At 40.2% G+C, this 118,823-nt stretch overlaps 3 protein-coding genes across 3 annotated transcripts in view; 2 read left to right on the top strand and 1 right to left on the bottom strand.

The window, feature by feature from the left end:
- The window catches only part of LOC135463982 (uridylate-specific endoribonuclease-like), a 26,194-nt gene extending 9,142 nt beyond the window's left edge, over nucleotides 1-17,052 (top strand). Inside the window, exons 3-8 of the mRNA XM_064741453.1 lie at nucleotides 707-896; nucleotides 4,268-4,384; nucleotides 12,558-12,714; nucleotides 13,867-14,069; nucleotides 15,154-15,380; nucleotides 16,787-17,052. Coding sequence (XP_064597523.1) covers nucleotides 839-896; nucleotides 4,268-4,384; nucleotides 12,558-12,714; nucleotides 13,867-14,069; nucleotides 15,154-15,380; nucleotides 16,787-17,017 — 993 coding nt within the window. The 5' untranslated portion in view covers nucleotides 707-838 and the 3' untranslated portion in view covers nucleotides 17,018-17,052. The remainder of the gene's footprint in view (nucleotides 1-706; nucleotides 897-4,267; nucleotides 4,385-12,557; nucleotides 12,715-13,866; nucleotides 14,070-15,153; nucleotides 15,381-16,786) is intronic.
- Nucleotides 17,053-22,994: 5,942 nt separating this feature from the next.
- LOC135464093 (solute carrier family 22 member 18-like) lies at nucleotides 22,995-37,643 on the bottom strand. The gene is made up of 9 exons (XM_064741584.1): nucleotides 37,172-37,643; nucleotides 35,972-36,215; nucleotides 34,957-35,089; nucleotides 34,315-34,427; nucleotides 33,076-33,171; nucleotides 32,711-32,823; nucleotides 30,769-30,870; nucleotides 28,785-28,905; nucleotides 22,995-23,182 (listed from the first exon to the last, which is right to left on the bottom strand). Exons 1-9 carry the CDS (start codon nucleotides 37,436-37,438, stop codon nucleotides 23,016-23,018), a joined length of 1,356 nt encoding a protein of 451 aa, XP_064597654.1. The 5' UTR covers nucleotides 37,439-37,643; the 3' UTR covers nucleotides 22,995-23,015.
- A 16,132-nt stretch (nucleotides 37,644-53,775) lies between these two features.
- On the top strand, nucleotides 53,776-112,723 carry LOC135463578 (ras-related protein Rab-32-like). Its single transcript, XM_064740883.1, is given in 7 exon segments — nucleotides 53,776-53,810; nucleotides 98,751-98,876; nucleotides 103,218-103,296; nucleotides 107,896-108,077; nucleotides 109,062-109,205; nucleotides 111,762-111,776; nucleotides 111,779-112,723. Coding segments are annotated over 7 exon segments (642 nt in total). The 5' UTR covers nucleotides 53,776-53,807; the 3' UTR covers nucleotides 111,872-112,723.
- Nucleotides 112,724-118,823: the final 6,100 nt, after the last annotated feature.

Consider the following 118,823-nt stretch of genomic DNA (forward strand, 5'->3'; position numbering starts at 1 on the left):
CCTCAAAGTCTTCCCGTCCATATCTGCTTAAAAAAGGAACCTTAAACTATACTAACTTGAAATGGTGGTTTAGTCTAAAAATATTTTTTCTTATACTCTACAGACAGTAGTATTTGTATAGGCATAACATTATTACTGATTTTCACCTTTATCTCATTTCCATTAAAACAAATTTTATTAAAATTTTAACCGGGACAGAACAAGTCTCCAGGGGTTTTATTCAAGCCTTTCCAACTGTGATCTAACGTAAATCTGCTGTAAATATCTGGTGAAATAAAAAAAAATTAAAAAAAAAATTAAAAAATGATCGTATGAGTTTCATCTGATCTCAGGCACAATACCACAAAGTCTAAGACAGCTTTATGATGCTGAGGCAAGGAATCCCGCTTATGGCCGATGTCAGCTACCAAGATAATCTTTGAATCAATGATATAAATATATGTTTACTTAATATATTTTAAACTGTAACAAAGTTAAAATTTTGAAAAAAAAATGTCATTCCATCGATATTAAAAGTGGGTCATTACACGTGAAGAAAGAACGCGACGTCACGAGTGATCGTGATCGCATGTCACGTGATCACGACTACCTATCTGGAAGAAATTCAAGACGAACCCTCAGTTCGCAAGGACTTGTTTTATGATTTAATTATGCCTCGAAGTGTAGGCTAATGGGGAATAAAATTCAATCTTTTTGAACTTTATAGCTGTAGGGCGAAAAAAAAACGGCACGTGCAGGTGATAAAATTCTCAAAGGATTGGCTTATATCTGGAGACTTCGTCAGCTCTGCTCACTTCCCCCCGGAGTGGTTTGATCGCATACGACGAACAACCAAGTCATGTGGCTTCTGACTCTGACGGTGATACTCAGTGGCCTGCTCTGGACTGCTCATGCAGGTAAACAACTAGTTTGTGACAACTAATTACAAGACAGATTTAATATGAATTTAAATGATGAACCGCCATGAGGTTTGAGCACCCCCCCCCCCCCCCAAAAAAAAAAAAACCTGAGTCAATTTCTGAAACCGGACGTGTAAAAAGACTTGGTTCTACTTTCTTGGCGCTCAGGATGATGGGGATACACGTAACGCTATTACTGGTTAGCTCGGGGTTGGTGTGATCTGATTAAATGTTTAGTGTCATGTCCGGTGTCAGTATTGGGTGGAGTTTCACGTTTGGTGTCAGTTTATTTTGTCAGATGTTTTACCGTACCGGTTAGATAGCGTTATAAATATAGTAACAAATTCCCTATGTCCAGTTCCTACAAAAAGATGAAATCGATACAATCCAATGAATCCACATAATCGAACTAACAAAGATAATGTATCCCAATTTTTTTTTACTTTTCATTTATTACCAACGAATCCGGACAAGATATGTCCCATATTTTAGATTCCAGTGGAATACAGTTTATACAGCGTGAAATCCTGCTTTTCAACGTGATTTTTCTTCAAACTGAGCCTCCCTGATAACATGCAATAACTTGCTCTAACGCCTTCGTCATATGTAAGTCAATTACTGGCCAATTGGTCACTTGGAAAATTTCAATTCCCCTAGAGAGAAAAATTACAACGAGATTCAGGTCGCTTTATCCTTGTATATTTCTTCACTGTTCTTCTTTCGTTCTTTTTTTTAACACCGTGATAGATTTTTCTATATGAGATCCGAGAGCAATGAAAATATGAATAATGATTAACATTTTTAGCCCAAGAAGGAAACTTGAGCGACGTCTTAGGTTAGGTAGAGCGCGGTCACCACCATCTCCCCATCCTCTTGTTGTCAGAGCTGAGAATGGAAGCTGATTATCAACATACATATGATAATGGCGTTCAACGGCTTCCAGACCAGCCCCGATGGCTGAGTTGGTAGAGCGTCCGCTTCGGGAGGCGGTAGATCCTGGGTCAATCCTGGGTCGGGTCACACCTAAGACCTTAAAAGAGGAAGTTGTAGTTTCCTCGCTTGGCGTTCAGCATTAAAAGATTAGTGCGACGTTGAGCCGTATCACTATAATGGCTTGGGCGGGGCGCCTTACTTGCCTTTGGAAATCCGTCCTGTAACAAGGCGGCACATCACATGCACTCTAAGGACTCCTTCGCCGTCATAAGACTGAAAGATTTTAAGTATGACCTTAAACCCTAAGTACTCAGTCACTTAAACGGCTTCCATAGATGAGCGATATATCCCCATAAAAATCTCCACGTTCTGGTTCGAATGTAGCCCTAATCCCGTTAGTTAGGATGTAACTTTATGTCATGAGGTTTGATCAGTTAGGAGACAATATTGGAGATTTTTGTCAAAACATCGATCAACACAAATCCACACCACTTTGTACGATCAATTTATAGTAGCCCAATTTATTACTTATCAAAAAAAAAAAATCTGCCTTGTCTGTGTTAAGCCTACCGTTTAAAATCGGAAATAAATTTGTCGCATTCTAACTTTTTCAAAATTTAGAATCATTTAAACAGTATTATTTTTATGATATTTACTGAAAAACAATTATTTCTTGGTATGTGCAGAAAACAGAAAATATGGATTATTGGTCTAAAACCTTGGGTATAGCTTCTTTCATACGCCATAGCCGTCAATTGGTAAACTTAGGTGGTTCCGATGTCGATTAACGCACTGCATTTTGAGAACAAATAGTTTCCTTTTTAAGATATATGTGGTAGGGTCAGCTCTTTGCGATCTATGCCAAAGAAAGACTGAACCTTTATTCAATGCAGCAACAATAAAGAATTCTGGGATGACATAAATGAGTGGTTCAAAATTGCCTCGCATGGCTCAGTGAATGTAACAAAACGTGTACAGGTAGTTCTTCAGGAACTGGGAAGTAATGGCACAGGCAAGGCCTTTGGTACTATGATAATCCTGACTAAATTGTTTATTTATCGATGTAAATTTAGAAAACAAATACCAAAAACTTCAGCTTTTAAATATATTCTTAGATAATACTGGGAAATTGAAAGGGTGTCCCTTTCATGCATAAGGAAAGAACTAGCCCTTGACAGACGATAGTCCAAAACTTTAGATACCCCTTAGGGGGTAATATTGGTGGAATATCGCACTGTATTGCATTGTAATCTACCTTATGTATGCCTGTACATGTAATACGGCAGCTATAAACACAGACCGTAGTTAATAAAAAACAGCGATATTCGTCAAAAGTTTGGACGGGATCGACACTGTGCGGAGTATGGAAGTATGTCCGAAAACAGTTGTTGTTGAAATGTGGACATAAAGAAATCGAAACTGCTGAATAATAATAATAATACAATCCTTAAGTCCTTAATTTTTCTTTCTTCCGGGTCCACTGCGCATGCGACAGTATGCTAAAACAACCCTTGGGTTCTATACATATAAAGTCGAGAGTACTCCATTATACCCCATTTTGCATAGACCTTTTTGGAAGACCTGGGCCCAAAACCACATTACAAATGTGTATAATGATGCTTTAGCTGAGGAATCAGGGTACACCTGTATCGACAGGTGCGCGCTAGTGTGAGCCTATATATACGTAAAGTACAACAGATATATTTGTAGGTTCACAGCACAGCGATCCCAAGAGCACCGTTTCTTTTCTGTCATTTGGGCCTTAAGCTTTCTTAAGAAAATATTGCCAAAAATTAAACTTGTTGCCATAAAGAAGATCTATGGTCATATTGTCCAGTATAAGTGTGTGTATACTTGGGATTTTATGTCGTACTTAGCAATACTTCAATCATATCAAGACGAGGAGACATTTAGCGAATGGATATTATGTATCATGTCGTGGCAGGGCGAGCCTTTTCAAAGGCTTTGATATGACCCGACCCGGAGCATATTACCCAGTAATTATTGATCTGGGCCCGGTAAATCAAAACTGGTATAAGATTTAATGCCAGATTTAACTTTAAGCCAAGTCCTCAATTTTGTACCTAGCCTAAAGCAAACTGTGTACCAGTATATTAAATTTGAACTAAAACTGCTGCTGTTATGCTTTGGCTTTGGAGAACTGCATTTGCTGCTGAGTAGGATTGAATTTGTAAATATTAAATATGACGTAATACTACTATTAGCTAATACAATTTTGAACAACTGAGCCATGAGAGTTATCTTTCCTTTTAATGTAACTAACCTTTATTCCGGATTTCTGTATTACTGCGTATGGGTCAATATATCATTCACTAACTTGGATTCTAACAGCAGATCTAAGACATAAATAGGTCAAGCAAAATTAGAACTTGTTGTTCACCTTCAAGCACATGCGACCTCTGGTTACATTTCAGATTCTTGCGCGGGGCGCTGTGGATCGGGCGTGGATTCGTCCAAAAACTGCCAGTGTAACTCTCACTGTGAAAGGTTTGGCGATTGCTGCTCTGACTACGACAGTCTCTGTAATGGAGGTAAGCTATACCAGAGGTGTTCGTTTATAATGTGAACGGTGTCACGACTGAGGGATATGGAATTAGGTCCGACATTTACAATCGTTAAAAGTGTGAAATTGCAAACAAATGGTATGGAAGCCAGTTAACTCATGGTACCATCTTGGCTTCGCCCACCGTTGGCACGAAACGATGGGAGGATGGTACGAAGCGATGGGAGGATAGTACAAAGCGATAGGAGTATTGCACGAAGCGAGCCAGTTAAGTTGAATGTGCCTATAACAATGCGTCATACACGTGTATTTATCACATAACACAGAGCAAAGGTGTGCATTAGCCCTAAAATGATGGCGGACATTAGATACATATTTATTTATTTATTTGATTGGTGTTTTACGCCTTATTCACGAATATTTCACTTATACGACGGCAGCCAACATTATGGTGGAAGGAAACGGGTCAGAACCCGGGGGAAACCAACGACCATCCGCTGTCTGCTGACAGATCTAATTTCACGTACGGTCGGAGCGGAAGCCAGCATGAGCTGGACTTGAACTCACAGCGACCGATTGGTGGGAAGCTCCCGGGTTAGTTCCCGGCCTAACCACCTGGGCGTACGAGGCCCTAATTAGTTATATAGCAATAGTGTGCATGTTATATACATGTATATAACAACTGTGTGTTAGCTGTGTTACAGTGGTGTGCATTGGTCAATTAACAATGTTGTACATCAGCCGTATTACAAAGGTGTGCAATAACCATAAAACAAAAGTCATGTTACAATGCTGTGCAATGGCCATGTAACAATGTTGTACAGTGGTCATATAACAATGGTGTGCGATATCTATATAACAATGGTGTGCAATGGCCATACAACAATGTTGTGCAATGGCCAATTAACAATGTTGTTCAGTAGCCATGTAACAATGTTGTACAGTGGTCATATAACAATGGTGTGCGATATCTATATAACAATGGTGTGCAATGGCCATACAACAATGTTGTGCAATGGCCAAGTAACAATGTTGTTCAGTAGCCATGTAAAAGTGTTGTGCTATGCCCATGTAACAATGGTGTGCAATGGCGATATAACATTGGTGTGTAATGGCCATATAACAATCGTGTGCAAGGGCCATATAACAATAGTGTGCGAGGGGAATATAGCAAAGTTGTTCATCAGTCACATAACAATGGTGTGCCATGTCCAGATAGCAAGGCTCTTCACCAGTCACTTGCAATGTACAAGAGTGAGTGAGTGCTTGGGGTTTATCGTCTAATACACAAAGAGTGCAGCTCTTGTGAACAACGGGCTCTACACATCTACACTTCACTAATCTCTCAGTGTGCATTGCTGCTGATGTATATATCTTACATTCTAGCCTTGTGTTTGGTTCATATCTCTTTCAGTATATACGCAACAAACCAAGGTATACTATCTTTGAACAATTGCTCTTCATTGTTGCTACCTTTGAACAATTGCCCTTCATTGTTGCTATTCTTGAACAATTGCTCTTCATTGTTGCTATCCTTGAACAATTGCTTTTCATTGTAGCTATCCTTGAACAATAGCTCTTCTATGTTGCTATCCTTGAACAATTGCTTTTCATTGTAGCTATCCTTGAACAATAGCTCTTCTATGTTGCTATCCTTGAACAATTGCTCTTTATTGTTGCTATCCTTGAGCAATTGCTCTTTATTGTTGCTATCCTTGAGCAATTGCTCTTTATTGTTGCTATCCTTGAGCAATTGCTCTTTATTGTTGCTATCCTTGAACAATAGCTCTTCTATGTTGCTATCCTTGAGCAATTGCTCTTTATTGTTGCAATCCTTGAGCAATTGCTCTTTATTGTTGCTATCCTTGAGCAATTGCTCTTTATTGTTGCTATCCTTGAGCAATTGCTTTTCATTGTAGCTATCCTTGAACAATAGCTCTTCCTTGTTGCTACCCTTGAGCAATTGCTCTTTATTGTTGCTATCCGTGAGCAATTGCTCTTCATTGTTGCTATCCTTGAACAATTGCTCTTCATTGTTGCTATCCGTGAGCAATTGCTCTTTATTGTTGAGATCCTTGAACAATTGCTCTTCATTGTTGCTATCCTTGAGCAATTGCTCTTTATTGTTGCTATCTTTGAACAATTGCTCTTCATTGTTGCTATCTTTCAGCATGGCCGTATTGGTACATCTCCCTCTTGTATCTAATATGTTCTAGTAATCTACATGTACACGTATCAGACTGGTGTCTCTTCCAATCAAATGAACCGCTGCTATTTGTATACCGGCTGTTCACAGTTCCTGTTCATTACTGCTATTTGCCACCATGTGGACCGGTATATTTATGGTATGCTTCCCTTATGCTAAGACGGTGTGTCCAATGATTATACCTCTTTGGCACTGTAACAAATCTACTGCTGTTCTCTTTAAATGTTGGTTGATCATGAGTATTTATGAGAATTGGCATAGCACAGGGATTTCTCAACCTGCATCTCTTGTGAGTTTTTATTTATAACTGTACTTATTTCTTTGTAACTGTACTGCATAAAAGTCAATACTCTCTTTGAGTACTGGTTGGCCGTTACTCCATGCCCCAATATTTCTCCATGCCCTTTACCAATATTTATCCATGCCAGTTACCAATATTTCACCTTGCCTGTTACCAATATTTCTCCATGCACCAATATTTCTCCATGCCTGTTACCAATATTTATCCATGCACCAATATTTCACCATGCACCAAAACTTCTCCATGCCCTTAACCAATATTTCACCATGCCCATTACCATTATTTCTCCATGCCCGTTACCAATATTTATCCATGCCCGTTACCAGTATTTTTCCATGCCAGTTGCCAATATTTCTCCATGCCTGTTACCAATATTTCTCCATGCCCATTACCAATATTTATTCATGCCCATTACCAAATACTTTTCCATGCCAGTTACCAATATTTCTCCATGCCTGTTGCCAACATTTCTCCATGCCCGTTACCAATATTTCTCCATGCACCAATATTTCTCCATGCCCGTTACCAATATTTCACCATGCCCATTACCATTATTTCTCCATGCCTGTTACAAATATTTTTCCATAGCAGTTACCAATATTTCTTCATGCCAGTTACCAATATTTCACCATGCCCGTTACCAATATTTCTTCATGCCCGTTACCAATATTTCTCCATGGCAGTTACCAATATTTCTCCATGCCTGTTACTAATATTTCTCCATGCCCAAATATTTCTCTATGAGAGCTACCAGTATTTCTCCATGCCTGTTACCAATATTTCTCCATGCCTGTTACCAATATTTATCCATGGCAGTTACCAATATTTCCCCATGCCTGTTACCAATATTTTTCCATGCCCGTTACCAATATTTCTCCATGCACCAGTATTTCTCATGCACCAATATTTTTCCATGCCAGTTACCAATATTTCCCCATGCCCCAATATTTCTCCATACCCGTTACCAATATTTCCTCATGCCCGTTAACAATATTTCCCCATGCCCCAATATTTCTCCATGCCCGTTAACAATATTTCCTCATGCCCGTTACCAATATTTCTTCATGCCCCAATATTTCTCCATGCCCGTTACCAATATTTCTCCATGCCAGTTACCAATATTTTTCCATGCGCATTACCATTATTTCTCCATGCCCATTACCTATATTTCTCCATGCTCCATGGCAGTTACCAATATTTCTTCATGCCCGTTACCAATATTTCCCCATGCTCCAATATTTCTCCATGCCAGTTACCAATATTTCTCCATATTGTTACCAGTATTTCTCATTGTCGTTGTATGGTGCCTCTCTGTCGTATGCTACATGTGTATATGTCTGGGTCATATCTCCAGGTACTGCTAACCCCGCTCCCCCCGTTCACTGATTCAAGTTCTACCTAGCCGAAGACCTGTGGTAGCGTTTTGGACGCCGTCAGTGTGTAGTGCAAAGTAAACAAAAACATAAAAGACACTTTTAATTTCCAGTGAGCCCATTGTGTTTTCAGCTACCTGTTCAGGGCGGTGTGGCAGCGCGTTAGATACCTCTCAGTCCTGTCAGTGTAACAGTCACTGCTTACAGTATAACGACTGTTGTACGGACTACACACAGCTGTGTACCACGGTCACCAGTAAGTCGGACAACTCACACAACAGTCACTTTCCATACACTTCTGATCTTTTGGGGGCTCAAGGTGTTTCTGTCTCTTGATATGGCTGGTCTCGTGGATGTCTGCACTGACCGTGACGACCGTCACAACTGTCTCTCTTCATAGACTTCTGATCCTTTCTGGGCTCAAGGTGTTTCTGTCTCTTGATATGGTTGGACTCGTGGGTATCTCATTGGCCCTAATAAAACAAGCACTGCCCTTTCTGAACAGTCGGTTCTCTTCGGAGGGTACTTTATCTCTTAGATTTGGCTTGTGTATCTCGCTCAAACTTCGTCGACTTGATTATTATCCAAGCTCAGGTTGGTTCTTTATTGTTGCTATTTCTCAATAAGGGTTGCATGTTGAAGGGATATGTATCCACTAGGTTCTGCTTGTGCATCTCGCTCAAATCTTTTTGACAACAAACCAAGCTCGGTTACTGTATCTCGGTTAACAAAATGGTTGTTTGTTGTTGCTATCTCTCAAATAAATACTCTTTTCATACTGTTGGTATCTCATATGTTCTAGCTTTGTATATATCCGGTTCTTATTTCTTCGTCTTCATAACAATAATAATATGAAAGCTGGTGTCTTTAAACAAAGGCGGCCCATTGTTGCCATTAAGTATTTAATTGATGTTTTACGCCGTACTCAAGAATAGTTCACTTATACGACGGCGGCATCATATGGTAGAAGGAAAGCGAGCAGAGCCGGGGGAAACACACGACCATCGGCAAGTTTCTGACAGACCTTCCCACGTACGTGTTGCTATTATGGTCATATATTGCTACCACCTCTTAAGCTATGACTTCAAATCCGATATATACCTCTTTGGTACTTGGACAAATCTAACGCTGCTCTGGTTGTCTGTTACTTATTTTTTAAAATGTTTTGTATTATTTTTCAGTCTCTATATCCTTGCCTTTAGTTCATATTTGTGTGGCACTGCGTTAAAGTAATGCTGTCTTTTAAAGGTTTTTTTATGTTCTTTACTTGTCATATTATATATTCATATCTCGATCGATTCGGTTCTCTTATTTCTGCAGCAAACCAACGTTGCGTGTATTTTTATCGGCGTGGGACTTTATACCGTTACACCGTTAACAAGTAGTTGTAAACCTGTACAAAGAAGCTCATGTATTCTACGTCTCCAGTTTTCCATCCCAGGCTATGTAATTAAAAACGCCTTATTTTAACATGTGTTGCTATCGTGTTTCACGAAGATAAATCGTAAGTACACGACGTTAATTTCACAGTTGGAGTGCTGATTGCAGGCTAAAGACATATTCTTCGAGGCCATGGCCCAGGATCACGAAGATCACAAAAATGTGACTTAACTGGAGATATTATTCGTGAACTTTAAGCGTTAATTTTCATTTGTGTGATGAAGATCCAAGGTAACCAGCAGCTCAGTTCACACCTCGCCCAAAGGCCGCTGTGCACGCGTGGTACCCGAGGCATACCGTACCTTGAAGCCGGTAAAGAAAACTTAGAAAATATATTGAGCGACAGACTGTTCTCGTCACTGCAACTCACAATCAGCAGGCCCGACTGCATGGATCATTGTGTCCAATTTTACTACAAAACATGATATTCTGTGGACTGCGAAATGGCGCCAAATTCTCCACAGGTATTACCATAATACCATGGGTGTCCAATTGGTATCAGACAAAGCAGACGGGACGCTTTTGCATCATCTATGGCGGCGGGTATGCGAGAGATGAGAGCTTTTCCAGGATCTAATACAACTCCGGTATCTTTCAAAATGTTTGTTGTAAAACTGTTTTACTTGTATGATTTTCAGGCTGCTAACTAAGAGGTGTAGATGTAGGGGTAATTATAGATTTAGTCATACGATAGCTTCAGGAAAAGCACTGTGAGTAGGCCTAATGGATTCACCGATGCTTTGCATGGCTTTTCAAGACATAATCCAGGCAGGTCTTCACAGCATGATGTCACCCGGCCAGGGCTCCTCGGCCGACAAGATAGGCAGAAGGTCTCACTTTAATAGGGTTTTTAGGTGAAACTAGTTAAAATAATATTTTTTAAAATGCAGTTTACATACTAACATAGCTAAAATATTGTGTCTAGGGAACATTTAGTGTGAAAATAAAGGCGTTAGGGTTCTCCTTTAAGTCTACGACAGCTTCAGCACTTTGGAGCCCATACCATGATCATTTTGCTGTGATCCTTACAGCAAAGATGTGACACTGGGTACGTGGGGTGCTCAATTCACACATCCGTGTATATCTTTAACTAATGTCAGAATAACTCTAATTAAGTCTCGTGGGTTTAACAAGTTACCCGAGAACCCGCGTGGGTTTAATGCGCGAATTCCCATGTTTAAGAGCAAGCCACGCAGATACATTATCATGATCTTACGTTTTAAGGGCCTATTCCCCTTTTTTTTTAGGCTTTTGGGTTTTTAAGAAAGGACGTGCTGTTCACTTTAAGGGCTGTGATTCTGAGCTAAGAACGACCATGAGCTTCGGTTCCATGGGTGTCTTACTGTGTGCTTTTGAAATCGCTTTCCCGCGTTTTAGGCCTGTTAGTTACATCGATGTCCTCTTGGACTATAGGAGGGCGTTCCTGGATTTTAAAAGCGTGGCTCTTTATTATACATCGATGTGCTCTTGGATTATAGGAGGGCGTTCCTGGATTTTAAAAGCGTGGCTCTTCATTAAACATTGATGTCCTCTTGGATTATAGGAGGGCATTCCTGGATTTTAAAAGCTTGGCTCTTCATTATAAATCGATGTGCTCTTGGATTTTAAGCACGCGTTCCCAAGCTTTAGAACTATGCCTCTCATTTCAGTCGGTGTGCTTTTGGGTTTTAGGAATGCGTTCCTGAGTTTCAAGAACGTGCGTCTCAGTTACAACGGCATGCTCTTTCGTTTTAGGCACATGTACCTCGGTTCTAGGAATATGTCTCTCAGTTCAATCGATGTGCTCTTGCGTTTTAAGCACGCGTTTTTTAGTTTTAGAAATGTGTCTCTCAGTTCAGTCGGTGTGCTCTTGGGTTTCAGGTACACGTTTCTAAAGTTCAAGTATGTTGATCTTATATGACCTTGAGTTTCCGATGGGCGTCCTTCATCTTTTATGTCATGCACCTCGTAATAGCTGTATGACCTTGAACTCGGAAATATATGAACGTAGTTCAGAGTTTTATGGGTATTCCTCTCGATTTCACCGGCGAAATGTTGGAGTATTATGGACGCTCGTGACATTCGGAGTTACGCACCGTGGTTACATAGTGAACATATGGACATGACTCAGAGCTTTGCGGGCGTTTTCCTTTCCTCATAACACCGCCTATTGCGCTTATCTTTCAGCCTCTTCGTCGTCGGTATCCGATTTACGTGACGCTGCAAGTTGATTTCGACATGTTTCGTTAGCTTTGTATTGTTTGGATGTTATTGTATGTTACATATGAAGACAGCGCAGCAGTTTTAGTAATTGTAGACCAGTAACGTCTTATAAATTGGAATTAACATCACTGCATTGTTTTATCTAATTCTGTTAAATCATAGTGCAAGGGGTGTGTTCTTTGTTACAACATGTACTTAAGCATTTACAAGAACAGTTAGAAAACAGTCCTAACTGAGGTTTATTGACAAGAGATCGTATTTCATCGTTTGTCAATTATCACAAAGTCGTTGCTGCTGTAAGTCTTTTATGACACTGTTTACTGCTCAGTCTCTTCGACATCGTGCTATAAGTCAAGTGACCCGGTGCCTGAATTTCAGTGACGTGTTCCTGCATCTTTACAGAACTGAGTGCTGTCTATTGCTATTATTTTCACACCTCACCATCGAGCTCTGGGTTACATGACCTTGCATTTAATTGCATTTGTGGGCTGTTGGGGTTTAGGCAGGCATTCGTGAGTTTAAGAATGTGTCTCTCAGTTTCATCGGCATTTTCACATCTCACTTTCGGGCTCTGAGTTTACACGACCCTGAATTTAATTGGATTTTTATCAACATGATTCAGAGCTTTACGAGCGTTTTCCTACAATAACACCAGTGCCCTTTTTCCCACGCCTTTCAGCCCCCTCACCGCCGGGATCCACGCCTACTGACCTCCATGGCATCGCCAGTCTGATCTGGGAGAAAGACGTAAACCGTGCGTCGTCGTCCCACATCACGGTGAATTACCAGGGGCATACCTCCACGTCCTCGGGCGGAGTAGACAAGGCCACCCACCCGTGAGTCGACACAGGGGACCTTCCCACAAATCCATTTCTGATTGGAATCAAAATATATATTAGGCGTCACTGATCTAGAATTCTTGAAAATACCGTGTTATCATGGTATGTACTGTATACACAAACGCATTCACGTCATAAACACTCAAAAAATAATCTTAATTTTTAACATAAAGTTTGTTGTATGATTGATGCTAGAATGTGTTCTGTTATTATAACATAATACTGTGTCGTAATGAACATAATGGTCTGTTTTTTTTTTCACTTTATTTTCATACTGAATTGATAGAATATGAGTTATATTTAACGGGAAAATCTGCTGCAGTAGGAGAATTTTTCTTGCATCACTCTGACAACAGACTTTCTGTTAAAATTAACAGATTAATTTTTTGAGTGTACTCTCTATTAATACAATTACCGCCCCATTTGTAATGACGTCACGGCGGTTGCACGTGTAAAGAGGTGTACTCTTTCGTTCTTTTCTTCAATTCGTCCCTCTTTCTGTAGAGCTGTGCCCGTGACGTAGCAATGACGTAGCAATGACGTTGTCACAACCACGCATTACATATTTGTATACATCGGGGATCTCTTTAAATACAACATTAATGACAACATGTCCTGTAATAAATGTAACCATATATGTGAAAATACATATTATTTCCTCTGATTGCCCTGCATATGCCACTCATAGAAATAACACGCTTAACAGTATGCTCAGAATTCTCCTGGAAGTCATCCTTCTGCATTTTGCAAATTTATGCTAAACATATCTGCACTGTATTCCTATTTGGATCACCTGAAGTCAGAACGTATGAAACTAAAGTGAATTAAAAATCTGTACATAATTTTTTAACTATGTCCGATGTATCCACTAACCAAACCCGGCAGTAATATGATTTGATCTTACTTTTTTGGTTGCCCTTACTTTTTTGGTTGCCCTTACTTTTTGGTTGCCCTTACTTTTTTGGTTGCCCTTACTTTTTGGTTGCCCTTACTTTATTCTGTAAACTCACCTACATGTCATTTGTTCTCTGCGTTAATGTATGTATACACTGATTTTATTGTTGAGAAGATCCTCTCGTGGCTATTAGCCCGTGGGAAATCCTCGTTAAACAAGGATTAAATTATATTAAATTAAATCGTCCGCTGCAGGTATTTCACCCACGTCAACGAGGCTGTCCTGTTTAGCAGACCGACGTACAGTCACTTTATTTCTCTCCTGGATAATTATGACCACAGCGTGGACGCCACAGAGTATCTGTCCGAGCATCAATGGCACGAGACTGACAGGTTTCTGGACGTAGCACTGGACACGGATGTCATGCGAGAAACCGAGAAGTTCCTCCGAAGTAAAGGTAATGTAGTCCATTTTCGCAATCAGCTCTCTTCTACTAAGATCTCTCGAGATCCACGAGGTTTTGCGAGATAAATGTAACAGACTGCGCGGGAAAAATTGTCACTATTCATAGTTCGATTATCCGGGCTCGCAAGAAGCACGATGTGGTAAATAACATGGAGGTATATGGGCGAAATGTTGATTTTTGCCGATTCCTAAAGTTTAAAGTAATACAGAACATAGAAACTATCATATATGAAGGCTAGATACATTCCGATTACTTCCCAGAAAGAATTTCTTATCTTAACGCTATATTTTTTTTTCTTTTTTTTTAATGCTAAAATCGTCTTCGATGCCTCTACCTCCTGGATTAAATTCGCTTTCGCTTTCACTTCCAGTCCTCTTGTCACGTGACCAAAGAGTAAGCTGATAATTGGCTAAGAGTAGTTATGACGTCACTAGAATAGTATGAATATGCAAAGGTCGCCAATTCCTGTCGGAAGATAAATCACCCACTTCCTTTCGAATGTGTCTGTAAAATACTCGATGAATTTGTATGTTGGGTGGCATTTCTATATAAGCATGAAAGTATATAAAAGTTAAGAGGTAAATGTATGGTATAGAGGGTATTGCACAGTGAAGGTTGAATACGATAAATATTGTTCGAGTGAGAGGTGAAAATGGTAACCCACGAGATTAAAACTTAGTTGTAAAAAAACTCAGGCTGTTCAATTTTCCCAAATATCCCCAAAACAAACTTCAAACAGTAAAGGGGCCTCCGTGGCTCAGTTGGTTAACGCGCTAGCGCAGCGTAATGACCCAGGAATCTTTCACCAATGCGGTCGCTGTGAGTTCAAGTCCAGCTCATGCTGGCTTTCTCTCCGGCCGTATGTGGGAAGGTCTGTCAGCTACCTGCGGATGGTCTTGGGTTTTCCCCTGGCCGTGCCCGGTTTCCACCCACCATAATGCTGGCCGCCGTCGTATAAGTGAAATATTCTTGAGTACGGCGTAAAACATCAATCAAAAAAAAAAAAAAAAATCAAACAATAAATTTTAGTTTTACATGAATTTTCTTCTCTCACGTCACACCGTTTGATTGACAGGTCTTGTGAGCGGCGGTAGCTCCGCCTTTCGCAGTAAGTTGCACTCTCTGTGGTTCGAACTGTACAAGCGCTCGTCGAACGGAAAAATCAGCAGCAGCGGTTTTGAGCACGTGTTCGTAGGCGAGACCAAGTCGAATTCCGTGACGGGATTTCACAACTGGATTCAATTCTATCTAGAGGAGAAAAGAGGTCGTCTGGATTACAAAGGTTACGTTTCCCGCTCTCAGGTACGTACAACCCAGTAAGACGGTTAACCCTACCCCTATCTCCTAACCTAAAAACATATTTCCAGCGATGACATGTTTCATAAATATTCACGAATAGGCCACGCCTACCTGGAGGAAGGATTGGAATCTTACCGCTACCGTCTCACATAGGCCCTATACAGTGTATGAGTTGATTTCGCCACAGTCAATGGAGCTCTTGGGCTCTAATCCAGCACTGACTACTACTTCAGCTGTGGTTTTTGGCCACGCGAATGCACGGCATTTGGGACACGAGTTTTCGGCAGTTCCGCTTGGTCATACACCGGAAGTTGGGGTGAGAACCCTGGCGGTACAAGGACTTCGCCTATGAGCGTTGAGCGAATGGAGCTTTCCTAACCCCAACGTCCGGTATATGTGCTAGTGCCCACACGCGGAACTCCCATGCACTGGTGTATCACATAGGGTCAGTTGGTTTTTTTATTTATTTATTTGACTGGTGTTTTACGCCGTACTTAAGAATATTTCACTTATGCGACGGCGGCCAGCATTAGGGTGGGAGGAAACCGGGCACAGCCCGGGTGAAAACTCACGACCATCCACAGGTTACTGGTAGACCTTCTCACGCACGACCGGAGAGCAAGCAGGCATGAGCTGGACTTGAACTCACAGCGACCGCATTGGCGAGAGGCTGCTGGGTCGTTACGCTTCGCTAGCGCACCAACCAACTGAGCCGCAGAGGCGCCGTCAATTGCTTATTAGAGCAGTGCATTTTTGTGATTCATCATTGTCTAATCTTGGTTAGTATTTTAGTTACTCTAGTTAATTTTTCAAACATTCGACACTTCGCTTCCTAGAGTTTTTAGTAACACACCCACAACAGGTGTAATTTCGATTGGATCAATTCTTGGGAGAAATTCAGACATCGCAGACATCCCGTACAAAGAAACCGTCTCTTATAGTTATTGATGACTTATTGTTTATTACATGCATCTAACCGGTGTACAGAATCTGTCAAACTTTGAAAGAACTCTTTGCTTATATATCTACAAGTATGTAATTGATAAAGCACAAGTTCCAACTCGCGATCTCGTTCTTGTGCATCTGCCCTACCATTACAAGGCTAGAAAAATACATACCCGTTTCTTTTTTTCCCCCAAATGTGGCTTTTACAAATACATTCGGGCTTTTCTAATCGTGACTTTTCCAAATGCACCCTCGCTTTTTTAGATATACTCAGGCTTTTCCAAATGTGTCTTTTCGAAATACACTAACACTTTCAAAACGTTGAGTGTCCTTCATGAACCTGCGAAAATAGCTTGGGAATCTATCAGGATTTTACGTTGTCTCTTTGTTTGACTGTTTCATGTACTGTGGACCATTCCATCAGCTTATACCTTCTGTACAGCAGACCTTTACTTTACTTTCAGCCTGACCTCATCGGCTCCCAGTTCTCCTGGCACCAAGGACTCCTGAAGAGTAAGGGGACGTTTTTCGTCGGGACGAGTCCCGAATTCGAGATGGCCATCTATACCATCTGCTTCCTCATGAAGCCAAATGACAGTTGCCACATCCGGTTGAATGGTCACAGTGTCAGCATTAAGACGTACGACAACTCCAATTGGTCCGGAAAACAAATAGCAACGGCCTATCCCATGTAGACGCTGATACCGCGGTCTGAAGTCGACGGTACGGAAATCAGGCCATCAGACTGAGCGATGTCTGGAATCTGGGAGTTGCTTAATATTAAAACATCCCTGGTAGAGTCAGGAATTTGAAATCTCGTGTTAATCTTGTAGATTCAGTAGTTTTATTGACTGAGTTTGTGAGCCTCTATTGGCTTTGTTCAAACCGGACAATACGCCGCTTGCTAAATGATGTCATCTCTTAATCCAGCGCGTAATGCGTCTTGGTATGCCGACAGGAAGTGTGGATGGAAAGCTACAGAATAAAAGGTAGCTGAACTGGGCCAGTAAAATAGGTGTTCAGTCATCGACTGAAAAATAGCGAACAAAAAATACAGACTTGTCCCCAGGATCAAGAAGCAATATTAGATTTGCCCTCCAATGAAAAGGCTGAGTTTAAATGTTTATTTATTTAATTCATTGGTGTTTTTTTTTCGCCGCTCTCCAGAAAATTTCACTTATACGACGGCCAGCATTATGGTGGGAGGCAAGCGAGCAGGGCCCGGGGGAAGTCCACGACCATTTGCACATTGCTGGCAGACCATCCTATATACTACCGGAGAGGAAGCCAGCATGAGCTGGACTTGAACTCACAGCGACCGCATTGGTGAGAGGCTCCTGGGTCATTGCGCAGCGTTGGCGTGCTAACCTCTTCAGTCACAAAGACCCCCTTGGTTTCCATAAAGCTATGCCTTGTGTTGCCTTTAAAGCTATATAGTTCCAATCGAAAACTCATCTCCATATTTTTTTTATATCACTAATCAGGATATCAATATGGCCGTCTAACTGTGCAGTAGATATACCACACCATATTTGTGTGTAGGAAGTGGCGTCATTATGGTACGTGATGGAAAAATTGCATTGATTTATTTACTGTTTTACGCTAAAGTTGACCATTTTTTTCACGGACACGGTGCGTCAGGCGGTCTGCAGGTAAACGGTAGTCCGGCAGAACCACAAAGACAACTTGGCTAGCCCTCCAAGCAGTTGTATCGTCTTTTTTTTTCTTGTGAACATTTCAGTGACTGCAGTCTTCGGACCCACTTCCGTACTTTCCGGGTTTTCATCCTTTCTCGGTTAATGTTTCAAAACTAGAATTTTCAGCCGCGCCTTTATACCTCTGACAGTACTCATTCCAACGACAGATTTCAAATTTCAGACCCATTTCCATACTCCTCACAGTGGGGAGTAAATGTACTCATCATCGTACAATTTCAAGAAAAATACACATCAAAATTAGTAGGACTACGTGAAGTTACACATGGAGCGATGGACAATTTCTTGTACATGTAACCCCTTCAAGAAAGTCATCTTTTTGCCGGCATTCGTCTGCCCGTCTGTCTTTCTGTAAGCAACTTTACCTGAAAAGTTATGGAAGAAACGGGTGACTTTTTTTTCGCACAGGTTAGCTTTGAATTAAGGCTGCGTACATTTTTTATCGTACATTGTCCGTAAGATATTTTATACGTCACTGTTAACGTACAATTGTCCTATACGTACGATATCGCACAAGTACGACATCTTTAGGAAACTGGGCCCAGGCTATTAACTTTCGTGGTGATCCGGAATCAGGAATTGTTCAAACAATTCTTCACCAATGACATATGTGTCTCTAACTGAGGCTATTCGTATATATTTATCTGTGGCGGAGAGTTGCGCTCTCGGGTTGTGGCAGACGCGGATGTAACTTTTCATTGAAAGAATTTTATGGAGTACTTCTAACTTTGGGTTTTTTTTGACATAAAAATTGACATAAATGAGTCCACCCCATCCTTTGACACGCCGTTGGCCAACTCTCCCTAGCGTGGACGTGCCCATAGAATGCAAACGATGCTCAGTGGACTTCATGCAAGACGACACGAGAGCAAAGGAAGCATAGAAAACCTGAAACCTCTCTGGGCGAGAATGGGATTGGACTGATTTATTTATTTGATTGGTGTTTTACGCCGTACTCAAGGATATTTCACTTATACGTGGGCCGCCAGCATTATGCTGGGAGGAGACCGGACATAGCTCGGAGGGCTCGGGCGCTCATCCACGACCATCCGCAGACTGCTGACAAACCTTTCCACGTGCGGGTCGATAGGAAGCCAGCATTGAGCTGGACTTGGGGACTCATAGCGCCGCATTGGTGAAAGGCTCCTGTGTCATTCCGCCGTGCTGGCGCGCTAATTTTTTCGGCCACAGAGGACCCCAGTGTGGAACTGGACCCATGTTTCCCTTGATCCGTAGCTATTGAAAGGCAAGCCAATATAACCACTGGGTCATGATCCGCTTTATGGCGCTTTAATGAACAATTATACTGAAAATAACTATCCAACTTTTCAGTATCTTCAACAGAGGGATTGGCAATAATCAATTCTGTTAAAGGCTTGCAAAGATTAATTGATTTGGAAAAAGTGAATAATATTTAGTTTTCCTCCACAAATTTTATAATTCATCTATTAAGCCATTTCAAAATACTAAAAAGAAAATTATGACGAAGACGTTTTGGTACAGGATTTCCCTGAAGCTGCCAAATTTAAGAAAGTGTCACTGTTTTTCTGATTGCTTAAGAAACGAGACAATTTATTTGGAGCATGTATCTACTTGGTTTGGTCAACCCTGATCACAGAGATTCTATGAAAATCAAGACGCTATTACTGGGACAGTAATGTGTTAATAAACATTCCTTAAATCTTTGAAGTGAATATACCTAAATATTTAATGATAATATTATACATATGGGCAGATTTTTAATTAAATGTTCTCATCTAACCTAATTGCAGTTCTCTGAAAGACAGGATGCACATCTATACGGGATCAAAGTTTAGGTTGGACAACAATCAGTTGCATTTAGTAATCTAGTCGGTTTTTGCAAATAAATTTCAACCTCATCTTATTAAACCACATTATAGTTGGTTTTTGCTAATAAATTTCAACCTCATCTTATTAAATCACATTATAGTTGGTTTTTGCTAATAAATTTCAACCTCATCTTATTAAATCACATTATAGTTGGTTTTTGCTAAAAAATTTCAACCTCATCTTATTAAACCACATTATAGTTGGTTTTTGCTAATAAATTCAACCTCATCTTATTAAATCACATTATAGTTGGTTTTTGCAAATAAATTTCTACCTCATCTTATTAAATCACATTATAGTTGGTTTTTGCAAATAAATTTCAACCTCATCTTATTAAACCACATTATAGTTGGGTTTTGCAAATAAATTTCAACCTCATCTTATTAAACCACATTATAGTTGGGTTTTGCTAATAAATTTCAACCTCATCTTATTAAATCACATTATAGTTGGTTTTTGCAAATAAATTTCAACCTCATCTTATTAAATCACATTATAGTTGGTTTTTGCTAATAAATTTCAACCTCATCTTATTAAATCACATTATAGTTGGTTTTTGCAAATAAATTTCAACCTCATCTTATTAAACCACATTATAGTTGGTTTTTGCAAATAAATTTCAACCTCATCTTATTAAACCACATTATAGTTGGTTTTTGCTAATAAATTTCAACCTCATCTTATTAACCCACATTATAGTTGGTTTTTGCAAATTAATTTCAACCTCATCTTATTAAATCACATTATAGTTGGTTTTTGCAAATAAATTTCAACATTATAGTTGGTTTTTGCAAATAAATTTCAACCTCATCTTATTAAATCACATTATAGTTGGTTTTTGCTAATAAATTTCAACCTCATCTTATTAAATCACATTATAGTTGGTTTTTGCTAATAAATTTCAACCTCATCTTATTAAATCACATTATAGTTGGTTTTTGCTAATAAATTTCAACCTCATCTTATTAAATCACATTATAGTTGGTTTTTGCTAATAAATTTCAACCTCATCTTATTAAATCACATTAAATTAGGATAATGGTGTTGTATATAACCAAACAAATGAATGCTCACCATCTTTATAATATCTTACAGAGTAAATACTTGGGTATTCAATAACAACATTGTGTATTCAAAATCGGAATTTAGAACAAGAGGCATTTTGAAAAAAATGCGTTGTTTATATCCCACGCTTTATACATTTCTCATTTTCAAAAACTTTTTCAAGATTGAAACAAAAAATTGCCTTTTCAAAAATTAAGTCTTATTTAATTCAAATCTGAAATGACTGAGGCGGGTTTTCCATTCAACTTCATTATATATGACACTACGAGCCATAAGGAATTTGTCATAAAAACTGAATTAGATATTGGCCTCGAAGATCGAATAATCTCCATTGCCAGATATTAAAATGTGTAGTGATCTGCTGCCAACAAAACAATTTCCCACTTGTCTTCAAAATGGAACCTACCCTAAGTCCTCAACCTTTTCGTATATGAAAGATCAATTTTCAGTGCAATATATGCATATTTTTAATTTGATTTTGGAGACAAAACTACATTCATTGGGTTGGCCAAATCTAGGGCTTCAAAAAAGTATAATTGTATCAGTGCATTCAGAATATGAAGGATTACAGCATATGTACATTGCATTCTATCCTGCATGCAAAGCCCACAAGTAAGCACCAATATTTTATTATTTCATTGTTTGGCGTTTTACGCCATACTCAAGAATATTTCACTTATACGATGGCGGCCAGCGTTATGCTGTGAGAAAAATGGGCAGAGCCAGGGGGAAACCCACGACCATCCACGGGTTGCTGACAGACCTTCCCATGTACAGGCGCAGAGGAAGCCAGCATGAGCTGGACTTGAACTTGCAGCGACCACATCTGTTAGAGGCTCCTGGGTCATAACGCTGCGCTAGTGCGCTAACAAAACTGAGCCATGGAGGCCCCCCGTAAGCACCAATAACTCCCTTCAAGGGTGAAGAAAATACTAACATAAAGTATATATCAGATGAAAGACCATTAAACACTCTTAAATTATGGTTCAATTTATTTTCTTATCATTTTCTTAAAATGCTGTGAAAACATTGGATACTAGGGTGGTCTGTTGATACCCAATGTGTATCAAAGATACAAAAAATTCGTATTTTTTGCCTTAAATAATCCGTTTTGACATGATTCAGGTTAAATACATTCATAGCTCTGTACATATATGTATCATATAAGCAGAAATCTAGCAGTGCAGCTTTGTTAAGTGGCTAAAAACTCGTTATTTTTTTTCTTTTAGAAAAGGCCACCAATGTTTCAAATTTGGCTTACTCGGACTTTTCAATTCTTACAAGAATGCCAGCGTGTAGGATTAAATGGGAAGTATCAGTAAAATTGTAGAATGCTAAATAACCTTGGGTCGGTTGTTCAAAAGTGTATCAACACTTAAGCCAGGCTTTAATCTTAATACCAATTTTGGCCTAATACAAAACTAATGCTACTTTAGTCCAGACTCAAGTTAATACGGGGCTTACCTGCTAATACACTTTTGAAGAATTTGGCCCATGTGTTTAAATAGCATGGCAGATACATCAAGTTCTTTTCAATAACGTCAGATAACATTAAATATCAAAACATGCTGAAGTTCTTCACAAAATGCAATGCCATAGAAGCAGGATGAAAATGAACAATTTTAACAAAAAAGGAAGCAGAATAATTATCTAAAATACACTCTTCATATATTCATCCAAAAATCTGCAATAAACATAGATAAAACTACAAAACAGTTACACACAGACATATATATATATATATATATATATATATATATATATATATATCTATATATAACCAAAAATAAATATTGTTGTTAATTCCCAGTGTAATAAAATAATACAGTCTTGTTACTATTCTATGAGTGACCAGGTCGATTTAAAATTTTATTTCATTATCAAACATTTTCAAGAATGTTAAAATGACCCAAAATATCAAATATGAATACAATGTAACAGTAATGATTTGAGCTCTAACAATACTCTGCATCAATATATCTCACGTCAGGATAATACAATCAAAAAAATTATATATATCCATCATTCATAGAATACCAGTACATAGTATTTAATAGAATACCTAATTTTTCAGTTTGAAAAATAATATCACAGCTACTGTGGAGCTCATGACAAAGCCCAGAGTGCCGAAGGAAGGAAAGCCGTAGTTCTTGAGCATGAGACCTCCTACGGTCGGCGAGACGGAGCGAATCAGTGAATTGGTAGCCATGTTCAAACCTAGCATAGCTCCTGCAAATACAGACCAAGACAAACAATAATGATTTGTACCTTTTTTTTTTTTAGTAGGGGTGGGGGAATTGTTACTTAAGTCCTTAAGGAGTATTATTTTAGTCATATGAATATCATTTAGAAAACAGAAATGTGCCTGTGTTAAACCTGTGACCTTGGGCATGTTACTTATAAACTTTTTCACAAGATGGACTATGGAAGCCGCTAAATGGCTTTGGAAACTAGGCCGGTGGAACCCAATCGTGCTAAACAAGAGAGTTATCAACCAAATACTCTCGCCAAGGTATCACAAGCAGTGACAGAGAGTAAATCTATAGACTTCCTGTCCAAGGATGGGTTTGGAGTTGCCATGGTAACGGAAGAATCTGTGGAAGTAACTGACCTGTATCAGTGCCTCACAAGGTGTGTGTGAGAGCAGTAACTCACCTGTATCAGCATCTGACACAGTGTGTGTGAGAGCAGTAACTCACCTGTATCAGCATCTGACACGGTGTGTGTGAGAGCAGTAACTCACCTGTATCAGCACCTGACACGGCGTGTGTGAGAGCAGTAACTCACCTGTATCAGCATCTGACAGGGTGTGTGTGAGCAGTAACTCACCTGTATCAGCATCTGACAGGGTGTGTGTGAGAGCAGTAACTCACCTGTATCAGCATCTGACAGGGTGTGTGTGAGAGCAGTAACTCACCTGTATCAGCATCTGACACGACGTGTGTGAGAGCAGTAACTCACCTGTATCAGCATCTGACAGGGTGTGTGTGAGAGCAGTAACTCACCTGTATCAGCATCTGACACGACGTGTGTGAGAGCAGTAACTCACCTGTATCAGCACCTGACACGGTGTGTGTGAGAGCAGTAACTCGCCTGTATCAGCATCTGACACGGTGTGTGTGAGAGCAGTAACTCACCTGTATCAGCATCTGACACGGCGTGTGCGAGAGGGGTAACTCACCTGTATCAGCATCTGACACGGTGTGTGTGAGAGCAGTAACTCACCTGTATCAGCATCTGACACGGTGTGTGTGAGAGCAGTAACTCACCTGTATCAGCATCTGACACGGCGTGTGTGAGAGCAGTAACTCACCTGTATCAGCATCTGACACGGTGTGTGTGAGAGCAGTAACTCACCTGTATCAGCATCTGACAGGGTGTGTGTGAGAGCAGTAACTCACCTGTATCAGCATCTGACACGGCGTGTGCGAGAGGGGTAACTCACCTGTATCAGCATCTGACACGGTGTGTGTGAGAGCAGTAACTCACCTGTATCAGCATCTGACACGGTGTGTGTGAGAGCAGTAACTCACCTGTATCAGCATCTGACACGGTGTGTGTGAGAGCAGTAACTCACCTGTATCAGCATCTGACACGGTGTGTGTGAGAGCAGTAACTCACCTGTATCAGCACCTGACACGGTGTGTGTGAGAGCAGTAACTCACCTGTATCAGCACCTGACACGGTGTGTGAGAGGGGTAACTCACCTGTATCAGCATCTGACACGGTGTGTGTGAGAGCAGTAACTCACCTGTATCAGCATCTGACAGGGTGTGTGTGAGAGCAGTAACTCACCTGTATCAGCATCTGACACGGCGTGTGCGAGAGGGGTAACTCACCTGTATCAGCATCTGACACGGTGTGTGTGAGAGCAGTAACTCACCTGTATCAGCATCTGACACGGTGTGTGTGAGAGCAGTAACTCACCTGTATCAGCATCTGACACGGTGTGTGTGAGAGCAGTAACTCACCTGTATCAGCACCTGACACGGCGTGTGTGAGAGCAGTAACTCACCTGTATCAGCATCTGACACGGTGTGTGTGAGAGCAGTAACTCACCTGTATCAGCACCTGACACGGCGTGTGTGAGAGCAGTAACTCACCTGTATCAGCATCTGACACGGTGTGTGTGAGAGCAGTAACTCACCTGTATCAGCATCTAACACGGTGTGTGTGAGAGCAGTAACTCACCTGTATCAGCATCTGACACGGTGTGTGTGAGAGCAGTAACTCACCTGTATCAGCATCTGACACGGCGTGTGTTAGAGCAGTAACTCACCTGTATCAGCATCTGACACGGTGTGTGAGAGGGGTAACTCACCTGTATCAGCACCTGACACGGCGTGTGTGAGAGCAGTAACTCACCTGTATCAGCATCTGACACGGTGTGTGTGAGAGCAGTAACTCACCTGTATCAGCATCTGACACGGTGTGTGTGAGAGCAGTAACTCACCTGTATCAGCACCTGACACGGCGTGTGTGAGAGCAGTAACTCACCTGTATCAGCATCTGACACGGTGTGTGTGAGAGCAGTAACTCACCTGTATCAGCATCTGACAGGGTGTGTGTGAGAGCAGTAACTCACCTGTATCAGCATCTGACACGGCGTGTGCGAGAGGGGTAACTCACCTGTATCAGCATCTGACACGGTGTGTGTGAGAGCAGTAACTCACCTGTATCAGCATCTGACACGGTGTGTGTGAGAGCAGTAACTCACCTGTATCAGCATCTGACACGGTGTGTGTGAGAGCAGTAACTCACCTGTATCAGCATCTGACACGGTGTGTGTGAGAGCAGTAACTCACCTGTATCAGCACCTGACACGGCGTGTGTGAGAGCAGTAACTCACCTGTATCAGCACCTGACACGGCGTGTGTGAGAGCAGTAACTCACCTGTATCAGCATCTGACAGGGTGTGTGTGAGCAGTAACTCACCTGTATCAGCATCTGACAGGGTGTGTGTGAGAGCAGTAACTCACCTGTATCAGCATCTGACAGGGTGTGTGTGAGAGCAGTAACTCACCTGTATCAGCATCTGACACGACGTGTGTGAGAGCAGTAACTCACCTGTATCAGCATCTGACAGGGTGTGTGTGAGAGCAGTAACTCACCTGTATCAGCATCTGACACGACGTGTGTGAGAGCAGTAACTCACCTGTATCAGCACCTGACACGGTGTGTGTGAGAGCAGTAACTCGCCTGTATCAGCATCTGACACGGTGTGTGTGAGAGCAGTAACTCACCTGTATCAGCATCTGACACGGCGTGTGCGAGAGGGGTAACTCACCTGTATCAGCATCTGACACGGTGTGTGTGAGAGCAGTAACTCACCTGTATCAGCATCTGACACGGTGTGTGTGAGAGCAGTAACTCACCTGTATCAGCATCTGACACGGCGTGTGTGAGAGCAGTAACTCACCTGTATCAGCATCTGACACGGTGTGTGTGAGAGCAGTAACTCACCTGTATCAGCATCTGACAGGGTGTGTGTGAGAGCAGTAACTCACCTGTATCAGCATCTGACACGGCGTGTGCGAGAGGGGTAACTCACCTGTATCAGCATCTGACACGGTGTGTGTGAGAGCAGTAACTCACCTGTATCAGCATCTGACACGGTGTGTGTGAGAGCAGTAACTCACCTGTATCAGCATCTGACACGGTGTGTGTGAGAGCAGTAACTCACCTGTATCAGCATCTGACACGGTGTGTGTGAGAGCAGTAACTCACCTGTATCAGCACCTGACACGGTGTGTGTGAGAGCAGTAACTCACCTGTATCAGCACCTGACACGGTGTGTGAGAGGGGTAACTCACCTGTATCAGCATCTGACACGGTGTGTGTGAGAGCAGTAACTCACCTGTATCAGCATCTGACAGGGTGTGTGTGAGAGCAGTAACTCACCTGTATCAGCATCTGACACGGCGTGTGCGAGAGGGGTAACTCACCTGTATCAGCATCTGACACGGTGTGTGTGAGAGCAGTAACTCACCTGTATCAGCATCTGACACGGTGTGTGTGAGAGCAGTAACTCACCTGTATCAGCATCTGACACGGTGTGTGTGAGAGCAGTAACTCACCTGTATCAGCACCTGACACGGCGTGTGTGAGAGCAGTAACTCACCTGTATCAGCATCTGACACGGTGTGTGTGAGAGCAGTAACTCACCTGTATCAGCACCTGACACGGCGTGTGTGAGAGCAGTAACTCACCTGTATCAGCATCTGACACGGTGTGTGTGAGAGCAGTAACTCACCTGTATCAGCATCTAACACGGTGTGTGTGAGAGCAGTAACTCACCTGTATCAGCATCTGACACGGTGTGTGTGAGAGCAGTAACTCACCTGTATCAGCATCTGACACGGCGTGTGTTAGAGCAGTAACTCACCTGTATCAGCATCTGACACGGTGTGTGAGAGGGGTAACTCACCTGTATCAGCACCTGACACGGCGTGTGTGAGAGCAGTAACTCACCTGTATCAGCATCTGACACGGTGTGTGTGAGAGCAGTAACTCACCTGTATCAGCATCTGACACGGTGTGTGTGAGAGCAGTAACTCACCTGTATCAGCACCTGACACGGCGTGTGTGAGAGCAGTAACTCACCTGTATCAGCATCTGACACGGTGTGTGTGAGAGCAGTAACTCACCTGTATCAGCATCTGACAGGGTGTGTGTGAGAGCAGTAACTCACCTGTATCAGCATCTGACACGGCGTGTGCGAGAGGGGTAACTCACCTGTATCAGCATCTGACACGGTGTGTGTGAGAGCAGTAACTCACCTGTATCAGCATCTGACACGGTGTGTGTGAGAGCAGTAACTCACCTGTATCAGCATCTGACACGGTGTGTGTGAGAGCAGTAACTCACCTGTATCAGCATCTGACACGGTGTGTGTGAGAGCAGTAACTCACCTGTATCAGCACCTGACACGGCGTGTGTGAGAGCAGTAACTCACCTGTATCAGCATCTGACACGGTGTGTGTGAGAGCAGTAACTCACCTGTATCAGCATCTGACACGGCGTGTGTTAGAGCAGTAACTCACCTGTATCAGCATCTGACACGGTGTGTTAGAGCAGTAACTCACCTGTATCAGCATCTGACACGGTGTGTGTGAGAGCAGTAACTCACCTGTATCACCATCTGACACGGCGTATGTGAGAGCAGTAACTCACCTGTATCAGCATCTGACACGGTGTGTTAGAGCAGTAACTCACCTGTATCAGCATCTGACACGGTGTGTGTGAGAGCAGTAACTCACCTGTATCAGCACCTGACACGGTGTGTGTGAGAGCAGTAACTCACCTGTATCAGCATCTGACACGGTGTGTGTGAGAGGGGTAACTCACCTGTATCAGCATCTGACACGGTGTGTGTGAGAGCAGTAACTCACCTGTATCAGCATCTGACACGGTGTGTGTGAGAGGGGTAACTCACCTGTATCACCATCTGACACGGTGTGTGTGAGAGGGATAACTCACCTGTATCAGCATCTGACACGGTGTGTGTCAGAGCAGTAACTCACCTGTATCAGCATCTGACACGGCGTGTGTGAGAGGGGTAACTCACCTGTATCAGCATCTGACACGGTGTGTGTGAGAGCAGTAACTCACCTGTATCAGCACCTGACACGGTGTGTGTGAGAGGGATAACTCACCTGTATCAGCACCTGACACGGTGTGTGTGAGAGGGGTAACTCACCTGTATCAGCATCTGACACGGTGTGTGTGAGAGCAGTAACTCACCTGTATCAGCATCTGACACGGTGTGTGTGAGAGCAGTAACTCACCTGCATCAGCATCTGACACGGTGTGTGTGAGAGCAGTAACTCACCTGTATCAGCATCTGACACGGTGTGTGTGAGAGCACTCGTAATCACAACATTCTTCAAACTGAGTCCGATCACAAGCGGGAATACGGCTACCAGTAACATGGGGATGTTAGTCACGAATGCCTGTAAGGGTAGAAAGGCTCCTATCGTTTAAGAATTCTACGTAAATAGAACTTCAACAGCAGAATCCAACCATAATGCTGGCTTCCATCATATAAGTGAAATATTTTAGAGAATAGAGCAAAACTTCAATAAAATAAATAAATTAAGCAACAGTAGTCACAAAAATAATGACAGCTACCATTCCTTGTAAATTAGACTTTAATCCCTAAAACGATCAAAAATAAAGATCACTTACAATAATACGAGTGGAGAAAACTGAAATATCTTGCCTTTGGCGAGCAACAAACAATAACATTCTTCACATGTGCTTTATGGTAAAAATGCCTTAGAGGAATGCAAATGATTGCCTATGAACTTCATGAAAGACTACCTAAACAGTCACCATGTTAGCAATTTTAACCAATCAGACGCGACTTATTTCTGTAGTGCTAGAACGCAGGTGTTTCCGCAGGTGCCATTCAAAACCTTGTTTGCGTTTTAGCCACATGAGCGTGGGGTACAGGTGACGTGACACTGTGTTGCCTGTTTCTCTGAAATGGTGTATCCCAGGGCCTCACAAGAATTCCATATTGAAAGCAGACTTACCAAGGCCATCAAACAAAATGTTCTGGCCTTTTAGATCTGTTTTTACCCCTCTTCTGAAATACCTAAGGTTAAATTATTTGTTGTCTTGTCTTTGTAGGCAAAATGTGGTTTTTCCCAGAGCCGGTCTGACGTACATGTACATATAGTCTGATAAATTCCAAATTGACAGCAGTGTGAATATTATTTTTCATCGCTGGAAACAATTTATCCAGAATAAAGTACAATTTAATGAGAAAACTGAACAGTACATGCCGAGTGGACATCTTGTATCAACCATGTTGACATACACGTTACCCTTAAAAACAATTTTGACTTAAATCAGCCTTCAGATTACTTAATGTACACTTACACCCTTTGATTTCTCATTTAATTATTGTTTTATGCCATAATCAAGAATATTTCACTTATACAATGGAGGCCAACATTACTGTGCAGGGAAATCGGGCCATCAGCAGGATCTTTCCACATACAACCGGAAATAAAGCCAGCGTTAGCTTGATTTGAACTCACAACCATCACATTGCTGAGAGGATCTTGAGTCACTGTGCTGTGCTAGTGGGTTATAAACTCCTCCTGGGGCCCTCTGTTAGCATGTTTGGTATCGGCTTCTACATTACAACATGTCAATAATAACCCGCACAACAATACACGTACAATTACAGTATTGACATATACTTCACCCAGATCTCATCAAAAACTTTGTGTTTTACTTTCGTGTTCTAGTCTAGTTTGTGCAAGGTTTTTATTTAGGTTTTTATATTCCAAAGGCAGTTTTTGTGTAGACTGATAAAAATTAAATTTCTTGTGAAGCCCTGAAATTGGCAAATCCAGCCAATGTAATTTAGTCTCTAAACTCAAATTAAAAACGTGCATAAATTGCGCTGAAAGTTGATGTTTCATATGTGAAAAGGTTGAGTGCTTGAGTGCTTGGGGTTTTATCGGCGTACTCAACAATTTTTTTATGACGATGAAGGAATCCTTCGAGCGCATGTAATGTGCCTCCTTGTCGCAGGAGGGATTTCCGCCGCTCTTTTATCTAGTGCTGCTTCACTGAGACGTCTTACCGAAGGCAAGTAAGGTGCCCCGCCACAGCCATTACACTGATACGGGTCAACCAGTCGTTGGAAAAGGTTGAGGGGTCAACCAGTCGTTGGAAAAGGTTGAGGAATTAGGGTCGTGTTTAATACAAATAGGTATAAGAAAAACTCACTTTAATTAAAAAACTGTTTCTAAAGCACTATATATGTTACCACGACTACAGAGAGATTACATACTCACCAGAAAGAGGTAGGCTGCAGCTAATATGCAAGTGGACAGTTTCAGAATGGAGTTCTCCCCAAAACGACTCACCATTAAGCTTGTACCAAACCCCTGCACTATCTACAACAATATTCAAAAAAAATCTTAACAAGCGTTAACTGTTCTTGTATTTAGTCACTCATTATTTTCTAACCGAAATTCATCTAAAACATCGGTAATATCACCACTAACTCACAGAACTATTTAACCGATTTATTTATTTATTTATTTTATTGATGTTTTACGCCGTACTCAAGAATATTTCACTTATACGACGGCGGCCAGCATTATGGTGGGAGGAAACCGGCCAGAGCCCGGGGGAAACCCACAACCATCCACAGGTTGCTGACAGACCCTCTCACATACGGCCAGAGATTTAACCGATTACGGACATGTGGCAACCCTTCAATCGCGGACGCGCATTACGGCGGTGATTAGGCTGTCAGGAAGTGACCACAGCGCTACAAAGCAGCGCCAGTGCACAGCCTGGACACGTATACGGTACTCACAAAGCGTGACCAGACCACGTGAAGTAGTGCATTCAATTTGCTGTTGGCCCTTGGCGGTGGAGTATGACTGCTGTCAGTTTTATGGGGGAAGGAAATGTAAGTGTCTGTTCGCGGTAAATTATGACCATTGGCAAATTACTGACAAACTTTTACATGTGTGACATACAGACATCTACATAATATATGTGGGAGGCAAACGATCTTCAACAAACAATAAACTGCAAAAACAACCTTTCAACTGACAAACAATTAGTGATACCCCGTCCCACAACCAGTGATAGTGGAAGAGTCCACAAATTCCCAGTGTAAGACAGATAAGGGGTTAAAACCGCATTTGTTCGCGCAATATGCCTGCTCTGAATTACCTCCCTTGTGTTACACAACAGTGACTATGACGTCTCGCGAGATTAGCTTTGTGGCGTGAAACTACAAGAAGTTGGGCCTTGTATATGAAAGCATGCAATATGTTGGTTATGCCAAGACAATGACAAATATTTTCTAAGCAACAGAGTGTAAAACAAACATTAAAGCAGGCTTTAAGAGTCACAGAAAATTCGGGACAGCTGTTTATCGTATCTAAGTACGGCCAGAATTTTAAAATCACCTAAGAATAGATTAAAAAATATGTAAAGTATATAAAAGGCTTTACTTATTTATTTATTTATTTGATTAGTGTTTTACGCCGTACTCAAGAACATTTCACTTATACGACGGCAGCCAGCATTATGGTGGGAGGAAACCGGGCACAGCCCGGGGGAAACCCACGACCATCCACAGGTTGCTGGCAGACCTGCCCACATACGGCCATAGAGGAAGCCAGCATGAACTGAATTTGCACTCACAGGGACCGCATTGGTGAGAGGCTTCTGGGTCATTACGCTGCGCTAGCGCGCTAACCGACTGAGCCACGGACGATCCCTCCCAGGCTTTACAAAGAAGTTTACAAAATTACAAATCTGTCCAAAAGCTGGTTGTTCAAGTAACCTCCAGAAACTTGTCATTAGCGATTTTCTGAGGTGCCATCTGCATGTATCCACAGCCTACAACTCAAAACTGACCTTCTTAATGGGAGAGTGACTTTAAGGGAGGTAATTACAGTACAGCCAAATCCTAACCATCAATCCATGTATCACATGCCCACTATACGCTGTCCTTGACACCTCGACATCATGCCCAAGACACCAGACATGACACCCCATCCATTCACATTATACTGACACTGGGCCAACCAGTCCTTTTTTCTCTTTGTCTACCCTTTCAGTGCTGACAGCCAAGTAAGGCAGTAACAAGTACCATTTTTAAGACTTTGATATGACCTGACCTGGGTTTGATCCCAGGTCTCCTGACTTCGAGACGTTCTAACAACTGAACTGGCTCTAAAGTTGGTGTACACAGACAAAAACGAAGCTCACCATTCCCAGTATGCCAATATAAGCCATAATGTAGCCATTTTGATCCGCGGGTAACTTGAACGTTTCCATGGCAACCACAGCAAACATGCTCTGGAAGATGCCAATGGGAATTCCTGCAAAAGAATGAAATAAATTTTTAACCCTAAATTAATATTACTTTAATTTGACCCCAAACATCACTTTTATGGTAAGGCTGAATATTGTTCGAAATAATTCTGAAAAACAAAGAAACAAAGAAAACCAAAAAAAAGAGTTATTCATTCACATTCAATTCACAAATTGCATTACACATTTGGTTCAGTGCTTTCTCAAGAGTTCCCACACAATAATTCACAATTCACAAACTTCAATTATTCACAAAATACCTGTTCCCATTTTCACAGACAGCAAAAAGAAAGCTTTTGGATTGGAGAGTAATGTCAACAATTTGGAGACACTGAACACTGAGGCTCCAGATCTTTCTGAAAGAAAAAAAGAAAACAGATCAAGAAAAACATGTAAGCCGATTGTTTATTTCTTTATTTGATTGTTGTTAAAAATCGTCCTTAAAACATATTTCACTCGATACGATCGTGGTCAGTTATACTGGTGGAGACGAGGGAAGTGCCTGAGGTAAACCACCAACTGGAAGAGCCACGTGCTCATGTAACCTATAGGAGTGTTTCATACAATGCTATTTTACAATATATGTCGGTATACATGATGGCTCCAGAGAACTTTGTTTGGAGGTCTCTCATGTAAAATAAATTGGGCGACATTTTGTTTCTGGTACACTTCATCAAGCATTGGCAATTTGTGTACAAATGGACACAAGTGACAAATTTAGCATTGTGAAAATCACAACCTCCCCACAAAATACACACAATTATACTTTAACCACTGGTTGGCTGTACAATTTTTTTCACTACACTATGTTTCCTGAAAATATACAACACATGACACCACTTTGGAAACATACATATACTTTCTCAAAGATGCATTCAAAATGTCAATCAATTAAAATGACTGATCACCTTTATACTCCTGGAGTGATTAAAATTAAAACAAATATCACCTCATTCCTAAATTTATAACTTGAATAAATTACTTCTGTATTTTAAAACATCTGCTATATTTCTTTGACTGTTCAAAATTTTCCCCTTTAATTCAGCTAAATGCACACGGTTGTCTCCCTTGATCCCCACAGGCCTGTTTTTTTTTTTTGGAAACAATAACATAGAGCTGTGTGCATGACAAACTGAACAGTTTTACTTCACAGTTAAGTCTCAATCCATAAAAAATATAGTTTATATATACATATATATAATATAAGTTATTTTATGTTTTCAAACAGACCATATAATTTGTGATGTCACAGGTTGTACAGGACAATGCTTAACATCCCAGATGGCAGCCATTTACCCAGTAACCCAGAATTGGGAAAGTCACATTTCGTGACCAAAACAAACTCATTACAAGAAGCCAATTAAAACAAAAACAAACACAAAATTTTCAGGGGGTATTACAAATAAAATGGAAGGGAAAGTAATTACAACATATTTCTGCAAACAGATATTGTATTCGTTACACAGAAAAATTGCGGATATAATCAATGTGACACTCACCATCTTGTTTCTGCAGAACAGACTCTCGTTTTGTTTGTTTTGGAATAAACAAGAATACGATAAGAACACAGAGCAGTGAGCCGCCACAAGCCAAGGAAGCTGAAAACTGCTCGCTGAAAAAAAACAAAACAAAACAAATACAAACATACGTACAGACCTTTCCATTTGAACGTCATCCAATGGAAGGCTACACTAAATTTGTGTTAAGGACATCATCTAACATGTGACAATATCAATACAAGTATTACATTTATTTATCCAAGTTAAATACTCCCTCAACAAATTCTTCAGTCACACGACAACAAGGATTCATTAGGTGTGTGTACATACAGTCCCTGCAGCAGGACGAGTCCATGCCGCCAAAGTGCTCCCGCCACTAAAGTACCATGTCAAAGACACCAGACATGACACCCCACACACTCACATTATACTGACACTGGGCCAACCAGTCCTGTTTCCTTACTCTAACCTCTCAGTTCTGTGCACCTAACAAGGCAGCAACGAGTATCAAGTCTTTGGTATGACCTGACCCAGGTTTGAACTCGAGCCTTCCTGTTTCGAGGTGGGCACTCTAATCATCAGACTACCAACTTGTTAACTTAATGGACCTATCTTGTACTAAGTCCCAATGTGTTTACTTACTTGACATGTTTAGTTGTGAGTCCTCCAATCAGAGGTCCGATCACCATCCCCAGCCCGTACGATATTGAAAGTTTCCCGATAGCTGAAGCTCGATCTTTGGAGTCAACAACATCTGTGACTATCATCAAACCACCTGGTCAATCAAAATAATGACCATTAAGTCGTTAACACACCAGTAGATGTACATGTACTGTCCGAACTTCAACCCTGTTATGTGGCGAGGCTTGGTATTTAAATCTCCGGTCGATTGTGGGAAGGTCTGACAGCTACTTGCATATGGTCGTGGGTTTCTCCCGGGCTCTTCTTGGTTTTATCCCACCAGTATGATGACTGCTGTCATACAAGTGAAATATTCTTGAGTACAGTGGCAAACACTAATCAGATAAATAAATAAATAAATAAATTAAAATTTCTGTATATACCAGGAGTCTATTTATTTACCACATGGTGCCGTACAAAAGAATTTATCACTTATAAAACGGCTGCTAGCTTTATGATGGGAGGAGCCCATGACCATCCGCAGGTTGCTGCCAGACCATACCTGTATTATCCTGAAGCCTTATAGAATTCAATCGCGAACACATCCATGTTTTGACGCGTTTAGAGCAACGCTGTCAGATCTTGACAGGTTATTTTATAATTTTGGTAAAGTTATTCGTGTCCCTATCTGAGAGATGAGAGTTTTCAAAGTATAATGAATTTCAATTTTTCGAAATTGCGTCTAAATTTGTTCTTTACTGGCTGAATTTGTTCAAACTTTAGGATATTTGACCGTTATTTTTGTTCATGACGACGTCTCCAATTGTTGTCAGATTCCGAGACTTCTACTTTGCAGATTGCTTTGTAGATAGGATATCCCGATGAAAACTGTAAGTTTCACAATTCAATGTAATAAATGTGTTTCATAACTTATTTTTGGCTCTGTAATGTACCCTTCTGCATGCATGTACACCCCAGTCAACAATTCATGCCAAAGCTTTCACATAGTTAAAGTACAGGTGTCCCTGGCACAAACCTTGCATCGCGTGCAGAAACACAGACGGCAGTCGTGAGAGGAACAGAACGGGGACGGAGTATGCCATGCTAACCAACCCGTAACTGAGAGCTGCTGACACGAACGCTAGAGACATGGCTGCCCGGCCGCCAAACAGGTCGCCGAAGCGACCAAACAGCGGGCCACCTGCCAATTGGACGATGGCGAATGTGGTCTGGAGGTACCCATAAACCACAGGGTCAACACCGAGCTTCTTGGTTAGGTACTGGTTAGGACAAAATAAAAAAAAGAGGTAATTAACTGAAAACGAGTTACATGTTAATGTTAGTATAACCTCACCAAAACGAATGTAACGGACTTACACTTGCTTCTTTCTTTCGTTTTGGGTATTCTTTTGTTCTGTTTATTTATATAAAGCAGATACACGTACTTGTATCAGTCGGATCACAAATCCGTAAAGATGTGAATATTTTTACCCCGACGTACTGTAAAGAAATTTTTCTCATATCTGACATTGTTGTGGTGAGTAAAATAAAATAACAAAAACCACAATGTATCTCCCACAGAATTTACCTCCGTGAATTATGAAGAAAACAGGAAAACAAATGTTTCATTTTGTGGTAACACAAATTAACATGACTATGCCATGCGTTAGAATTCACATGTACATTGTCCTGCGAAAGCTCTCTGACATAAGTGCATTTTATACCACTCTATACATGTATTACACGATTTATTTTTTTGACAGGTGTTTTAGGATGTACTCAAGATTATTTCACCTATAACACGGTGCCTACCATTATTGTGGGAGGAAACCAGGCTCGGGGAAACCGGGTTCGAGGAAATCAGGCTCAGGCGAATGGGCCTCGAGGAAAGCAGGCTCGGGGGAAACCCATGATATTTATTATTTATTTGTTTATTTGATTGATGTTTTATTCCATACTCTTGAATATTTCACTTATATCTTGGTGGCCAGCATTATGGTGGGAGGAAAACTGCACTCAGGGAAACCAATGACATGTATTTGGGTAAAGACTTATGGTTGGAATGACTTAAATTCACTTCGAGATCCTGTAGATATAAACTAGTCGTTTCAAAGTGAGAATTACCATCCTACAAGAAATCTAGGTAACTCTACACATCCACAAATTACTTCATTAATTACTTCATTAATTAAAAAATCTTGAAAGTTTCCAATCAAGAAAGAAAACAAACACTTACAGGCAAGGCACCAGTCTGTATCCAAAAACATGTGGCGTAAAGGAAAATCAGTATGTGTGTGACCAACACAACAAAGTTAATGGTTCTTCCAAACAGAGACAAAGTGCGGTACTGACTCATCTTCGGAGCGTCTGATTGGCTCTTCATCTTGACCTCTGACATTGAATGTTTCTCATAGGTTACGCTGTCGCTACGGTAACTGTAGAACTCATCTTGGTCTTCATGAACTGATCTCCGTGACGATATTGTGGTGTACTGGGCAGACATGACAGAACTAACTGTGCCAGCTCTACCAAGCAGAAATAATACAAATCCGTATCAATATTTATATTCATCTGACTGGAAAATAACGCATACCCATAATCAAAAATACATACAAATATGTGAATGACTGACTGTTATGTAACACTGCTGTTACATGTAAAAACGCTGTCAAACGTGAAAAGGTCCTCCAGCAACCTGCTTATGGTCGTAGGTTTTAACCCACCATAAAGCTGTATACTTGGAATATTCTTAAATATGGTGTAAAATTCCAAACAAGTAAATAAATAGATATATGACAATAGTCCTGGGGCCTCCATGGCTCAGTTGTTTAGCGCATTAGCGCAGCATAGTGATTCAGAAGCCCCTCACCAATGCAGTCGCTGTGAGTTCAAATCCAGCTCATGCTAACTACCTCTTTGGCTGTAGGTAGGAATGGTCGTGGATTTCACCCTGGCTCTGCCCGGTTTCCTCCCGGCATAATGCTGGTTGTTGTCATATGAGTGAAATATTCTTGAGTACGCAGTAAAACACCCATGAAATAAATAAATAAATATATGGCCACGGTCAACCAGAGCGGCCTGGGTAACCACCAACCTTATACAAGTTAATAAACAAAACTGCAGTGTGTCACTGTGTACATGACTTATTTGAATGTGTGCCACAGTGACCCAAAACAAGTGATTTTTAATGAACATAACACTGTCTGAATAGCCCTACATGCAACGTTAACAGCTTACTGTCACAAGGGTGCCTATGAACAGCGAAAGCAAGAGAATCTCCAAATTCCCTGCCAAAGGCTGGGATTGAACCAGCTTCTGAACATACATTTGATGAAGACAGGTTGTATGTATGATTTGTCTGTGACAGTCTCACAATCAAAACTACTGAGCATATTTTGTTAACTGAAAAGTGGACGAAAAGATAAAAAGTGTTTTTGGAAATAACACGTCAATGTTGTGCGTGCCATATACTGACATGCCAAAAGGTAGGAATATAAATGTATGTATGCAAACTTCACGCCATGAATACAGATGTATTAAATGAGTAATTTTTATCTCTAATGTCGTGTCAAACTTCCACGGCAACTGCATCAGGTTTTCAAATGGAGTGCACTTTGATGTTGGCTTGGAAACATCCTTGGCCGCACAAAAATTTGCCAAACCTAACGTCAAAGCAATCTCGGAATTACTTGCGGAGTAGGGTAACTCTTATTAAGCAATGCAGATGCGAGAGACACAAATGTGTCTGACTGACGGTATGAACATTTACCGCTGTCCTCACACACAACAAATCTTCCCTAGCAAAAATCGACATCAACCGTATGGTCTCTGGAATTGACTGAGCTGTTTTAAAACTCGCTGAGCCAAAAGTGTCCATGGCAATCACGTCTAGCTATTCTGGAATAGTATCCCTATTTTCCCAGCCTATGGCATACTGCGGGAAGTATTGTGATGTCGACCACAGTACAATAGACCCTGGAATTGTCCTCCTTTGTCAATTTGTGTTATCGCCATGGACTATTTTTGGTTACACCGACCTAAGAACGGGTTAATTAATTTGTAGGACCAAGTGGCTGACATCTATTCGTGCAAAGGCAGATTTAATGTTAACAACGGTAAATGTTCCTTACTGTCAATCAGACACATTTGGAGCTGTTTCTCTCACCAACTGCGTTGCTCGTTAGAATTATACCACTGAACAAACTAGTCGGACTAGAAGCTCTTCAGCTTTTTTCACAGCAGTATTAAACCACTAATTAAGTCAATGCATGGGTCAAAATCTAGGACAGTTGTACCCCTCCGCCATAACGGCCTTGACTCCCACACAGAATGACGCTAGACGTCACTCAGTGATCGTATTAAAACTCACAAATCATGCGACAGATCAGAACCGCAGATAAAACCGCAAACAAGCAGTCATAAGACAGCGGCGATCCGCTCACACGTGTACAGATGTATACAACCGCGGATCATGTGACCACTGCCAAAAGTGATGATTCAATGTCGTAATCTAGCTCGAATCAGGGGTCATCTTATAATACTTCTACGATGGTGTTTTCTTTAAACGTATCTATCATGTGATTCGTTAAAAATCGACCACGTGCCGCGGTGTATGAGTGGAGAGTTTAGACAAATCTGGCGTTCTCATCTCGTGTTATTTAAAAGCGCGCGCCGACACTCGAAACAGTGTATGTACATAATGCTAATCCAATCATGAGGTTAATCCAATTAACTCCAATAATTACTTCATCATTAGTATTCGTCACACGACAATTAATAGCCATATTACATCGAATTATTTGATCAGACTGAATACATTCGTAGTTTCGAGCACCCGTGTACCTAGCAAGGAGCAGGAGGTGATAAATAACATGGAGCGAAATGCTGAATTTTGCCGATCCCTAAAGTTTAAAATAGGTCTATCACAGTACACTGAAACTATCATACCTGAAGATTAGATACATCCTGATTACTTTTCCAGAAAGACTTTCTTACCTATAATCTAGGTCTTTATTATTCATTTTTGTGTGCTAAATTCTTCTCCAAAGTCTATCTCACCTCGGTTAAAATTCACTTTGTTTTCACCGCCAGTGCTCTAGTCATGTGACCAAAGAGTATGCTAATGATTGGCTCAGAGCAGCTATGACATCACTGCAAAACTATGAATACGATTATCAAGATTATAGGCCTATCTTCTAGAAATATTGTACTTTTGGAGATTTGAATAATGCTTTGTTTAACTGGTTTTAAGCATGTTCGTCTATGCTTTGTTTTGCTTTGGATGTTCTCATCATATCGAAAACCATTCACAATCTTGTGGATTACAAAATGGCCGAAATACCACCGATGGTGACATTTTGATACATCGTTACTTACCCGTACTTCATCCTTTCCAACATACCCAAGGCTGGTGCTATCTACCCAATAATAGCAGGCCATCATTGAGGCCATAATATATATAAGTTTATTTAAAGGGCAGTAGCGAAATATCCTGGTTCATGAGAAACGTACGTATGCATTCTCAGAATCCAGGTGTCGAAACAGATGACCATGTAATCTCTTATTGTGAATTATATATATATATAATAAACAATAATTGCAAGGCCTATTAATTTGCTAGGTCCGCGTTTGCCCAGAGAGTTGAAGCGCTGGCTCCTTAAGGCTAGCAGGCTCTTAATCCAGTTTGAATCGAGCTCTAGGTGTTTCAGCTGTCGGTTTGTTCAAAGGTTAATTTGTCATGTATCTGGCGAATTAAGGTCGGTGGTTTACTCAAGGGAAAAATCTCGAGCATGCTGTTAAATACCGATTTATAAATAATTTGCATATCATATCATTTTAATATTTAACCTTTTGGCGACTGTGGTGTTTCGTCATATGCTTGCTTCATACGAAAGTCATACTAACGTCATGCTGTGCGCATGTGTATCACTGTTTGCGCACCGTGCGGGAATCTTGTACAGTTAGAAGAATAGAGCTCAGTGTGCTAACTTGTACATCTGAATTCCTTGCCTTACTGCTTAATTACTTCATATCCATCTTACGGATATACCATATTTGGTGGCGAGGTAAGCAAGAACCTAACGGCTAATATACTTGTTGATGGCTTGTGCGCGGCTGATGAACCCGCCCCGTTCTTACCGAGCTGACTATACCCTGGCCGCACTGGAAACTTCTGTTTGAAAATTACCTGCTTGCTAGTGACACAAATGAAGCCTCTGCTGATTGGAAAAAGGCTATTCTCTTACATTCACATTCTGGGGGACAAAGAATTTTCTACACGTTGCCGTTTCAAGGTGAAGACTCCGACAGTTCTTACTTGAGAGCAATAGCTACCCTTCAGACACATTTCGAGCCTGCGGTGAGTGTCGGTGTAGAGCGTAATGGTTTTAGTATTAGAGCTCAATTGCCCAATGTTGACAGTTACATTGCTGCTCTCCGTGAATTAGCTTCTACATGTATTTTCTGTGACGAAATGTTGTTAGATCAGCCAATTAAGAAAACTAACAACAACAGTGAACGCCTGTTACTCAAACTTGATCTCAAATTGGATAAGACCATTAAAATTTCTCGTCAGATTGAAACTACTTTTAAGGAGGCAAGATCTATCGCTGGAATTCCTGACCCTGGTAATATTTGTACTGCAGTTACGGGTACCAAACCTAAGGGGAAATTTCGGCACAAATCAAACAAACAATCCGGAAACCAGTCTAGAAATCTGCCCGGAAACCAGTCCAAAATTCCAAAGTCCAAAGTGCTACCGCTGTGCCACCAGGCAAACTTTCCAAAATGTCCTGCTGTGGAGAAAACCTGCCGAACTTGTGGAAAGAAAACCTCTTCGATACTGTATGTTTACTGACTGGCAAAGTGCAACAGTTGATATTAGACTGTTCTTTGCATGTGTTTGATAAACACGTTAACTGCCGGCTACGATATATCTTGTGCCAGCACGTGTTATCCTATATGTCATTACGAGATAACTCGTACTAAAACACATGGTGATGTTTTGCACCACTGATCAGCTGGCAATGGTGATAACACAACTGGGAAATTTTTGCCAGTTTTAAACAGTCAACGTGTAAACATTTTCTGAGGGATGCATTGCAGTCTGACACAGTGCCTATCACTGGTTACACACCACACAAAATTTCTACAGTGGGCTCTTCCCTAGCCCAAAGCTAAGCTGGACGTTCCTACCGTCACGCCTAGCTTTGGTCATATAGACTTCCACGCGGACAATTTCACTAAAAAACCGACTCGAATCTCACCTTATTTTTGTTATCCACCGATTCCCTGAAACGCCCGAAATGTAATATGTCAGAGCAAACATTGGTAAATAATTAGGCAAAGGTAAAATCATGCAGCAAAAACTCCTTCGGTTACCATACTCCTTGCGGCACGAAGTTTCTGCCAGGTTAAAGCGCTTAGAAGACGCTGGTGTAATCGGGTGAGCCGAGGCATATGGATGGGTTTCCCCCATTGTTGTTGCGAAAAGAAAAACAACAAAATTCATGTAAGTGTTGACCTGAGGAAAGCTAACGAGGCAATTGTCTATGGCAAATTCCCTCTTTTTACAGTAGAAGATGTGGTTAGTGAAATACAAAGCGCGATCCATTTTTCAGGGTTGGATTTGAAATCAACTTATCACCAACTCTAACTTCATCCCGATAGTCATACTGGCTTCCTCTCCGACCGTAAGTGAGAAGGTCTGTCAACCTGCGGATGGTCATGGGTTTCCCCCGGGCTCTGCCCGGTTTCCACCCACCAAAACGCTGACCGCCGTCGTATAAGTGAAATATTCTTGAGTACGGCGTAAAACCCCAATCAGATAAATAAATAAATTCATCCCGACAGCCGTGACCTTAGCTGTTTCATTACCCATGAAGATATATTCCGTTTCCGCCGCGCTTTTGTTTTGTCTTGTCAAGTCCCTCTACTTGCTTTCAGAAATTAAAGTCAGTTATTTTGTCTGACATTGCTGGTTCAGTTTGCTTCATTGACAACATTTACATGAGAGAAAGTCCCATGACAAAGCTCTCTATGCAGTATTATGTACACTTGAGAAGCGTGGTTTGACACGGATTGACAAATGTCAAACGTGCCAGGCCATGTGCTTGATCAAAAGCTTGATCACGGTTTGTGATCAAGTTCTGAATTAGTGTCAGGTATTGCTGATACTCTTGTACGTAAAACTAAGCAACAGCTCAAATCTTATCTTGGCTTTGCGGGATTCTATGCTAAATTTGTTCACATTTTTCTGCCAAAGTGATTGCCTTGCGAGAAGTGAACAGTAATGAACCGTATTACTGGACTGACACTGCAGATAAAGCATTTCGCGATATTAAGTCTGATATCGTTAACAGTCCCGGTCTCGCGTTGTTTGATCCAAACTGCGACGTTGCTGTTACCACCGATGCTAGTACGCATGGTATTGGTGGAGTCTTTTCTCAAATTGCTCCATATGGATGAGAGCTGGGACTAATATAACAGAGTCCCAGATCCGAGGTTATGGTATCTTGTGCATCGCGAACATTGACTGCCGCAGAACGAAATTACTCTGTGGGAGAAGGCGAAGCATTAGCCTGTGAATTTGATATTGAACAGTGGCACATGTATCTGTGGGGAAGACATTTTATTCTTCGTACAGGTCATCAGTCATTGGTAACTTTACTCTCCTCTCAAGGTACTGACCACAGACCTATGAGAATTGAACGCTGGAATGCCCAATTGTTACATTAACATTACATTGTCCAGGCCAAACCTGGATCTATGGCAAATACACTGTCGCCATTACCTTTGTCCACATCGTAAATACACTGCCGCCATTGCATTTCTCCACATCGGATTCATCCATAAATGAAGATGATCGTGGTGAAGTGTTCCAAGCAGTTCTTTCTAAGTCCTGCAGTGACGTTACACGTGTAGACTTACAACATACTACATATGTAAGTAGTAGTGAAGGGAGCTTGCGTGTCCGATTGGGGAGGAGGTGGGGGAGGAGGTGGAGATAGGGAATCCCGTGTTAATGTTGAGGTGGAGGGTGGTGGAGTTTTCATGGGGGGTGCCGTTGAGTCCGGCTCCCATGAGCGAGCTAGGCGCTTGCGCGTGACGTCACGCCTGACGTCAAGCGCGAGAGTAGCTCCTTTAGCTCCATTTCGCGCCAAAACTGGCCAATGAGGCGCGTGACGTCACGCGCGAGAGCAGCTCCTTCAGCACCATTTCGCGCCAAAACGGACCAATGGGTGAGCTTCATTTCGTGCCTAAAATGATGTCACGCGAGAAGTAAAGTGAGCTTTTGTGTCCGACTGGGGTGGCGGAGGAGGTGGCGGAGGCGGGTGAGGACGGTTGGTGGTGTCGAGCGTGTTTGGGTAGAGTTGGAAGGTCTATAAAAAGCATATAATGTATAAAAGGAGAATTTTACATGAAAGGGATATGATGTATAAAGGGAGAATGTAGCGGGAAGCCAGTTGATATTTTATGGTGTAGTATGTATGGCGTCAAAACAGACCAATAAGGTGGTCGGGTTGGACGAGTGTGTTTTCCCGCTCGGTAATTTCGTTGAGTTCCGCGCTGGCGTCGTCCAATAAGTGAGGGGCGTGACGAAACAATGAACGAGAAGAGAGCAAACCGTTGGCTTGTAAATTTGAGTTGAGCAGCTCGATCAGCTCCATTCGCGCCAAAAGTGACGAGCGAGGAGGGTGCGGGAGCAATGAACGAGAAGGTTTCGTTGAGGTCCGCGCTGCTACACCCAGTCGCTCGCTTGTTCAAAAAACATGACGTTGCCTGGGGTAAGTTCACTCACTGTGGTCTGCACATTCCACCAGACAATACACGGACACCGGGCTATGCCTCGCACCTGCCGCCAGCCACATCGCCAGCCACCGCGACGTCCGTCTCGCCAGGGCGGAGACTCGGACGCCATCAATGCCGCTCTCCATGCATTATACTACGACCCCGACAGTCCAGAGGCTTACAGTGGCGTTCAGCCCTTGCTCAAGGCAGCCCGGAAACACGGACTCAAAGTGAGTGGGGCCCGCGTGTCCGCTTGGCTGGTCCAGCAGGACACGTACACGATGCACTGTCCCGCTCGACTGTACTACCCCCGTAACTGAGTTGTGGTTGGGGGTTAGACAGTCAGTGGCAGGCGGACTTGGTCGACATGGCAGCGATTGCCAAAGAGAACAACGACTACCGTTGCCTACTTACCTGCATCGATCTCTCAAAGTACGCTTGGGTGGTTCCACCGCGCACCAAAATCGAGGCGTTCCAACGCATTTTCAAGACAGGACGTCGACCGCTGTATCTGCAAACAAATGAAGGCAACGAGTTTCGGAACAGACCGTTCCAGGCATTTTTAAAGGACAACGGGGTGTTTTGCTTTCAGACGTTTAACGAGACCAAAGCTTCCGTGGTAGAACGGTTTAACCGTACTTTGAAAGGACGCATGTACAAATATTTCACCGCTCACAATACTCTGCGGTACTTGAACGCTTTACCCGCGCTGGTCCGCGGGTACAATCGTGCGTATCACCGGAGTATACGGCGGGCCCCCATCGAAGTCACCACCCAAAACCAGAAAGAAATGTCCAAACGATCGGCGTACCATTATCGCGCCGTCGATATCGTGCGTATAAATAAAGTGAAAGAGAAATTCGAAAAATCGTACCTCCCGAATTGGAGCACGGAAATGTTTCGCATCGTCCGCACCCACCGTCGACAGCCTGTTGTGTACACACTGGAGGACTTCAACGGGGAAAGGTTGCTCGGGACGTTTTACGAGACCGAACTGCAACCGGTGAAGACCGCGGCAGACAAGTTTTATCAGGTGGAGATGTTAAAAAGGGAACGTCTCCGAAGAAAACTGTACTATTGGGTGAAGTGGGTCGGCTATCCACCCAGCTTTAATTCTTGGGTACCGGCCACGGACGTCTAACGTATTTAACCCAGAGGCTGACGGGGTGACTATCACTCCCTATCGACTTACCTCAAGGGAAGGATCAGTGGGTACAAAGCTTGCGCGAGAATAAAGGCATCGTGGCAGGCGTGCTCGGAGTTTTCTTGTACATCGGAGTTTTAGTGGGTGGATTGGCCGCGAAACTCAGCGTGCAGCTCCTCCAAGACCAGTCAAACCCTTGAATATCTACATGGGCAATTGAACAAGACGCTCTTCCGGTGGTCCGGGAAGCCTTTTTTCCCGCCTCCCACGTCTCAACCACCATCATCACCGTCGTCGCCGAGTGTCTTGGTCTGTCGCGGTGACGGGGGTAAGCCGTACTGCTGCATGAAGACGCACAAGTCCGGGTTCGTTTTCCGCAGGCAAAGAAACTCGCACTCCTATATGGATTTTAGCTCGTACCCCTCGGACTGGACGTACGCTTCCTTGTTGTCCATTTTCCGGCGCAAGTCTTGAGGTGTCTACCCTAATCGGTCGTTGTAGCACAGCTCGCCCTGGCGTGGGTGATTCAGGTGACAGCCGTGGTTGTGGTAATAGCAATCGTGTAACTGGAAGATGGTGGGACGTTCGTCGATGTGGGCGAGCTCGTCTACGGGGAGTTGACGATCACCGATCCGATTCTCCGTAAGCCGGTGGCGGATGAGCATCCCCAGCTGGTGCGACTGCCAGTCCAGCCATTTTTCAGCCAGACGCATTGCTGTGCCTCAGGGAACGAACTTCTCCTCTTCAGGTCGCCATCGAATGTAGTGATCCGCCGGCACGGTGTTGGCGAAGTACAAAGCGTTAGCATCGAACCCAACGATCTGCTGACAGAGCTTACCTCCCGGTCTCACGCCTCGTTCGTGGTACGGATGGAAAGTGATGGTCGGTCCGCCCACGATGTATTTCAGGCAGTAGTGCATATCTTTGTCTTTCTCCCCGATGAGCGTGAACACGCCTCGTTCGTGGTACGGATGGAAAGTGATGGTCGGTCCGCCCACGATGTATTTCAGGCAGTAGTGCATATCTTTGTCTTTCTCCCCGATGAGCGTGAACACGGAGCGCGAATAGTAAAACAAATAGCGGAGAGTGAGCCCTGGTATGCTAATGCAGTCTTCGAACACATCGGCATGTATGGTTTGGTAGAGCGCCACTTCTCCGCCACCTCCATGAAGGGGATCACGTCCAGGTTGTTGTACCACCGCAGCAAGTCTTTCACATTACGCATGCCGTGCTTCTGTCACCTCTCCTGTAGGGTCTTGTACTTGGCGTCCGTGCATTGCTGTGCAGATCGTTATGGAAAGCGTGGCGGGGTGGAAGTGCCGTTTCCTCCAGCCGGGCAAGGAAGTCTATGTTGATGTAACAAAACTTGCCTTTGGTGACGCGGCAGTGGTAAGCTTTAACCCACTTGTCGTAACTGTAATTACCGGCCAGGTAATTTCGTATGTCCAGAAATTTCAGCTGCAGCGTGCTGAGGGACATGTGATTGTTGTTACGCTTGATGACACACTCCAAATCACCGCCCTTGACCAGGTGGGGATAAAGCTGTTGCTTGATCAAGTTCAGATCGTAGTTACCCGAGTTGAAGCCGAGGACGGGGAGCTGGTTGATATAGGCGACGAATTTGTCCCGCACCCGCCGAGTGTAGGACGGCTTGGTGTCGTTGGGATCGATGCGCTCGTCCATCTCGTCCAGGATGTAGTCGTAACGCTCGGTGCGATAGGCGCTACTGATCTCGCTGATGGTATTGAGGTAAGCCATCGTCCATTCGACAAGAGCGTGGGGATCGCCGGTAGAGATGCAGCTCACGAGCTGGTCGTAGTCGGGCACATTGGAGTTCACGCTGACACTCATGGGGATGTGTTGGAGCGTTCATTCCGCTGAGCCGGTCATCGCTTCTTCCACAGGGGCCAAGTAAGCTTCGAAGTCATAACATGCTCGGTAAGGGAATATTCCGTAGTCACCTTCCCGGAGGTAAATACCCATGTCCGCCAAGACTTCGAAAACAGTAAGTTGATTGTGTCACCCACTGGTCAGTTTTGGCGTGAAATGGAGCTGAAGGCTGCTCTTGCGCGTGACGTCACGCACCTCATTGGTCAGCTTTGGCGCGAAATGGAGCTCACCCATTGGACAGTTTTGGCGCAAAATGGAGCTAAATGAGCTGCTCTCGCGCGTGACGTTACGCGTGACGTAACGTGCCTGCTTAAAGAGCTGCGCTCATTGGTCCGTTGGCGCCCCTCGCGTGACGTGTGGCGTCACACGCATGCGTCTTGCTCGCTCATGGGAGCGCAGACTCAACGACACACCTAGGCTTCCCCAAAAGCTCCACTTCCCCCCACTTCACCATTAACACGGGGTTCCCTATCTCCACCTCCTCCCCTACCTCGTCCTCAGTCGGACACGAAAGCTCCCTTTACTAGCCTACTACTTATGTGGATGGGGATCTTACAACATTCAAAGGATATACATTACCTCTGGATGACCTGATTCAAAGAAACAATTGCCTTTGAACACACAGTCATACTTTGCAATTAAATTGCAACTAGCTGTACACGATGATATTGTGTTTCGTGGTACACGAGTTGTAGTGCCTGCTGCACTTACGACACCGCCCATTCATTTGGCTCATGAAAATCACCCAGGCATAGTTAAGACGAAAACACGCCCGCGCGGTCTTTACTGGTGGCCAATGATGGACCAACAAATTACAGAATTAGTGAAAAGTTAGTCTACGTGTCACTTATCTGATACAATAAATCTGCAGTTACAAGAGTTGCTCCTATGCAAACAGTTCCCCTGCCTGAGCGGCCTTGGCAAAAGCCGGGAACAGACTTTGTTGGATCGGATTTCTCTGCACCATATTTCAGAAAGTTTTTTATTTATTTATTTATCTATTTATTTATTTATCTATTTATTTATTTATTTATTTATTTATTTATTTATTTATTTATTTATTTATTTATTTATTTATTTATTTATTTATCTGATTGGGGTTTTACGCCGTACTCAAGAATATTTCACGTATGGGACGGTGGCCACCAATATGGTCGGAGGAAACCGGGCAGAGCTCGGGGAAAACCCACGATCATCCGCAGGTTGCTGGCAGACCTTCCCACGTACGGCCGGAGAGGAACTCACAGCAACCACATTGGTGAGAGGCTCTTGGGCCATTACGCTGCGCTAGCGCGCTAACCAACTGAGCCACGGAGACCCCTTTCAGAAAGGTTTTTGATTCCACTGATCGATTACCGTAGCAAATGGCCAGATGTTGTGCTTGCTTCACATTATATCACTAAAAGTTTAATTAGTTTCTTGACAACCATTTTCAGTTGTGAAGGTTACCCTGACGAGAATGTTTCAGATAACGATCTGCAGCTATAGTGTCGGATGAATTTGAATTCCTTAGAGCTAGGAATATAAAGTACGCGACATTCTACTCCCGCTGAATTTACACGGTAGACATAGGAGAAAGGTGCTGGATACTGTTGGTTTGACCATCTCTTCTCGACCGCTCAATCCAGTCAAAATTGAGTAGCGAGTTGAAAAACGTGACGTAATGACTTATGACAAACGTAATCGTATCCATCCAGAAAATTTGCACTTTGTGACCGTGTTAGAATTAGGAAATCGTTCTCAGTTAAGAAAGGCGAATGTATAAATACACTTCTCCTACTACAGTTCGGAAACAGATTGGTCCACACACCTACGTCATGGCCAACGGTCAAACATGGAACCAGAGGTATATTTCTGCGCTCTGTGGACCAGCAGTCTAAATTCTCTCAGCCGAAAGGGAGTTGATGGTACATTGTTTATCCCTGTTGTAGATAATGTAACTGTAGATCCAGTCAATCCTACACGCACCGTTAACCCACAACCAATTAGAAATCCACGTGTGAGAAATCCGCCAGCTTGGGCTAAGGATTTTATTATGGGTAGATAAATGATTCAATGTATTGTTTTATACGGCAACAGTTAACAGGCATTGTTAAATGTATTTCCAGTGAGAAAAAGCATTAACTTATTTCTTATTCGATTATGCTTTCATTCCATGTTACGTATGTTACGGTGAGCATACGTTAACAATTGTTGTTATGTACACATTTAACTCATGCTTCCCAGAAGTAACTTTCATTTTCCAGTAGAAACCATTTCTTTGCCAGAGGAGCAATGTAGTGTTTCGTCAAATGTTTACGTCATACTAACGTCATACTGACGTCATATTGTGGTGTTTCGTCAAATGTTTACGTCATACTAACGTCATACTGACGTCATATTGTACGCATGTGTATCATTGTATGAATCACTACGAATGGCTAAGGAATTTGTAAACAAAAGTCTTGCAATCTTGCAGAAAAGTCTCGCAATCAATCAATAATCAGATATTATCACTTCGTACTGTCACATAATTTGATAAACGGTTCTGTGTTCTTCACTTTTTTGTTCTGTTGTACATTTTGTAACTACTTTTCATCTTTTATGTTGCCTCCTCACAACTATTGATGTACTATTTATTTTGCTTAGAAACTATTGTACATGGTTACCTTGTCTTGCAGGTGTTGTAGAATAGTCAGAAAACAAAAGATTGTTAATACCTTCAAAGCTGTACTTTTCACATCGACTTTTGTCATGCAAAATGTGAATACAGAGACATGAGGATTTCTATCGTGCCATTGTAATTCTCTTGAATTTAAATTTACGAAATCTAATTTCATTAATTTGAACTGTAATGTCTATGTCACAGATGAAGTCTTTTCTTGAGTTTAGCTCTGGCCCAGGGATCACGAAGCAATCTAAAACTGATGTCAACAATTCAGATCAGTTTAAAATTGTTATTTCTTATGAAACAATGTCAAAATACTTGTGGACAAGGTAAATTTCTGGGTAAGTTGTTGTAAAACAAATTTCAGCTAAAATAACAGAAAGGAAAAAAACGAAATTTAATGAGTGAAAGTTTGACATAATTCTCAGATCGCTTCGTGATCCCGGGGCCTGACATTGCGGAAAGATGGGAAAATGAAGAAATTGAAAGAAGAAAGAAATGTATCACATATAGCTATAATTAGCACTTCCATGGCTATAATCCAAAAGGAGAAAATATAGAATTCGTTCTATATATGTACTCATCGGGACCGGAATTCAGGAAATGCGCATGTGCAGTAATGTTCCTGTGTAGAAGAGAATTTCCGCCTTTTGCTGAGGCTTGCAAGTATTCTCGGAGTGTATACTTTTAATTCCAGAATGGCAAATTATCGGGATAAATATCGGTTATGACGACATGTACTCTACTGACAGAGCTTAAACATAACATTAAGTGCTATAGATATTTTTAACCATGAAGAAACATACGCATGATGGTCGTGGGTCTCCCGTGAGCAGAGCCTGGGGGAACCCGCTGGACTTCATCTACGGGAACCTAACAGCTCCGCGTTACGTGGATGAAATTCTACGTCCTGTTGTCCTGCCATTCCTTCAACAGCAGCCATGTGGTGTCCTGTACCAGCATGACAACGCCAGATCCCATATAGCTCGAGTTGTGCAAAACTTCCTGGACGCCAACGACGTCAGGGTCCTGCCATGGCCTGCACGTCCCCCAGATATGTCACCTCATAGAACACCTTTGGGATATCATTGGTCGTCGAGTAAGACAACGGCCACACCTTGCAGCCAACCGACAAGAACTGGCGTTCACTCTCCAAGATGAATGGCAACGAATCCCACGTCATCTCATCAGACGACTAACTTTTTCTATGCTTCGGAGAGTTTTTACATGCATTGAAGCAAGGGGTGGCCACACAGGATATTGATTGGTTTTTGATATTGACTGATTTTAAAAATATTTAACTTTTTGTATACAGTGCCCATTGTTAACCAAAATGGAATGATTATTTTTGTACCCCTGATTTGTTTCTTTATTTGTAAAATGATTTGAGGGCTGCTTTGTCCGTTATTACTCAAGACTTTCAATATCTAAAGTCATTGGTCTTTTCAATATATTAAACTTCAGTCATCCTGTTTTTTGCTTTGGCTAAATTAATTGATTTGAACTCTTTGTAAAGTTTCTTTTGGCCGTCAGTTTATATGTAGCTGGCTATCACCTATGACTCTTTCAGTAGTTTCTAATAGTTTCAAATGCACTGATTCCAAATCTGCATGCCTGAGCTGCATGTTTGTGCATAAGATGAATAAATAACACTGATTAAAATTTGGAAATGAGAATCCTGCAGATAAATTGACAATATAATCAAAACTAAGACCAATAAAAATGAAACTGATTAAGAGAACTTTAAAAGTCAATATCAGAAGTTTATACAGACCATCGAAAATAATTTAGTTGTGTGTACATATTCTGTGCCTTCTGTATATAAGACACCAGATTTATGTGTGAAGCTTATGTTTCACTGTCAGCATTGTCGTACTCCCGTTGAATAACTGCCGGGCTACACGTATATGCGCGCGGCATGAAAATTCTTCGGTGTGTATGGTGGACGAGTTAAGGAAGACTTTTAACCGATAAAGGGCCCTGTACCACATAATGTAGATAACAACATTTTTCCCGAAGCTAGAAACCAGTAAAGAAACAAAAAGAAAAAAAAAAGGAAAGAAACGAAAAAAAATATGTATATCAAGGCCTGAATCATTTCTAGCTTGGAAGAGGAAAAAACATGAAAAACGGGCTTTTTTTCAAATAGTTTCCTACCTGGTTTAAGTTGCAGGTGAAGCTATCTAGTGAACTGGCGAACTGTGGTATCGTGCTGGGATCCGATAAGCCAAGAACAGGTGTTACAAATAAACTAGATCCTAGGCTTAAATCTTCTAATCGCTTCCGTAACACGCACCTATGCTTGATTCTACTACCGTTTGGTCTTATCTTCAGGGTTCTAGTTATATATATAATGATTATAGTATATGGCCAATAATATTGCATATAATAAAGTAGAACTGCGTATGGATATACACCAATAACCAAATGGTCTGCGAGGAACACTGAAACTGTCTGGATTAGCTTACCTTTAATACGACACATAATGTGCTCCTGTGACAATATGGAATCTGTAAGTATATACATTTTAATTTTCTTCAACAAAATTTCATAATGAGTGAAATTTCATTTCCAAAGCTTTATTGGAAATCTTCATGTATATAGGGCTTATTTCCTATTCATGGAATCTGCAGCTCCATTGATTTAATGTGTTGCTTTTCCAACAAAATGTTCTTTTGGAGATATATTGTAGGCCTACATATTCTTACTGAACGCAAAATAAGTTGGGTTTTTTTTCTCGACATTTTGGATGCATTTTTTAGAAGATTGAAATCTGCTTCTTGATATATTCATGTAGGCCTATATATTTCATTTATTTATTTATCTGATTATTGTGTCACGTCGTGATGAATGTAAGTGACAAATATACTCAAGAATATTTCACTTATACTGCGTCGACCATGGTGGGAAGAAACCAGGCAGAGCCCCGGGGTACACCCACGATCGACCTGGTATACCCATTCCAAGCACGCATGCTTAAGCCTCTATTCGTCGATGTCGCTGTGAGTTCAAGTCCAGCTCATACTGCTTTCCTCTCCGGCCGTACGTGGGAAGGTGTGTTAGCAACTTGCGGACGGTAATCGGTTTCCCCTGGGCTCTCTTCGATTTTCCGCTCGTCATAGTTGTAAAATGCTTGAGTGCAGCGTACTGAAACGCCTATCAAATAAATAAATGAATATTCACCGATGTCAAGAAGTAACAAGTATAACTGAATAACTGAAATTGTACAGTTAGCTTGTCCAGAAAATGTGAAAGGCAGAGAGATTGGCAGCTTAGTGGTCTCTGTTAATGCGAGACGGTCCCTTATCACCAACCACCTGTTCATCATTCCGCTTTTCGGTAACTGTCATCTGTAGTCATGTGACACAAACTCGTGCCTGGCGAAGTTTGTTTGGGGTAAAAATGGTAAGTTGTATTTACATTGTTCTTTGTTGAATGACATACTGTGGGAAATGCCATTGTGATTCATGCAGTGTAGTTAATGTGAAAGAGTTGTTGTCACATGGGTTGGGCGAAGTTTTGAAAGTGAAATCAAACTTAACATTTGTTGTCACTGAGGCGGCGTTGTATAATGTGTAAGCCAAGGCCCGCGTGTACATATAACAGAAGTTAGCAAATCTTGCATTGTACATACTTGTGCCGTCTAACTTTAAGTTGAGAACAAAGTATCTATTCTTCTGACCGGCTGCTGTTCACACGGACACTCCAAGCAATTCAGACTGTGCAGTGATGCATGTCACTCGTTCAAACTTATTTTGAGGCCCTTGCCCGATTAAATTACCGCGTACAAAACACCCCTCCAATTAGCCCAGTTTTGTAGTCAGAGATTGCTCTGACGTTAGGTTTGGCAAAATTTTCTTAGGCAATGGATGGCTCGAGGGCAATATCATGTTGCTTAGCACCCCACCTTGTTTTTATCAACTAGTTCTGCCAGGTATTTTTTATTGTATGGTGTCCTAATTAGCAAGGGGAGGAAACCTGTGTCGGCGCTTAAATTTCTACCTTGTGTGTTTTGGCACACACCTTCCGGCTGGGCCAAGAAAAAAAATGAGTATCTACACTGTTATGTATTAGTGGTGAAATAGCACCCCAAATCCATCTCGAGATATTATTTATGCAGGTTAAAACCCACTTTGGAGTTCTATAACACGACTAATTTAAGGGCGTTGAATTAGTAATACTCATCAAATAGCACCCGGTCGCTAACTCACAATACATGCCAGCCAATAGGCTAAATGCTGTCATGGGGAGAGCTGGTGGCGTACCAATATATACAAGAAAGGCGTGAGCGGAATCGGGTTAATGCATTGGGCGACCAAAGAAACAAACACAAAATTGCAAAAGTTTCACGCGCAAAGTTAGGCTAAGGCATAACACGTGTGCATATGCAGGTACGTTCTCATACACACAAAAAATAATAAGGTTTGCAAAGTAGGGCCTACTTGGCACTCATACAGAAATCTGTGAAAGCCGGATGAAGTTAAGTCTACGGGAAACATATTTTCTAAATGTGGACAACCATTCAAGACTGCATCGGGGAAGCCAACTTGTTGCTACCTGCTATCAGACATGTCAGAAGGCTATTCTGGACGAAAGGGTTGCAAAATTGACCACAATTCCGGATAGCTGTGGTCGTATGCGTTAACAGTTTAGATCCAGCTGTCCTTTTGGAATGGATATAACTTCTTCAGTTAATGTCTGACCTGCAGCATTTCCAATATCTGCGTAGATTGTTCCATGAAAGCAGATATGGTCGTCGGTACTATGGGAACAATGTTGTTATGAGGTGACTGCAGTGGCTAAACGGGAAAAGCAAACCTCCGCCATAAGTGCAGTAGATGTAAGTAGGCCTACATGCCTCATGTTCGTTCCGTTTAATGTAAACAGGTTTAGAAATGTCTTCAGCAGAAATCACATTCATTTAGGAGTTGCCAGTTACGAGATATAGCCCCTTACAAATTGTGCATTTCTTTTGTATATACCCCCAAAAAAGTAACCATGCCCTGTTTTTCTCACTCCACAACAGCCCCCAAAAAGTTGCTTTTCATGAATGTTTGTGCATTGTTGAGACAGAATCACCAAGTATACATTAGTTGTGGTATAGAGTGCGCATTTCTTTTGTATATATATACCCTGGTCTGTATTGCAGGAAATAACACGCCCCCCTGGTGTTGATTCCTGCAGGTATTGGGGGGCAGGGGGATTGGTTAAACAATATGCAGTGAAATGTCCCAGAGGCAGGCATCGGGCGCAGGCATGACTAATCAAGGAAAAATATGTGGGGTGCTATGACCCTTGTTGCCAGCTCCAAAGCAGTGCCTGGGAGCGTGCTTCATTTACAAATCTAGCTATGATGTGCGGGGTGGGGGAGGGAATTGGATCATTACATTAAGGAATCATGTGCAATTCACCTTGTTCCGGCCATATTTGATCTCTGCTAATAGAAATCGCCACAGAGCAAATTTCGATAGAGCCCGTACTGCACATGTTATCGCAGCGGGACGCTTTAGGCTTCTCAGTGTCAAATACGCGATCAGTTTGATACCTTTTACATGCATTTCCAAATGAAAGTGTACCTATCTGAAAAAGGCCCAAACTATGGGAAATATTGCCTGATAAATATGACTTAAAATGCTTTTAAAAACACCCTCTGATAATTTATATGCAGTGACAGTTGAAATTACGTTACAGTATCATTTGGTACATGTATATAAGACATTAAGTTAAGGTTTCTTATTTATATGTAAATATTTTAGCCCAAATTATGCTACTGAAAGGTTATCTGCTGCTGAATTAAAAAGCTGAATTTGGGCATGTACCCATATATACATGTGTTTAGTGCGCGAATTTAATTTGATGGAGGATTTAGGTCAAATTGTGAACTGAATTTAATGAGAATATCCAGTATGCTATATGTTCTCCAGAGTCAGGTACTCATTTGATCACCTCAGGGTACACAAGTGTGAGGTACATACATTGTCTGATGTCATGTAGTTGTATACTCCTTCGCCCCCCTCCTCCCCCCTCCCCCCCCAGATAACATTGATTACATTGGGGAAGTGCTCACCTGGACAAAACAGCTACAGATACATGCCCTTTATCTTAGATGAAGCATAGAAAGTTAAAAACATATAAAAATCATAGAAACAGTAGTAGTGATTTGTATAGAGTAGAAGTTCATGGTTAATGTATGGGGACACAGAGGCCTGTATATGAAAACATTTAGGGGTGCCTCTGTGGCCATGTGGTTAGGGTGCTAGCGCAGCACAAGGACCCACGAGATTCTCACTGGTGTGATCGTGAGGCCAAGTCCAGTTCATGCTGGTCAAAAATGGGAAAGTCTGTTAGCAACCTGCAGATGATGGTTTCCTCCGCCATAATGTTGACTGCCGTTGTGAAAGTGAAATATTCTTGAGTACGGGGTAAAACATCAGTCATATAAATAAGTAAATAAATAAATAAAACATTTAATATAGGTAATTACTATTAAGTCAGATTGAGGTTTCCGGTGTACATGACACATCCAGCCAGGGATAAATAGTGGCACGTCTCCCTATGTTTAAAGAACCCTTGGCAGTCATCCACAATTAAAATTTTTGCAACTCTTGGAACTTAGCATGGCCTCGAACATAGATTCTAGTTAAAAATTCAGATAAATTCACGCTCACAAAGTAGAACTAAGGTTGACTAAATACTAGACTGTAGGAGAAGGATGCCATATTGTATTATAGGCAGGGCATTTTGTGGGAAAATATTGAAAGTTCTGTATACGTATATAATATTGTGACTGTGCATGAAGAAATTTGATTAAATACAACTCAAAGTGACATGGTCTGGGAGCTTTGAGGTATGTGAATTAATGAATGAAATTTGTAGGAAAACTGAACTTTTAATTGGCAACCCATCATATTTTTGTTCGGTTTGCTTGTTAGTTTTAATACAGCTTAAGCCCTTTGGGGGCCCAATAACAGTTTTAGAGGCCAATAAAAGTTTGAGAGGCCAATAGCAGTTTTAGAGGCCAATAACAGTTTTAGAGGCCAGTAACAGTTTGAGAGGCCAGTAACAGTTTTAGAGGCCAATAACAGTTTGAGAGGCCAATAGCAGTTTTAGAGGCCAATAACAGTTTTAGAGGCCAATAACAGTTTTAGAGGCCAGTAACAGATTAGGAGCCAAAGCGTTTCCCAGAACTGGACTGGGTCTAGAAATAAATTGCCATGAGTTTTTTTTGTCCGTGGTATGAGCATGACGGATCTAATTAAAATGATATCATTAAGCAGTTTTTCATGTGAGAATCACACCAGTGACAAAGCATGAAAATCGGAACTGTACAAGCGTAATTATTTTTCAAACTCTTAGGCGGATATTTTTAGAATATTTTAACTTTCCCATTTTAAAAATCTTCCTGAATTAATATGATTGTAATTGAGCATATTTTAGATATGTGTAAACAAGGGAAGTAACTCTTGTAAGATCTGTTGAACTAAAGCTTGAAATGTATTGATACAAAGTACATGTAAGTCTCCATAGTACAAAAACACTTAAGTACATGTGGTATGAATGCAATTGCAATTAAAGAGCTTTTCTGTGTTCATCAGAAAGTATGCATGTATTTTAGCTTAGCCTTGATTTTTCGTCTGTCTACATAGAAAATTAATTGTATTTTCACACATTCCAAACCAGCCATGCTTGTATGTATTGTCTTCAGAATTGTCTAACTTTGCTGGATATTGAAGTCCAAGGGAAATAACTCTGTAAGGCATATTGAGCTTTTCAGCTACAGCTATGACTGTACTCAGCATTAGCTCTATTTTAGCCTGCAGTTAACATAAGTTGCATATTTCAGGCAAATGATAAAACAATTCTTTCCTATTGCACAATTCAAACTGGTAACCATTGATTGTTGATTTATTATGGCCTCCAAGAGCCTTCTGTAAAAAGTTTCATTTGACCATCTTTGAAAAACAAAATGTAAATGCCTAAAAACTCATTTTCAGTACACACACAGTTAATTTCTTGATTGTAATCTGTCCTTTGCTGATTGTGTTCGTTTTGTATAGCTGTGTATAGCATAATTACTGAATCTATGGCTACTTTTGATACCGTTATGTCTGCAAACTGTTCGTCTGGTCACTGTTAATATTAACTTGTAAATGTCGTGTTTGTTTTGTCACCTTGTCAGAGGGCCTCTGGGAAGAACAGTTCTCGTAAATGACAGAGTAAATGTTCATCATTTGTCACCCTTAGAAAATAAAGTTATATATATAAGATCTGTAGGGAGTTTGAGAGTGATGAGATCATGTGGACATGAAGTCTTTTGTGTCTTGTAATAACTGGGCCATAAAATTGGGAAAGCGTCTTTGGCTCAATATGTAATCAATTGATAAGGAATATAAAGTTGCACATTTTTAAAATCAAAATATGAAACAAAGTTAAATTTTGATGTAGGAAAGTGTTGATGTCAGGTTCTGGTTTCAGATTTTGGTCTTTTGTGCATGGTTCATTATTTCTATTTTAAAAATTTCTTGAACTGTTTTGTTTGTCAAGCTTTTCAAATGTTTGCAAGGTCTTTATTCAAGCATATTCTGACGGCTTTGTTTCATGCTGAGGGATGAAATTATACTTTGTGTAAAGCTCAGAGACTGGCCAATCCAACCAATGCAGTTTGCAAAAGTCAGATTAATGATGTTCATAAATTGCAGTGATAAAATAAATAAATAAATAAATAGCTCTTTCATATGCGAATAAGCTGAAGAATTAGAGTATACAGTGTGGAAAAGGTGATAATATCGGGGAACGCTACATCATTTTTGACACATAACACCCAAAACATTGGACACACGACAGAAATCCACCAAAATAAAACCTGGCCGAAAGAACAAAAACAATACAGTATAAAAAGAATAAAGACACAGAGCTATCTCCGTGTGAACACTGCATGTTAACATGCACTGCGTATTTAATTCACTAAGAGCATTTCAGTGTTTCAGCCCTGAAGCAGATCCTATCCTCGTATTAAAAACATTGTATCTGTCGATAGAAACATAAGGAATCCATTGGTGGACCGTCCAATATACATGTTTGTAGGCTATCCAAGGATGTTGACTGGATTGCTTTCATAAAATCTGCACATGTGCGGTTGGATTGTAAATACCATATTTTCTGTAGAGCTCTAACTTTTTTGTGTTGTTTAATGTACATTTAATGATGTACGCTGAATTGATTTTAACATTTTTTTTCCATATGTTAAAGGAAGGAACGTGTATGTATATGTATATATATAGGAAAAAAAATAATAAAACGCTTTCTTAACTTTCTACATTCTGTTATATTCCAACTGCAGTTTCAAACTTCATGTTATTTTCAAGGAAAATAAAATTTCAATATTCCTTGAAAATTACATTTTAAATCATGTCTCTTAATGAAAAATAATCTTTATAAAAATAAAATTTCCGAGGTTATACCACAGAATTTTCTGAGTTTTCAAAATGGGGGTCACAGTAAAATAAACCCTGAAAATGTACTTTTTTCAGTTTGTGTTATTGCACTGAAATATTTTTGTTTAGGCCAACCAAAGAACAGGTTAGTAGAATTTGTAGAAACATGCAGTTGACACAGGTTTATGGTAGGGAAAATTTATTGCCCAGGCGAAGAGCGGTAAAAATTTCATGGCAGTTACACAAATTGAAAAGAAAGTACATTCTTAGGGTCTGTTTTACTGCGACACCCATTTTAAAAACTCAGCAAATTCTATGGTATAAGCGCGGAAAATGTGATTATTTTTTTTTTAACAGACATGATTTTTCATGGACCCTCTCGATTCGGTGAGTCTCACAACAGGTTAGTTAATTACACAGACCACATGTGGTTGATGCCAATTTAAGCTGGTGAAGATTTAATACCCGTGTGAAGAGTGGTAAATGTTCCTTACGGTCAATCCAGCACATTTGGGGCTGTTTCTCACTGTAAATCTCGCCTCTGTGTAGCTCTGTTTCAGAATTACATTCCACAACTAACCATGGATGACATCATACCATATGAACGGTATTGATGAATGGCACAGACACATTGATGAATGACACAGGCACATTGATGAATGGCACAGGTACAGTGATGAATGACACAGGCACATTGATGAATGTCACAGACACATTGATGAATGGCACAGGCAGACTGATGAATGTCACAGGCACATTGCTGATGGACACAGGCACATTGCTGAATGACAGACACATTGATGAATGACACAGGCACATTGATAAATGACACAGGCACATTGATGAATGACACAGACACATTGATGAATGACACAGGCACATTGATGAATGACACAGGCACATTGAGGAATGGCACAGACACATTCATGAAGGGCACTGGTACATTGATGGCACTGGCACAATGGTGAATGACACAGGAACATTGAAATATGGCACAGGTAAATTGATGAATGACACAGGCACATTGATGAATGATACAGGCACATTGAGGAATGGCACAGACACATTGATGAATGACACAGGCACATTGATGAATGTCACAGGCACAGTGATGAATGACACCGGAACATTGATGAATGGCACAGACACATTGCTGAATGGCACAGACACATTGATGAATGACACAGGCACATTGATGAATGACACAGGCACAGTGATGAATGACACATGTACAGTGATGAATGACACAGGCACATTGATGAATGACACAGGCACATTGATGAATGACACGGGCACATTGATGAATGACACAGACACATTGCTGAATGACAGAGGCACATTGCTGAATGACACAGGCACATTGATGAATGACACAGGTACATTGATAAATGACACAGGCACATTGCTGAATGACACAGGCACATTGGTGAATGGCACAGACACATTGAAATATGGCACAGGCACATTGATGAATGTCACAGGCACATTGATCCATGGTACAGGCACACTGATGAATGGCACAAGGAACGAACTAACCCCAGGTTACCTATTCAGCCTGTTTACCTACACCGCAACTGTCTATTAAAATAACCTTCCATCTACAACCTCCATGAACCTCATTCTTCCTAAGCTGACAACGAATGCTTATAAACATTCTTTTAGATATTCCGGGGTGACATTGTGGAACTGACTCCCTATACATATGAAAAAATCACATAATGTCATTGTTTTAAAAAAAAAACAAATGGATGTTTTTGTTATGTCAAATGTCCATGTAGTCTTGATGTTACCACTGTAACTGCTGGACTGCTATGCATTTGTAATGTTGTGGGGCCTCCGTGGCTCAGTCGGTTAGCGCGCTAGCGCAGCGTATTGACCCAGGAGTCTCTCACCAATGCGGTCGCTGTGAGTTCAAGTCCAGCTCATGCTGGCGTCCTCTCCGGCCGTATGTGGGAAGGTCTGTCAGCAACCTGCGGATGGTCATGGGTTTCCCCCGGGCTGTGCCCGGTTTCCTCCCACCATAATGCTGGCCGCCGTCATATAAGTGAAATATTCTTGAGTACGGGGTAAAACGCCGATCAAATAATTAAATAAATAAATTAATAATTAATGTTGTAATTACTATGAATCAAAAAAGAACATAGTATAAATCGTAACAAGAATTCTGGCGAGAGTAAAGTCCCAAGGGACTTGCTCTATCATAAAACAAGAACATAAAGCAATTTGAAAATAAAGAAAATGAGACATTCCGTGTTGAACAGTAACAATAAATGGTGTTTTAAGATAAAAATGAAGTGGCCATCAGTTATTCAGTTGTTAGGTTGTGATTTTATCCAGGATTTAAATAGCGAGATTAAAACAATAGATTTTAGCTGACCTGGTGGCTTATTCCATTCCCAAAGACAAGAGACTTTCAGAGAATAATATGAGAAAGCAATTCTACAGAAAGTCTTGACAAAAATTGAGGACACTGACTCTTGTGTGATGATAGTGAACACTGGATTGTCTTACGAAATATATACAGAAGCTTTTGGGTATCAATTCTTCTCGGTGGAAAAATTTGTGTGTAAACAGTAGTACAGAATATTTATTCAAGAGACTTACTGGCCAGATTTTGAGCTTAAAAAAATAAAGGTTGAGTATGTACAAGACAATTTGATAATGTGATGATGCGTGTAGCTCATTTTTATCAGTTAGTCAATGGTTGTAAATAACTTTTATATGTGTTTCCCTTTATAATATTAGCATAGAAGATAGAAGTGGGTAGTTTAGTGAATAGTAAAGCAGGACATGCTACATACTCTCACACGAATTATTTCACCCGGTGTAAATTATTCTGTTTTTATTCCACAAAGTTCACGATATATATGTAATATACTTCTGTTTTTCTCTAAAGATCTAAATGACGAAGATAATAAACTTGTTTTTCAATGCGTACATAAATTTATCAATGATACAGAAAGATTTTATGACCATAGAAATGGTAATAATAATGTTAACATTGTAAATAATAATAATTGATTTATTTCAACTTATATTCCGTTACCTGAAATATGTATTCCCATATTTATATGTATGTACTTCGTTAGCTATTATGTTGTTAGTTGATGCTTTGAGGAGATCTCTGTTGTAGCCATTAGGCTGTGAGAAATCCTTTGTTAAATAAATAAAGAATTAAATTAAAAGGGTTGCTTTACTGGTGGGCCTAACTTATTTGATGCACGATGCCCACATTTCTTGCAAATGTATCTTTCTTGCAAATGTATCTTTCTTGCAAATGTATCTTTCTTGCAAACTTTCTTGCAAATGTATCTAATATAAGAGGTCCATTTAAGTGTATCATCCAAAAAAGAGACCCAGAAATTTAAATTCACTGACGTATTCAATTTCATTTCTGGCAAGGATTAATTTCAGAGGATCCCTGGGTGCCTATTTGCAATTAGGTTTCACTATCATAAATTTGGGGGTTTTATGTGTTAAGAGAGAGACGATTTGAACAGAGCCATTTATATGCTTGATCAAACTCAGTGTGCATTGTCTTAAGGACTTATGAATGGCCTTTTTAAGGAAAATAAAAATTACCTGCAAGACTAATTCAGCTTACGATCTTTTTGTGTAAGCAGCCCCCAGGTGTATTATCTGTGTGCCCCTGTAGGGAGTAGATCAACATGATCTAACCCCCAGGCATAGAGATTGGCTGTGGGAAGGGCACAGATGCTACAAGATAATACAGGGGACTTTAATGTCATATCTCTTATGTCATAACAGTTGTTTGCGCGTGCGAAAGTCATCCGTAAGGCAATGTCAAGGCCACGGTCACAGGGCCATATCGAGAAAAAAAAGTTGAGGTTCTGATCCCTAACTTAAAAGGTGAACATTGTGACGAGGTGACAGTAAATAAAGAAAAGTTATCTGATACAACATAATATAGTGCTTTCTAAAAGCTTTTAAGTCTGTGAACTTTTAAGTAGTTTGAGTGCCCAGCAGTTTGAGTGCTCAGTGTTTTGGGTGCCCAGCAGTTTGAGTGCCCAGTGGTTTGGGTGCCCAGCAGTTTGAGTGCCCAGTGGTTTGGGTGCCCAGCAGTTTGATTGCCCAGTGGTTTGGGTACCCAGGAGTTTGAGTGCCCAGAAGTTTGAGTGCCCAGCAGTATGAGTGCCCAGCAGTTTGAGTGTCCAGTGGTTTGGGTGCCCAGCAGTTTGAGTGCCCCAGCAGTTTGAGTGTCCAGTGGTTTGAGTGCCCAGCAGTTTGAGTGCCCAATGGATTGGGTGCTCAACAGTTTGGGTGCCCAAATGTTTTCCGGAACTAAAATGGTTTTAGACCTGAGTGAATACATGTACATGTATGTGTACTTTACAAGGTAGTTGAATGAAGGAATCTGCAGCAAAATGTGATAAGAGAGTTAATTGATATCATTTATGTGTGAAGCGTCTCAAAATATCAATGGTGTTTTTAATTTTCTAAATGTTTAAATTCTCCAATGTTATTTACATCAAGTCAGCAGCAAATATCAGTCATAAAATTTTTACTTTTGGCCCTGAAACTTTAATTTTTTCCAGTAGAATATGGTCTTACTTATCAAACTGACCTATTGCGCAGGAAGGTGTGGCAGCAACCTGCAGATAGCCGTGGGTTTCCCTCAGGCTCTGTCTGGTTTCCTCACATGTTAATGCTGGCGGCCATCGTAAAATTGGCATCCAGTGTAACTCTAGGAGAATTGGAGCTGTAGAAGTTTTATTTTAAAGTCTAAAATAATTTTAGCTCCTCTTTTTTGAAGCTTAAATCTTTAATCTGCCAGTAAGTGATTTTGTACAAGTTCCCCATACTGAACTGCAGTAATCAAAATGTGCCAAATACGGCTATGAAAAAAGTTTTTGTGTCTTCATATACAGATAAATCTTGTTTTGCCTTAAAATTCCAAGAACTTGCAAAATTTTTTTGCGTATGAAATCAGTATGATCTTGTTATGTAAGTGTTTCATTTATGAAAACACCAGGCAAGTTTAGTGATGAGACTTGTTCAACTGAAGAGTCTTCAATTTAGATGTTTAGGGCATTGTTTTGTACTCTTTTGAGGTGCTGTGGAGAACTTACGAACATAAATTTTGTTTTATTTGGATTTAAATACATTTCATTATTCATAGCTTGTAACGTCAGTGACAGCTTTTAGGCTTTCGAAGGGTTTGTCATGTTAAACAAAACAAACTTATTTTTAATTACAAGGCCTAAGTCACTTCTGCCGACATGGGTAGTGTTTTTACTGGACATCTGCACACCAGACCGGAAACTCCATGTCCTAGCCCAGATTGTGTCAAACTGTCCCAACCAGGGCAATATTGGCCTGTTAGGATCCACATGTGGTTTTGCTTCTGTGGAAACAAAGCTTTACTAAAACTCTCCTTTCACCTTCAGTTTGCCAGTCCTGAAAGAATTGGAATCTGCCCACCAGACAACTCATTCATACTTCCCATTCATGTGATACCACACAGTCTCTTTCATTGTTTTGGGGGACAACTTGTGTTTCTTGGGAAAGAATAACATTGATAGAGATCATTTGTGAAGTGCTATACAGCTCCGGATGTGTGGTGGCTGTTGGAAATATGTTCACTGCAAGCTTATACGTTTTTTTGCCTGATTTCTGTTTCTTGCCCTAACATATCAGATGACCATAGCAAGTCGTCAAAACTTTCTTTGCTGCCAAGGAAAGCTGATTTGTCTTTTTTTGAATGAGCAAATTAACTCAAGTGATTATATATTGGCATGTTTGTATATGCCAACGGCAAAGGTGTTTTTTTTTTTTTTATCTTAAACTGAAATGTCGAACATGATACTTGGATTTACTAACCTTGAAGAAGAGACTTGGGAATGCATGATAACTGATTTCTTCACATCAGATTTCTTCACATTTCTTCACATCACATTTCTTCACATTTCTTCACATCTCTTTGCATCAGATTTCTTCACATTAGATTTCTTCCCATCACATTTTTTCAGATTTCTTCACATCAGATTTCTTCACATCAGATTTCTTCACATCAGATTTCTTCACATTTCTTCACATCAGATTTCTTCACATTTCTTTACATCACATTTCTTCACATCAAATTTCTTCACATCAGATTTCTTCACATTTCTTCACATCAGATTTGTTAACATCAGATTTCTTCACATTTCTTCAAATCAGATTTCTTCACATTTCTTCACATCAGATTTCTTCACATCAGACTTCTTCACATTTCTCTACATCAGATTTGTTCACATCATACAACAAACACTTGTGATCGACAATACAGAGAAACAAGGCTGGTTGGCCTGGTGTCCATATCATGTGACTGGGCATGGTGTCATGTCTGGTGTCTTCGGCATGATATTTCAGTTGCGGCATCACTTCGGCGGCATGGACTTGCCCTGCCACAAAAAGAAACAGTATAATATTATGAGCATGTAAACACACCTAATGAAATTGTCATCATATGGCTGAAAAAATTGTTTTAAAAAGTGCAACGTAAAAACACAAGCATATACAGGTAGATAAACAAGTAGACCATGGTATCGCTAATTGAAATACTGCCAAAGCCCAAAGGTCATAAGGGTCAGAATACATCAGTATACATTGAATTTCCGACACTGAAATAACTACATTGAGACCATTGAAAGTAATGGCTCGAGAGCTTGAGTCCAACATGCGCCAGTATTTTCAAAGGTCACAACCGGCCGTTGTAGAACATCCTCTTGGGGGGAGCAGTAGATCCAGGATCAATCCTTGATCGAGTCACGCCTAGGACTTTAAAGAGGAAGTTGTAACTTTGTTCAGCATGAAGGGGATAGTGCAACGACTGGTTGAACCGTATCAGTATAAAGCCTCGGGCGGGGAAGCTTACTTGCCTTCGGTAAGGTGTCTCAGTGAAGCAGCACTAGATAAAAGAGCGGTGGAAATCCGTCCTGCAACAAGGAGGCACATTACATGCACTCTAAGGACTCCTTCATCATCATACGACTGAGAAATTGTTAGAAGTACAGTGTTAAACCCTAAGCACTGACACTCATTCAGAGGTCACAACCATCCTTACGTCAGTGTCAGAAATTCAAGGTATATATTTAACCTCAAACATTCATGTAGCTTTTATATATTTAAACATGTGTATACGAATCTTTGGGAGTAAAACTTTTATCATGTTCAACCACATGTATTGTATTTATTCGCATGAAGATTTTGACCTGCATGAAGATGAACCATGAAATTTGCATACTTTTGGATGTTGTAGTTGTCTTTATGACTGATCAGGCATTGGGAGCCATCTTCGCATTAATTGGTTTTGCCACGGCAGATAGACTTTGGTGGCACGTAAAGGCGGTGTGCAGACTCAGGAATCCTAGTTGTATATGTCTACAGTGTGTCCGTATTTTATGGCCTGCGGAAATTTAAATTTAAACATGGTGGTGTAAATGTCCTAAAAATACGTCAAGCTTTCGCGAAGAAAAGCTGGGTATTCGAAAACCAACTTTTGCCATTCACACTTCGGAGTTAGAACATTGTGCATATGATTTAGAGTTTACGTAGTCTATCAGAATGAAAACTGCATGTAAATGTATGTAAAATTTTCTAATCAATCCAGGTAAACATTTATTAATATGTATGATAAAGAATCTGTTGAATTAACTGATCATTGACTTGTGAGATGTAGGAGTATTATGGTACCTGGTAGCCAATCCTTGGTAGTAGCATTTGTCCAGCCTTGCATGTTGAGTTCAAGCACCTTACTACAGGAGTGTCTGGTATGCAGGTCCATGGAGTGTAATATTTGTGTTATCTGTGGAAAGATTTGCAGGCAAATTGACATCCTAGGTCGTGCGGTTTTATTCAGTTTTGCTGGAAAAAACAGAAGGTCTGTATATTAATTGTCTGCACTGTCCACAGGCCATCTGGATTGGTACGTAGGCAAACTGAAACTCGATCTTTCGTCATTTTGGTTTACGAATATGTATTAAGGCAAGTTTTAAGGCTTTTACATACATTGTAAGTACACTGTCATGTTTCAGAGTTGTAGTATAAGGGCCATGTCTAGAGAAAAATGGAAGGTTCTGCCCCAAACTTTAAAAGTGATGTTGTGAGCGCATGTAAAAAGAAATTTTATAAAATTCGTCACATAATGGTGCTTTCTCAGAGCTTGTAAGTCTGTGAATGAAAGAAATTTGTATGAAAACTAAGATTTTTATGGGTAACTATCGTATTTCTGTTTGATGTATTTGACTGTTGGTTTTAATACAGCTTCAAGATTATTTTGGACAATCAGACGTTTTCCAGAACTAAAATCGCCTAAATATGATGATCGGACTGTGACGACTGCAGGAAGACAGTTCTCTTTCAAATATGACCGAACTGTGACAACTGCAGGAAGACAGTTCTCTTTCAAATATGACTGAGCTGTGACGACTGCAGGAAGACAGTTCTCTTTCAAATATGACCGAACTGTGACGACTGCAGGAAGACAGTTCTCTTTCAAATATGACCGAACTATGACGACTGCAGGAAGACAGTTCTCTTTCAAATATGACCGAACTGTGATGACTGCAGGAAGACAGTTCTCTTTCAAATATGACCGAACTGTGACAACTGCAGGAAGACAGTTCTCTTTCAAATATGAATGATCTGTGACAACTGCAGGAAGACAGTTCTCTTTCAAATATGATGGGACTGTGACAACTGCAGGAAGACAGTTCTCTTTCAAATATGACCGGACTGTGACAACTGCAGGAAGACAGTTGTCTTTCAGATATGACCGAACTGTGACAACTACAGGAAGACAGTTCTCTTTCAAATATGACCGGACTGTGACGACTGCAGGAAGACAGTTCTCTTTCAAATATGACCGAACTGTGACAACTGCAGGAAGACAGTTCTCTTTCAAATATGACCGAACTGTGACAACTGCAGGAAGACAGTTCTCTTTCAAATATGACTGAACTGTGATGACTGCAGGAAGACAGTTCTCTTTCAAATATGATCGAACTGTGACAACTGCAGGAAGACAGTTCTCTTTCAAATATGACTGATCTGTGACAACTGCAGGAAGACAGTTCTCTTTCAAATATGACTGAACTGTGACAACTGCAGGAAGACAGTTCTCTTTCAAATATGACTGCACTGTGACAAATGCAGGAAGACAGTTCTCTTTCAAATATGATGGGACTGTGACAACTGCAGGAAGACAGTTCTCTTTCAAATATGATGGGACTGTGACAAATGCAGGAAGACAGTTCTGTTTCAGATATGACTCAACTGTGACGACTGCAGGAAGACAGTTTTCTTTCAGATATGACTGAACTGTGACAACTGCAGGAAGACAGTTCTCTTTCAAATATGATGGGACTGTGACAACTGCAGGAAGACAGTTCTCTTTCAGATATGACTGAACTGTGATGACTGCAGGAAGACAGTTCTCTTTCAAATATGACCGAACTGTGACAACTGCAGGAAGACAGTTCTCTTTCAAATATGACCGGACTGTGACGACTGCAAAAAGACAGTTCTCTTTCAAATATGACTGAACTGTGACGACTGCAGGAAGACAGTTCTCTTTCAAATATGATTGATCTGTGACAACTGCAGGAAGACAGTTCTCTTTCAAATATGACTGAACTGTGACAACTGCAGGAAGACAGTTCTCTTTCAAATATGACTGCACTGTGACAAATGCAGGAAGACAGTTCTCTTTCAAATATGATGGGACTGTGACAACTGCAGGAAGACAGTTCTCTTTCAAATATGATGGGACTGTGACAAATGCAGGAAGACAGTTCTGTTTCAGATATGACTCAACTGTGACGACTGCAGGAAGACAGTTCTCTTTCAGATATGACTGAACTGTGACAACTGCAGGAAGACAGTTCTCTTTCAAATATGATGGGACTGTGACAACTGCAGGAAGACAGTTCTCTTTCAGATATGACTGAACTGTGATGACTGCAGGAAGACAGTTCTCTTTCAAATATGACCGAACTGTGACAACTGCAGGAAGACAGTTCTCTTTCAAATATGACCGGACTGTGACGACTGCAAAAAGACAGTTCTCTTTCAAATATGACTGAACTGTGACGACTGCAGGAAGACAGTTCTCTTTCAAATATGATGGGACTGTGATGACTGCAGGAAGACAATTCTCTTTCAAATATGACGGGACTGTGTCAACTGCGGGTAGACAGTTCTCTTTCAAATATGACGGGACTGTGATGAGTGCAGGAAGACAGTTCTCTTTCAAATATGACGGGACTGTGATGAGTGCAGGAAGACAGTTCTCTTTCAAATATGACCGGACTGTGACAACTGCAGGAAGACAATTCTCTTTGAAATATGACCGGACTGTGACGACTGCAGGAAGACAAATCTCTTTCAAATATGATGGGACTGCGAGGAATGCAGGAAGACAGTTCTGTTTCAGATATCACATGGTTGATTTATCTGATGAAATTTGCCACTTTTTGCTTTTTTTTGTAATTTAAATTGAAAGAAATTGAAATAAGAAGATGTAAATTGAAATATTGATCTGAAAGAGTCGCATGTGTTAGTGGCTAAGCATGTTACTAAAGCAATTGAAAGTAAATAAAATTAACTGACATCTTTACAGTTGTTTCACCTAAATGCACATCTGCATTTTTAAAACGATATAAACAAGTTTAAATTGTACCATAAGGCCATACCAGTTTATATTTTTGTTTTACAGGGTCTAAGTTTTTGTAATGTTAGAGGAGAGTATTAAAATAATAAAACTGATAAATTGTCAAATTTATGGGAGCAGTTGATTCTCCCAGCAATTTTTCCTCTTTAATCATGTTTACTTAAATTGAAAACATTTTAAACAAGGAGAAAAATTTAAAAACAAAAGTCTGGATGTCAGACAAAATAAAAAGATTGATTTACAAGTTTTTTATCCTGCAGTTTTTAGTATCGGCTTGCCCGTAAAACACAAAATAAAAACCGATGTCGCTAAAAGTAGCTAAATGACAACATAACAGGATACCACCCTGTTGTCGTATGACTATTCTGCCTTATTGATTCTGAAGATAAATTAGTGTACTGTAATTCCTCCACCTTTTCGCATGTTTGCAAGGTGTTTATTCATTCAGTCATATTCTGAAGTTATAATTATGTGTGTACTGAAAAATAATACTTTTGTGAAGCCCATGAAATTGGCCAATCCAACCAATGTAGATTTGTCTCAAAAATCGACTGAAAGTGTGTTTGAATTGCACCGAAAGTTACTCTTACATATGTGAAAAGGTTGAGGAAATAGGGTGGTGAGGGTTAACCAAAATGTCATGAAGATTTACATGTTTGTTTGCCCGGAAAGATCCTCATTTTCACCAATTTTGAACGAGCGCAGACTTGTCATCACTTTTACCTGTAGAGTTTGGCCAAGGTCATCCATGACTGTTGAGTAACTAACCTGAAACGCGATGACGTATGTGAACGGATATGGCCCCCAATCCAGGTTGGACAAATATGGCCGCCGTATTGCTTCCCCAAGGATATATATGGTAAGATATGATCAAGGTCACATAAAGGTCAAAAAAAAAAAAAAGCAGGCCAGCCCAATTGAGGAAAATTTAAGTCATATTATATGTCTTAACAATTTCTAGACTGAGTACACTCACTGCTAGGTTGAGAAATATTTGGATATACCACAATCAAGGTTGCTTAACCTCTAGTCAGAGACGCCGCCATTCACCCGCTGGGGGAGGCGCCACCGTTCACCCGCCTGGGGAGGTGCCGCCGTTCACCTGCCGGGGGAGCTGCCGCCGTTCACCCGCCGGGGGAGGTGCCGCCGTTCACCTGCCTGGAGAGACGCCGCTGTTCACCTGCCTGGGGAGGTGCCTCCCTTCACCCGCCTGGGGAGACGCTGCCATTCACCTGTCTGGGGAGGTGCCGCCGTTCACCTGCCTGGAGACAGGCTGCCATTCACCGCCTGGGGAGGTGCCGCCGTTCACCCGCCGGGGGAGGCGCCGCCATTCACCTGCCTGAAGAGAGGCCGCCAATCACCCGCCCGGGGAGGTGCCGCCGTTCACCCGCCGGGGGAGGTGCCGCCATTCACCTGCCTGGAGAGAGGCCGCCAATCACCCGCCCGGGGAGGTGCCGCCGTTCACCCCGCCGGGGGAGGTGCCGCCGTTCACCTGCCTGGAGAGACGCCGCTGTTCACCTGCCTGGGGAGGTGCCGCCCTTCACCCGCCTGGGGAGACGCTGCCATTCACCTGCCTGGGGAGGTGCCGCCGTTCACCTGCCTGGAGACAGGCTGCCATTCACCCGCCTGGGGAGGTGCCGCCGTTCACCCGCCTGGCGAGATGCCACCATTCACCTGCCTAGGGAGACGCTGCCGTTCACCTGCCTGGAGAGATGCCGCCATTCACCCGCCGGGGGAGGTGCTGCCGTTCACCCGCCTGAAGAGACGCCGCCTGTGGGGGAAGGTGCCGCCATTCCATTCACCTGCCTAGGGAGACACCGCCATTCACCTGCGGGGGGAGGTGCCGTCGTTCACCCACCTGGGAAGGAAGAGAATAACTCTACAAAACTCCACATACATGTACATCCAGGGGTCAAATGGAGACATCAAAATATTTCTCAACTTACTAGTCAGTGCACTTGAACTAAGAATTTATTGATTTTAGCCCAAATTATGGGGCTGTATACTCCTGCGTATCGTTTACATGTTAATTGTTAAAGTGAAGTCTGCTAATATATATACTTAGACAAAATGATGCTGGACACAGTTATCACAGGAAAATATGTAAAAAAAATTCTATGAAGTTTTGAAATCCAAGAAGATGAAGTTTAGCATTGGGTATATGGCACTGATGAACAATTCACCCTGAGTAAGGATGTTTTAGAAGCCCCTATGAACTTAGCCAATCACTAGGGCTGAAAGCGTCGTGATAATTGGCTGTCACTTCAGAAAACCTGTTGGCTCTTGATTTGTCAATGTGGTTTAATTTTCTTATAGTAGACATACTGATATCAGTACAATAAATTTGATGTTGCAGTTAGTTTTAGTGTCAAACTGATGGATTTTTCGATCACACATTTATGAGCAGGGAGCTGAGAATGGCTGCCCGTGTCACAATGCGTACATGTTGGGCAGGTTACTGCAGTAACTTGCCAGGGTGAGGTGGCAAAAAAAAAGAGAAATGATTGGGAGAGTCATTTGTTTGAAGAAAAATATTGTGACTTTGCATTATTTTTTTCCCGAGGATTGTCAGATTTATTACAAAAATATCCTCCCAAAATCTGAATGAAAGAGTCTGTTATCAATGAAAGAGTCTGTTATCAATGAAAGAGTCTGTTATCAATCAGAAGGTCCTGCTCTGTTTGGTAAACTCCCTGAATTCCACATTGATTAACACCAATGGTGCAGGAGAGCTCTTAGGTTTTGTGATGTCACACCTTATATAGATACGTATAACATGACAAAATGGCGGAATTTTTAAAACATATTTTAGGATATTTCAAGAATATTACTTTAATGAAATAATTCATTTATTTATTTTATGACGACGGAGGCCAACATTATGGTGTATGTACATGTATGTGTGTATGTACATGTATGGGCACAGCCCGGGGGAAACCCACGACCATCCGCAGGTTGCTGGCAGACCTTCCCACATACGGCCGGAGAGGAAGCCAGCATGAGCTGGACTTGAACTCACAGCGACCGCAATGAAATAATTCAGCTTTATTGGCTGACTTTATTATTGACGTTAAGGATACATGTAGATTATGTGCTGATTTTAATTGAATTAGATTTTCAAGCTTTCCTTGGATGTTTTTTCAACATTTTATATTTGTGTGTAGATATCGTCGAAAGTACTTCTCGCTTGATGTCAGTGTATTCTGTCGATCGTTCGATCTAAACCTGATAAAGATCATTATTGTCAAAAGGAACTGACCTTTCAGCGCAAATTTGGTGGGGGGTGATAAGAAAGATATTTTTAATGATGGCGGTCTATAAACTAAATCAAGGTTACACCTAATGCTTCATAAAATTTGAAACCTCTTGATCATGCAACCATTTTAATTTGAGCCAAAAATTTAGTTGTAATTTACCAAGGGTTAAGTATGTATTCTGATTATTTTTAAAAAATTTGTCCATATATTTGCAATTCCAGTACCCAATGTTAATTCAATATTTCTGGGAGAAAACAATAAATAAACTATTGAGGTCAAGGGCAACGGTCAGGTCCAGAAAGTGGGAGAATATTTTGACATTTGATCTCGTGATCATGTGGACAACACGTGTATATATAACTTCTGCAGAAAATTCTTTTTACATTTTATTTTTTGTTAGTAAATATTTTACCCTTGGAATGATAGAAGATAGGACATGCAGACCAGGCATGTACCTTTTGCGGTTTTCGTGTCCGAGGTAACAGCTGTGTGATTTCTCGTGACTGAAGGAACTCTTGTTTACTTAGAGTATATGATGGTGAATTTCTGCATGTGAATCTGTTTTAATAATTAGGGCATTTCATCATACTTAATATCTTTTCAGAACCTTGAAAACAAGTTACAAACATATGTTAATTTAAATGTCAAAATTGCTCCCACTTCATGAGGCATTAGACCATGAGCCACTAATCGCAAGGCCCATTTCCAAAGTAACAATAAACATCAGGGCCCAATTCCACAAAGCAGTCATAATGGTTAGTTTTTTTAAGTGGAAGTAAAGATTTTGACCCTTTTGTCTTAAGGGAGAAGAAAATTTAAATCAGTCATATGCCATCGAAAAAGAGTATGCATTTCCTCGCAGGTGCAGGCTTTAAAAAAATTCTAAGATGTGCCCTCATGTTGATAAATTATAAATAAAGTGCCAAAATCCGCTTTGAGCTACTCCATTTTGCCTGAGAACTAGTCCTGAAGTCCTTCTGTGTTAGGAGGAGAATTGGCGTCGGAAACTGCCAAAGTGCACTTTGTAGATTTCTGGTATAACTCTTCCCAGAGGGAAGCGAACAGTTTTGATTTTTACAGCCCTAGAATCATATTCCAGATTCACTTTGGGTGATTGCTGATTCCTTCAGGTGAGATTACCTGTCAGTTTGGATGATTGCTGATTCCTTCTGGTGAGATTTACCTGTCCGTTTGGATGATGGCTGATTCCTTCAGGTGAGATTACCTGTCAGTTTGGATGATTGCTGATTCCTTCTTGTGAGATTACCTGTCCATTTGGATGATGGCTGATTTCTTCTGGTGAGATTACCTGTCAGTTTGGGTGATTGCTGATTCCTTCAGGTGAGATTACCTGTCAGTTTGGATGATTGCTGATTTCTTCTTGTGAGATTACCTGTCCATTCGGATGATGACTGATTTCTTCTGGTGAGATTACCTGTCACTTTGGGTGATTGCTGATTCCTTCAGGTGAGATTACCTGTCCGTTTGGATGATTGCTGATTCCTTCTTGTGAGATTACCTGTCCATTCGGATGATGGCTGATTTCTTCTTGTGAGATTACCTGTCAGTTTGGATGATGGCTGATTTCTTCTGGTGAGATTACCTGTCAGTTTGGATGATTGCTGATTCCTTCTTGTGAGATTACCTGTCCGTTTGGATGATGACTGATTTCTTCTTGTGAGATTACCTGTCAGTTTGGATGATGGCTGATTTCTTTCTTGTGAGATTACCTGTCCATTTGGATGATTGCTGATTCCTTCTTGTGAGATTACCTGTCCGTTTGGGATGATGGCTGATTTCTTCTTGTGAGATTACCTGTCCATTTGGATGATTGCTGATTCCTTCTTGCGAGATTACCTGTCTGTTTGGATGATTGCTGATTCCTTCTTGCGAGATTACCTGTCCGTTTGGATGATTGCTGATTTCTTCTGGTGAGATTACCTGTCTGTTTGGATGATTGCTGATTCCTTCTGGTGAGATTACCTGTCTGTTTGGATGATGGCTGATTTCTTCTTGTGAGATTACCGGTCAGTTTGGATGATTGCTGATTTCTTCTGGTGAGATTACCTGTCTGTTTGGATGATTGCTGATTCCTTCTGGTGAGATTACCTGTCTGTTTGGATGATGGCTGATTTCTTTTGGTGAGATTACCTGTCCGTTTAGATGATTGCTAATTTCTTCTGGTGAGATTACCTGTCCGTTTGGGTGATTGCTGATTCCTTCTTTTGGGATTACCTCTCAGTTTAGACAGATGGGACTCTGCTTGCGATATTTACTGACATTTTTGGCTTATTTCTTGTGCTGATTTGCGTGGTATTACAGTTTGGTATCTGCAGTTTGGTGAAAATCAAGTCCTCAGCCCTCCTCTTCCTCATGCATACATGCAAGTGATTGGCACTTCATTGATCTTTGACGTGATAAGCATAAGTTACATAACTCTATTTTACATAATGAGGACAATCTCTCTTCAAATCACCAGTTATTATGTCATGTAATGACAACTTGCTGTATTAGTTATACAAGGTACATCATGTTCACCGGTATATATAGATTAGCCCCATGACAAAGTGATTAAAGATGCATGATGTCCGAGGTACTTTTATTTCTTCTAAAATTTCGGACACCTCTTGTACTCATTTCAGCGAGAATATACGTAACTGTAGCAGGAATATTGGGGTTTCTTTTTTCTCACATGGTTAGACCATCTAATGAACAACATACTCATATCTTTACTTTTCCAAAAGGCTGGTATAGAAATGTAATATTCTTCTTTCAACACAACTGATTTCTATCCCATCTTTTAGAGGACTTAGGGTAGTCTGTAATCTGTAATTACGTGAACAATACATGGCGTAAGTTCTTAATCAGTCTTCATCTCATTATATTGTACTTATATTCTAGCCTGTGTAATTTGCATAATTAATTAGTAATTGGCACAGGCAATCGTCCATACACATGTGTTTATTTTCACATCTCATTTGCATACTTGAGAGAATGCCACAGGTGTCCCCATTTGGTACACGTGGCAATCCAAATTGAAATGAGAATTGTTCTCATGTTCAAACAGTATCTGCTTTTCTTATATCTTATCTTCCTTTCTTATAAATGTTATAAAACATGTTTATTTTGATTGAATCCCAAAATTGATCGGGGGCCTCCGTGACTCAGTCGGTTAGCGCTGCTAGTGCAGCGTAATGACCCAGGAGCCTCTCACCAATGTGGTCATAAGGGCCCTCTGTGACTCAGTCGGTTAGCGCCGCTAGCGCAGGGTAATGACCCAGGAGCCTCTCACCAATGCCGTCGCTGTGAGTTCAAGTCCAGCTCATGCTGGCTTCCTCTCCGGCCGTACGTAGGAAGGTCTGCCAGCAACCTGCGGATGGCAGGTTTCCACCCATCATAATGCTGGCCGCCGTCGTATAAGTGAAATATTCTTGAGTACGGCGTAAAGCACCAGTCAAATAAATAAATAAATACAGAGTATGATTTGAATGTGTGAATCTGTCTGTATTCATTGTGATAATAGCTTAAATTTGATGGCTGTGAACTATAGCTTGCATGCGCCTCCATGTCCGTGGGAGTTTGCACGCCAGCACGAAACAACCCAGGAGCCTCCCACCAAGGCAGTCACTGTGAGCCCAAGCTGGCTTCCTCTCCCGGCAGTATTAGTGGGAAAGCCTGCCGGCAACCTGCAGATGGTCGCAGGGTTTCCCCAGGGCTCTGCTCGGTTTCCTCCCACTATAATATTCTTGAGTACAGCGTAAAACATGAATCAAATAAATAAATAAATAAAGGCTAAAATAAATAAATACAGCTGGTTGACTTCTTATGTAGCTGTAAATGTAGTCAGTGACTACACAGTGATCACAAAGGTACAGTTGACTTCTTATGTAGCTCTACGTGTAGTCAGTGACTATACAGTGATCACAAAGGTACAGTTGACTTCTTATGTAGCTGTAAGTGTAGTCAGTGACTATACGTTGATCACAAAGGTACAGTTGACTTCTTATGTAGCTCTACGTGTAGTCAGTGATTATGCAGTGATCACAAAGGTACAGTTGACTTCTTATGTAGCTGTACTTGTAGTCAGTGACTACACAGTGATCACAAAGGTACAGTTGACTTCTTATGTAGCTGTAAGTGTAGTCAGTGATTATGCAGTGATCACAAAGGTACAGTTGACTTCTTATGTAGCTGTACTTGTAGTCAGTGACTACACAGTGATCACAAAGGTACAGTTGACTTCTTATGCAGCTGTAAGTGTAGTCAGTGATTATGCAGTGATCACAAAGGTACAGTTGACTTCTTATGTAGCTGTACTTGTAGTCAGTGACTACACAGTGATAACAAAGGTACAATTGACTTCTTACAATTAGCTGTAGGTGTAGTCATTGACTATACAGTGATCACAGCGGTACAGTTGACTTCTTATATGTAGCTGTAAGTGTAGTCAATAACAATACTTTGATCACAAAGGTACAGTTGACTTCTTATGTGGCTGTACATGTAGTTAGTGACTATACAGTGAACTTAAAGGTTGGGCTTCCTAAAACCCTTTGATCTTGCGAGATTTTAGCAGTATTCATACTCCATTTTAATATTTCGAGTCAGTGCCTGAAAACTTCACACCCTCTTCACGCTTTGGGAATTCACTAGTTGCAGGGACAAGAGTTCCATCAACCAGCATGACTGATTCACACACAGGGTACATGTATGACAGACACGATGAAATGATACTAAAAACCTGTCAATCATCCGGCATGACCACTCAGATTGAAAACTATTGTAAATTAGATTTATTGAAACATGTTGATTACATCTATATATGTGTCTCCTGTAGCATCTGTCACACGATGCAAATTAGCATCTGTTATGATTGATTGATCTCTTAATAACTTTGGCACTCTTGATATTTTCCATAGGATCGTCATTTCTTACTGTGTTAAGAATAGCAATGTCTTTTAAAGTTTTTGACTGTTTTATTTGATACCTGAATGAATGAAAAAAAGTCTGAATGTTGCACTCATCACGTGGAATTGACCATGTACTTGTGTCTCTTGATTGCTATTTATTTTGACACTTGTAGCTTGAACCCCGCCATCGCTGCTAGCGGTTATATTTTATTGGGATTCATGTATGCAAAACCAAGGTATACTTTTTAGATACATGTAGCTATTCTAAATCTACAGTTCCTTGCTGGGATGGATGTGGTGACATACAGTGTTAATCAGTATATTTTCTCCTTCTTTAGTTTTGTTTTAAGGTCACTTAAAAAGTTCAAAGATTTACAACCTTTAAGTTCATTGAGTGCTTTTGTGAAGAAAAAAAAAACAGTTTCAGTGTACATGGGGACATATGAGATTTTAAGGTGTGCAATAAATCCGTTTTATTTTTTTTTGTGGGTTTTTTTTTTTCATTTGGAATAAAAGTGTGCCAACACGTGTCAATTAATGTAGGCTATTCAGGTATTCTCTTTAGGGTGTGAATTTACCCTCGAAGCAGTGACATATTATATGTTGGAACTTTTTTTTGTCACCTTATAGGTCATTATAAGCTCAGGTGTTGTCTAATTATGTCTGAAAAGTAGTCCATTAAAAGCTCAGATTAATTTTTTTTTTTCTTTTTTTTACCTGTTTGACATGTTTTTACAGTACCAATGAAGTATATAGGCTTAAAATTATGGTATATCACCTAAAGTTACTTTTTCAGTAACGCAGAAAACCTTGAAAAAATACTTTTGATACCAACTCTTTGGGTTTTTCTGAACAGAAAATAATTAAACTTTACAAAGAATTCCTTAGAATCCATCAAAATAAAGCAAAGTGTGTCACTTGAAAAGTGCCAAAGTCTTTAGGTAGAATACAGTAGGTGTTTTGTAATTAAATATAATTTATGTATAAGTCAATACTGCTAGCTGTCACAGTATTACTGGGGCATGCAAAAACAAAGGGTGAATCAAAGTATAATAAAGACTTTTTCACCTAAATGAAATTAATATGTGACGATTAATCTAATTAAAAGTCTCATAGTTGTTTGAAAACACGTAGGAGTGTCAGAAAAAACTTATCTTGGCAATTTTTTTTTCTTTTGAAAGATCGTTAATTAACTGGTGTGAAATTTGTTGATCTAATTTATGGTTAGTGTCACACTGGTACAGTTTTGCTTGGGTTATATATATATACTGAGATCCCCAACTTGTGAATGGGTGTGATGTATTACAAAGAATTCCTTAGAATCATAGAAAACGTTAATTAAAACCATATCTAGGTAATCCGTTGTTGTGGTTTTTACTTTCCCCCAACTGCGTCAAACGAGAGAAGTGCCCAGGTAAACCAGGCTGATCGCGGACCATTGTAGAACTGTGTCTTGTGACATGGCTAACAAACAAAGACACGACAGTTTCACACCATGTGACGTTAGATTGATGTTCGTGATTAAAGAGGGCTTAGCCCCTCTGAATATGTAATCATTTCTGAGCTCTGTAACAAGACTGTGGATTTGGGTTGGTGAGGGGAAGGGGGATGGGGTGGGGGGGGGTGGGGGGGTATCAAAGCCGTTAACCCTGGTTTAATTAGGGTATAAGGTATCAGGTGATATTGTCAGAATGACAAGTATTACCACATGATCTAAATGTCGCTCATGCGTGACCCGACTTCAGCAGATGAATAAGGTCTCCAGCTACCATAACACAGGCAGTATGACATCTTTTATAAATTTGTTGAACGTGCCCAAAATGGCAACAAAATTCCAGTAAGATTGGCCATAGCTGATCTTCTTATGTATCTGTATGTGACTGTAGCATTAAATTTGCTGTTTTCATAATTATTTAACAATTTATCTCGTTAACAAAGTGATTCATTTCTTCATTACATAGGCTGATAGCTGTCCAGTTCAAGCAAGGGGTTTATGGCAGTTTTGAATAATTTAGAACTCTTTTCTTGTTAAAGCTAAAACCAGTCCTACTGTCTCATGTGACTTGTGAAAAATGCTAGGCAACCTTCGTTGACATTCTAATTTACAGATCACCTGTCTCACTGTGTTCCAGAGGAACAAATGATATCTGTTTCATTTAGAAACTGCTCAAGTTCACAAATATTTAGCCCATTTTCTCCATCATTCATCTACTCTACATTACTGTTTGTGAAAATTTATTTTTTCAGATGTCCATGTTGTAGTAAATTGATCAAAAATAGATTTTTGACACTTTTGATAGGTCATGATACCGTTGGACTTTATTACCTTCAGTGATAAAAGAGTTCAGACTTGAAACTCCTCTGTTCGAAAGGGTCATTGGTTGGTTGTATCGTATGTCAAGTAATCTTACCTCTCTTGACCGGTTTGCATCTGGTGAATGTGCCGAAAGAAATAGATCTGCTGGGATAAAGCCCCGTGTAATGCCCTGATTTAAAATGCAGTTTGTTCAAACACGCGTTCATTAAACATGCGTTCATTCGTTATGTAATTATTAATTATTGACCACTCATTATGTAATTATTCATTATTGATCACATGCACGGGTGATCTTTTGAATGTTACGTAACCAAAATTGCCAGGATGTTTTATGTAAAGCAGTTAATGATGACTACAAATATGATGCATTAATTTAAATGCTAATTACATTTTATGTAACCTGTGTAAAAATGTAAATTTAGAATTTCGGCTCCATGTAAAATTCCGTCTTAAGTCAAGATCGAGGTTTGTCCTACACATTACAGCGAAGGTCATGGATTCGTTATTTCATAATGGTTTCTCCCTCACACAACCTCACCATACATGTAGGTACGGTAATAAATAAATTCTGGAATATGGCGTTACGCGCCAATCAAATAAATTAAAAGCAAGTTTTTTTTATGGTGATGAACCTGACCAAGTAAAAGAAATCAAAACTACGCGGCTTTTCAGGTCAACTTAATATTGTTTTCTTTTGCTCGCATTGGATTAAAGTGTTCTGTTAAGATGAATTAAGATCAGCAATTGATTTTATTTGACTATGTCCTTCACAGGCTGGTGGCAATTAATCCTTATCAGGACCATCTAGAGCCATCTGGCTGATTAACTACAGGGGGGGGCTGTGTGTGCTTTTATTAGCGAAATTAAGAACCAATAAAATTAAAAGAAAGGGCAACACTAGACAAGTGTGTATGCATCGATTAATACATACAGTATATCTCACAGGAAATGTAGAAAGAGCACAGATTAGAGATATCGAAGGGCTAACATTCTAAAGACAGTATTCTGCATCTAGACTGATAAAATTGTACTTTTTGTAAAGCCTGACAATTGGCCTATCCAACCATTGTAATTGTACAAAATTCAAATTAAAAATGTTCACATATTGCTGTGAAAGTTGCTCTTTCATAATTTGAAAAGGTTAAGGAATTAAGGTTTCGGCACTTTGAGGAAGTCAAATGTGCCACCATGTGATCAGTTTTATCCAGTCAGACGCGAGCTTTTTCCTCTAACTGGGGGATGCATTTTATTCTCTGTTTTCGTCACCCGAACACTGTTGTGCTTTTGGTACTTTTTGTGCATGCTATACAAATGAAGTCATATCCTGTTTACCTGGTCAACCAAGAAGGCCAGCCCAGGAAATAAATCTTCCCCCTAGGTTGACATTACAGATGTACATTTTTGGAAATAATACGTACAGATATTACAGATAACATACATGTACAAATTAAAGTTTTTCAGATGACAAAATCGTAAGGAATATGAGGCTGTATTTCATCATCTGTGCTATCATTTCTAGAAAAGGGTTGTATTTTAAGTCACTGCATATTGAAAAAACATTCAGGTTGATGTAGTTGCTTTTAAAGGCAGAGAAAACACAAACATAAAGTGTGTGCATATATATATATCAGATTATACATTAAACACTGATTAGGAAAATAGTTTGTTTTATTTGTTTTTTAAAATTTTTCCAATGGAGTAAACTGGTTTTAAAACATCGGATTTCACGGTGGTCTGTATGGTGACCCAAGGGTATTAGTTACGCCAGATCCGTGATGGCCTCTATAGTCACCCAGGGGTATTAGTTACGCCAGATCCGCGATGGCCTCTGTAGTCACCCAGGGGTATTAGTTACGCCAGATCCGCGATGGCCTCTATAGTCACCCAGGGGTATTAGTTATGCCAGATCCGCGATGGCCTCTATAGTCACCCAGGGGTATTAGTTATGCCAGATCCGCGATGGCCTCTATAGTCACCCAGGGGTATTAGTTACACCAGATCCGCGATGGCCTCTATAGTCACCCAGGGGTATTAGTTACGCCAGATCCGCGATGGCCTCTATAGTCACCCAGGGGTATTAGTTACGCCAGATCCGCGATGGCCTCTATAGTCACCCAGGGGTATTAGTTACGCCAGATCCTCGATGGCCTCTATAGTCACCCAGGGGTATTAGTTACGCCAGATCCGCGATGGCCTCTATAGTCACCCAGGGGTATTAGTTACGCCAGATCCGCGATGGCCTCTATAGTCACCCTGGGGTATTAGTTACGCCAGATCCGCGATGGCCTCTATAGTCACCCAGGGGTATTAGTTACGCCAGATCCGCGATGGCCTCTATAGTCACCTAGGGGTATTAGTTACGCCAGATCCTCGATGGCCTCTATAGTCACCCAGGGGTATTAGTTACGTCAGATCTGCGATGGCCTCTATAGTCACCCAGGGGCATTAGTTATGCCAGATCCGCGATGGCCTCTATAGTCACCCAGTGGTATTAGTTACACCAGATCTGCGATGGCCTCTATAGTCACCCAGGGGCATTAGTTATGCCAGATCCTCGATGGCCTCTATAGTCACCCAGGGGTATTAGTTACGTCAGATCTGCGATGGCCTCTATAGTCACCCAGGGGCATTAGTTATGCCAGATCCGCGATGGCCTCTATAGTCACCCAGTGGTATTAGTTACACCAGATCTGCGATGGCCTCTATAGTCACCCAGGGGCATTAGTTATGCCAGATCCGCGATGGCCTCTATAGTCACCCAGGGGTATTAGTTACGCCAGATCCGCGATGGCCTCTATAGTCACCCAGGGGTATTAGTTATGCCAGATCCGCGATGGCCTCTATAGTCACCCAGGGGTATTAGTTACCCAAGATCCGCGATGGCCTCTATAGTCACCCAGGGGTATTAGTTACCCAAGATCCGCGATGGCCTCTATAGTCACCCAGGGGTATTAGTTACGCCAGATCCGCGATGGCCTCTATAGTCACCCAGGGGTATTAGTTACACCAGATCCGCGATGGCCTCTATAGTCACCCAGGGGTATTAGTTACCCCAGATCCGCGATGGCCTCTATAGTCACCCAGGGGTATTAGTTACGCCAGATCCGCGATGGCCTCTATAGTCACCCAGGGGTATTAGTTACGCCAGATCCGCGATGGCCTCTATAGTCACCCAGAGGTATTAGTTACACCAGATCCGCGATGGCCTCTATAGTCATCCAGGGGTATTAGTTACGCCAGATTCATATTTTTTGCTTGAAGTTTTTTCCTTGAAAGGTCCTCTCGGCAAATGCATCCACAGATCTGTATGTATATTCATTTTGAATGATGGAATCTACCTGTCCATGCGTGTTAAGTTTTCAAAAACTAATGTGACATCACGCACTCAAATTATGGTCGGAAAATTCCACAATAGCATCCAAGGTTTCCAGTGCATTTTTAGCTAGCTGGAAGTAAGGAAAGATACATGTCTTGTGAAAGGGGAATCAAATGCTGTCGGCAGTGGTGCTGGTATCCAGTTTGATTCATTTATTTTTTTGATTGGTGTTTTACGCCGTACTCAAGGATATTTCACTTATACAACAGCAGCCAGCATTATGATGGGTGGAAACCGGGCAGAGCTCGGGGGAAACCCACAACCATTCGCAGGTTGCTGTTAGACCTTCCCACGTATGGCCGGAGAGGAAGCCAGCATGAGCTGGACTTGAACTCACAGCGACTGCATTGGTGAGAGGCTTCTGGGTCACAAAGCTGTGCTAGTGAGCTAACCAACTGAGCCACGGAGGCCCTCGGTATCCAGTATGGTTAAAGTTTTTGTACCCATAGTACGCAGATGTACCCAGATAGCCAGTTGTTGGTAGCATAACATATGAAGTCACTGTTCCACAATCGTAACAAACACCATAAACATAGTTGTGACAGTGTAATAATTTTGGTCTTTGTAAATGTTGATTTAATGGCTAGATTTTAGCACTACATAATTAGAGGATAATATCTGTGGTTATAATTGGTTTAGTGGTCAGTATTTGAACGTATCACATGATTTGAACTTTTAAATAACATTTTACAGGCTGCTCAATCAGGCAAGATGCTGGTATTCTCTGAATGCCTGCTTAAATTTACTGCATGTAGGTTGAAAAAAATTCTACAAATTAAATTGAAGTACGTGTATTTTTGCGGACGATGTTGGATGATCTTTCGTATGACATATATTTCAAGTTAATAGTATTTTTTTTCCCTTTATAATCCTATAAAGAGGTTGAAAGTTAATTAATAAAAAAGAGTTAATCTGAGCCATATTAAATCGTTACACAGTATGACAGACTGTCTTTGTTTACCTCCCAGTCAGTGACATTGGAATCTGAGGTTTGAAATTATACTTTGATGATGATTTAAGAGTTTTGCCTGGAGCCACAGGATCGAGTGGTGTGAGGTTAAACAAGAACGCATTTATTAAAAATTTTATACATAAGAATCTATACATAAGAATTTATATATAAGAATCTGTGAAAGATATGTAATCTTTAACGGGGAGGAATTAAGCCAATACGGTTAAACTTCAGTGACAAAATATATTAAAGGTTGTGTATAAGATGAGTGTTTGCTGTTACAGACAAGGCAAAGAGTGTGGTTTTGTTTTTTTTTGTTTTTCAATATAAATTAACAGCTTATCCAAAAGTCGTTTGTTTATATTTTTCCACATGTCCAACTGAACATTATTAAAATGTAAATGTATCTTAATGTATTAACTTTTCAGATATGAAAGAGCAAATTTCAGTGCAGTTTATAAACAGTTTTAGTTGGTTTTCATGAAAAGTATAATTTTGTCAGTCTGCAAAGAATAATACCTTCAGAATTTGCCTGAATAAACACTTTGTAAACATGCAAAAACGTTCAAGAATTACAGTACATGTATAGCTGTTTTAAAAAAGCTTTACACAAAGGAATAATCTACAGATTAGACAAAACAGTTTTGTGTCAGAGTTGAATTACACATGTAGATTGCAAGTACTAGAGCTTTTTCATTTTTTTGTTCTTGCCACTTTTAATTCTGTCCGTTTTATTAACTCAGCATAGGCTTTTTGATTGTATGATCTTCTCCTTTTAGGAGTTGTAATTAAAATTGACACATTTATTAGCATTTAATTGCTTTCACACCCCAAAACAACATTTTTATAAATACCTCATCAATTTTGTTAATTATTGTGGTATATCTACTTGGATAAAGCTTGGAGCAGTTCTTCAGATATTCATATACAGGTACTTCAATATACAGGATATCACCTAAAGGTTAGCCTTTTTCAAATAACACATTTCACTTTGTTCCGATCAATTCACCCAAATTATAGTGCCACCTAAGAGTGGCTATTTTTGTGAAGTTTGTTTAATTTCTTATCAGAAAAAAAAAATGAAGTATTGCGTCAAAAGAATCATGTCATATTTAAATTAAATGTGCATTTTTACATATCAAACTTCAAGTGAAATACGGTAATCATACCGTACATGGGTTGATCTCAAAGTAATTAGTGATTTTGTCCTTGTGGAAATGTGTTATTAATTAATTTGACATGTGTAAGTGGACAGTACAGTTAAACTCCCCGTGGTCATGATGGTGATGTCTGTCTGATGTGTTCACCTGTAGGCAGACTTAATGGAGATTTAATAAAATGCTTTGCTGTGAAAAATTTGAAATCTGTCAAAAGGTGAGATGACAAATTTTCAGTGAACTGTTCAAAGCTCGACCATGGCAAACACTGTATCACTGAGAAATTGGTGCGGTCATGGGCAGTTAAAAATGATATTGAATTTTCTAAAAGTTTCTTTATTAAATAAGCCTTAAACACATTTTTGGGGTAAAGATTTGAAAATTTTAATTTTTGAATTGTGTGATAAGAAGTCTGTGTTTGTGGTTTGCTGTGCATTATGTAGAGCTGTTAGAATTTCACACTCTCTTGGTTTGTACTTGTGTGTAGGAGTTTCCAGCCAGCATTGAGGACAGGAAGGGGTCAATAATGGGCTGTCTCCCACTCTCCTGTCTCAGCTGTTGATTGGGGCAGTAATGCGGGGCCAGAATTCATATTTGTTTTCAGTCCTGGCCTCTATAGCTGTTTCTATGTATTGTTTTCTTTTTGTTTGTGAAGGCCTTCGGGGAAAAACAGCTTTGTACAAATTGACTCAGTCATGCTGTACTTTCAAAAAATAAAGGCATTATGATAAAATATCACTTCAAATATCATGTCACTTAGATGTATTGTTTAGCTCACCCGTGTTAAGTATGGAATGGTAAATTGTGAGGGGGGGGATCAGATGCTCTTGGTGACAGTCTCCAGTTTTGTTGACCGCCCCGGATAGCACAGTTGGTAGAGCGTCCGCTTCGGGTCCGGTAGATCCAGGATCAAACCTTGATCGAGTCACACCTAAGACTTTAAAAGAGGAAGTTGTAACTTCCTCGCTTGGCGTTCAGCATGAAGGGGATAGTGCAACGACTGGTTGACCCATATCAGTATAATGGCTCGGGCGGGGGGCGGCTTACTTGCCTTCGGTAAGTCGTCTCAGTGAAGCAGCACTAAGTAAAAGAGCGGTGGAAATCCGTCCTGCAACAAGGAGGCACATTACATGTGCATGCACCCTAAGGATTCCTTCGTCGTCATATGACTGAAAAATTGTTGAGTACGACGTTATACCCCAAGCACTCACTCACTCACTCCAGTTTGGTTAAAGAATGGAGGTACATATGGTAGGAGAAACAATTTGCCCAGTCAGTCCAGGTCGTACATGGCAAAATACATGGCTAAATTGTTGCTGGGAACAAGGCCATACATGGCATAATACATGGGTAAATTGTTGCTGGGAACAAGGTCATACATGGCATGATACATGGGTAAATTGTTGCTGGGAACAAGGTCGCACATGGCATAATACAAGGGTAAATTGTTGCTGGGAACAAGGTCGCACATGGCATAATACATGGGTAAATTGTTGCTGGGAACAAGGTCGTACGTGTATAAAGCTGTTAAGTAGCGAACAATAGAAAAATCAGTGCCTAAGAGTGTCTATCCGCAGGGCGACAAGTGATGATGCGTCTTTATTAGCACTGAACGGATGACCCTGCAGATAATCTGTGACATAATATTTGTACATATACAATGAGTAATATATATGTACAGTGAGTGATAAAAATGAACTGGTTTGACAAAATTAATCAACATAAATTATATAAGGATGTATATCATGATATTATGAGGTACAGTATTAGGGCCGATGACTACCATTGAGACATGGGTTGTATTTATTTACAAGAAAGTTTCTTTTACATCTAAGGTGGCTTGATGTCCATCTAGTACTTTATAAAATGGAAAGACTTTAACGGAGGGAGTCAATGACAGTGCGCGTGAGCGTATGTGCTTGCTGACTGGAAGATGACAATATTCCTCGTTGTTGATATGTTGTCGGTGCAGCGTCAATCTGGAGCGAAGATCTGCGGTCTGGCCAATATATTGTTTGCCACATCCCATGCAAACATGTGCTTATTTAACATTTTTTACAGTGCAGCACGTCTAATTTTACATTAAACAAAGAATCTTCTCTCTCAAACTGAAAGCTTGATCCTTCTAACATGTGTATGCATTCTCCACATCTAAAACGCCTTCTCAACTTTCTACATTCTGTAATATATATATGTATATATATATATATATACTGTATATATAGGAAAAATATAACAAAACGCCTTCTCAACTTTCTACAGTCTGTTGTATTCCAACTGCAGTTTCAAACTTTATGTTATTTTCAAGGAGTATGGAAGGGTTTTATTTTTTTTTCCTATGTAAATTCTCCTCACCAGGGGATCTTTCTCTATTTTTCATATATATATATATATATATATACATATATATTTCACTGTAAAACTTGTCCATGAAATATGAACAGAGTTGATAATTTTAAAATAAAGAAAACCGTTCTCTGTTTTAAATGTTAGGCCCTCTGCCTGGACATGGCAGTGTGGACATTAAATGTATCTACTTCATTAGGCTTTCCGTATGGTCCCAAAAAACGACATAATGGTTCAAAATATTTTTTGTAAAAATGCACAAAGATTCTGATAAAAAGTTCATGTTTGTTGTAAAACACCAGGTCATTGAATGAAGGATGCCTTTTTTATATAATGAATACTAAAAGGCACCTGTATTAAATTTGAAAACAAAAGATTTTGAGCACATCAAGGCACAGTTGTTGAAAATTGTCTTAAGGCTGTACCAGATTTAATTTCAGGTCAAGTATTCAGTTTTATACTTAATTGTGTAGCAGTATGTTAAATACAAACTAAGTCAGCTGTTCTTATATTTATACTTTAGGACAAGTGTATTGGCTGCTGAAGTTGGCTAAAATCTTAAATATAAAGCATGACTTAAGATCAGTATTTAAGCTAGCTACATGTGGTACACTTTCTGACATTAGTGAGCCCAGGTTTTAACTTACTATATATTAAAATGTGATTTGTCAAGAGATTTTTGTTCTCCATGTAGTCATGTGAAATATCAAAAGGATGCTGTGCAGCTCAGCTTGTGGATATATTAGTGTAGGCCAATAGTAAATAACATAAGGTAAAAAAAAAAAAACACTGAAAGCTTTTAAAACCAATAAAAAGCTTTTGTTCAAAATTAGTTACATGTAGCTTCACTGGTCTAGTTAAGTGGAGCGTTAGATAATGCGAAACATGTAAAGATCATTAAAGGGTGATAAAACCCCCCAATAACTACAGTCTGTACCCCCTATAGCAGATTAAAGGCTGGACTTTTAATTATCTGTAGGTAGAAAAATTACTGTTTATTTCACGGTTCACGAAAACCCTGTATTTAGGGGGCGGGACCATTAATATGCTTGGCCTATAGGCCTATTGCTTTTAACCGTTTACCTCCCAGCCCCACCCCCAACTCTCCACCTCTCCACCTCTCCACCTCTCCACCAAGGAACGAACCCTTTTCAATTAATGGCAGCCAGAAGATCTTAAAGCACCAGTCCACGGAGTGATGTACATGTAACTTTATTCTACCGATGTTAACATAAGTTCCTATCACACCTATAACTATAGAAACATTTGGGTTATAGAATCAATCTAAGTACCTGAATGTGGTCACATGAAAGTTTAATGAATGTATTTATGCTGGCAATTATGACAGCCCAGTATGGTACTGTCCCGTTTGGTTGATGCTCCACTTGAGACAACTGTTATTGTGAATCTTCTACACTCACTGCATTGAACCTAAAATTCTGATTTCTTTTTTTCCAATTCTGATAGGTCTGTTGATCATAGAAAACTTGTTTTGAGGTTTGTTTGGAAGGTTAAGATAATGTCCTATTGGGAAAGTGCACATGTGTAAAGTTGCAGCACCAAAAGTACAATTTTATCAACATTTTTTGCCTCTTAAAATATGCATCTTGAAACAAAAGTTTAGGTTCTTTACAATAACTGACATGTTAGAGAGTGTACGTGGGTATGTATATCCTGTGTGATTGACAGCAGCCTTTAAGTCCACAAAATTTTCTTCTTCTTGTTTTTGTTTTTTTTTTTGTTTTGTTGTTGCATGTATGTGTTCTTTTATTTATAGTCTACGTAGCAATGAGACAGCCTTTGTCTTCTCTCTTCTCAGATACATTGTTGACAAACAATGACTAATTGGAAGATCTTTATTGCCGAGACCAGTTCTCACATTACTCTGAAGGTGAAATTCTTAACAGCTCAATTAAGAGCCAATTTAGAGTTAAACTTTTATGTGGGTCAAATGGACCCAGTCAGCTTGTGTCCAAATTTGGCAATGCCTGGGCTGAGCGTGCGTCTGACACGTCTGATTGGTGGAATGGAGATCATTCTTGATGATTTACTTAAAGAGATGACCAGTCACAGGCCGCTTCAGGACACCCGAACTGTGCCCAGGTACATTGCAGCTTGCTTTGCTGGTGGTGGTGGTGTTATACCGGTGCCTTGAGGTTTAGTCTGCTAGAGGACGGGCCAGTTTGAGCGACATGTGCACCCCAGATATTTATGACCTGCCTGAGAGAATGGACATGTGCCAAACAAATCCACAGATTATATCGGTGCGTGCATGCCACAAGGTTTGACAAGCGGTCACAAGACATAATGCAGCTGGTCGATTGACTCGATACAAAGTGTTCGTGCTGACACAGACGTGAGAAATGACCCGTAGTTTATACAGTACTGGGCCCACGTGCGATTGGTTCTTCGATGGCACGAGCATCTATATGGAGAGGAGTGGGGAGTGTTTTCATTTCATTCAGGGCCCAACCCACAAGTGTCTTGTGACTTGTAACTTGTGAATCCCTCCCATCTCCCCCTCCCACATCACCACCCCACTACCCCATCCATAACCGGTACTACCTCCCTGGCACACCCGATTAGGTTAATGTATTCTAGGCTTCATCAACCAACTGGATGTTCGTCGTCTGCCTGAAGTGGTTCAGTCACAGTTTTATTGAACGTGCCTCGATTTTAGGCTTGTGAGTTTATCAGGTGAACCATCTATTTGGTCGTTTGCCAGTTATAAAACTTTATTCTGTTGTAACATAATTGTAACTGAGTGAAGTTCCAAGTTCATATGCATTTAACCAGCCAATGGCCTGAAAGGACATATGCATTTTAAGTTATTTGTCCGTTACGAAGAATACTGGAGTATCTGATTACAAAAGAACAGGTTTGCAGTTGACCAGTTCAAATTGCGGTTCTCCAGTTGTACAGTTTGTAAACAGCTTTTGTAGCAAATCTACCATGGATTTTTCTGTGGAACAAAGACTGGACACCCCAACGACTGATACGGAGGCTCCAAGCAAAAGCGCTGCCAAGGTCAGTTTTGATGACAGCGATCCATTGTACAGGACTAACGGAATTTACGATCAGAATCATCACGATCACGATCAAGGTGAAGATGGTTACCATGGCAACCGTGAAAAGGGTGAAACGGTCACTCAAGGCACTGTGCAAAGCCACGCCTATCCAGATGAGGAGCCTGTTGAAGCCATCTTGGTAAAGTCCGGGAATATTTTTTTTTTTAAAAGTGACTTTAAATTTAAAACTTTAATGATTTGATTATATCATGACCATGGAATGTTATAGCTTTTGAGTATCTACAGGTACAGGCAGCTTATATCAAATTTCTGAGAAAGGAAACTTTTTATTTTGAGCTGTATATACTGATGAGTATACATACGACATTTGCATATTAATTAAGTGCACATTGTTGCATTGTTCACATTATTTAAGAATGTTAAATGTACATAATGATCTGTATTATTGTTGGATTCTACACTGTTTTCATAAGGATAAGTATTATCATATCCTTTTTGATCTCTGCCTTTGTGTAGCTTTGATCTGGCGTGTCCTTATTTGAAAATTTCTTGTCTAAGTGACCATTTACTCTCTGGAAACATGTCCATATGCACATGTAAAGCTTTACGAACTGTTATACTCATACAACAAGAACGCTCAAAACTGTAGTTGGATTACAGAGATGTAGAAAGTTGAGAACGGCTGAATTCTTTTTTTTTATTCTGTCACTTTTCTACATCAGAAAAATCCTACCTTTATACTTATACAAACATGTATCCATGATTTTATAGCAATTATTACATTTGATACGTTAGTTGGACATGCCGTGTCGAGCCTGGGTGGATACATGTAAATCTACCCTAGTTCTTCCAATTTTTGGGACACCACACCTGCTCTTTTTAGAAAATATACATGTAATTGTAGCAGGACTTTAGAATATTTGGTTTCTTTGTTTTTTCGTATCTTTACTTTTCTAAAAAAAAAAAAAATGGGAGAAAAATGTAATTCATAGCTTTCAGCACTACTAATATCTGTCCTAAAAATAAGAAGAAAAAGGGTAGCCAGTTGAATTTTGGGTGTGGTAAAATCTTGCCTTTTAGCCAGTGTTGGTTTGCGAGAGCTCCCACCTTATCTCCATCGCCTAAACCTGCACGAACTCGCAAGATTCCTGAAATGCTGATTCAACTTTCTATAAATTGCCTTTTCGACTTACAGATTGAGAAAACTTTTAAAGAAATTAACCCTCGCTCTCTGAAATAATTTTTAATGTTAAATGTGAAGCACATCAGTACTGCTACAGACATGTACTTTGTTTTTGACAAGTTTTTGCATATAGAATTATATTCAATTTATTTTTCTCTTATTTTTGGGTGTTCGTGATGTGCATAATACATAGTTCTGATCACTTTCCCTGGTCTCTGACAGGTTTCCTCCCACCATAATCCTGGCCACCATTGTATAAGTAAAATATTCTTGAGCATTAGTGCCTGGTTTCCTCCCAGCCCATAATGCTAGCCACTTATGTAACTGAAATATTTTTAAGCATTAGTGCCTGGTTTCCTCCCAGTCCATAATGCTAGCCACTTATGTAACTGAAATATTCTTGAGCATTAGTGCCTGGTTTCCTCCTAGTCCATAATGCTAGCCACTCTTATGTAACTGAAATATTCTTGAGCATTAGTGCCTGGTTTCCTCCTAGTCCATAATGCTAGCCACTCTTATGTAACTGAAATATTCTTGAGCATTAGTGCCTGGTTTCCTCCTAGTCCATAATGCTAGCCACTCTTATGTAACTGAAATATTCTTGAGCATTAGTGCCTGGTTTCCTCCTAGTCCATAATGCTAGCCACTCTTATGTAACTGAAATATTCTTGAGCATTAGTGCCTGGTTTCCTCCCAGTCCATAATGCTAGCCACTCTTATGTAACTGAAATATACTTGAGCATTAGTGCCTGGTTTCCTCCCAGTCCATAATGCTAGCCACTCTTATGTAACTGAAATATTCTTGAGCATTAGTGCCTGGTTTCCTCCCAGTCCATAATGCTAGCCACTTATGTAACTGAAATATTCTTGAGCATTAGTGCCTGGTTTCCTCCCAGTCCATAATGCTAGCCACTCTTATTTAACTGAAATATTCTTGAGCATTAGTGCCTGGTTTCCTCCCAGTCCATAATCCTGGCGACTATCGTATAAGTGAAATGTTCGTGAGTGATGTCATCATGAGTTAGGTAACACACGTTTAATTTGATTGCATATATGATGTGATCACTAGTTAGGTAACACACGTGTGTGATGTGATCACTAGTTAGGTAACACACGTGTGTGATGTGATCATAAGTTAGGTAACACACATGTGTGATGTGATCATAATTTAGGTAACACACGTGTGATGTGATCATGAGTTAGGTAACACACGTTTAATTTGATTGCATATATGATGTGATCACTAGTTAGGTAACACACGTGTGTGATGTGATCACTAGTTAGGTAACACACGTGTGTGATGTGATCATAAGTTAGGTAACACACGTGTGATGTGATCATAAGTTAGGTAACACACGTGTGATGTGATCATGAGTTAGGTAACACACATGTGATGTGATCATGAGTTAGGTAACACAAGTTTCATTTGATCACATATGTGATGTGATCACTAGTTAGGTAACACACATGTGGTGTGATCGTGAGTTAGGTAACACACGTTTAATTTGATTGCATATATGATGTGATCACTAGTTAGGTAACACACGTGTGTGATGTGATCACTAGTTAGGTAACACACGTGTGTGATGTGATCATAAGTTAGGTAACACACGTGTGATGTGATCATAAGTTAGGTAACACACGTGTGATGTGATCATGAGTTAGGTAACACACATGTGATGTGATCATGAGTTAGGTAACACAAGTTTCATTTGATCACATATGTGATGTGATCACTAGTTAGGTAACACACATGTGGTGTGATCGTGAGTTAGGTAACACACATGTGGTGTGATCGTGAGTTAGGTAACACACGTTTAATTTGATTGCATATATGATGTGATCACTAGTTAGGTAACACACGTGTGTGATGTGATCACTAGTTAGGTAACACACGTGTGTGATGTGATCACTAGTTAGGTAACACACGTGTGTGATGTGATCACTAGTTAGGTAACACACGTGTGTGCTGTGATCATAAGTTAGGTAACACACGTGTGATGTGATCATAAGTTAGGTAACACACGTGTGATGTGATCACGAGTTAGGTAACACACATGTGGTGTGATCGTGAGTTAGGTAACACACGTTTAATTTGATTGCATATATGATGTGATCACTAGTTAGGTAACACACGTGTGTGATGTGATCACTAGTTAGGTAACACACGTGTGTGCTGTGATCATAAGTTAGGTAACACACGTGTGATGTGATCATAAGTTAGGTAACACACGTGTGATGTGATCATGAGTTAGGTAACACACATGTGATGTGATCATGAGTTAGGTAACACAAGTTTCATTTGATCACATATGTGATGTGATCACTAGTTAGGTAACACACATGTGGTGTGATCGTGAGTTAGGTAACACACATGTGGTGTGATCGTGAGTTAGGTAACACACGTTTAATTTGATTGCATATATGATGTGATCACTAGTTAGGTAACACACGTGTGTGATGTGATCACTAGTTAGGTAACACACGTGTGTGATGTGATCACTAGTTAGGTAACACAAACGTGTGTGATGTGATCATAATTTAGGTAATACACGTGTGATGGGATCATGAGTTAGGTAACACACGTGTGATGTGATCATGAGTTAGGTAACACACGTGTGATGGGATCATGAGTTAGGTAACACACATGTGATGTTGTCATGAGTTAGGTAACACATGTGTGATGTGATCATGAGTTAGGTAACACACGTGTGATGTGATCGAGTTAGGTAACACGTGTGTCTGTTGTGATCATAAGTTAGGTAACACACGTGTGATGTGATCATGAGCTAGGTAACACACATGTGATGTTGTCATGAGTTAGGTAACACATGTTTAATTTGATCACATATGTGATGTGATCACTAGTTAGGTAACACATGTGTGTGATGTGATCACTAGTTAGGGAACACACGTGTGTGCTGTGATCATAAGTTAGGTAATACACGTGTGATGTGATCATGAGTTAGGTAACACACATGTGATGTGATCGTGAGTTAGGTAACACACGTTTAATTTGATCGCATATATGATGTGATCACTAGTTAGGTAACACATGTGTGATGTGATCATGAGTTAGGTAATACACGTTTAATTTGATCACATATGTGATGTGATCACTAGTTAGGTAACACACGTGTGTGATGTGATCACTAGTTAGGTAACACGTGTGTCTGTTGTGATCATAAGTTAGGTAACACACGTGTGATGTGATCATGAGTTAGGTAACACACGTGTGATGTGATCATGAGTTGGGTAACACACGTGTGTGATGTGATCATTAATTAGGTAACACGTGTGTTCAGCAAACATTTAACTGTTCAAGTAACGGTTACACTGGTAATATGTAGATATATTTTATAGGCATTGTCAAATTTAACATGTAAATCAAAGGTTGATTTCAGTCACATCGCAGCTGTTCAGAAATTAAGTTGGCTACACTGGTGATCTGACTCAAAACATGCGAAAGCCATTAAACTGTCACATACAATGCGATATACCCGGTCTAATTTGTATATGGATATAAATATTAATATATGTGTATGCATGTTTTGTAGCTAGATTTTTGACAGTTCAGTAATTGGAAAGTCATGTTTTCAGTTGTCCAGTGACTGTTTAGCTCAGGCATATGTCATAAAGACAAAATTAAGGAGTTCAATTCCTCTGTTTTTCTAATTCTGTTTAGTTTTAGTCCCGATATTGATTCAGTGCAGGGCTGAGGCTAAAACTTTATCTCCCAGTTTTTTCCGGAAAAGTAAAGATGTGTATATCTTGTTCGTTAGAAGGACTGACGATGTGAGAAAAGAGAGACCTTGACTTCCTGTTACCAGTCATACATCACTCGTATTAGCTAACACAAGCAAACCAGATTTATGTATGTATATGTATGTATATATCTATGCATGCTGGGGGTGTTACGTCCTACTTAAAGGGGAAGAAAACTTTAAAATATGACACCATAGGCTGAAAAGAGCACATTTTTTTCTGTCTGATGGTGCCTGCTGCATAATTATGTGACTTTTCTTCGCCATACTCGTAAAGCCTAAAAACGGCAAAGCTGGCATAAATTGCTGAGTCCATCGCGTCCTCCATCTTTAACACCCTGTAATTTATGCTGAGGGTGTGTTGCCTCTCAGCCAATGAGAGCCTTTAAAGCTGCCTGTTTGTTTGTGTAAACTGGGAACCTACGTCCAAAATTCCGGTTTCCCGATCGTCAAGCGGAAAACGGACTGTACTGTTCGCAACCTTCTGGGAAGAAAAGTTCTACCGGAAATGTACGAACTTCACTTTGCTGGTAGAGTCGCCCACAGCGGATTTTGGCGCAGACTTTATTTATAATTTGTCATGTTGAGGTACATATTAGAATTTTTTCTATCGCATGCACCTGCGAGGAAATACATATACAGAAATGACACCCCCACCTAGTCACGGGCATTATACTGACACCAGGCCAACCAGTTCTGTTTCCTTGCTCTAACCTCTCAGTGCTGCATACATGTAGCCCCTGGGAGGAGCACATAATAGTCCCAGGTATCTCCTAGCAAGGTAGCAACAAGTACCATTTCTAAAGTCTTTGGTATGATGGACTCTCTAACAATTAGGCCACCCTTGCCGCTTCAATCTAGCAGGCTAAACGTCCCCAAAAATGGGAAGATTAAGGTACAAGATGTAGTGAAAATGCACAAAGTACACTTTGTAGAATTTAAGGGGTTTTCCCATTCAGTTACACACTAGACAGATTTGTTCGCTCGTACAGGCCCATCAAATTTGTTTATCTCTCGGCCATTGTGGATGGCAAAACTTGATAAACTTTACTGGTATACATGTAACAGGAATTTACCAGCAAAAGTGAACAAGGCGTAGTCATTTGTTACATGTATATAGCTATTGACCCTTATAATGATACCTTTTCCCTGATTTCTGTTACACTAGATACCACAGGAAAAAAAATTGTCATGGAATTTCTTAGCCTTTCTCTCAATTTTTTAATTCTGTGAGAAAACTTGTTTTTTATTCAGTGGAGTCCCAGATCTGAACTTATTACTTATCAAATGGAAACAGCAACCACTTTAAATGATATTAAGCCACTAGAACATTTATTGTCACCCATCACAGATGAAGAGTAATTTTATTTAAAAAAAAAAATGACCAGTAGCTCGCTGTTAAACACTTTAGGTGGCATTACGGCAAAACTGTCATAAAATCCAAGGTTTAAGTGACATTTTACTGGCCAGTAAAGAAAACTCGACAAGCACCTTTCCTTCCCAGCCGTAAATGGGAAGGCCTGGCAGGAACCTGCAGATGGTTGTGGGTTGCCCCTGGGCTCTACCAGGTTTTGTCCCACCATAATGCTGGACGCCATCCTATAAGTGAAATATTCTTGAGTATAACGTAAAACACCAATCAAATAAATGATTCTTTTTAATCAAGAAAACTCCAAGTATACATATATATACATATTTTTTAAGCTATTTGTTTATATTTTCTTTCTCCTTAATTTGTACATTCACATATGCTAACCACTGTTATATTTTATATTTTTCGTAACTGCTCCTCGGTGTTGACATGTATAACTTGGTAGTATTTTTCAACTGATGAATAATCAGTCAATCAACCCTCCTTTAATAAAATATATATTCATTCTGACTCATTCATTCATTCATTCATTCGTTCATTCATGGTGTGTTTTATCTTTTTTTTCTCTCATTTCAGGCAGGAAGTGGGGAGAAGAAGGAGCACTTGTATAAAATTTTAGTGATCGGGGAACTCGGCACCGGCAAAACCAGCATCATCAAGAGATACGTTCATCAGTTCTTCTCACAGCACTACAGAGCTACTGTATCCTTGCCTCATCGCTCATACATTATTTTGCATATTATTACATTTCACAAAGCGATTCTTGCTTTCCATTGGCCAGTGCATGGTCACGTGATATTCTGCAAAAAAAGTGATATCAAACTCAAGCAAAGCAAAGTCAAGATCACAAAGTAATATCCGATGTTCAAGAGGCAGTTGTCATCGATCTTGTGCTAATGTCTAAAAAATCACATACATTTATTCTAATGCAGTTACCTCCCTTCACGCATCCCTGACATCTGCTTGTTTGTAGAGAGTAAACAACGGGACGATGGCTGGTTCGGTTATGGATGAACAAATTCAGTGATTTGAAATTCCAGCTGAGCATGTACACAGTTTGTTTTTAAGTATAATGAAACATATCCTGCAAGTTAGGATACAGTATCGGGAATTGTCAGCTCTCAACAATTGATACTCAATTCGCGTTTTACACTCACTGAATATATCACTTCTCGAGAGCTGACAGTATGTAAGAAACAACTGCAGGCAATCAGTTTTTTTGGGTGCTCAATTTTAGCTGAAGGCAGAAGAAAGCCTCATTATATAATTAAATAGGATGTCAACATTGCAGAAACATCATAAGTTTGAATGTAGTTCGTGTCTTGTTACATGACGTCTAGACATGTTTGACTAATTTGACTAAACTGGAATTATGACGTCATGCCACTGAGCTCAGATTGGACGGTTAGGAAGCAAAGTGTTTCTTTTCAGATGTCATTTTTGTTGGGATTAGAAATATCAAAACTGTGTTAACAAGGGTGATCAACACATAACATGTGAAACAACACTTTTTGTGAGTGACAGAAGTCCGGGCATTTCACTCAAACATAAATGATAAATAGAAATATGGCGTAGAAATATTCTCGTGACTTAAATTTATGCTGAATATATGTCCTTGAATATTAATAATTAGGAACTAATTAAACAGTTGATCAGCTGCAGTGCATGTGTATATGGTACACAGCCGTCCGTCCTTGCTAGGCTGCAAATATTGTGCCTGACATGTTTTAAAACCACTAACTTGGACATGTTGGAGAAAGTGGACTGGAAATGTTGTATAGGTTACATGTTCCCATGGTTACTGGACAAAGGTTTTGTGGGTCATGCACCATTTTTAAAAATTCCAGACAGCGATTTGCAGGCTTATTGTGCTTTTGTACATGTAGTATTTCAATTTCAAGGCTTCTGAGCTGAGAACCAGAAGGCGCTTCTCAAACTTGTGTCACCCATGTTTCATTTTGCCCATTTTGCAAGGTTCTGATAGTTTTATCGATCTTAGAAAGGTGCTTGAGGTTTGGAAAGTAGGATAATCCCCTAATGGAGAAATGTTAGTTTAAGAACCATAAGATACATTTTCTGGCATTTCTAATCGTGTAAAAATGAGCCTTTGTGGGAGAAGTTTTAGGTCGTTTACTATGTGTACACAAAACTGTCCATTGAGAAGTTTTGGGTCATTTACTGTGTGTACACAAAACTGTCCATTGAGAAGTTTTGGGTCATTTACTGTGTGTACACAAGACTGTCCATTGAGAACTTTTAGGTCATTTACTGTGTTTACACAAGACTGTCCACTGAGAAGTTTTAGGTCGTTTACTGTGTGTACACAAAACTGTCCATTGAGAACTTTTAGATCATTTAATGAAGGTACACAAGACTGAGAAGTTTTAGGTCATTTACTGTGTTTACACAAGACTGTCCACTGAGAAGTTTTAGGTCGTTTACTGTGTGTACACAAAACTGTCCATTGAGAAGTTTTGGGTCATTTACTGTGTGTACACAAGACTGTCCATTGAGAACTTTTAGGTCATTTACTGTGTGTACACAAGACTGTCCACTGAGAAGTTTTAGGTCGTTTACTGTGTGTACACAAAACTGTCCATTGAGAACTTTTAGATCATTTACTGAAGGTACACAAGACTGAGAAGTTTTAGGTCATTTACTGTGTCTACACAAGACTGTCCATTGAGAACTTTTAGGTCATTTACTGTGTCTACACAAGACTGTCAATGGAGAAGTTTTGGGTCATTTACTGTGTGTACACAGGACTGTCCATTGAGAACTTTTAGATCATTTACTGAAGGTACACAAGACTGAGAAGTTTTAGGTCATTTACTGTGTGTACAAAAGACTGTCCATGGAGAACTTTTGATTCATGTCATACAATTTTCCACCCAGTGCATTTTATGCCCAATGTGGCGATCACAAGCAGGCTGCTGAAGACACACCCCCTGGTGGGGGATGAGGGAACCTGCGAAGCGGCTGTCTTAGAGTGGTCGATAAGTGACACCAGATGTAACACTACCTCAGTGGCAGACAATAAGGCGAAATAAAAAAGTCACCCAGGCAGCAAGACACAATGGGCTTGCACTGTAGTACATTGGTCATTTTCAGTGGAAAAAAGAACAAATACAAGTATAATCTTTTTGTTGATTTGCTTTCCCTTCCATTTGGGGCATATGTGTGGTCACATGTGGTACTGTCAACATTCGCAGTCATGCTTTCCATTTGTGTGTTAGAGGACATGTGTACTGTGCTGGGATATATGGATCTCTCTATGTTGATATACATTAGGGGAGTTTTCAAGTTCGAACTCTTTTGACTTTAAAGGTGGTAAAAAAAAAGTCATACTGTATCATTTGACCTGTCAAAAATGTTGGGCAACTATTGCTGGATTGCATTTGATGTAACATGGGCATCTGCAAATAGAACCCCCAAAAAGTTATTCAGAGTAGACAAGGGATGGAGAAAACGTTTGTGAACGTCAAAAGTTTGTAAAGAAAAGAGGTGTGATTTGTGCAAGGGATCAATGATTTAATGCCTACAAAGGTGCTTCTGCCCGGTTTCCTCCCATCATAATTCTGGCCGCCGTCATATAAGTGCTTGAGGATGGCGTAAAAAGCCAAGCGAATAAATATAAAATACATAAAGTAAAGGTTGGTTCGAGTTTAAATACTACAGTTTAAATGTGATTCGTAACCACAGTCCAGCTGTTTACTTTTCAAACAAGCAGAAATCAGAGAACACGTAAAGGGAGAACACTGGTGTGCAGTTAACGCACGTGATAGTTGGATATTAGTGCAAGATTGTTGAATATTAACATGAAATCATTGGCTATTGCCTCATGAACATGGGATATTATTTTGTGCGCATGATGTTACATTCCTTGGGCACATGACCATTGTACATCATGTTTTGTGGAAAGTCATGTTATTGTCTCATGACCCATATGTAGAAATGAAGAATCACTCTATCTCTAAGTATGATAAAAGTAGATAATATACGGGTAACTAAAAGTGGTTTGAGCACGATACTACAGTTTATTTGACGCATATTTTTAAATGTACAATAAGGTCAAACGTACTGTTTTCAGTGTCAGAGGAAGTCATCATCATGTAATTTGAGGAAAACGTAAACTGTCTCCGCAATTGCTCTTGTCAAAGATAACATGCACATGATCCAGAAACTTTAAAAAAAAAACAAAAAGAAAAATAATGTGAAACGTTCACACGGGACAAAATAAAAAGGTGGATTTTCAGATTTCTTTTTTTTTTCCCATTTTTGGATTGTAACAGTTTTAGTGTCGACTCGCCTGTAAAATACAAAACAAAATTGGTGTCACCTATTTAAGCATTCCTTCATCTCAAGCAGTTGAGACGCCTTTTTTTTTCCTTCATTTTTTGATTTGCTTATCCCCAGCCTCAGACACGGGATTAATTTAGTTTATTAATAAACTGCCCTGCTAACGAATATTCTGGGAGACTTACTGGCATGTCGGCAGTATTGATGTAAATGGAGACATTTTCGTTTGGTCTTACATGAAGTTTTTATGTATTGAGCTGTTTCCTAATTCTTCAACTGCCTCAGGAACCAAGATTTGGAAACATTCTGAGAGGTTGTACAGAAATAATTTACACAGTTTTATGAAGCTTGCGTTTTTAATGACACACACAAAAAAAATCATTTGTAACATCATTTTCATAATTATTGCATGCATAAATTTCCACGGGGGGAAAAAGTGCTTTAGCGTTTGAAAATGTTGAATACTTACAGTAGGCTGAAATGTTTTTTCGCCTCGTGGAAATGTTCATCTGATACTTGCCTAAGGGGCTGGTGGTTTTACTCAGAGTCACGCAAAACCTTCAGCTTGTTATTTGGCAAAGTATTAGGTCACTCACTGCAACTAAGTGAAATGTTGTTGAAGTACAGATTCTAACACTAGTCAGTGGAATCAATCATATATCACATGTTAAGTAAGTAAGTAAGTAAATGTTTGAATACTTACAAATAATTGACGTAAAGAGAAGCCTTAACGGCGGTGTTCAGATTGGAGTTGACTTTGCTCTGAAGGTAATTAACTGGGATGCTGATACGCTGATACGACTACAGCTCTGGGATATTGCAGGTACATTTAAGCTCACTCACTTTATAGTTTCTGATTTGCTTATTCTGTTTTCCTCTGTGCTTTGGTTTCCTAAACTCCGAGATTCCTTTTCCTCTGGGTTCTTTCACCTTTCAGTTTCCTCCTCCCGCTGGTTAGGTATTCTTTGTCCTCCAGTTTCTTATCTGGTTTTCCCACACACCAGTTACCTCTTTCCTCTGATTTTCCACACCCTCCAGTTTCCTCATCCCTCCAGTTACCTCCTCCCTCTGATTACCCACATCCTCCAGTTTCCTCATCCCTCTGACTTCCCACGCCCTGCAGTTTCCTCATCCCTGCAATTTCCTCATCCCTCCAGTTTCCTCATCCCTTTGATTACCCACATCCTGCAGTACCCTCATCCCTCCTATTTCCTCACCCCTTTGATTATCCATACCCTCCAGTTTCCTCATCCCTCTGATTTCCCACATCCTGCAGTTTCTTCATCCCTCATTCCTTTGATTTCCCACAACCTGCAGTACCCTCATCCCTCCTATTTCCTCACCCCTTTGATTATCCATACCCTCCAGTTTCCTCATCCCTCTGATTTCCCACATCCCGCAGTTTCTTCATCCCTCATTCCTTTGATTCCCCACATCCTGCAGTACCCTCATCCCTCCTATTTCCTCACCCCTTTGATTATCCATACCCTCCAGTTTCCTCATCCCTCTGATTTCCCACATCCCGCAGTTTCTTCATCCCTCATTCCTTTGATTTCCCACAACCTGCAGTACCCTCATCCCTCCTGTTTCCTCACCCCTTTGATTATCCATACCCTCCAGTTTCCTCATCCCTCTGATTTCCCACATCCCGCAGTTTCTTCATCCCTCATTCCTTTGATTCCCCACATCCTGCAGTACCCTCATCCCTCCTATTTCCTCACCCCTTTGATTATCCATACCCTCCAGTTTCCTCATCCCTCTGATTTCCCACATCCCGCAGTTTCTTCATCCCTCATTCCTTTGATTCCCCACAACCTGCAGTACCCTCATCCCTCCTATTTCCTCACCCCTTTGATTATCCATACCCTCCAGTTTCCTCATCCCTCTGATTTCCCACATCCCGCAGTTTCTTCATCCCTCATTCCTTTGATTACCCACATCCTGCAGTACCCTCATCCCTCCTATTTCCTCACCCCTTTGATTATCCATACCCTCCAGTTTCCTCATCCCTCTGATTTCCCACATCCCGCAGTTTCTTCATCCCTCATTCCTTTGATTTCCCACAACCTCCAGTTTCCTCATCCCTCTGGTTTCCTCATCCCTTTGATTACCCATACCCTCCAGTTTCCTCATCCCTCTGATTCCCCACAACCTCCAGTTTCCTCATCCCTCTGGTTTCCTCGTTACTCAAATTTCCTCCTCCCTCTGATCAGATAAATAAATAAACAAATGAATATATGGAATATTTTGTGAGAACATTTCCATGTGCTTTAATAATGCAATCTGTGTGTATATATACAAACCCGCCCAGATTGGCTAAATGATAAGCCGTAGCGTACAAAGTGTCACGTTTACATGTATTTATCTCTAGGAGTGTTCAGACAGCAAGTAATGTGAACTGAATCACTTGTACACGTGGATTCGATGAGAGCAAAGATATCTTATCGTAGCCTACAACCATTTTATCTTTAGTTCACCAGGGTTTTCTTTCCTTATGGCTCATGATGAGCCCAAGACCAACTCATGCTCTCCGGCAGTACGTGGAATTGTCCAGCAGCCTGTGGATGGCAGGGATTTCCCACGGGCTCTGACGACTTTGTTCCCACCATACAGTTAAATGCTGGTTGCCTTTGTATAAGTGAAATACTCCTGAAAAATTCCAGTCAAATAAATAAATAAATAAATAAATATGAAAACGTAATGGCTGTATAATCTTTCTTCATTGAAACTTTATGGATCTAGTTTGTTTACAGCTCTTTTGCAAAATTTCATCTAAATTATGGCCATTTTTTTGTCCTAAATTTGACTTGTGACTTAATTTTGCATTCAAAACAACCTATTTTAGACCAGTTTTTGGGGTGTTTATCATATCCACTATATACAGGTGTGCTAACAGGTAAACTTACATCACCTGTACAGGATTTGTACCCATAATTGTAACATAACCTTTATTCTGATGGCTCAAACGGGTAGGAAACACATATTGTGAAAGTAGTACTTCTAAAATATTTACTTGTTTATTTATTTAATATTTAATGTTTCAAAGTCATTTACACGTTTTTAGTTGACCTAATTTTTAAACCTTTTCATAATATAACAGGATAATTTCCAATCAAATTTCTGCACCTGTAATAATGTTGTAATCAGTTTGACATTCAACTGGCTTTACTAGCTTGGCCAAACTCTGGCCTTCAAACTGCGGATGGTCGTGGGTTTCCCCCAGACTCTGCCAGGTTTCCTCCCACCATAATGCTGGCTGCTGTCATCTCAGTGAAATATTCAGAAGTGCAGTATAAAACACCAATAAAATTAATAAATAAATAAAACCTGGCCTTCAGCTCCGTCCATGAATAAAGCTGATCATGCAGTGTAGACCAAATCATGTGCTCAAAATATACAGACAGTGCCTAAATAAACGCCATGTAACCTGCAAAAAGATAGAAGAATTACTGTATATGACAGCCGGAAGGAACATAAGTAGCCAGAATAAACCACCTAACTTCGGTAGGCACTTGACAAACCTTCTGACTTAAAACCGCAGCAAAACTGCTAAGAACTGGATTCTAACCTGCAACTTGATCAGTCAGGGTGAGAACGAAACCTTAGATGATTGACACTCAAAAAGGACACCTTAATTAAGATATCGGTGGGTGATTAAACCCACAAAAATTAGGCACTTTATGAGCACTGATTGGATCGCTCCACAGCACTACAGTGCTCGAGTCTCGTTTAAAATATAATTAGGCAGCACTGATTGGATCACTCCACGGCACTACAGTGCTCGAGTCTGGTTTAAAATATAATTAGGCAGCACTGATTGGATCACTCCACGGCACTACAGTGCTCGAGTCTCGTTTAAAATATAATTAGGCAGCACTGATTGGATCACTCCACGGCACTACAGCGCTCGAGTCTCGTTTAAAATATAATTAGGCAGCACTGATTGGATCACTCCACGGCACTAGAGTACTCAAGTCTCGTTTAAAATATAATTTTATCTAATACAGAGCAGGCACGAATTTGTCATCAAAGTTACAGGCATGAAGTTTAATTGGAACCGGTATGAAAGTTCCCGTTGGAATCGAGAATTAGTAGTTTGTGATTTTGAAACTTCGCAACTGAAAACCTGGCAGTGTTTGAATGCGCTGTCTTACCTGCATGGTGAAGGCGGGGGTTTATTGTGATTTCTTCTGTCTATAAACTTGTCTTACCTGCATGGTGAAGGCGGGGGTTTATTGTGATTTCTTCTGTCTATAAACTTTTCCTACCTGCATGGTGAAGGCAGGGGTTTATTCTGATTTCTTCTGTCTATAAACTTTACTTACCTGCATGGTGAAGGCAGGGGTTTATTCTGGTTTCTTCTGTCTATAAACTTTTCTTAACTGCATGGTGAAGGCAGGGGTTTATTGTGATTTCTTCTGTCTATAAACTGTTCTTACTTGCATGGTGAAGGCGGGGGTTTACTGTGATTTCTTCTGTCTATAAACTTTTCTTACCTGCATGGTGAAGGCAGGGATTTATTGTGATTTCTTCTGTCTATAAACCTTTCTTACCTGCATGGTGAAGGCGGGGGTTTACTGTGATTTCTTCTGTCTATAAACTTTTCTTACCTGCATGGTGAAGGCAGGGATTTATTGTGATTTCTTCTGTCTATAAACCTTTCTTACCTGCATGGTGAAGGAGGGGGTTTTATTCTGATTTCTTCTGTCTATAAACTTTTCTTAACTGCATGGTGAAGGCAGGGATTTATTGTGATTTCTTCTGTCTATAAACTTTACTTACCTGCATGGTGAAGGCAGGGGTTTATTCTGATTTCTTCTGTCTATAAACTTTTCTTAACTGCATGGTGAAGGCAGGGGTTTATTGTGATTTCTTCTGTCTATAAACTGTTCTTACTTGCATGGTGAAGGCGGGGGTTTACTGTGATTTCTTCTGTCTATAAACTTTTCTTACCTGCATGGTGAAGGCAGGGATTTATTGTGATTTCTTCTGTCTATAAACCTTTCTTACCTGCATGGTGAAGGCGGGGGTTTACTGTGATTTCTTCTGTCTATAAACTTTTCTTACCTGCATGGTGAAGGCAGGGATTTATTGTGATTTCTTCTGTCTATAAACTTTTCTTACCTGCATGGTGAAGGCGGGGGTTTACTGTGATTTCTTCTGTCTATAAACCTTTCTTACCTGCATGGTGAAGGAGGGGGTTTTATTCTGATTTCTTCTGTCTATAAACTTTTCTTACCTGCATGGTGAAGGTAGGGGTTTATTGTGATTTCTTCTGTCTGTAGACTTGACTGTGATCATATTAGTGAAAAATTTTTGAGTACTGAATAAAATACTAATCAGTCAGTCACTGTTTGGTCGTTCATGGCGTTGACTAGAAACCTACAATTCACCATTTTTTGTTGTTTTGTGTTTTTTTCAGGCCAGGAAAGGTTTGGTAACATGACTCGTGTCTACTACAAAGAAGCTGTTGGAGCCTGCGTCGTTTTTGATGTCACAAGAGCGTCAACTTTCGAAGCTGTCACAAAATGGAAGAACGACCTTGACAGCAAGGTCCAGCTCCCTGACGGTTCTTCAGTTCCCTGTGTGCTTCTAGCCAATAAGGTATCTGATTGCAGATAATTTCTATACATAAACTTACAACGTTACAACAGAGGGCACTGGCTAGCCAACTCGTGTATTGGCAGAGGTAAATCCAGGAATCAATCCTGGTTCGAGTCACACCTAAGAGGACGTTCCAGCTTCCTCGCCTTGGCGTTCAGCATGAAGGGGATAGTGCAACAACTGGTTGACCCGTATCAGTATAATGGCTCGGGCGGGGCCGTTTACTGGCCTTCGGTAAGACGTTTAAGTGAAGCAGCACTATATAAAAGAGCGGCGGAAATCCATCCTGTAACAAGGAGGCATATTACATGCACACTAAGGATTCCTTCGTCGTCATGTGACTGAAAAAATTGTTAGGTACGACGTTAAACCCAAGTACGCACTCACTCACTCACTCACTCACTCACTTACTCATTCCTTATTTGGCCAAGACGCACATTGTTTAGCCTGTGCCAAACACGGTTACCATGGCAACAGGCTTCATTTCATCCCTCACTGGTTTAACTGAGGCTTAGGGTCAAAGACGTTTGTCGGGTAGGCCTACATTGGGAAGTGGGATTTTTTTCTTTCGTCCTCTCCAAGTTAGATTCCTCGAGAAATAAACCTGACTGCTGTCATTTATTTTATTGACTTATGCAGCGTTGGATTTACGTGTCACTGAAGGAGGCCTGAACTACCCAGTGTGTGTGCCCGTGTTACTCAGTCTTCCCCATAACTACCGGAAGAGGGGTGAGGCGGGGGTGGGGTGGGGGAATTCCCTAAATGATCATAAATTTCAGCCAGGCCAAACTTGCCCATTTTTCCTGATTCTGAGGCTTCTATCGATTTTAGAAAGGTGTTCTGAGGTTTGCTTGAAACAAGGGATGATATTGCGCTGGAAAATTGGAAGTTTCAGTGCCAAAAATAGCATTTTGTGACATTTATTTGCCTGTAAAAATGCCGTGCACATTCCCTAATTTTTTTTTTTTTATTTTGTGCTAATAGTGTGATCAAGCTAAAGAAGGCTTAGTGAATAACACTACACAGATGGACGAGTTCTGTAAGGAAAAGGGATTTATAGGCTGGTTTGAGACGTCCGCCAAAGAAAATATCAACATCGATGAGGCCGCCAGATTTTTAGTCACTAAGGTAAGTAGACGTATATTTTTTGATTTGGTTGGTGTATTGTACTATGCTGCAGTTCTTATGCTTGCAACCTTTTCATATGCTTGCAAAGTATTTAGCTAACCATATCCTGAAGGTTTTAGTTTGTGTAGGCTGGTCAAATTACACTTTTTGTGAAGTTGTAAAATTTGCTAATCCAGCCAATGTGGTTTTGTCTCCAAAATCAAATGAAAAAGGTGCATAAATTGCACTGAAAGTTGCTCTTTCATATGTGAAAAGATTGAGGAATTTCATTTCCTAGCAGGTTAATGAGTGGAGGAAACTGCAATGCCAGCAGTTTGATTTGATTTATTTATTTATTTATTTGATTGTTTTTTACGCCATACTCAAGAATATTTCACTCATACGCCGACGGCCAGCATTACGGTGGGAGGAAACCGGGCAGAGCCCGGGAGAACTCACGACCATCCACAGGTTGCTGGCATACCTTTCCACGTACGGCTGCAGTTTGATTGAATCATTGTCTTTCCCATAATAAATAGCCGCACCAGAAAATATGGGAGTTTTGAGATTAAACTCTTTTGTCGCCCAAGTCCTACTGTATCAGAACTTAGACTTAGCAGAAATGTCAGGTAAATTTTTCTGATTTTAATTGACTGATATGGCTGTGTTCTGGTGACACCACTTTGCTTCAGGAACTTACTGAGTTCACAAACTCTTGGCTCCCTAAAACGTTTTTCAGATTCAGTATTATAGTATAACTAATTGAATATAGTTGCCTAACATTTTTTCATAGGTCATTTAATTGGTACAGTATCAGACTTTTTTTACCTTCAGTGATGAAAGAGTTAAAACATGAAACTGCCCTGTTGAAAAGTCCTTAACCTGTAGCATGAATCATAAGTAACATGCTGAAATCCAGTTCTCGCTAGTTCGGCTTCAGATTTTGCTTTGGGATGTTTATCAGGTAGCTGACGAAGATCAGTGGTTACTCTGAGTTTACTCCAGTTTTCTCCGCACATGAATGTGACTGCCATTGTAAGAATGAAAAATTCTAGTATTGAACAACAATCAACCAAAGTAATAAACAATCAGAATATTTTTGAATCATTTATTCATATTTTCATTTTCAAATGCTCCACTTCTTGGAATCCAGCAAGTCATTTGTGCTTGAAAAAAAATCAGATAATTCTAGGTGATACACTGAAGGATACAATGACCTCTGTTTGACCTTGACCTATATGTGAAGTCATACATCTGGTTGTTTGACCCAGATAACCTCCAGTCTTGGACAAACAGCCTGTTTACTGCAGATCTTTGCCACATTGAGGGAAACTTGGACAATGGGAACCTTTTATTCCTAACCAGCTTCTCAGTTCTGCAATGTGTGCACATATGTAGATGATAGATACATGTCAGAACATGCAGTATTTGAAACAAACAACTTCATTTATAGCACAATGCAGTTCTGTTTTCTGCCAGCTTTTCAATGTCTTTGTGTTGTTACTAAATTTTGAATGTAAGAATTAGGACGAATTGTCATGCCACGCCCACTGCCAGTCACAGACAGTGGGTGTGGCTTGACTTGCTTGATGTACTGCTCAGTAAGATACATAGCACCTATCCGGTATCACTTGTATGGTTTTTCCATATTTGGACATACGCATTCTCCCTGCTAACGGGCGCTTGGATATTTACACAGTGTTGTATTGAATGCACGAGGTGTAGGTTCAAACCTGACCTTAGATGGGAAACTTCTAGAGTCCCCTCCCTCATTGTTTGTGGGCAGGTTTTAATTGGTGACAAGAACAGAAGAGTTTATCGCTAAAGGTGAAAATAATCGTACTGTACCATGTGACTATTAAGCAACATATCTGGATTACATTTACTGTAACACGCTTGTCAGAAAAATGTTTCGCAAAAACTTGTGTACAGTAGAAGAACGATGCCCACTTAAGCTGTACTGTTGGAATCTCAGTAAGTACAGGAAAGAACAGCTATGATTTTGTACCTCAGAATTTTCTAAGAAACGTGATCGGTAAATTAAGGTTAACAATAGGTGCCTAACCTTTTTGACAGGTCACATGATACAGTAGGACGTCTTTTGCTCTAACTACAAAGGAGTTCGAGCTCAGAACTAACCTATTGGTGCCCAACATGTCTTGACGTGACAAAGTTTGTCAGTGACTTGACAGTGGTTTGTTCTTTACATCGGGCACCCCTGTTTCCTAAACACAAAAGGGTTACCTTTATTTCATTGGTGTTTTACATGATACTCAAGACTATTTCACTTCTACAATGGCTGCCAGCATTATGGTGGGAGGAAAGTGCTATAAAACACACAACCATCTGCAAGGTTGCTGACAGACCTTGCCATGTACCACCATCATTTAAGTGAAAACTTATTGAATAGAGTGTTAAACAGTCATCTTGTAAATAAATAAATAATAAAGTTAAAACTGTATAAGGTGTAGTGAATTATTAAGTTATTTGGGTAGTAATTAAGTTAATTAAATGAATGCTGTCTGAAGATTGTGGCTGTGGCCTGTAATACAATAATGTTTTCGTTTATTTCTCCAGATTTTACAAAACGATAAAGCGATGATCTTGGTCAAGAAAAAGAAAACGAAAGAATAGCTTTAGATGGAAAGCCTCCGTCAGAAAGAACACAGAAGAAGTCATGTTGCTGATATTATAATTGTTCATATTAATGTAAACAATTTCATCGATTCATATGTTCGAGAATTGAAAAGAGGATTATACATTTGAGAAATGAACTTGACATATACTGAAGATCTCTGTATGGTGTAGACATTTCCTATCACGTACACACTTCTGTATGGCATGCACACTTCTGTATGGCGTACACAATTCTGTATGGCGTGCATACTTCTGTATGGTGTACACACTTCTGTATGGCCTACACACTTCTGTGTTGCGTACACACTTCTGTATGGCCTACACACTTCTGTGTGCACGTAACTGTTAATAACTCGGACCTGTTAGTCTTGTAACAGAACGTACTTGGTGTCGTGAGATGTAGAAAAAAAATACAAACTGTACCGTGATTCTTCAGCCTTACCGCATGTTTGCAAGGTGTTTATTTAAAAATATTCTGAGGACATTATTTTGTGTACACTGCAAAAGTTACTGTTTTTGTGATGCCCTTAAATCAATCCAGTCGAAGTAGTTTTGTCTCAGAAATGAAATTTAAATTGTGCATAAATTGCTCTTTTATATATAAAAAAGTTGAGAAATTAGGGTAATTAAATGTGTTTAATGGAAAACTCCGGCAGAGTTTCTGCAGAAGTTTGGATCACTTTTTTCAGTTAAGTGCCATTAGTAATGGTTGGTATAATGCTTTGTAGTACTGTGTTTGTCATTTTAGATCAGTCTTCCAGCAACCTGCGGATGGTTGTGGGTTTTCCCCGGGTTCTGCCCGGCTTCCTCCCACCATAATGCTGGCCGCTGTCGTATAATTGAGTGAAATATTCTTGAGTAAGGCAATAAACACCAAATAAATAAATAAATAAATAAATGATTTTTAGACCTACGTTGTTATGATTGGTCACAACATATAACAGTGCAGTTAGTATTGTAGTTGGTAGATGATGTAGGCAAAATTGTACAGGTGGTCAACATTCATGATTTCAACATAAATACAAAACGGTCTGTGCTTCACAACAACATCTGCCCAAATCTTTCACAACTTGGGGTGTCTTTACTTAGTTCACCTTAAGGCTAACATTTTTCAGGTGACATTTTTGCTTGAGTCTGATTGATTTGTTCAACGCATAGTACCGGGTACGACTAATTAGTCTTTGTGAAGTTTTATTAATTTCTTAATAAAACAAGCCAAAAAGTGTCTTGTGAGAAATTCCATTTGCTTTGGAAAGTGAATTTGTATTTACAAAACTTTCAGTAGAATACAATATATCAACATACAGTAGCTTTATATTGATAATTGCTTGTTGTTTGGAATTTGTCATTGTGTTGACAATCAAAGATGGCAAGACAGGCCGGATGCATCAGTATGTCAGGTTTACTACTACATGCCCATCTTCAGCTGTTTTCTATCCTCATGAGTTTTTGTCTCCTTCATATCTTAAACAGTCCAATTCTTACTGCTGCAGAAATTCCTTATTTCTTCTTTCTTAGGGCTGTTTGTTTTGTGAATGTGTATGTTTCTTTTGGGGTTTTTTTTTTTCAAATATGATCAGGAGTGATATAAGATATTGGAGTTTTGAAGGAGTTTGATTTTTGAAAATTATGTACAAAAAATGACAAGCAAAAGATGTATAAAATAGTCCATTGCCTAAAATATGAAGTTACAAAGTCAACCTGAAGACGGCTAAAAATGGTAAATGTTCTTTAGCTAAGCTACATGTATTGTTTGTGTGATTTAGAGCAAATGTGCTATGTCTTTAGGTCCAACCTCATGCTGACAGTGTAGACTCAGGGGAGATAACTCTCAGTTGTGCAGCGGATAAAGGGAGACAACTTGTATATAGATTCAACCAACACTGATGAACACACAAATATATTGAAACTCAAAATTATAAAAAAAAAAGACTTAATTTCATCTTGAAGTTTTGCTAAGATCTCAGAGAAAATATAGAATAAGAGAATAACCGAAAATAAATGTCGGTTTTTAGATGCAAGTTAAATTGAATCTTTTTGACTTGCATTTCAAAAATATTTCTGAAGAAAGATTGACCAACTGATATTAGAGAAATAATATGCATAGAATACAAATTTTGGTGCTGTTGAATGGCTATTTAATTGTATCCACTAATTTTCACTGATTGTGATTTTACCTGTTTTGTCTACCATTATTTGGACACGTATATCAGAGTAGCAGCTAATGGACTTGCTTGAAGCAGGAATACAATATCTTCCACAGATGTACATATAACAGTTGCATGTGATATTTATGTTTCAACACAAAATGCCAAAGATTGTCTTATTATTAAAACGGCCGAAAAATGTGTTTTATTTAGTCAAGAAAACCACCAAGAAATCATTTTTATTCAATTATGAAAAGAAAAGCGATAAATCTTTTTTTTCTCTCTCTTTCTGAATATGTACAGATTTGTAACCTTATATATAGGATCTACTAACTTGGATCAACCAGTACTTTAACATATTAAAAAAAATTTTTACAGAAGCATAAAAGGCTTTTTTTAAGTATTCAATAACTTTTCCGCATTTTAGTTCTCTTTAAATTATATACACATGGTTTGTATTTTTAGAATACCCTTAGTTCATACTGCATGTGTGCAGTTTTACTGACATGTGCACTTGTCCTGAAAAGATAAAGCTTGTAGCTAGGCTATGTTCCTTTTATGACAATGGTAAAACATACATGTGAATCAAGTATTATCCCTGATGAAGATGTTAATCGACATATGTTAATTGGTGCGGCGGGACTTTCTTTATTTACATAATCAATAGCACCCTGTTTCTTCTAATTTTTAGGACAGATATTAGTTGTACTGAAAGCAGAGAATTACATTTCTCTTCCAATTATTTTTAAAAAGTAAAGAGATGAAAATGTTTTTCATTAGATGAACTAATCACGTGGAAAAAAAGAAAGAAACAGAATATTCCTGCTACAATTACATGTATATTGGGTAAAAACAGCAGATCAGGTGTCCCAAAAATTAGAAGAATTAGGGTATAGTATCTAATTTTATAATTACATATTTGTATGTATTTTGTATATGTACATAAAACGCAAAAATGGCGTGTTAAATATGATATACCGGTATGTGAATTGTGCAATTGCTGATTTAATGGATGATCGGTTTATATCAAGTTGTTCACCAAGGAAATGGCTATGTAAATGCTGAGTTTCATCTGATTGTTGATGCACAGATCCAGTGGTGAGTCACCACATTGCTTTAACTGGACTGTAAAAATGGTGAAGAGGATGGAACTGTACAACTGTTAAGATGATTCACCATATTATTGTGTTAACTGGATTGCAACAAAATGAAGGTGAAATGTGCAACTCTGTGCCGTAATGAATCACAAAATTGATGTTGTAAGTGGGCAAAGTAATTGTTCAAATGAATTCTCTTTGTAAATTGAGCTACTTAAAGACATTTGTACATGTATGCTAGCATCTTGAAATATCAAATTGTTGTTGTGATTTTTTTTTTTTTTCATTTAATCTACTTTTATTCTTTAACTGCAGTTCTTGAAGTGTGAGAAGTCAATGTGCTCTTGTTAATTTGCATATAATTTAGCTGAAAAATGATTTTTATTTTGATACACCTGTTGAGATGTGGCTGATGGCTCATGCTGATACTTCAGACATTTCTAAATACATTTTTAGCAATACGCTTCGTATTACATAGCATAGGCAAATGTTATAACCTTGCTTTAATAAAAATGACTCTCCGGTAGTACGTGGAAAGGTCTGTCAGCAACCTTTGGACAGTCGTGGTATAAATGAAAATATTCTTGTGTACGGCATATAACACCAGTCTTCCAAATAAAGACTAATACCGATGACTAATCAGATTCTTTGACGCTGGTACCACCTTTTGTATGTGTACAATTTCGTCTACCGTTTCTTTATACCTGCATACAGTTTTTGTAGGCCAAATAAGTAAAAATGTTGTATATGGTATGAGATGTCAAAATGATATTTGTGTGGTACACCTCGGAATTAGGACACGCAGTGAGTTGTGCACTGAATGTGGAGTGGTGGTGGTGGTGGTGTTGTTGTTGTCATACGTGGGTTGACGCTAATGGTCGTGAATTCACGTTTAACTATAGCCCTGCAGCACAGTGTACTCAAAGTTTAACGTACCTTCCCTTTATTACCCACTGTGCTTCGTAATGATGCGCCTGAGATTAGTGATGTGAAGCTGAAACTAAATCTGTCCGGTTCAAAAGGCCCGCCCACTTGGCGACGTCGTTTTTTGACCGTAATATCTATGACCTTTCTAATAGGTTATTCTGTTCGTGCTCCGTGAAAACGAGAAGGCGTGGCGACATTTGCATAGAGACCGCAGCCAATTGACCAATCCTGTACGTTTATACAAAAGTGGGTGGGATTTCCTGTGTGTGAATTTGTGTCAAGATTTCAAAACTCTATATAGCAGTGGTTGGGTAGAGGGCGTGAAGTAACGCCACTGATGTGCAGGATATGTACCTGTCTGCCTAACTGTTATAGTTAAATAAAAAGGACAACCAAATACCTGTGTAATTATTGAAAAATATGTGTGATAGTCTGCTAACTGGAGCTTGTAATCCCCCCCCCACCCCCAAAAAACTAAAAAAACAGACACCCTGATCTTCTTACACCCAGCAGTAAAATCACAACATTTTAAACAAAATATATGTCGTGTGTCTCCATTGATGTCTTATCATTAGTCAGTTGTATCGACCGGTTTTTGTTCTTTCTTGTTAATTTCATTAATCAGAAGCTTAAAACTCTAGGCACATCATGCAGAATGGTTTTTTTTCTCCTTGGTTTCCCATTGGTTACTTTTGTCATTTTAATTTTGTTGCTTGGATTCTTATGGTGAAACTATAATTCTTTAATATTCAAAAAAAAAAAAGTCTGAAAATGTTCAGTATAAAAATGTGTTGATACCTGTAGCTTATACATGGCAATTTTTGCAAAATTGTTTTGTACTAATAATATAATTTGCATTTTCAATGTTATGATCAAATTAATTTTATGTAAATGATCTTAATTCAGGTTGGCCTATTGTGGAAAAAAAAGAGATTTTGTGTAAAGGCAGTGGTATTGGTCAGATTTATCTGGAGTTGTAATTAGATCATGAAGTGTCCAAAAATGTACTTAAAATTCATTTTGTTCACATCCGCTGTCGTTCATTTTGTTCACATCCGCTGTCGGTAGGGCCTACCTTGCATGTTCATCATGTATATGCTCGCGAATTTACTAAGGCTAGTTACCTCCCCTTGTCAGTCTTGTGATTGTCCAATGAGCTTACATCATTCTGTGATTTAGGACCATGATTGGATGACTCATTGCCTATTTACATATTTTTACAATTAAAACACTATTTAATTAAAAGGATTCCATATCTTGTCTTGTATCATTGTTTTCTCAACATTATTCCTATATTCCAGTTTATGCTGATGTTTTGGCAGAAGTGGGCGGGGCATTTAAAAAAGAATCATGAATAACTTAACATTTCGGCCCTAGATGGTGAAATCCGAATGAATTTTGAGCGCAGATGATGCAGATGAGTTGAATATTTTTTGAGACGAATTTTCTAGGTGACAGGATGCTTGCGCTGTGAATACCAGACTGCTGCTGTTGTTGTTGTTGCATGTACACTGAGGATGTTTGCACAGTTTTTTTTTTTTTTTTTTTTTTTTGTTAGTTTACAGTCAGTATTTGAATACATCAACGTTTCTGTATGCAAGTAGTTAGAGCGTCTGCCTCGAAGGAAAGAGACCCAAGGTCAAACCCGGGTCGGATTATACCAAGACTTAAGAATGATATTTGATACTGCACTCAGCGCTGAGAAGTTAGAGCAAGGAAATCAGATCAGTTGGTGCAGTGTCGGTATAATGTGACTGGGTAGGGTGTCAGGTCTGGTGGTTTCTGCATCACACTTCAGTGAAGGTGGCATTTTGGCGGCATGGGTTTGCCCTGCCACGGGAAGACATTGTATATGTACACCCACCTAGTGACTCCTCATATAACCGACAAACTGTTAAGTATGATGTAAAACCCCAAGCATACATACATACTGCAGTTCAACAGCAGCGAATGTGTCTTTACATAGCTCAGAACTGGCTTGTGTTTGGATTTATTTATTTATTTGATCAGTGTTTTATGCCACACTCAAGAATATTTCACCTATACGACGGAGGCCATCATTATCACAGGAGAAAACCAGACAGGGCCTGGGTGAAACACACGACCATCCACAGGTTGCTGGAAGACCTTCCCATGTACAGCTGGAGAGGAAGCCAACAAGAGATGGACTTGAACTCACAGTGACTCTTCTCTATAACGGTACATACTATCCAATCCATGTACCATTCCCTTATATCAAGTACCAGCCGAAGTATGAGGTTTGCCTATCTGGAAGCGTTCTATAGGACTGAGCTTAGCATTCTTATTTCGCAGCAGACGTTCTTAACTTCTGATAGTTGGGCTTCCCACAATAGTGTAAGGGCTGCCCTTCATTTGTGTACCAAGATAACACTCCTACGCCGAAGTCAGCCACCTCATAAGCAGGTCGGGGCAGAGTAGTTAAGACAATAGTACAGGTAAGAGTCTGATATTTACTGAAGGGCAATATTCAGAGCTATTCTTGGTGAATACAGAACATTTGATCTGAATACAGGACATTTGATCTGAATACAGAACATTTGGTCTGAATACAGGATATGGCTTTCTGCCAGAACCCTCTGACTTAACCTATTTAACTCACAGAATATAACAATTTTATTTTTAACCCTGGCAAGATTTGCTTGTTAGGCAGTACTAACAAGCAGAAGTCAAGAGTTGCAGTTCTAAAATTAGTCATGTCTGATATCTCTGGCCTAACCTATTTAACTCACTTAATTGAATATAACAATTTTATTTTTAACACTGGCAAGATTTGCAAGTTAGGCAGTACTAACAAACAGAAGTCGAGAGTT

This window comes from Liolophura sinensis, chromosome 3 (genome assembly GCF_032854445.1).
Source record: "Liolophura sinensis isolate JHLJ2023 chromosome 3, CUHK_Ljap_v2, whole genome shotgun sequence".
Taxonomy (NCBI): domain Eukaryota; kingdom Metazoa; phylum Mollusca; class Polyplacophora; order Chitonida; family Chitonidae; genus Liolophura; species Liolophura sinensis.

Excerpts from the sequence above, each read along its gene's own strand:
- LOC135464093 (XM_064741584.1), bottom strand. The coding sequence starts at position 37,438 with ATGTCTGCCCAGTACACCACAATATCGTCACGGAGATCAGTTCATGAA. Across the intron at positions 34,428-34,956 it reads CTCACAACTAAACATGTCAA|CGAGCAGTTTTCAGCTTCCT; the intron begins GTAAGTAAACAC and ends GTTTTTTTTCAG. Across the intron at positions 23,183-28,784 it reads CGTGTCAGATGCTGATACAG|GAGCTATGCTAGGTTTGAAC; the intron begins GTGAGTTACTGC and ends CTGTATTTGCAG.